The 144179-nt window shown below is 42.1% G+C and overlaps 2 protein-coding genes and 1 pseudogene across 4 annotated transcripts; 1 reads left to right on the top strand and 2 right to left on the bottom strand.

Annotated features, from left to right (window-relative positions):
• Positions 1–29844: 29844 nt before the first annotated feature.
• Positions 29845–92670, bottom strand: LOC147628905 (LRR receptor-like serine/threonine-protein kinase FEI 2). Of its 3 annotated transcripts, none has more exons than XM_086812081.1 (15): positions 91789–92670; positions 91468–91563; positions 91218–91360; positions 90733–90868; positions 90569–90640; positions 90386–90457; positions 43028–43099; positions 42778–42849; positions 42591–42662; positions 37278–37408; positions 37012–37185; positions 36259–36591; positions 30907–31161; positions 30525–30658; positions 29845–30423 (listed from the first exon to the last, which is right to left on the bottom strand). In XM_086812081.1, the coding sequence occupies exons 3-15, from the start codon at positions 91351–91353 to the stop codon at positions 30205–30207; spliced, it is 1878 nt and encodes a 625-aa protein (XP_086668207.1). In that variant the 5' UTR covers positions 91354–91360; positions 91468–91563; positions 91789–92670; the 3' UTR covers positions 29845–30204. The 3 variants fall into 3 exon arrangements, with proteins under 3 accessions (XP_086668207.1, XP_086668209.1, XP_086668208.1); XM_086812083.1 differs by having other exon boundaries at positions 91468–91560; XM_086812082.1 differs by having other exon boundaries at positions 91652–91793.
• LOC147628906 (uncharacterized) lies at positions 80227–81207 on the top strand (annotated as a pseudogene).
• A 36376-nt stretch (positions 92671–129046) lies between the features above and the next one.
• Positions 129047–130657, bottom strand: LOC147628904 (deoxyuridine 5'-triphosphate nucleotidohydrolase-like). Its single transcript, XM_086812936.1, has 3 exons — positions 130435–130657; positions 129633–129724; positions 129047–129543 (listed from the first exon to the last, which is right to left on the bottom strand). The coding sequence occupies exons 1-3, from the start codon at positions 130617–130619 to the stop codon at positions 129275–129277; spliced, it is 546 nt and encodes a 181-aa protein (XP_086669062.1). The 5' UTR covers positions 130620–130657; the 3' UTR covers positions 129047–129274.
• Between the last annotated feature and the right edge of the window lie 13522 nt (positions 130658–144179).

The raw sequence follows: 144179 nt of genomic DNA, 5'->3' as shown, positions 1-144179 counted from the left end.
TCTACGGTTTTCTTGATTTTTTTGTTTGTTTTAGTTGATTAAAGTAAATTATGATGCTATGCCTTGATGAAAAGGCCATCCCCTTCTCTTCTTTACAATTTAGCCTTTCTTTATCCTAGAATGTTTAACAAAAAGATTAATTAAACTTTTCTTATTGTTTACTCTCTTGGAAATTAAAAATTGTATAGATTAGAGTTCTTTACATCTAATTGGGATTAATTTAAATTAAAAATAGAATGTAAAAAATAAGAAATGGTCAGCCATACAAAAAGGAGGTTATGGTAAATTTTTTTAGAATTTTATGGAAAAGAAAGTTTATTTTTATATTATTCCAAAAGAGTAATTCCCACCGTTTGTGCATTCTAAAAGAAATATTTCAATTTACTCCATGTACATATTCACCTATGAATATGCATGGATATCATTGATATTAATTATTAAAATTAATTTCTATGCAGCATAAAAGATGCATAATAAAAATTTTTATTATAAAAGTGTTGTTTTCATTGAATTTAATTTTATGCATAGAAAGATACATAAAGAATTTATTTTTAGTTCAAAAGTGTTACTTTCATTAAAATTGATTTTATGCATAGAAAGATGCATAAAAGATTTATTTTTATTTCAAAAGTGTTACTTTCATTAAAATTGATTTTATGCATAGAAGGATGTATAAAGGATTTATTTTTATTTCAAAAGTGTTACTTTCATTAAAATTGATTTTATGCATAGAAAGATGCATAAAAGAGTTATTTTTATTTCAAAAGTGTTATTTTCATTAAAATTGGTTTTATGCATAGAAGGATGCATAAAGGATTTATTTTTATTTCAAAAGTGTCATTTTCATTAAAATTGATTTTTTTTGCATAGAAAGATGCATAAAAGATTTATTTTTATTTCAAAAGTGTTATTTTCATTAAAATTGATTTTATGCATAGAAAGGTGCATAAAGGATTTATTTTTATTTCAAAAGTGTTACTTTCATTAAAATTGATTTTATGCATAGAAAGATGCATAAAAGATTTATTTTTATTTCAAAAGTGTTATTTTCATTAAAATTAGTTTTATGCATAGAAGGATGCATAAAGGATTTATTTTTATTTCAAAAGTGTTATTTTCATTAAAATTGATTTTATGCATAGAAAGATGCATAAAGGATTTAATTTTATTTCAAAAGTGTTATTTTTCTTAAATTTGAATTTATGCATAAAAGGATTTTTATAAAAGTGTTATTTCCACAGTTGAAGTTGATTTTCATGCATAAATAGATGCGTAAAAAATCTTTATATCAAAAATTAGAATTCTCTTAAATTCTATGTTTAAATTCTATGAATGGTTGTGATGTGAATAGAGGTGATGAGATGTGAGGTGAATATATTTAATGAGATATGATGAGAATCAGATAGGTGTGAATGAATGGATGGGTGGATGTGATGTGAATAAAGGTGATGAGATGTGAGGTGAATAGATGTGATGAGAATCAGATAGATATGAATGAATGGATGGGTGGATGTGATGTGAATAGAGGTGATGAAATGTGAGGTGAATAGATGTGATGAGAATCAGATAGATGTGAATTAATGGATGGGTGGATGTGATGTGAATAGAGGTGATGAGATGTGAGGTGAATAGATGTGATGAGAATCAGATAGATGTGATGAGAGGTGAGGTGAATAGATGTGATGAGAATCAGATAGATGTGATGAGAATCAGATAGATGTGAATTAATGGATGGATGGATGTGATGTGAATAGATGTAATGAGATGTGAGGTGAATAGATGTGATAAGAATTAGATAGATGTGAATGAATGGATGGATGGATGTGATGTGAATAGAGGTGATGAGATGTGAGGTGAATAGATGTGATGAGAATCAAATAGATGTGAATGAATGGATGGATGGATGTGATGTGAATAGAGGTGATGAGATGTGAGGTGAATAGATGTGATGAGATGTGATGTGAATCAGATAGATGTGAATGAATGGATGGGATGTGATGTCATGTGAATCAGGATGTAAATGAATGATATGGGATATGAGTGGATGATATGTGATGAAAATGGATGTGAATGTATATGTGAAGAATGGATGTGAATGTATATGTGAAAGAATGGATGTGGATGTGCATGTGAAAGAATGTGATGTGAATGTGTATGTGAAGAATGGATGTGAATGAGTATGTGAAAGAATGGATGTGGATGTATGTGAAAGAAGGGATATAGATGTGTATGTGAAAGAATGTGATGTGATGTTGTAAAGAGATGTGATGTGTCATGAATATATGTGGATGTGAAGTGATAGATATGAATGTATAAAAAGATGTGAGAAGTCGTACACCTATGAATGATTAGATGGATGTGGATGAATGAGATGAGATGTGTATGAATGAGATATGATGTGGATATAAGCGATGTGAGATAATGTGGATAGAATGTATATGATGGGATGGTTATGAGAATGTATGTGGTGGATATGAACGAATAAATGTGATGGATATGAATGAATGTGATGTGATGTGTGATGTGAATGGATATGATGTGAATGGATATGATGTGATGAGAAGTGGATATGGGTAGATGCGAGTGGATGAGATTTGATGCCAATAAATGAGAAAAGATGTGATGGGATGAAAAATGATGTAATGAGAATGGGAATACATATGAAATAAATGAGGATTGATGTGGAACAATATGGAAAGATGAGAGTTCGTTATAGAAACTGTATTTATAACATGATTTTAAATGACTGTTTTATGTCAAGAATGCTGGGGAAGCATTTTGACCGTCTTGTGAATAAGTTCATGGAGACCTAATCTGTTAAAGTTGCAACAGCTAACGGAGAGTCATTGGAGGACGTCTCGCGTAGCAAGGTCGGTCGAGGTCTTGACCAACCTCGATTCGATTAAAATGGTGAGCTTCCGATGGGTACGGTGGATGAGGGACCAAGGAAGCGGCCTATGAGTGAAGCGCTAGGTCAATTGTGAAGGATCCTAGAGGGTGTTGACCATACGGTGCTCGGGCTCTGGGTTGTCGACGATACCCATGCGTGTGTCGAGGAAGATATTGGAACAAAGAGTAAGAGTTGTTTTTTGAATTCAGGCATGGATCTGGTTGATTGACCTTGCTGGTCCTCATCGGATGATTCCATGGCTCTTTTATATGGATCCGTTGGTTGATCTTGCTGATCTTCAACGGAGATTCCATTTTGATATGTGAATATATTACCGAGTACTATGAGCTAAGAACCATAAAAAGGCCCCTGATGAGTGGACAGGTGGTGAGCGTTCTGGTTGCCAATGATGCCATAGGTACACCGATGAAGGAATGATTGGAAATAAGGATTCAATCGGAGATTTTGAGGATTATGATCAGTGACACTATGATTTCATTAAATGATTGTTTTAAAGACAGCTGAATCTGTGAAAAAGGCAATTTCATATTGGGTGTGTAAGTGGTGTGACTAGTTTTAAGTTTGCATGAATATCCGGCTAGAGGGCCAGCGAACTCTTTTCCCTGGTACCCGGGACAAGACCTAACCAAATTTTTAATTGGATCCCATCACTACAGTGGTTGGGCAGTTGGCTAACCCACGGGACTGGATGGGGTTAGACTGGATTGATGGATCCCTAAAATGAGACTCAATTCTGTTATGGTACGATAGATGAAGTAAATCCCGGATAAAAATTATTCTATGGAAAAGAATCAACGGCTGTGCCTCTCAATGAGGAAAAAAGCGTTGGTCTCTATGATCCAAGTGAAATCTTTTCCTTGATCTGACTATGGGACTTACGGGTTCGGTCAGATCAGTTCAGTTAGTTAAGGCTTTTGACTACGTTAGAGTAAAATTATCCTGGAGAGGAATCGCCCGTGCTTTCCAGGCAAGGGAAGTTTTTTCGGGTTTGGTTTTGGAAGAACTGAGGGATTAGTCTCTTGTCTGGATATTCGTGGGCGAGGCCCCGAGTGAGGGACCCTGCCCTGCGCAAGAAGTGCTACTTCCGCTGCTAGCACCCATGAATTCATTGCGCGATGGGGACAGGGATCTTTCAAGTATGGTTGGTGAGATTATGGTTAATATGTCACCAATGGGGATGACACGCAGCCACATTTGGATTACAAGAGTATGACATAGTTATAGCGCTAGCTCATAGTCTCAGGTTCACATTATGGACCAACCATTGTAAGTTATAGTAGAAGAGTACTTTCCCTTATAGTATGTATTCTTATCTCTTTTATGTTAATGGTTGTAGAGAAAAGAAGAAGATAGAAGAAAACTCAACCATCTATCTCTCTCTTGTGCCTTTCTCTCTCTCTTGTGTGTATGTTTGCTTGCAAGTTGCTTGCAAGGAACTCAAGCTCTCCCTGGGTTGCTTATCATCATCAACTTATCCATTCCTTAAGTGAGAAAGTTTAGACTTGCTTATCATTAGCTTATTCATTCTATGGGAAGTAAATCACTACATGGATGTAATGAGATATGAAATTAGTGCACAAGTGTTGAGAGGGTGGCAAATGACTTTTGCATGGCTTAGTCAACAACGATGTGAGTTGGCCGCCGCCGGTGTTATGGCATGTTTTAGCCCTGTCCATATAACTCACCCATTTAGAGATAAGAGCGCAAACAAGAAACAACAGTCATGGGGTCCTTACCTTGCTTTCAAGTTCAAGTCTCTTGAATCCATCCAAGCTATCAATGGTTTCCAACTTCTCTCCTTCAAGTCCCTCAGTCTCTCTGTGACAAAGGAAGCTACTTCACCTTCTTGCAAATGACTCACACACACCTTCATTATCCACTGTCTTTCTCACACAAAGAATGGATAGAAACATGAGCTAAGAAGCAATTTATTTTTCTTATTATCTACTCTTTTTCTTAGTATCTACTCTCTTTCTTAGTATCTATTCTCTTTTTCAAACATAAAGAATAAAGAGGAACATGAGCTAAAGGTGGGGTAACCACTTACGGTGTAGTAGAAAACAACGCATTGGTTGCCTTTGCTCTTCAATCTGTGCCACAATGCAGGTGGTAAAGAACTATCACATTGATTGGGCCATAGGTGGCAACAACAGGCTAGCTTGTAATTCCTTGTATGTGGCCCTCATGTCGACCATGCCCTCTTCATAGATCCATGCACCGCATGATCCATTATGGCATTCCCCGCCATGGCATAGGCGCTCTACAAATTGATATGCATTCCGAATAATTTGCTCTACATCAACCCATAGAGAAATATAGTAGTACTTGGCCAAGTTATTTAGTAATACTTTTTCTTTCATCCACTTAGTCATATAATCAATACATATTTCACTTTATTAATTTATTTTCATTGTTTTCTTTTAAAATGGATCGATGAAGTAAAGGCTCCATTTTGGGAATGGTTCTATGTAAGAGCATACAACTTGTGCATTCACACATATACTTGATCTTCCATAAGATTAAAAAATTAATACAAGAGTGACGGAGAACAATACTAAATTATTATCATGAATTGAATTGGCATGTGCTCACCCATGTGTTATACTGAGGAGCTTTGATGGCGATCTAGGTAGACTCTATGACAAAGGATGTCATGTACTAGGAATGACGAAGGGCGTGCAATAAAGACAGATCTAAATTTATGATCTCAATATGATAGAGAAGGCTACCAAACATGTCTATATATGGTATCTAGGGTTGGTTGTATCATAGGTTGGCCACCTTATGACCAGTCCAAATGGACCAAACTAACCACATTGCCTGATTGGGGTTATATTAGATTAAACAAGGAGCAGATTTGATGGAAATATAGGTAGACTATGTAAATAAATATGAGATGAAGGATGGAAATCTAGGTAGAATCCATGATAGAGGTCGTATCTAACATGTCTATATATAGTATTTGATGCTGGTTATATCATAGGAGGCTACCGACCACATCTATACTAAGGTTGGTTAATGTTGGCATTACAGTCCAGTTTGGTCCACATGTGCCTAGTCTAGGTGGATTAAACTAACCACATTATTTGACTAGGGTAATACTAGACTAAATAATGAGCTTTGATGAAAAATCTAGGTAGACATGAGACTAAACTAACCACATCACTCGACTAAAATAATATTGAACACATCACCCAATTTGGGGTAAATTAAATTAAAATTTGATAGCATCTTCCCATCTGTGTGCTCGAGCAAGGAGATTTGATAGATTTGATGGTGTGTTCTAGCTAGACTCTGAGACAAAGAATGTTATACAATAGCAATAAGGGCACAAAATTCAGTGAATCTATTAGATCTAGCTTGATGATCTCAATATGATAGAGGAGGTTATAAAATATGTATATATATAGTAACTAGAGTTGATTGTATCATAGGGTTGGCTATATTGTAGGGTTAGTTGAATCGTAGGTGGGCCATTGTATGTCTAGATAGAAGAGGTTATAAAGTATGTATATATATAGTAATTGGTTGTATCATAGGGTTGGTTATATCAAGGGTTAGTTGAATTGTAGGTGGGACATCGTATGTCCAGATGGACCAAATTGACCACATCACCTGACTAGGTAATATACAAGAGACCATAGATCATGGCACAACTTCCAAGCCTATCTGAGGTTCTATGATACCCCGTAACCCAAGTACTAGGTGTGCCAAGTAAGATCTTCTTCTACCCTTAAGTGTGGTTTATCACCCATATTCTCATGCATCCTACTTGGTGCTAAGTATACATAAGTCGTATCCTATCTGCTGCCGGCCATCTATGTGGCTAACCCCACTTTCTAAACTAAATACTGCATGCATGCTCAAGACACAATGCCTACTCCTTAAAGGGAGCCTTACAAATAGAGCAACTTGTTACCTACACAGTAACAATAATGAGGGTGGAATAATATTGATTTCCAACACCCTCCTCATCACTCGTAGGCGAAATACCTATTTAGTCCAACATTGAGTTGATCAAGATGCCCCTCTAGCAAATCTTTCCCAAGAGCATTTGTGTGAAGGTATTCGCACAACTTTTTGCCGTCGACCAACCTCTCCATCCATGATCAACTTACATACAAACTGATATTGTATCTCAATATGATTTGTATGAGCATGGAACATCCCAGGTAGCTTTTGCATCAGTTTCAATCAGTGGCCATGGCTGATAACAGCAATGATGTATTTCGCATATTGTCTGCTGATGACAAATTGGATGGAGACAGCAACTACCCACTTTGGGCATACATGATGCAGCATGTTTTGGTTGCAAAAGGAGTGTGGAACATTGTGCAGGGTATGGATGTATGTCCAGGTTCTGTGGATGTAGGATCTGTTGAAGATGTTGCAGGTTCTAGCAGCTCTACTGTTGTTGCTGTTTTATCCACTGCTGAACAAGCTTGTTGGGGATGGTAAAGATGCGCAGGCTCATGGCTTGATTGCACTTTTTGTCAAACGTAACATCACCCCACATATTCATTCAACTAAAACAGCAAAACAGGCTTGGGATATTCTAGCTGGTTTGTATGCAGGTCGTAACGAGGCAAAAATCTCTTACTTGCGTAAAGAGCTAGAATCGAAGATTATGCAGGAAGATGATGACATGAATGTTTTTCTTGCTGAGATTAAAGATCTCAAGGAACAGTTGATTTCTGCAGGTGAGATTATTCCTGATCATTCTTTTGTGCAGACTGTTCTTGATGCTTTACCTGAGTCATATCAGACTTTTGCTTCCACGTGGAGACTTGTTACTGAGGACAGACCTGATGTGGTCAAGTATGATACTTTAGTCAACAAGCTCTTGCAAGAAGCGCAGTCCAGGAAAAACAAGGCCAGGCAGCGTGCAGTTGATCAAGCATTTATTGCTGCCCAGCAGAGAAGGAGTGGTAAGGTAGCCCCTTCCAGTGTTTCTTCTTCTATTAGTAGGTCTGCAACTTCTTCTCCTTCCACAGGTAGCAACAATAAGTCTGAGAAGGCTCTTGATAAAGACAAGAAAAAGACCAGGTGCAACTATTGTAAGGCAACTGATCATGTCATTAAGAATTGCCCTAAGCTAAAGGCTAAAGAGGCAAAGAAGAAAGAGTCAAATGCAACCACAATAGCGGATGCTTCTACAAATGCAGATTTTGCAAATGTTGTGCAGGATACAGAATGGGCGTTTAGCGTGTATTGCCAGTATGACCCATCTGTACATGATGCATGTTTGGCAGTTTCTGTTGACTCTCAAGTATGGTATTTTGACAGTGGTGCTACAAAGCACATTACCTCGCATCGTGATATGTTCACTTGTCTTGAGGCTGTTCCTAATGGGAATACTGTCACATGTGCCAATAATGCTTCTTACCCAGTGAAGACATTGGTAAAATTATGCTTACTGCTACAAGTGGCACCGCTTTCACACTTTCAGATGCTTTGTATGTGCCAGGGATAAAGAAGAATCTATTATCGGTCTCTGCGCTTGCTAGACTTGGACTTGTAGTCAAATTTGTGGATGACAGATGTACTGTTCATGATTTGACTTCTGGTGATACGATTATTGTATCTGGCACCTTGTTTTGTGGGCTGTATAGGCTCAATTCTTATGACAAGTGTGTGGAAGATTCAACAAATGCAGTTTTTGATGAAAAGGCAGTTTCAGATGCAAAACTATGGCATGCTCGTTTTGGTCATCTGAACTTTGCTAGTTTGCCGCGTTTGCAGAAATTTGATATGGTTGCTTCATTGCCCCCTCTTGAGGCACCATTGAAACATGTTTGTGAAGGCTGTATTTTGGGCAAAATGCAACGTTCTGCGTTTCCAAAGGATGGTTCTGTGCGGACCACTCACAAATCGCAACTTGTACATAGTGATGTATGTGGGCCTATGCAAACTCCGTCATTTGGTAAACACTTGTACTTCATGACTTTCATTGATGATTACTCAAGGCATGCATGGGTATATCCACTGAAGGCAAAGTCCGAAGTGTTTTTGTGCTTCAAATAGTTTATGCTTATGGTTGAAAATGTATCCAATTGTACTGTGGGCACCCTCCGTTCTGATCGAGGGGAAGAGTACATGTCTAAAGAGTTTGATGCATTTCTGGCTAGTCATGGGATAAAACACCAATGTACAGTGTCGTATACCCCTCAGCAAAATGGTGTTGCTGAGAGGAAAAACAGGTCACTTATGGAGATGGCACGATGTATGGTCAAGAGCCAAGCTTTGCCACATGCGTTTTGGCTTGAGGCTGTCATGTGTGCTGCATATGTACTCAACAGGTGTCCCACTAAGGCCTTGCAGTCTATTACTCCATACGAAGCTTGGCATGGCAGGAAGCCTTCTATTGGTCACTTGCGTGTCTTTGGTTGCTTGGCCTATGCTTTAGTGCCTGTGCAACAATGCAGAAAATTGGATGATAAGGCTGTCAAATGCATTTTTGTTGGTTACAGTGCTGAGAGCAAGGGTTACAGATTGTATCATCCGTAGTCAAAGCGTATCTTGATTAGTCGAGATGTTGTTTTTGTGGAAGATGCTGTGCAGCCTTTGTTATCATGTACCAAAGAGACAGGTGTGAGCTCACGGGATGTATTTGATACGTTGTTGCCTCTATTTACAGGTGGAAATTCAAATGTAAGTCCTAATGAGGCAAATACTTAGCCTATGCAGATTTCAAACGACATCATAGATCAGCCTATTTCTGATGCAGATTTACAGGATGTAATTCATGAGGATAGGGCTGAAAATGAGCAGGCTAGAGGTATGCCTAAATGGCTGGTGCAGACCTTGCATGATAGTAAAATTGATACACCTGTATCTAGTCATACTCGTTCAGGTTTTCAGCATGCCTCTTATGCATCAGATTGTTATGCTTTGGCTGTGTCTAGTATGTGTGAAGAGGAAGAACCTCTTTCATTTGATGAGGCACAAAAATCAAAAAATTGGTTGGCTGCAATGTATAGTGAATAAAATGCTATAATGAAGAATGGTACATGGTATTTGTGTGATTTGCCTATTGGTAAAAAGGCCATTGGATGTAAGTGGGTTTTTAAGTTGAAACGAAAGCCAGATGGCAGTGTTGATCGCTATAAAGCTAGACTTGTTGCAAAGGGTTATGCTCAAGAAAAGGGCATTGATTTTGATGAGACCTTTGCTCCCACTTGTCGTATGACTACCATTCGTAGCATTTGTGCATTGGCAACTCATAATGGTTGGAATGTACATCAGTTGGACATAAAGACTGCGTTCTTGAGTGGAGATTTGCATGAGGAGGTGTATGTATCGCAGCCTCGTGGTTTTGTTCAAAGAGGGCAGGAAAACAAAGTGTGCAGGTTGAAAAAGGCTTTATATGGTTTAAAGCAAGCTCCACGAGCTTGGTATGAAAAGATACATGCATATTTGACTGCACATGGTTTTCAGAATAGTCCAATAGAAAGCACTTTGTATGCTAAACGTGTGGATGATGTACATCTAATCATTGCTCTCTATGTTGATGACATGCTGCTCATCACAGGACCAAATGAGAGTCATATTGCTGATTTTAAGGCTGATTTGAATGCCTCTTTTGAGATGTCAGATTTGGGGCATTTGCATCATTATTTGGGGATACAATTTAAGCAGTGTGATGGAGGTATTGCTTTGTGTCAGACAAAGTATATTGAGACATTGTTGCGGAGAATTGGCCTTGAAGACTGCAAGCCTATTGCTACTCCAATGGAGACAGGTTTGAAGTTGAGTCTTCATGATGCTGGAGATCACTTTGATGTCACATTCTATCAGCTGTTGGTTGCCTCATTTATGTATGCATTACGAGGCCGGACATTCAGTTTGCAGTCTCATAGGTGAGTAGGTTTATGCATAGTCCAGGGTCTCAGCATTGGAAGGCAGTTAAACGCATCTTTCGCTACTTGAGTGGCACCATACATCTTGGCTTGTTTTATCCCAAGGGGGGATCGTTGCCGCTAGATTTACATGCTTTTTCGGACTCAGATTGGGCTGGTTGCTATGACACAAGAGTGTCCACAAGTGGTTTTTGTTTCATGCTTGGTAGCTCATACATATCTTGGTTGAGCAAGAAGCAACCTACTGTGGCCACTTCTAGTTGTGAAGCTGAGTACAGGGCAGCTTTCACAACTACGGTTGAGTGTGTGTGGCTCAGACAGCTTATGGCTCTGACTTGGGTGTTGGACATGAGTCTGCCACCTCTATCTTCACTGACAGTCAGAGCGCATTGGCAGTTGCGAGAAACCCAGTTTTTCATGCTCGCACAAAGCACGTGCATTATCACTATGTCAGGGAGAGACTCTCAGCAGGAGAGATCAGCTTGGCCTATGTGCCAACACAGGACAACCTCGTCGATCTTTTCACAAAGGCGCTTCCTCGTGAGAAGTTCGAAGCTTTCCGCAAAGCTTTGGTCTTGCTCCCCTTTGTGGATTGATCTACTTCGAGCATGGCACTCCCCTATACATGAGTGCCAGCTCTCGTTCACACCATCACTCCCAGGGGGGATTTGTTGCCATATATATAGGCAGTGATGTGTGTGAACACACTTAGGACCGTAGGGACACTTTTTCCCTCTTTAGGAGGTTTTTTTCCCCCGGCTTGTATATACGCCCATCATTCTAGGGCTAACTTATCTTTTGTACATTGACACAATCTAATACATTGTGTGTTGTGTGCATTCTTGCTTCTTCTTCTCCAAGCTTTGTGTGCTTTCCTGCAACCCTAATTCCAACACTCAATACACTAACTATAAAGTTGATCTATGTCCATGTATTATAGAAGAAAATCAAACTCCCCAACAAGGTTCTTCCACTCCTTCACATTTAGTGGTGGAGGAGTGTCTTCTCTAGACAACTTTGTATCAAAACCTCCATAAGGGTACCAAATGACTTGCAATCGACCATACCAAATGCCTTAATATCATTGTATATTTTTTATGAGCAATCAAGATGTAATTTGGCTCCTGTCAAATCTCAATCCCTAAAATAAAAATGCAGTAGTCCAAGATCTGTCATTTCAAACCTTAAATTCACGAGCTCCTTTGTCTATAAGTTCTTCTTGTCATGATTTTTCATCAAAATTAGATCATCTACATAAAGAACCATCATCATGTACCTATCATTCTTAGAGAAAACTCGACTTTAGAAAGACCAATACTCACAAAATAAGATTCATTTCCCTGGCACCAAGCTTGAGGAGTATCTATTTTGAGCCCGTACAATAAATTTTAAATTTTGCATACCTTGCCTTCTAAATAAGGCATCACAAAATGTGGTGGTTGATACACATAGACCTGCTTCTAAATAAGGCATCACAAAATGTGGTGGTGGTTGATACACATAGGCCTCCTCCTTGAGGTCTCTATTTAGAAAGACTAACTTCATGTCCATCTGCATCACTAGAGTCACTTCTCATAAGCAGCCAAAGCTAGTATCATGCTAATAGTATAGTCAATCTAGTTGTGCTAATAGTATAGTCAATCTAGTTGTGCTAGGAAATTTCTCCTAAAAGTTAAATTCCCTGACCCATGCAAAGCTCTTGCCCCATGAGCCATGCCCTATACTTCTCCATGAACCATCAAATTTATGCTTAGCATTGTAAACCCATTTGGTGCTAATGACCTTATGTTTCTCTAGATGACAAAAAGATCCCAAGTTAGGTTCTTCATAATGGAGGCATACTTTGATTACATGGCCCACTTTGGATCAGCTCACACTAAACTTGGCACTTGTGGCTAAGATGATTCTGTGCTTTCATTATCTTAGCCATGAAACCAATTCTAGACAAAACCCTCTTTTCCTCCTCTAATATCTTTTACCTACAAATAGGTACCAGCTCAAGAATTGAGGGAGCTTTCTTATCAAAAGGTTGCTTCACCCACTTTGAATATAACATTTTTCTCCTTTCTTCATGTCATCTTTATCCTTGGATTTCACTGGATTTCACCTCTTATGGAATGGGTGAAAGTCTCCCCTTTGCCATAAAAGTGGGTGTGGGTGGTGGCTATGTCTTTGTTGAAGGATAGTTCTCCTCCTCTAGCCTTCTACACACGTGATAGGGATGTTCCACAAACACCATATTTTGGCTCACTATAATATTCCTTAGGGTCATAGAGTTGAAGGATAAGTCTCCTCCTGTAGCCTCTTCCACACCTAATTATATGACACTGAAGGCTTTTTACTAGAGTGTTAACTCTTGTTGAGTATATGCACTAGAGTGTTAACTACCTTGTCCCAAAAGGTATTCAACTTTCCTTTTCGCTTAAAATATCGGTAATCTTAAAATTCTACATCCTTTTTAATACCACATGATTCAAGTGCTCGAATCTCTCATGTAAAATAGGGTAGAGAAGGTTGAGAATTCATATAGATTATTCTGCTTGGTTCCTCTTCCAACAACATTACCGTTGGCATCCAAGATGACTACACATCAACCTAATTAAATTGAACCATCAAGTCATGGTTTTTGAGATGGAGAGTATATTCATCTTGATAGCTAATACATTTTAGAGGAAATCTGATAAAATTTTAATACAGACATATATTTTCATTGCATGACACAAAATAAAGTACATATTCCTTTTATTTGGCATTTGACATCATTTGATGGCACCTCTTATTGGGTGTAGAGATGAATACTAGTTCTTGTCTGGTCATGTGTTGAGATTCTCCACTATCAACGATCCACAAATTATTGGGGGGCCTGAAGAATGGTTTGCCTTTGCAAAAATCACTTTATAAATTACAAAGAGCTCTAATTCCACTTAAGCACTGTTGCTTGATTCCGCAAATTATTGGGGGACTGAAGAATGGTTTACCTTTGCACAAATCACTTCAGAATTACAAAGAGCTCTAATTCCACTTTGCCTTTTCCTTTGCACAAATTACTTTATAATTACAAAGAGCTGTAATTCCACTTACGCACTATTGCTTGACTCCTTTTTGGTAGGTTTTAGCATGCCAATTCTTCTCCTTTATGGTAGGCTTCAGAAGTGTGTTTAGTCGAGTGTTGAGATGCTCCACTATCGATGCTCCTTTGTGGTAGGCTTTAGAAGTGTGTTTAGTCAAGTGTTGAGATGCTCCACTATCGATGCTCTGTTGTGGTAGGTTTTAGCATGGCAATTATTCTCCTTTTTTGGTAGGCCTAAGAAGTGTGTTTAGTCAAGTGTTGAGATGCTCCACTATCGATGATCCACAACCATCAGGGATTGAAGAATGGTTTTTCGTTGCACAAATCTCTTTGATTGTGACAAAGAGATCCAAATCCACTTAAGCACTTAAATGTTGCTTGACTCTGCAAATTATTGGGGGACTGAAGAATGGTTTACATTTGCACAAATCACTTCAGAATTACAAAGAGCTCTAATTCCACTTTGCCTTTTCCTTTGCACAAATTACTTTGTAATTACAAAGAGCTGTAATTCCACTTACACACTATTGCTTGACTCCTTTTTGGTAGGTTTTAGCATGCCAATTCTTCTCCTTTACGGTAGGCTTCAAAAGTGTGTTTAGTCGAGTGTTGAGATGCTCCACTATCGATGCTCCTTTGTGGTAGGCTTTAGAAGTGTGTTTAGTCAAGTGTTGAGATGCTCCACTATTGATGCTCTGTTGTGGTAGGTTTTAGCATGGCAATTATTCTCCTTTTTTGGTAGGCCTAAGAAGTGTGTTTAGTCAAGTGTTGAGATGCTCCACTATCAATGATCCACAACCATCAGGGATTGAAGAATGGTTTTTCGTTGCACAAATCTCTTTGATTGTGACAAAGAGATCCAAATCCACTTAAGCACTTAAATGTTGCTTGACTCCTTTCTGGTAGTCTTCAACATGCCCTTCCTTCTTACCTATATACATGTTTTTTGCATTTTTCTTGCATATGACCGAACTTGTTGTAGTAGAAGCATTTCACCACTTCTTTGTTAACCACTCGGTTAACATCATTTTTCAAGCATGGTCATGTTTCTTGTAATTTATCCTTTTATAACCAAACAAAGTGCTTATTAATAAAAGAGATATGGGATGACCTAGCTTATGGCTTGTGTAATGCCGGTCGTAGGATTGAGCTCAATGTACATAGAGCTAGAAAGTCAGTTTTGGGCCCCCAATTGTAAATGGGCAGTCGGCCATTGTAAAAAGTGAGCTCATGTATATAAGATATTTTATGGAATATGAAAAGGGACAATCTCATTTGTCTCAATTGATTCTTGCTCTCTCTCTCTCTCTCTCTCTCTCTCTCTCTCTCTCTTATGGTTGCTTGCTTGTGTTGTGTATGCTTGACTGCTTGATTGTTGTGTATGCATGGTAGGGAAGGTGTTAATCTAGCTTCTCTTCTCCTCTCCCTTCTCTTGTCTTTCTATCAAGATTCCTCTTGCATGCATTTTGGCATTGAATGAAGGTAGATCTTTCCATAGCTCCCTTATTCTTTGCTCTTCACCTAGCTTGTGAATCTCCACTTGGGTGTGACACAAGTGGTGGTGGAGTGAGCCCCTAGCAGCTTCACATAGGGGAGTTAACCCTCATGGTTCCTTTCTCTTCTTCTCTCCCTCTCTTGTGTGAAAAGGTAGTATGTTTAGATTAACATCTTTGATGCCCTGTCTCGTAAGCACTGAGCTTACGGTACTCCACACATTTCATTTGCTAGAGTCTTCACTTTGCCCAGTTGGAGTGCAAATCCACCTCTTGTTGCATGTTGTATGAGCTTGTTGCTTGTTTGTTGATTTTGTTCAACAGAGCTATGGAGATCAATGGAGCATTGGAGCATCGAAAACTTCATCAAATGCAAGAGACACGAGTAGGTGTTTGATTTTTCTCTTGAGATTCATACAATTTTTGATTTTTGTTCAACTTTTACTAAGTTTGCACAAATAATTAATCTTAATTAATTAGGTTTCCTTATGCATTCTAAGTATCAATAGGTAGCTAGGGACCAGCTCTAGCTCCCCATAAAAATAAAAATTCAAAAAAAAAACAATTAGGAAACACATGAATCAGCAGAAATCAAAGGAGTGTAGGCAAATTTTGCACTCTAGATGAGTTTCTGAGAAGCGTACACTTGTTCCATTCTCAGTGCCATGGCCATGGCAAGTTTGCCATGCACGAAGGTACTTTACCACGTGGTTGGATGGGAGGAGCTCCCTAGGGAAGTACACCTAATAGGGCCCGATGCAGTGCCTCTATAGCTCTCCCTCGCACCCCTCAATCCTCTCCCACCTCTCCATCGCCAAAGCGCCATCAGCCGAAACCCAAGTAGAAGTGGCAACTTCCACCTAAATCCAACCACAGAGGAGCTGGAAGCTGCTGAAGCCCAATGCAAGGCCGCTAAGGAGGAGGCACATCACCAATAATTTTATGATTAGAACCTCTTTGAAACCCCACCACCTGTGAGATCTTCACCATACCCTCCTCATCACTCAGAAGATGGTCCCTCATCTCCCGCCTCATCACACCAAAATACTGTAAAAGCTCTCCGCTGGGCACACACTAGAAGTTTCAGATCCTATGAAGCATACTCTGAAAGCGTCCGCGCATAGATGATGCGCTGCATCTATCGGCAACAGGAGATCGCTATATAGTGATGCAACAACAGATGTTGCTTGTGAAGGCATAGGAGAGGGAAAATGTGGAGGACTTTATATGGCCACCCTCAACAATATCCATCTCTAACAGGCCTTGGATGAAAAGGAGCAAATACTGGCCAATATTCTCTCCCTTTACGAGCTCCAAAACCAGCTTCAAGTAGCATAGGAGGTAGCTTAGCGGGCCCACAATGACCTCTCCCTCGCCTAGGCCGTAGCATATAACTACCAACAAAGAGCCGCAATAGCTGAAGAGGCCCTCAACCAAACCACCCTCGACTTCCAGCGCTACCATGAGGTCGTAAAGAAGCGTAGCTGGAAGCCGCCAAAGCAGGAGCCGCCCAACCCCCACCCACACCATCTAGCCCTATCCCCAGTGTGATCGAAAAGAAATTCGATGCGTTGATGGACACCACCACAGAGCTCCCTCTCCTCGCCATACCTCCCCAGAGCCCATACCAACTCCTTGAGCTCCATTACTGAGCCGCCTGCCTTAATATGTTCCAACACTACATATTCCTCGAGACGAACCCCTCTCTCACACCACCTACTCCTATATCCTAAAACGAAGCACCACTTCATGGCATCACTCCCCTGGCTTCCTTCTTCTTTCAGGGCCAGATTTCATTTATCCACCCCACCATCTTCTTCAACTTCCCTTCCCATCCCCTCCAAGCTAACTTAATCAACTGATCCTATCTCCTCTGCTTTGGGCAACCCACTGACCAAAACGACACCATCAACCTCTTCGTCTCCCGGATGGGCTATGCCCTTACCCCTACCCACCCTAGCAAATAGCCAACGCCATCCGCCTCCACCGCACAGGCAAGGAGATTGTACATGCTGCCTAAAGATCCCTCCAGTGGGACGAGCTCCCATCGTACTCCACAACAGGCCTCCTTGTACTCTACTGACGATACCATCTATAGATGGAGGTCATACAGGCCATAGGCATAATGCAATTCAACGACTCGCATGTGGCATTCCCCATGGAGTTAACCCTCGAAGAAGCCACGAGGCCAAAGCATTCTTCTGGCCATGGCCATGACTACTCCTCTGATGATAATGATGATGACAATGACAACGGCCGGAGGAGGAGCACCAAGTACCCAACCCCCTTAACAACCACCACCCTCATCTCCCCCACATCAACCTCCTCCTCCGAGCCCTCTCACCCAAGCACAAGCACACCCCCAACCCCACCCGCCGGCACCACAACACTAAGTGTCTTCCTTCAATCTGATCATTACACTGCTTTTTACCTTCCCAGATTGGAGCCATTACCCACGAAGGCACTCAAGGCTTGGCCTTCAACATCAACAAGGGGCCAACACTGAAGCAACTATTTGGCTTCTACGAGCGCATCTAGTGGATGCCTGCTTGGCGCCTCTAAACTTTCGAGGATATGATGAAGACAACCTTCTGGATGAGCTACCACATCTTCCATCAAGCCCCCCCACATCCTACCTCGAACGTGACTTTGTCCAGACCTACTCGATCTACTATCGTTAGATCCGTTGCCCGCTCCGAGGATGTCGGACATGAACTAGGAAGGGAGGTATGTTAACCACTTCGATTAACATCATTTTTCAAGTGTGGGGTTACCTCAAGATTAGAGCTTTGATTTCTTTGTACCAACACCAAAGGAAATTGATTTTATTTGATTAAGAATATCTTTGATCCTCCAACGCCAAAAAACTCGTGCACTGAAGCGAGCATGCTTAAGCAACCACATGAGTTCATCAGTAGATACGATCAAATGCCAGATCCCGCCATTAGTCACCACAATTAGATTCTTCAATCTGACATCACACTGCTTTTTACCTTCCCAGATTGGAGCCATTACCACGAAGGCACTCAAGGCTTGGCCTTCAACATCAACAAGGGGCCAACACACTGAAGCAACTATTTGGCTACTACGAGCGCCTGGTGCCTCTAAATTTTCGAGGATATGATGAAGACAACCTTCTGGATGAGCTACCACGTCTTCCATCAAGCCCCCCCACATCCTACCTCGAACATCCTACCTCGAACGTGACTTTGTCCAGACCTACTCGATCTACTATTGCTAGATCCGTTGCCCGCTCCGAGGATGTCGGACCTGAATTAGGAAGGGGGGTATGTTAACCACTTTTATTAACATCATTTTTTAAGCGTGGGGTTACCTCAAGATTAGCGCTTTTATTTCTTTGTACCAACACCAAAGGAAACTGATTTTATTTGATTAAGAATATCTTCCTTGACCTTTTGGGCATAATTTGGTTTCATCTTGTACCTCTACATTTGATATTTGGACATCTGGCACTAAGGGTGTTTGGTGTTAGCATAGCATAGGATCTACTCCTTTAAGGTCCATGTGTTTCTAGGCAATCAGGTCCTAATAAATTTTCTTTGAGTCCTTGGAAAAATATTCATTGACCTTTTGGGCATAATTTGTTTTCATCTCCATTTGAATTTTGGACATCTGACATCAAGGGTGTTTGTGTTAGCATACCATAGGATCCACTCCTTTAAGGTCCACGTGTTTCTAGGCAATTAGGTTGCTCATATTCCCAAAAAAGTTTCTTTGAGTCCTCTTCCTAGCAACTCACCATTGATTTTGGCAATCAGGTCCTAATATTCCTAATAAAATTTCTTTGGGTCCTTGGAAAACTCTTCATAGCAACTAACCATTGATGCTTACAATGTTGGGATCCACACCTATCCCTAGATTCATTTATTTTTTTAGTGCATATGTCTTGTATCTCCCTACTTTCCTTGGCTCTTATATGTTGCTTATTATAATTTATTCTCTCTTATTCCTCTTGTAAAATTTCCAAGTAAATTTGCTGGGACATTCTTATGCTCTCCAAATCAGTCACATGACTTAGAATAAATCAAATTTCCCTAATGGTACATAGTCCTTAAAACTAACAACTTACCTTGCAAATCCTCCTTATATACTCTTGTATTTATTTCGAGGAAATGAATGCTTGTTCGTATAATCTGTCTTATCATTTGAATAGTTGAATAAACTTACTCCCAATTGTGCATAGCTCTTAATCATGGCCTTCCCAAATAACATCAATCGAAATCCCTCATGAGTCATTGGTCGGTTATCTTAGCTTTAAATGGAGCTTTATGTTGTCCTTAAAGTTGTAACCTCCTTCTAGTGGCTTTTGATATGCTCACTTGTGATCCTCCATCTCTTTTCACCACATATCCACTTCATTGAACTTGGAGTTGTGGGACCGCATCATCATATAGTAGGGTAGAAGAAGATAGTAGGATATAAGAAACTCATGGTTGAGAATCATTCTTGGCTTTGTAGCAGAGCTTCTTCCCCATGTAATCCTTGTTCCATGAGTCTCGTAGGAGCTCAAGCTAACTAGCCTTAGTTTGGGCTTGCATTTTGTGGCTTGTCACACTGATTATGTCACCTTCCTCTTTGGTATATGTGTTCTCCTTATGCCTTGCCACACTTATTTCTCCCATCACTCATGATTAATAGTTCTTGTGTTGTCTTGGAATTGGATATTTTTGGCAAGTGACATGCCTGTGTTTTCTTTTATAGACCATGGAAATTCTTGGTACCAACCTTCCGTGGTTCTTCGACTGAGTTCTACTATTCTTTCATGGTTTTACGGGTGTGGCAGTGCAATCTCCCTCCACACACCTGTGTTTTTCCCCTCCCTCTCTCGTCACTTTGAGCACGACTTTTGTGTAGTGCTGCTTCAACCCCTCCTTGGGTCACTTGAAGAAGCAACACGCATAGAGCCTTGGAGAATGAGAAGAGTGCAAGAAGAGCACTGGAGGCCCTCAAGGCAACTCATCTAGAGGCTACTAGATCTACTTTAACGATTGATGTTAGAGGTCTTCAAGTTGCGCTGACTCTATAGTTCAAAGGAGAGTTCGGGAAAAGATGGGTTCACTCTATCCTAGAGTCTACTTAACTTTTGAAAAATCAAAGCCCACATGTTCGCTGGTTTGAATACTAATGCTTGCATCCGTTCAGTAGACATGGGAATGTGTGAGCCTAGGATGCACACACATATGTGCTCAATTTTGTGAAGGCATGGGAGGAGCAAGTCTTGGCGAAAATCTAAGGAATTTAAGTGAGTGGAGGCATTGTACTCGACGAAAAAAAAAGACAAGAATATCTAGGTTCAACTATTGTTTTTATTTTGCATGATATTTATTCCATTTTGGAAAGAGTCTAGAACTAGTTTAGATGGGAGATTGTGGTATGTGAGCAATTTCGTTTTACTTTATGTTTTTTTATGCCACTCTCTCTTTCATAGCATCATGCATCTAGGAGATTAGACCTGCCATTATTTTTGGTATAGACATGCCCCTTTCTTAATCATTGCCATACACCAAGTACCTGGTTAGGAAAGGTTCACAATCTATTTCGAACAAAAGGTTGATTGTTGTGTGCTGCTTGGCTATATAGTATGTATATACACTATGCCGCTTGGCTATATGATATATATTCTAGAGACTCCAATCTTTAATGTATGCTCCTTTGAAGAGCTCGGGTGGGCTATCAAATAAGAACTTTCACTTGTATGAAAGTGTGGTTATATTATATATATACATATAGTACACACATGTATTAATTGTGTGTTTAAAACTAGAATGCTTGGGTAGCCTTATCTGCCTGTACAAGTGCATGTGTGCTCGAATAAACATGAAGTTGAATTCATACTAAGACAGATTATTCAGAGAAAATGTGTTAATCAAAATGAATTATTTTTTTCTCAATAAATCTTTTTCTATACAGCCAAAAAGTTTATTTCCTTCAAGTGTGTTTGCATTCAATAAGTTGTAATGTCGTGTGTGAAATAGCAGAGTGCACTCAACTGGGCAGAGTGCACTCAACTGGGCAGTCTTTCCAGGTAAAAACTGGGTTGAATTCATGAACTATGTTCTTGATTGATGTTATCTCTTGCCACTTAGTTTGAGTCACCTTGTCTAAACGTTACAAACAAGTCTAGGGAGACCCCAGATGTCCACAATGGCAATCAAGTCTTTTAAGTTTTTTTGATGCCAAGATGGTGTGCCTGGCAAAGACATTGGTATGTTGTAGCGCACAATGTTCCTTATAGCGTCTTGATCACGCTGTCTTATTCAATCTCTTGTATGTATCAATGTCGTACTATAATAGCATGCTGTTTGAACTGTTTGCAATTAATATTTCTTGCTTGAGTTGGTACATCATTAGCAGGTATGGCTTGTATAATGTGAAGACCAAGAACAATGTTCCAATTCTCATTCTAATATAGTCACTGAAACAGACATCTCCTTAATATTTCCCATGTCCGAAGGGGAAAAGAAAAGGGAAAACAATAATTTCAACATTGATATCAGCAAATTCAGATCAATTGTAAGGCAGGCCATTATATTTAAATGTTGTAGTGCACTTTGCTAGTGTTGCATCATCACACAATTATATTGAAGTGAACTCGTGTTTGTCGGATGTACATAGAATGCTCTTTGTTTTGAAGGCTCCGCTAAATTTTATAGCAGTGATAGTTCACTATGTGTCTCTACTTTTGTGATTAGCTGAAATGGGTTATCTTGTACGTGGTTCTTGATGATGTTGGTTACAACGTCTGATGAAAGTACACATAGGCCCATCCTTACGTGTTAAAACGTTCTGCAAGTATCTTATACTTCTTTATAGTTGGATTGTTTAGTATATTGTATGCAAGTATGCTTGCAACTGGTCCAGAGGCTAGGTCTTTTGATATGTGAGCCCCGTGAAATGAGTTGACCAACATATTAGGGGGTTGTCTAGTATAGATCTTCTCTTTAGAATGCCTCCTGTGATGGCATTCATTGTGGAAGTGACACTCATTGACACATCTATGATGCTAAGAAGTTGGATTTGTAGTTGGTTGTTTGTTAACAGCCGACGAATATAATGTAGAAGTAGGGACACTATACTTGCTTGCCTAGTCATATTCTTTTTGCAGTTAGCAAGCTTTCAGTACGATGCCGCCTTGTCAAAAATGAAGACATGCCGTATCCAGGACATAGTGCAATGTTGCCGGTAATAGTATCACACTTAGAATGCCATTGCTTGTATACTATCTCCACATTATAACATGTGGAAGCGTTTGGCATTAGCACTCTTTTTCTCGAAGTCCTAATTTCTGTAGCATGTCTTCTATGTAGGCATGTCTTTTCTAAGTTTCAGTTTGCCATGTTGCATATAGCAAATTTTTTGTGGTTTTAATTGACACATCTCGAAGGCAAAGTTCAAAATTAAGAAACATACAACCATGCAGTTTTACTTATAAATATCTTGAGGTGATCAAACGAACATGAATTTGTAAACATACTTGGAAAGGGTGTTAGAGGCACGTCCGCTCTATTGATGAACTACATACCTATGCTTATGATCGATGGAGATCTTAAAGTACCTTGCAAAAAGGGTAATTACAAATTGGTTGACATATCTAAATTTGGGTTATACGTCATTGTTCACGTTATACAAATTTTGTGCTTGTTTGTGCGAGTAAAAAAAAACCATACATAAAAGTATGGTGGGGAGTTAGCAGAGTCCTCTCCAATAAAGGAACGTGTCCTTCCTCCATTTCCCAAATAACACTCTCGGTATCAAAAGTGGACCGAAGATACACCTTCAATGTTAAAAGCGGTAATTAGTTTGTTAGAATATAAAAGAGAGAAAAATAGGAATACTTTTGTCAGTCTCTGCGATACTGAAGTCGATGATGTGATGAGTCTTGTGTGATATTGTTTCACGATCGCGGATTAATGTAGAGCTATAACTGTTGTCAATGCAGTAAGTATGAAATAAGTCCTTTGTCCCAAAGCAAATGATGCCCTCCCTAAAGCTTCTTTAAATCTAAAGAGAACACCTAGGTGAACTTTGACTTTGATAGGATGGGGATCACCAATTTTTCTTATGACAAGATCGTCCGTCTTAAGCTCTAAACTGAGGAAGCGCTGCAGGCGAGCTCAGAGAGGCGGCGGCGTTTGTGGAGGAGCACTGCAATAAGGAGGGGCGCCAGCCGACAACGTCACTCAGCGGCGACGTTGTGGAGGAGCATTGTAGTAAGGAGGGGCGCCAGCCGCCAACGTCACTTCAGCAGCACGGAGAGAAGAGGCGGCTCTATTCGAGCTCAAAGAGACGGCGGCGGCGTCTGTTTTTTCTTAAACTTGTTAAACGTGCTACGTTGAGGTGTGCTGCAGCGTCTTATCTTTATTACGCGTGCTGCCTATTGCCTCGGCATGCTTTTTTTACCAGCGTCTGTTTAAGCGTGCTGCCTATTTCCTTGGTACGCTCTTTTTTACCCGCCTCTCCTAAGAAGCTCTGAGCTTCTGAAGTTCTTGGTGGCAATGCTTAGCTTTGGGGGGCCAAAGCGAGAGGAAGGAAGGTTCACCTTGGCGTCAAGATTGGCTTCTCTCTGGTAGTTTCTCGAATCATTGAGCTGATGAAGCTTTCTAGCTGCTTTTGATTGGCCTGAGTTAGCGCTGCTGGCGTTGCCCGATGATGCTAGACTATTCTTCTTCCTCCAGATCGCTGCGGTTGATGTTGGAGTTCCACTGCTCCAAGTTGCTCAACGAGATGCCACTGTTCACCGAGAGAGTTGTAGCACGTGTTGTTAAAATGGATCCCTGCACTGTGGCCGTGGTGCAGAATGTCGCACTGCCACCTGCACATGTGCGTGCAAATTCCTGAAACATCCATGGCTCCAGTACCTTCCAGGTCTTCTTTTGTACGCCTGCACCTCGTGAGGACCAGATGATCTGCTGTCCTCTCTCGTGCAGCGGTTATGGGAGGTTCGGTGTTTCGTTTTGTCTTAGTTTGATTCTTTGAGAAGGCTTGCTCTTCTTTGTTGCATGCGGCATTCTCTACGTTGGTTTGTTAGTGCTTCTTTTCCCTTCCCTTGGTTTGCTAGCATCATAGGTTCTTCTCTGTCTTTTGTTAATGGCTGATCAATGCGGGGAAATTCCTTCTGCTCATCCATCATCCCCAATATATACACCCTTGGAGGGATGGTATCCGCACTCCCCTTCTCCTAGTCTTCTATGTTATTCTGCAGTGCATTCCGAATTTTGTAACAGGGGAATCGAGGGAGATGGACATCCGAAAGCTACTGCAGATGTGGAATGTTGTACACCACGTATCATTACCCCTCCTGAGGGTGCTACTGGCCTGGACAATCTGAGGGGCGTGAAGAGTAAGGCTGCTCTTGTAGTCGACATTTCTCCCCCCTTTCATTGAATCAATTTAATCCTGCATTCCGTTTACTCATGAATGGGTTATTTTCTGTGTAGGCTCTTCCGTATCTTCCTATGCACCTTTGAAAAAAAGGGAGAAGGCGTCATGTGCATAGAGTGTATCTACCGTGTGCAACACGCACACAAGACTAGCTTTGAGGCTTGGGGAAGCTTGGAGCTAGGCAGGTTGATTGGCGATTGGGCTAGGGATGGACTGACGGGCTGACGCCCAAGTGTGGACGCCTAGTGACCGGCTAAGAGCCTATAAAAGTTTGGCCAAGGTTTAGTTAGTTGGTCATAGAGTTTCGCGTGTCTTTGCGAGAGCTCTACGGCCAAGAGCCTGGATCTAGTGCAGACGTGCACCTACTTCATGTAGCCAGTAGTCTCGAGACCCACGAGCGTAGCTCTGTATGGCGGTATGGGATGTCAGGGGGTAGAGATTGGTCGGTGCGTCTTGCTAGTTAGCTCAACTCGTGGCTTGGTGGGGACAGCCAAGACTTCAAAGCCCATGGCTGTCATGGTTGGGTGGTGAGTCAAGCTTGCACTCCCTTCACGTTGTTTGGCTTTGTTTTGTAGGTAAAAAACAGTCTTCTCAAGGCTTTAAAGCTCAAGAAGGAGGGACGTTGCTTTATCTCCGCGAAAAAAAAGGACGTGTCCGAAGAAGAAGGGTGCTAAGACCAATACAGGACCTAAGACGAAGACAGCCAACCAGTTGTCTTTGACAAGTACTTCACTCACTGTACTTTCTCGCCCTAGTTCATGTTCTGATTTTCTGTTTAACTCTAAGGTTTTTTGGTTGCATGATCTTCTTTGAGTTTATGGAGAAGTGAATGGCCATAGAATCTACATTCTTCTAGACCCCGGAAACTCACACAACTTTGTTAATGACAAACTTGTGCAGAAATTGGGTCTGGACACGACACCTAACGATCACACCTATGAGGTACGCCTACATGTGGGTCGGTAAGTGTGGGATCGAAAGGTGGAGAAGCTACCGATCCGGATTCAGGACTAGAAAGATATTCTGGAGTGCTATGTTATGCACCTAGAGCATGTAGACTTGCTATTAAGGATTGAGTAGTTTAAGACCCTTAAGGTCCAAATAGATTGGTCTAGTCATTCTTTTTCTTTTGAACATAGGAACACCCAATATTGTATCCTAGGTGATTGTATACATCCCTCTCATGAACCTCTTGTAAATACAGTTGATTTTAAAAATATAATAGACTCTTCTTTGTATATGGCTTTCCACTGTCTTGATTCCGCTTTCTTCATTTCTCATACCTACTATGGATGTTAATGAATTAAGTGTGTTTGAAAGCAAAGAATTAAATAAGTTACTTGACTCATTTCAAGATGTGTTTCCTAAGGAGTTGCCATCGGGCTTACCACCCAAAAGGACAGTGGATCATCGTATTGATCTAGTCCTTGGTGCTCAACCTGTTAGCATTCCACCTTACAGAATGAGCCAGGTTGAGCAAGATAAGTTGACCAAACAACTTGCTGATTATTTGAGGATGGGCTAGATCCGTCCAAGTAAATCACCTTGGGGTGCGCCTGTGTTACTTAGGAGAAAGAAGGACAACACCTGGCGAATGTGTGTCGATTACAAGAGATTGAACAAAGTGACAATCAAGAACCGCTATCCTCTCCCTAGATCAAATGACTTGATTGACCGTTTAGTCGGAGCGAAGTATTTCACAAAGATCGATTTACGTACTGGCTACCACGAGATACGTATCCATGAAAAGCACGTAAAAAGAACCGCCTTTCGGACTAGATATAGTCATTACGAGTTTCTTGTATTACCTTTTGGGTTGACCAATGCTCCAGCCACTTTTCAGCAAATGATGAATGATCTTTTTCGTAAACATTTGGGAAAGTTCGTGGAGGTGTTCCTAGACGATATTTTACTCTACAATTGTACTCTTGAGAATCGTGTTAACCACCTCACGATTGTCTTGACTATTTTAAGACAGAATTGACTGTATACTAAATTTAGTAAATGTGAGTTTTATTTGACATAAATCATTTACTTGGGACACAAGATCACACGAGATGGGTTGAGCATTGACCATGACCGAGTCCAGAAGGTTTTGGCTTGGCCAATACCACACAGACGGTGAGACAACTTCGTTCTTTTCTCGGTTTTGGTGTTTTTCTTCGGAAATCTCTGCGGAAGTACTCTCAGCTCACACTACCGATGGACCGACTTGTTGAAAGGTCATGGATGTAAGTCGAATCAGCCTATTCCTTGGAATAACGATTTGGATATGGCCTTTAGACTTTTGAAAGATAAAGTCAAGGAAGCCCCTACCTTAGTACTACCTGATCCTGGTCGGCCTTATGCTCTTGAGACTGACGCGAGTGGCTATGCGATCGAGGCTGCTCTATTCCAAGATGGTAGACCTATTGCTTTCGAGAGTTGAAAGTTGGACGACACTCGATCTCGTTGGCCAATCCTTGAGAAGGAGCTTTATGCTGTTATGTACGCTCTCAAGCTTTGGAGGCATTATTTATATGGCTCCATATTGACTAATCATTAGTCAATCAAGTATGTGTGTGATGTAGAAGATTTGAGAGGACAAAATGCTAGATGGACAGAGTTAATGCAAGATTTTGATTTTGAAATACGCTATCGAAAGGGGTCCATGAATAGTGTAGCAGATGCGCTTAGTCGAATCAGAGAGGTGAATACTTTGTCGTTCATCGAGATTTCCACTGACTTATTTTAGTCATTGAGAGGGCTTTTTAGGACTGATAGTTATTTTGGTCCATATTGGCAGAGGATCCAGGATGGGAGCTCATTGATTGACCAAGACTCAGTGACTGACCAGTGTACCATTCAGGCTGTAGGAGGCCAGTGGATGATTCGGAATGATTTAATGTTCCGTAATGACAAAATTTGTGTATCACAGGTCTGGGACATTGGTCGAAAATTCTTAAGGAGTGTCACGACGCTCCTTTTGCTGGACACCCCGGGATACACAGGACATTAGCTTTAGTAAAATACACTTTCTATTGGCCAAAGATGAAAGAGTATGTAGAAGATTATGTCCTCAAGTGTCGGGTTTGTTAAGCAAATAAAGCTGAACGCTTTAGATAGGTTGGGATGGTGCATCCTTTGCAAATCCCAGGTAATAAATGGGAAAGTATTTCCATGGATTTTATTACCAGATTGCCAAGAATACGTCAAGGCCATGATTCTATTTGGGTTGTGGTGGACCGTTTGACAAAGATACTAGGTTTTTATAGCTACGCAATTAGCAATTGTCAGTTTATCGAGCAATTAACATTTCTTGCAAGACATGCAAGAAATGTTACAAGTTGCGAAGGAATCTATTAGAAGTGCTTAAGACAGAGACAAGTTTTATTCTAAAAGACATCGTTCATCGAGAGAGTTCTCTGAAGGAACGATGGTGTCTTTGCGAGTTCCAAAAGATTCCGAGACTTTACGGACAGGTCAATCTCAGAAATTATCTCCTAGATACTACGGACCAGGGTTACACGCCTTATTGGTTTAGTTGCATATGAATTGGACTTGCCTTCTCATATGAAAGTTCATCTTGTATTTCGTGTTAGCAGACTTAAGAAAGTATTGGGTGTAGCAGATTAGCTAATTACTCCTCAAGAAATTATAGATGTCGAGGATATGACATTTGTACCACACGAACCGGAAAAGATTCTTGGATTTCGTGAAAGACGTTTGCGACAGACGCTAATCACAAAATACAAGATCAAGTGGAAGGATCGTGTTGAGGATGACGCTACATGGGAGACATTGACTACCCTGGGTTTTTACTGAGCTTAGCAGTGAGCTCTTAGAGGAAGGGGAGTATGTCATGTGCACAAAGCGTATCTACCATGTGCAACACACACACAAGACTAGCTTCGAGGCTTGGGGAAGCTTGGAGCTAGGTAGGTTGATTGGCGAGCTGGGCTAGGGATGGATTGATGGGCGAGCACCCAAGTGTGGATGAGCGAGCGCCCAAGTGTGGACGCCTGGTGACTAGCCAAGAGCCTATAAAAGGGTGGCCACGGTTAGTCATTGGTCGTAGAGTTTCGCGAGTCTTTGCGAGAGCTCTACGGTCAGGAGCTCGGATCTAGTGCAGATATGCACCTGCTTCATGCAGCCGAGGCCGGCACCAATCTCGAGGCCCACAAGGGTAGCTCTGTGGCGGTATGGGACGTCATGGGGTAGAGATTGGTCGGTGCTTCTTGCTAGTTAGCTTAGCTTGTGGCTCGGTGGGGACAGCTAAGACTTGTGGGCTTTGCCCACGGTTGTCATGGTTGGGTGGTGATTTATGCCTGCACCCCCTTCTCGTTGTTTGGCTTTGTTTTGCAGGTTTCGAGTCATGTTTCAAGATTGCTCTACGAGGAGATCCATGGGAATTTGACAGAAGGAAGCTCTGCCTGAGCTGTCCATCAAGAAGAAATTTGCTTCGTTCGAGCCATCCATCACAAGAACTGGCAAGAAGGCTAAGCTCTTCAAAGTGTCCGCAATGGTGACAGTGACACAAGCTTGTGGGATTCCATCTAGGACACACATTAATAGAGAAATATGCTTAGAGAGAGGCATCTACCCAGCATCTCAGAGGGAGTCATCACGGATGGATTGCAAAGATTGATGTGACTCACCCTAACCACTGGATCACTTGCCGTGTCTAGAATCTCTTTCTTTAAAACATATCTCCTCCTCTTGCATTATTTTTAACTCAAAAGTAAGAGACGGTTCATGCAAGCGCAGACATGAGCAACATACTATTTCCATCTATTCAACATGGACGATAGAGGAGATTTGGGGTGTGATGCTAGAGAGGTAGTGATGGATCGAGGGTGGGGATTCGATGGGATAAGTAGCAAGCAAGCAAGTGCGGAGACATACGGTTAACCGAACACATCATTTTACGCCCAAGCTTAGTCACCTCCATCCTCCAACTCAAGTGATTTGTATTGGCGAGCAAACCAACATTACAGACTCATTATCTCATCATATAGCTTCCCTTCTTATGAACGAAAAGACATTATGAGCTCCAAAATTGGTGCTTACATGAGCTAATGTAAGGCTTAAGTTATCCATGCAGAGATACTAATACACAATAAATCTTAGAACTCTAAATCTCTTGCACACATTTGGTAAAATAATGATGGACTGGATTTCTTGAGCATATTTCATCATAAAGACATATTCAGCTTCCTACTCATTGTCATATATGGACCTATATTACACACAAAGCACCCTTTGTGTACAATGTACAATATATTGACTCTACAACTTGACGCTGTGATTTCTATATTTTGAGACATCCACCCTCATGTATGTATACATGGAGTTTGAAGACTTGTCCCTAAGCTGCTGTGCTAATCATTGTTGGCATCTTTGTTGTTACAGCTGCACAACATTACTTGCAACATGAAGAATAAACAATGAATGAGATCTTATTACAAGATACCATGAGCAAACTGCTCCTTATTCAGAGCTGGATTCGTAGAAATCACTCGAACACCGAGACGCGGTCTGAGCTTCCAATATTTTCACGACCATGTGCATGGTCGGCCTTTCATCTGGTACTGATCGTATACACATAGTAGCAATGGAAAGCACCGCTTCTAAGCTCTCCACTGATGGATATTCACAGGATGGGTCAATAATATCCTTCAATCTCTCCTCCTTTATGAGATTATTGACCTGTTTTAAGGAAGACATAGTCTCACCATCAATGCCAAGATAACACGAAAAATATTGCGAAACCATACACAAAGATGTTGAGGTTTGTGTCACACACTCACCCATCCAACTATGTTCAATCCTTTCTCCACAAAAGATGAGTCTGTCGGCCGCTTCCCACTCAAAAGCTCAAGTAAAACCACCCCATAGCTGTATACGTCAGCCTTCTCTGTTGCTCTTCCATTAAGTAGATACTCTACATGTAAAGCAACCATGGTATTATTTCGTTTTGAATGATGTCGTATTTAAGTATGCATGTATAAATGTACATATGTATATGCATATGCATGCATGTACCTATGCATACATATGTGCGCATATGCGCACACACGGGCGGGCGGGCGTGCATGCACACACACACACATGAGCACTTCGATCAGAAACACTATGCATTTCATATTTCTATCACATGTAAATAAAATTATAATAGACAGTAATGCTTACCTGGAGCCAAGTACCCAAATGTCCCAGCAACAACTGTTGTCACATGTGTGTCATTGTCCTCCAAAAGCTTGGCGAGTCCAAAGTCTGATACATGTGGCTCAAGGTTTTCCCCTAGCAGGATATTGCTGGACTTGATGTCACGATGCACGATACGCGGCGAGCAATCATGGTGCAAGTACGCCAATCCTTGTGCTGCTCCTAGAGCAATTTTCAGCCTGGCTCCCCATGAAAGAGTTGCCTCCACTGTATTTCTCTCTACAAAGAGAAACAAGAAACCTTACAAGATTGTCAAAATGTCTCAGCTGAATTAACATTCTAAAAAATGAATGGAAAATAATAATTATATATATATATATATATATATATATATATATATATATATGTATGTATGTATGTATGTATGTATGTATGTATGTATGTATGTATGTATGTATGTATGTATGTATGTGTGTGTGTGTGTGTGTATATATATATATGTATATGTATGTGTGTATATATATATATGTATGTATATGTATATGTATGTATGTATGTGTGTGTGTGTGTGTGTGTATATATATATATATATATATATATATATATATATATATCTCAACACTGCCATGTCATAGGGTTAGTTATATTCCCAGGCTTAGCAGCCATCTCTTCACCACAGCAGTAACGTGCAAAATAAAATAAATTTCTAGAGTTGTATGTGCCAACCTGATCATGAATAGGAATACCTGGCATGGTTACCCCTGACTGCAGTTCGATTTTACTTGTCTCACATGTTGGGGATATGGAGGAAATTGATGGAGGGTGAACCATATTTAACTCTCACAGTACAGATGAGCAGTCAAGGAAATTACATCTCCTCCATCTATGTCTAGTCACCTCGCCAAGGGAAAACCCCATACCAAATAAAGCTCCTGGTTCTAAAAACAAGCCTCTTTGAAGGCGCCTTCCTCAAATGAGGATCGTACTACCGCACTTTAGGTTCTTCCCAGAGGAAAGTGGCACCAGTGAGGATGGTTTGCATGTCATTTCTTTTTAGGTATAGTGAAAGCTCATGGAGGACTACTTGTGGTTGACCGTTGACCTTCAATGAACCATGCCGGAGAGTCTCTTTAAAGAGCTCATTCATCTCATCTACAAGGAAGATAGCAATTGTTATGAAATTTGACGCTTGCAGCCCATCACCTTTCTCAATATGCATGAAAAATCCTCACCAAATCCATTTTCTCTTTGAACATTCCTCCCAGATATTCTCCATGGTACCTAGACAAGCATTATTTGGGATAAAAACATCTTGGATAATATCATCACCTTCTCAGATGCCACTGTGGCAGCCAAAGTCAGCACACGATTTATCAGTGCATTTGCTCAACTTCGAGGAGGGCTAGATAGAGTGGATTGGATCTTCCTTCAGGGCATGATGCTGCAATTAAGTTTCTCTGAGGCCTAGGTCTCTGGAGTATCTTCCGTTCACAACCAGGGGGAACACTTCTCAGGCCCCCTTGGCCTTTACCTTTTCTTGTTGCCTACAGGGCTTCGGGGAGGAACTCCTTTGACTCTAAGTTGCACCATGTTATGGATCAGAGAGCACAGTACCAATATCGTGCTCAGATGTTGTTCTGGGTGTTGATGGGATGTAGATGCAATAAACACTTCCTTGCTACTCTTGGCCTCTCTCATAGCAAAGAGAGTGTGAGGCAACTGCAGGATGCTCACTGTATCATTCAGTCGGATCCCATCTTAGTCAGACACATTGTGACAGATTACTATTCTAAGTTGCTTACAGCTGAGTGACATACTGCAGAGGGATACAGCGCATCAGAGTGTTTAGGCAGCTTAATGCCCTTTTATTACTCAGGCGATGATGTCTAGATGCACGGTTCTGCATTGATGAGCCGAGACAAACACTCCTAGCACTGAATTGTAGTTGTCCTTTTTGGCATTTTGAAATGATTTTGGGGCACAGACCTTTCAGGAGATGCAGGACACAGGAGTAATGCCATCTTTCTTCACTAAGGGTCTTATTCCCTAAAGGAGGTGACAAGACACAGATTTTCTGAAAGGAATGCTAAGATACATGGGGTTTTCTGAGTTGGATTAGAGGTGTTTCATGCCTGTACAGAGATGATCACAGTTATGTGCTTGCATATGGTGAGAGACGCGACCCTTTCCAGATCTCTAGTTCTGTTTGACAAAAATGCCCTTTGGCTCCACTTCTATATCTTTTGGTAGTCAAGGCTATGAAAACCTCTGGAGCAAGGATCTTTCGTTTGCAATTACCTCTGAAGAGAGAGGATTCTGAGCTTGCCGATGATACTGCAAAGTAACTTAAGGCCTCCTATATCTGCTTCTGCTCTTTTCAGGTTGCTCTAGAGGAATTCTATCTCTCTGCAGCTGCACTTACTGATTGACATGAATCTGTTGGTTTCTGGATTAATGATTCAAACAGACCCACTTAGGGTGTAAAACTTAAAACTGTTTTTTTTTTCTGGAAAAGAGATCCTTCTATTAGTTAAAAAAACAGCAGCCCCATGGCTAAATGTACATGCTCAAAGCCCTCATAAGAGGCGAGAAACAATCTGGGAAGGGGTGGTTCCTCCCTCCATGGCTGGCCGCTCTTGGAGGGAAACCTACCTCATACAAGAGGGGGAGGGAGGGAGGAGCCACACCAGTTGCCTGGCCCAATCAGTGAGAAAGGGAACTGTGTTCCATGTGCACAGGAAGGCCTCTTGCCAAACTCAACCCACATGGAGCAAGGAGAGTCCAGAGCCCCGCCGTATGCGAATGTGACTAGATGTCTATCGAGTGTGGCAAGTGGGGATTGAACCTGAGACCTTCCAATCAGGAGTTTGATCACTTCCCAACTTGCCTACATGCCGGGACTAGTCCGTCTCACTTTGACGGGAATGTGGAATGACGATAGCCCATTTCATCCTTGTCACTTGTTGTAGCCAAGGAGCTTGATTGAGCTTGTGTATTGCATACTTTGAGGTGTAGACAAAGAAAGTGAGAGCTTGGGACGTAGTATTTGTAAGATTAGAGTTGAGGTGCTGGTGTGGAGTAGGTGGCTCAAAGTTCCCACTTATACTCTAGAGGAACACAGTTTTTGTTGTTGTCTCGATGGTTAGGCACACTTCCAATGAGAAAACACCCAAATCTCTAAACCTTTTGCCTCTTGTGCTTATGTTCTTGTGTGTTTCACAGTGAGGTGAGTTGTCTTGCATTGCATTGTGTGTAATGTAGAGCAAGCATGTAGGAAGTGTGATGGGGCACTGATGGTGCATTGCACACTTTGGTATTGAAAATGTTCTGACCATGTACAATACTTGACCATGAAAAGGTTGTAGAAAGGCAAATGCTTAATCATGCTTGTCATGTGACATAATCCAAGAAATCTTGGTAGCTTGTGCACAAAAACTTTAGGTAGTGCAGATCCTCGATGGTTATGAGCTTAGCTGGATCCATGTGCATCATACATGAGCACTATGCCACCCAAGTTGAGGATGAACTGTTGCTTTCCCTACTATTGATGCAGAACTTGTGCTTGAAGGTAATGGCATGTTGCTTGCAAAACCTAAACCCTTGCAATTACATATATGGTATGGTATACCCAAAATTACATCATAACCCTTGAGCACGCCCTCTCATTTAGGTACCACAACTCACGGATTCTAATCTTAACCATCACTTGTACCACCTCTCTGCCGTCTTTAACCTGAAAAGCTTCTACGCCCTCCATAAGCAAGGCCAATGGCTATAGCCATATATGTAAAAAGGGCTTACAATTATTGAACATAAGTGATTTTACAATTGGCTGAAGAGTTCCTTACTATTCATGTGTGTCCCATGTTTTCCTATATGCTGGAGAGACCACACAATTATGACTTTTCTCAATTAATCCTGGCTGATGTGAATCTCTCTGCCAGCGAAGTAGTGTCATTTGCAAACTCCGAGACAAGGAGTTTCTCCCGGTTTTTGATGGAAAGGCACAACTCCTGGATCCCTGTATCCTATGCCATGAGGAAACTATTCATGGGTTTAGACACAAATAGGAAAAGGTAACGGGTAAGGAGGCAGCCATGGTGAGCCGAATGGAAAATACAGAAGCATTCCCTTGCATCCTGACATTGATGTGGAAGAAACTGGACATCTTGAGGGGCTGGGGAGGAATCTTACATCCTCTCCCACTTGAAAAATGCAAGATGTCCTCATCTCGCAAATTGGGGGTAATCCTGCATCAGTTCGGCTTCTTTCCCAAGTGGCATCTTCAAAAGGATAGAACTTCCATTTGCCTAATAATTCTCTCAGAATTCTGTTCCTGAGAACCTTCTCTCGAACATCAAGGATTTCTTCAAGTTGGAGTTCCATCTGTCCTTGGGTTGAAGAAGTTAAGAGTTCATCATTAAGCACATGATTCGGGCTCGGTACATACTTCTTAAGTAGGTTGACATGAAATACATTATGTACTTTGAGATGAGGAGACAGAAGAAGTTCATAGGCTAAGTCACCTACTTTTCTTGTAATCAGATATGGCCCATAGAATCTGGGGGATAACTTCTTGTACTTCCCAAGAGATAGAGAACTTCTTTTGGGGCGTACTCGAATGAAGACCATATCTGCTTCTTCGAATTTTTTGTCTGACCTCTTCTTATCTGCATATTGCTTCTGTCTATCCTGGGCAGCTTTTATATCCTTGCGGATTGACTGCATCTACTGCTCCATGTCGTCAAGCATCTATCTGGTCATTGTGATTTAATTGGGAGAAGGCAAGATTCTCGAGGGACTGAACTAAACTCTAGGAGCTGCCAGATGCTCTATCTATGTAGGACAAACAAAAACTCCTCCCGTGGTCCACTCTTTCCACCAAAGAGCAGGACCTTTGCATCACCATCCTAAAGGTCAAGCAACTCAATCATGTTGAGGTGCCTTGCTTGTCCAATGGTGCACAAGAGGTCTGTCTCTGAGTAAATTTGGGGCACAGATATTGAGGAAACCTATTGTGTTGGTCCCAATCCTGTACAAGAAGCCAATATGCCTGCCTTGGAATCAGCACCCCAAAGTCAAGCACCTGTGGAAGTAAACGGGTACACACTGAGGTGCGGATGCTCTTTCGATTATCATAAGGCCGGATCAAAAGGTGTGACTCCATCCTGGTAGAATCTTGCTGCATCTTCTTGTGCAAGGTTGTGTACATAGATAGTGAGATGTTGCTCCTCAATCATCAGGATGTTATCCAAATGCAACCATTTTCATGTTTAGTCATAAAAAAAGTTCTTCTAATTTATGAGTTTCCAGACAAATATAGTTAGTTGATTTATTATTGAGAATGATTAGATTCTTGGAAAAGGTTTATCTTACCATGAAGAACTTCATCCAGGCTTCCTCTAGGTAGGTAATCATAGATGAGCAGCCTTGCTGATGGTGCATTGCAGTAACCTCGTAGATTGACCAGATTTCGGTGCTTGATGCTACCCAAGACCTCCAATTCTCTCTCAAAGAATCTATCTGAGCTTACATTGTGTTTTTCAATCTTCTTCATGGCAAACACATTGCCATCCTCCATCACAAGCTTGTAGACAGTGCCAAATCCACCATACCCAATGACACTGCTCTCTGCAAGCAATTCTATTCTCCTTACTATCTCCTTGGATGTATAAGGTAGATCCCCATGGAAGAAGACTACTTTTGGAACTGCAAAATTATCAGTCAAACTGGTAAGTTTGGTAATCTGACATAAAGAATGAAAACTTAAGAGAGTTCCTTAAAACCCCTTGGAATGCTTATCAAAATCAAGCATGCAAAAGACATGCATCCTTTTGATATCAATAAGGGCTTTCAGAAATTAGCTGAAAGGTGGTGATCATGGCCTGCATCCTTTTGATATCAATAAGGGCTTTCAGAAATTAGCTGAAAGGTGGTGATCATGGCCTGCCCGTGTACATGGATGAGGATCTCCCCCGTCTGAGCCACAGCTGCGGGGGGATGATGTGTTAAGGCCCTAAGAGTTAGTAAACAAAATTCCATGTATATGCTTTACTAAATAACAAAGTCCGCGAAACTTATCCTAAACCTGATTGCTTGTAAGAGAGAGTGGAACATAAGTAGACATACCAGAAACAGTTTCAACTGCTGCATCCAGATCACCAGGCTTTGACTTCTTCCAAAACTTGTTGTACAAGAAACATCCCCAAAAGCACATCAGGGCGACAAAGAGTGAAATTCCAACAGTGCCAAGTGCACTGACAAGAAGCTCCGTTGAGTAATGTCGAGATTTCTTTGGAAGACCTGGGCAACCAAAAAGACCTTGATGCATTAGTACAGTATTTTTCTTAAAAATCAGCAACTCAAATACCTTGGTTGCTTTCAAAAAAACTCACCAGTAGGAGGAACACCCTCTAACCCTATCAAAGGAGTCGTGAAAGAGTCTGGACTTGCAGTAGGTCCTTCCAGTTGACTTATGCAAATCGCACCAACTTGTGGACCACACAGTTTCAAATTCCCGACAAATCTGCAAAAACAAACCTCAAAAAAAGATATCAAATGACTTGATTTATATATACACCATTGTAAAGTTCAGGTTATTTCCCAAACTTAAAAAAAAACCAAAATGCAATCTTAACTCCATCACAAAAGCCCTCAATCACATGATTGCATTGAATACAGACTATATCATCCCCACCGTCTTTGGATGGGAGACCATGCCGCCTCGCGTCGGCGACATATCTTCAAAAATAAATTATCATACTATAATACCAAAATTGCCTGTAGCACTTCGAGCTGGAGCTCCCACCCGTGACCAGTGCGACTAGCCGTGCACCCCCCCCCCCCCCCCCGCCCTCTCCTTCACCCTTGGACCCCCTCATCTTCCGTCTGCTTGGCCCCCCACCTTTCATGCTGTTAGCACCCCCCTCTCCTGCTTTGCCTACTGGCGCGCAGCCCCTCCCCTCCCCTCGCACTTGCTTCCTCTCCTTCGCACCTTGTCCACACCTCCCAGCCGCCTCCACCCAAACCACCTGTGCGCGGTCCTCCCCCCACCCCAACCCCTGCCCTGTCCTGCCCGCTGGCGCCAGGCCCCTCCCTGCCTTCGCTTATGCCCTGCTCCACTTGTAATCCTGTCCTGGTTGCCCTTCTCTTCCGCCTCGCCTCAGTGCTTCTTGCACTTGGCGGGGTTTTTCCTCTCCGGACCCGCCCGCTCTTTTATCCCTCCCATTCCGTGTGTGGCTTCCTGGTTCTTTGATCTCTTCCCTGCACCCGTAGACTTTTCCCTTCAGGGGAGACTCCATGGCAGCCGCTCCCTCTTCTCCCCAGCCTGCCACCTGCAGCTCTGTATTTTCTGAAGTGGACCTCCAGCTCTTAGCCTCTTCTGTTCAGTCATTTGGAAGTCTGCAAATTGGTTGGTAGCTGGCCAAAGCGTGGGCAACTCCGAGACCTCCTTCATGTAGCCCTCATTGGGGACCAAGGACAGATCACTAACATCCAATTCTTGGGAAAACGGATCGAGTTTGACTCGGCGGTCTTGCAAAAAGTACCCTGTTATGGAGCCCAATCGTGATTCGGGAGGCATAGGCTTTCTTTGCCAGATGGAGCCACGCTTTCTCTCCTGACGCAGACCCTTTGGCTGGAGTCACCAGCTACATGGTCACCATTTGGTTACCCAGGCTCCCCAAGGAGTACTTGGTGCTTCTAGTGATGACGATCTGACATACGTGTTTGAGCCCCCTCTCCCCCCTGTCAAAGATAGATAGAATGGCTAGGGTGGCTGGAGTCCCCACACTCCCAAAGAACCTACCCCACCACTTGGCGATTCCCCGCCTCCACGGCTCACATTTTCTATAGCAAGTAGATTTCTCTGGGCTTCCGGGGGGCCAGTGCGTCATTTGCCGACAGATGGGACACCTTGCCTGCGCCTGCCCTGTCCTGCACCACCGGCTACTAGCGCCCTGACGGCGGTGTCTCTAGGCATGGAGCCCCCATCTCGTCCTGGTCACCAAAAGCCCCCTTCCCCTCCCCATGCACAGCCTCACCCTCCAAAGGAATTGGACCAGGAGTGGCAGCTGCCACTGCGGCGACCGCCAAGGTGTCCCCATATCCGAGGGCCCTCATCACAAGGCAACAGTCACATTAGAGAAACGTTACGGAGATGTTAGATCTCACCGGAGCCGGCCCAAGATCTGATTCGCTAGGATCATGCAGTGCCCCTTAGGATCCAGGGCAAACCCCCACACCGAGCGATGAGTCGGCCCCAGACCCACGCCGCATGACACCCCCCCCCCCACCCCCCCCCCCCTTTCCCCTTCCTTCTCTCTCTCTTTCAGAGGTGATCGACCGTCACCTCCTCTAACACCACATAACAACCTCTCCCATTGCCCCCACCCCTTCACTGGGCCCGCCTCCACCCACAGCACAGAGGGGAGTCCACCTTCCTCCTCGCGGGCCCAGTAGCCACGGCCCCGCGTTGTAGGTCCTTCCAGAGATTCTTCGACCTTGTGGAGACTCATATTTTCTCCAACCCTGTCAGTAGGTTCACTCCAGCTCCTTTGGGGGGATAAGGACGGGAGGATAAGGTGGGGGGGGGGGGGGGGGGTGCGCTCTTTGACTCATGGGACAACTACGCCTTCTTCCTCTGTCTTCCAGTGGAGGCGGGAGACTTCTCAGTGGATTGGCCATTCCTCCAGGTCTGCATAGTCCTGCACCCCTCCCACCCTTGCCGACATTGGAGTGGTGGTTTTGCCCTTCCCCTCCTTTGAGTGTGGCTCCAGGGATGGTCTGGGATGACAAGGCCATGAACGAGACCCTGCAGAACTAGGCAGTGTATCACTCTCAGATGATGGGAGACATTCAGGTCACAAACGCCAGCAGTGTATCCTGGGATGGAGCTAAGGCTTCAAATGACCTCCCAGTGCTGGCATGTACGAGTCTCCAGGGTCCAATGTTTGCCACAAAGATGCGACAGTGTGAGAGCATGAGAGCTAGGCCTCCTCTGTCCTCATAGAAGAGTGCTGGGTCCGTCTCTGCCTACCACCCCTCCCCTCCCGCATGTAATGGTGCAAGTGGTGGCAGGGTCGGAGGTGAAAAGGAGGAGAATGTGCCACCAAACGTGCTGGGCCTTCCGGCCATCCTGAAGGCAGTGTTGCTGGGACTCATCAGTGCCATCACATCAATGGCATCTGCAGGGGGGCAGCAAAAAAGAACCATCGCCTAGCTGGAGTTGAGGGCCCACCCCAAACTAGAAGCTGAGGAGATGCGATTCAAGAGAAACTCCTACCACCCCTCCCCTCCCCCATTTAATGGTGCGGGTGGTGGTGGGATCGGAGGTGAAAAGGTTGAGAATGCGCCACCGGCCATTGGGCAATCCCAAAGGCAGTGTTGCTGGGACTCATCAGTGCCGTCACATCAATGGCATCTGCCTGAGTCTCTCAGGGGGGCTGCCAAAAAGAACCATCGCACATCTGGAGTTGACGGGCCACCCCAAACTAGAAGCCGTGAGGAGATGCGACTCAAGAGAAAGTCCTTCCAAGGCTCTAGCCCTGGCTTGAGACCACAAACTATCAGCTTGCCCAGGAGGTCCCTTCTCTGTACTGCTAGATCAATGAGGTCAAGGCCCCCTGCTTAGGGGGTTGCACAAGCACTCTCCACCACCTTGGCGCTTGAGGGCCTGTCGCCTCCTCACCAGAGAAAGTTTCGGATCAGCCGCTGCACCTAGCCAATGCAAGAGCGGTAAAAGGCCCAACAGGAAGTGATGTACCACATGATGGCAAGAGGACCTGGTTGTGGTCACAACGCCCCGCCCAGCCAGCGAGGGAAAGACAAGCAGAGCTCCGATAGAGAAAAGCTTCCTCTAAATGCTCAGGAGGAGAGCTGAGATTTGCTGCTCTGACGTGATGTCAAGTCCCACCTGACATCCCAGGTCGCATACTGGCGTGTTAGGGTGAATCCACTGAAAACCGTCATCTGGTGTCCAAGTCGGGCTGACCCACAAACCACACGACTTGTGCCACTTGATATGAGCTCTTGAGGCTAGGCAAAAATCCTCGACAGAGGAGCACAGCTAGCAGGGACATGGATTCCGCTGTTATTGTATGCTGATGATATTGTGTTGATCTCAGATTCTCCAGAGGGGATGCAGCGTCATTTGGATGCATTGCACACGTTTGCACAGGACAGTGGATTGTCTGTTAACCTTGGTAAAACCAAGGTGATGGTGTTTAACACCACAGCACAGTGGGTTAGGAGGTCAGCACCCACCTTTACATATGGTCAGAAGACAGTGGAGTATACAGATGCATATACTTACGTTGGTGTGGTTTTTAGTGGCCCACTATTTTCCTTGAGGAGAGCAGCGGAGACTAGATTGACCAGAGCTTATGCAGCATTGGGGAGACTAGAGAGGAAGGTTACCCTCCGAGCCCTTCAGGTGTGCAGCAGTCTCATTGGCAAACTTGGAATCAAGGAGCTTCTCGAGAATGCATCCACTCCTCTCGAGCCTGCTGCCTGGCCAGGTATGCAGCGGTGTCATCGGCAAACTGGGAATCAAGGAGCTTCTCGAGAATGCACCCACTCCTCCCGAGCCTGCTGCCTGGCCTGTTTTGGCAGGATCTCCTCCCTGTGGAGGTGTCTATAAATCCCATGCTCCACTGTGAAGCTGAGGTGAAAGAAAACGAAGAGGTGCAACCCCTGGCACATTTGGCGAGCGCGCTGCAGCGAGACTATTGCAGGCGATCCCCCTCCTCCAACGGATACCATTCATGCTATATGGGTTGATCTTCTTCACACTACCTCTGTGGGGAAGCCTGGAGCGCCAGGCAGGGGATTCAATGTGCATGCAGAGGTAGTGGAAAGGAGCACCAAGAACAAGGGTAAGGTCACCTGGCACTATAGGCCACCAGTTTGGCTCCCTGCGTCCCCCCCCCACCCATAATGTAGCCTCCCTCCGAGAGCGGCCAGCCATGGAGGGAGCCCTCCTTTATTTTTTTAGTTCTCCTACTGTCATGGACATGTTTTTTTTTTCTCAGAAAAGAGACTTCTATTAAGTATGGAAAATATACAGAAGGGAGATTTCAAACCAAACAAGGGGGGATTGCAACCAATCAAGTTCCGTGTGCTGCCAACAAGGTCCCATATGAATATAGAAGTGCTTCCTTGCTCTACCAACAACTCTTACAGGACACACCATGTGGCCCTCGGTGATATCCTGCATGTCCCAAAATACAATCCATCCTGTACAGAGAAAAATACTGGTGCGTCCCCAGCGTGGGGGGAGGCCATAACTTGTAGAGGTACACCTATCCCAAAGAAAAATCCAAATCACGAGTGATGAAGACCTTCCAAGAAGGTCCTTGTGATCCAGTGGTTGGGTATGGTTTTTATATTTTTCCATCTTTTGTCTTGGACAGGTTTTGTATTACGCCTTTCGGCATATTGTTTCTTTTAAATAATAGAAGGATCTATTCTTGGAAAATAAAAAATTTAAAAACTAAAAGAAACCATCATATTTAGTTTCTATCACGTTTGCAGAGGTGACTTGATTCTTGATCACACGAGAACAAGAGGACAGCATTATGGTGGCTTCACAAAAGAGTGCCCTACCATGTGATCATGCCATAGCCCCTTCGATTCTGTCATAAATCTAAGCTTGCAACCAAATTATAAGATAACAAAACTTGAAGTTAAGTGGTTCTCCAGATACTTACGATTTGCCATTGAATTTACTCAGCACTCCACCTTCTGGGATTTCACCACTCAGAAAATTTGTTGACAAGTTACTGAGAAAAACCTTTCATGTTATCAGAGTATAATTCATGATGATGGTCTGCATTATTATCTGTCTCTAAGCGTCCTTTCCATCAACAAACAGCATATGCAGAACCAAATACTCACAAAAGGGTAAGCTTTTGAAGATTTCCAAGAGATGTAGGGATTTTCCCACTAAGAGAATTGCTAGAAATGTCCCTGTTCAGAAGTAGGAAAGGTAAGGTCTAGTAAAGTCATAAGGCAGCATCAAAGTGAGAATTGAGCTTTACTCGTAGCTCACTGAGTAAACTAACCGTCATTTGTAAGCTGAAATATTTTGAATATGTAGAACAATTTTGTGTGTTTTTCGATACCATGTACAAGTCCTGGGACTCACAGAATCTTAAGTTGAGACAACTTGCCAAGCTCACCAGGTATGTGGCCGCTCAAGTAGTTCGCCTCCAAGTACCTGCATGTTGCACCAATCGGCATGATTAGGAAAATGCTGTTGTCAAAAGCTTGTTAAAAAGGGCTCAAAAAGGTTGAAGTAGCAAAACTAAAGTTAGCTTGTTGCAGAAGTCCAAAGCAAGGCACTCCCTTTTCTGAAAAAAAAAAACAAAGCAAGGCACTCCTTATTTCATCAGCCTAATGGCAAATGTATGGTGCTGCATCCTTTTGAGCGATAGACCTCCCTTAACTAGCATGAGGACGCATAGAAAGCATACATACTAAAACGTTTTTGCCCTGCTTTTGCGTTGCATTCACAGAAAAAGCTCTATTACACGTCACATTACTTTATAAAAATTTGATGCAAACTATGCACGGTCCCAGTTGATTATATGTCTTCAGACAGTCCATCACATAGGTGAGTGAGTAGAAGGTAGCTAGCCTCATCTGTTAGAAACTACGTTGATCGGCGACGTCAGATTGAGTCCTTAGTGTTAAATGGTAGAAGGGCAATTAGACTTTGAGTTGAAAACCTTGGATAGATTGTAAAAGGGATAGAGTGGTAAGCATCCACGAGGAGGTGGAGAAATTTTGGGGGGATAGTTTAGGGAGGTGGAGCAAATCAAGGAAAGGTGAAGGATTTTATGGAGCACAATTAGTCACCTTTGTACTCTGCCTATTTAAGAGGCTTCAAATTAACCAAAAAGATGCGTGCTTTCTTGAATACCTTGACTGCAGTCTATAACCTTATTAAATAAGGTTACTCAACAAGCCTGACCTCAGCCTAAGATGGTGATTTGTTTTCTACAGCAAGCAGTCGCACCGCTTATCTCAACCCAGCCAAATGGAGGATAGAAATCCATGTGTGCGGTGTAGGTGTAGTGGTGGCAGTGATATCACCAGCTTCGAAGCAGTTCGGTGGCGAAGCACTGTGGCTGCTAGTCTTGATCCTCTATCTACAGTCAGCACAACCATATTGCAGTTGCCTATCTCTAAGGACTCCTCCACATAAGCAGCTGCTCTTAAGATATCCACACCTGCATTTACATTCAAGTTGTGTAAGAGGATGTTTCCATGGCACAATGATAGAATTTTAAAAATGTGGGTGTCAATGAAAAAACAATTTTTGTTTACAGTGGTTTTCAATAAAACTTCTTTCACTTCCTACCTCTCCCGGCTTCTTTGCCTGCGTCAACATATGGAAAAGTTTTTACTGAGTTCAAGTCGGCCACCCACCCTTTGATTGGGATTATGGCATCTGCCCAAGCCAATCATCCTCCACCCCCACCCCCACCGGCCGGGAGAACAATCCTTTTCTCCGAAGACGAGCTTAGGACATTACAGGCAGATTTTGATAAAGAAGTCAAGACCACCCTCAGTGGAAAGATTTTTGGGCCTCATCCTTCCTGTTCTCGGATAACGGATTGGATCCTGGCAGCACTTCCCACATAGCTTGCCTCACATTTTATCGATGCCTGCTTGCTTGGAAGGGGCTTCTTCCAAGCAGATTTTGATTAGGCGGGTGCAGCCTCACAGACTCTCTTGAGGGCAGCCCGTTTCCTCTCGGCCTGAGGAAATTATTATTCTTCCGATACCACTGGAATTTCAACCCGGTGCTAGAGGAATGCAACTTTGGTCTGATCTTCCTTAGGTTCCCCGGGCAGATCTATCGGAAGTTTTTGGCTTCCATAGGGTCAGCCTTTGGACAGGTTTTGGAATTCCCTGCCCTTCCAGAGACACCTTCCACGGCTGCGGAGCAGCTGTCATGGCCAGTGTTGATGGGGTACCATGAGTCATGATACTCGTCAGTGACCCCCTGTTTTACAGATGATTATGTGATGTTGCCAAGACCAGATGGCCCGTTTCCTCTTGGTTTGAGGAAACTATTCTTCTTCCGATACCACTAGAACTTCGACCCAGTGCTAGAGGACCGCAACTTTTGTCGGATCTTCCTCCGTTTCCTCGAGCTCCCACGAATCTATTGTTGTAAGTTTTTTGGCTTCCATAGGGTCAGCCTTTGGATATGTTCTGGAAGTCCCTGTCTTTCCAGAGACACCTTCCATGGTTGCAGCAGCTGTCACAGCCAGTGTTAATGGGGTACCCACGAGTCATGATACTCGCAGTGACCCCTGTTTTACATATGATTATGTGATGCTGCCAAGACCGGATGGCCTGTTTCCTCTCAGCCTGAGGAAACTATTCTTCTTCCGATATCGCTGGAACTTCGACCCAGTGCTAGAGGACTGCAACTTTTGTCTGATCTTCCTCTAGTTCCCTGGGCTCCCATGAATCTATTGAAAGTTTATGCCATATCCCTGCATTTTTTTGTGCATCTCTAGAAGATCCTTGTATACGGGCCCAGGTGGCCAAAAGAGTATGAACAATGTCACTCCATATACTGCAAGTACATTGAGTGTCATAAACATGAATACCCTTGAAGGCCTCTGAGCATACAGGGATCTTCTAGAGCTGCACAAACAAAATGCAGCAGATTTATGAGAGAGTGGAGCCATGGTATTTTCTTCTCCACTCCTACGGGGCTTACATGGCAGCATAGTGCCCCCGATTGGTTGAGATCTCCCTACCTTTTGGTTTGAGTCCCACTTAGTATGATTTTATTTTACTTACAAGGAATCTCTTTTCTGAAAAAAAAAAACTTGGCAAACAAAAACGCTCCTTCATTTGATGGAGAAGAGTTTATGGGGAGTCATCATTGGTGAAGATAGCCAAGATCCCAAGCACAAAGAAAATGCATTGACCATCATCAGCCATGTCAAACAAGTTTATACATCTCATGGAATCTACCAAAACTAAAGAAGTGTGGGACAATCTTGACAAATTTTTTGCTGCAAAGGTGAAAAACTAAAAAACAACATTTTTTGCTTTAAATATGAAGCCTTTAGAACCTCTTTCTAGCCATCTAATCATGGGAAGAGGAACTCAAACTGAATGCTAGCAAGCGTGAGCTCCCCCAATGTGCACTTTTATCGCGCCCCTCCCCTCTGCCGCTCCTTCGGGTGCCAACAACCTACCTTCCACGCCTTCACCTTCTGTCCACCTGGGCCCTCATGCTCTACGTGCCCCCTGCTTCCGCCACCTCTTCTCTTTACATCCCCTTTTCTTCTTCCTCCACCCGTCTCGCTTCTCTACCAGAAGCCCAGTTTCCCTGTTCCACCCCGCCTCCTAGCTTCACCGCCCCGCCCCCCTCACCCTCCTTTTTCCCTTCGCCCGCCTTCTTGATCCTTGCTCAGCTGCCCGCCCACCTTCTGCCCCTTCTGCCCTTCTCCTTCAGCCCTCTTCTGTTTTACCCTCTCCCTTTCGTGCGCTTGCATCTCCCCCGCCTTTTCTGTTCTTGGCCTCCTGCCTGGCCTTCTAATTCCCTGCCTCACCCCTTGACAGATCCCGCATGTTCGCTCTTCATCAATTAAGTGACCACCCCTTGGAGGACTCTCACGGTGACACTCCATCTTCCCCGTCCATGGCACTTTTTCTGATGTGGACCTCAAGTTCCTAGCTATTGGGGACCAAGGAGGCTTCGGCGAGGATTTTGTAAGCATTTCCTAAGAGGGTGATGGGGTGCCACTAACGAGCCTCCAAACGATTGCCACCCTCCTTCGGAATCAAGTGAATCAGCCCCTGAGAGAGTCTCTCTGACATGTGTCCCAAGGCCATGATCTCATTGAAGGCACGGCCATGAAACTGCCTTCCATGATATAACAGTGGCACAGAAAAAGAGAGACCAGTAAACCAACCTCGCCTGGGCACTTGCCCCACGGCGGAAGGCACAAGAGAATCTCGCAGCTCGATGAGAGAGAAGGGAGAGCACAAGAGGGCCTCGAGGCAAGGGGGCACCACCTCCCGCGTATGCTGCCAAACTCTCTCCCTCGCCACCTCCAGCTGCAGGTTGATGGCACCAGCTGAAAGGAGGTCTCTGAAAAACAGTGTGGCTATTGTCCGAACCTGGGGAGGATCTGTCTCAATGGTACCGTCTGGGCCCTGCAATCTCCAAATCCCGTCTCTGCGATGGTGAGGGCCTACAGCCTCGAAGAAATCGTGGGTGACCCTGTCCCTAGCCTGAGTCCAATAGGAGGCCCTGGCATGGTACCGAAAATCCACCCTCCTCTCTTGAATTGATTGGATCTCCATGTGGGTGGCCTCCAACTAGGACTCCACCCACAGGTTGCTTGGGCTTTGCTCCTGAAGCATCTGGAGGGATGCAAGGCCCTTGCGGCGGAGATTCCTCTCTGATCTCCTGCAGTCTCCATAGTTGAGCACTGTTGCCTCTCCCACCTAAAAGCAAGGGACTCCCAAATCTCCTTGACTCTTCTGACAATCTCTGGTTCCTGGACTGATTGTTGACGTTCTAGTCTCCATGTGTCCTCCTGAAGCAAGACAACTGGTGAGTAACAGGGTACTTGCGAGAATACCAATCAAATCACCTCTAGTGCACGCCCACTCATCCACATAAAATCTATCAATGCGTGAGAGGTCGGTCCTTAAATCCTCTGGGCTGATTTGGAGAAACGAAGGCTCCCGGGTGTACGGCCAAACTCTGGTAGGTGCCATGGATCTTGGAATGTCGACAAGACGGCTATCTCCCAGGTGCTAGAGCAAGAGAGTGGATGGTAGTGGAGGCTGACTCGTAGTCCCATTCCTTGCCTGGAGCGACGATGAGAGGGAAAGAGAGGACCACTGCTACACTGCCCCGGGTGTGGTGGAAGACCGCACAGACTTGAAGAGGCACCACAATCTATGAGAACTCTCCCGCCTCAACCGGCAGACATTTGAGAAGACCATAGTCCACAAGTGCCCCCGTGATTTTTTTTATTTTTATTTATTTATTTATTTTTTTTTTTGGGGGGGGGGGGTGGGTTTTGCGACATCGGGGAGGCTGCAATGGTCATCTCCACAAGATTTGAAAACTGATGAATCCATCGCCTGGCCGGGACGCGGGCTACTGGCTCTGGAGGGGTCGGGGGAGCAGGAATGATCCAGGGAGGTTGAAGGAGGGGGGCTAGGACTCCATGGCAAGGCCAGAGGTGGGTAAGCACATCAGTGATATGCAGGTCATGCAAATGGTGCGAGAGCTCTATGGCCTGCTGCCCCTGGACAGTGGTGGACATTGACTCCACACTCCAGTCCGTCCCCTGTGGTGCACTCACTAGGGTAGACAGTCTGGAGTGATATAACACCACACATATGCGAATGGGAGCCATTGTCTCCTCGAACATACCAGCTCCTTCGAGAGGAAGGCATCGGAAAAAGCTTTAGTCAACTCACTGCCCCAGCACCCTTGGGGAGCCACCTGGCGACTTTGGAGGGAGAACCCGCACCAGAGGCAACAATGGCCATCTGGCTTCGTAAACGATGGATCAAACAGCACTGAGCTAGCTGGCTGCCTCCACTCCGGGTCAGGAGCGGCTAGAGGGCAGTGGGAATGCTCTGGAGAGGAGGAAGGGGGGGGAGGAGGGGTTCTGGTATAGCTGGAGCAGAGGGAGCTTAGGGGGGAGCATCAGAGCAACAACCGAAGCGGCGGTGGGCGGAGGGGATCCCATCACTCCCCCGATTGCACCTCCTATCACTGGGAGGAGAGGAAGGTATTCCTTCCTATGACTTGGAAAGTAGACTGTCACAGGAAAGCCTACGACGTTAGCTACACCGGGTCGAAGCCGTGTTGCCACCTCACAAAGAAGGCTTGGGCCATACGCAGTGCGACGGGGCTCAACCGCATGACTCTGTCCAAAGCAGCAGGTGAATTGAACTCAACCTAATAGTAGCCACGCCCCAAGGGATGAATGTTAGTGATCTTTCCAGGCGTGCCAAGAAGCTTGCTTGTAACACATCACTGACTGTCCATGCGCCTGGGCGGCTACCCACAATCTTGCACACCAAGGTGGAGGCCTCCAAAGAAGCGAATGTCAAAGTGAGGAGCTCGAGATCCTCGCTTGAAAAGGAGAGGCAAGGGAAGGCGGCCTCGGTCGGGGATGACAAAGTGGCTACCTCAGTCGGGGATGATGGAGCGGCTGCCATGGAGTCCTCCGGAGGGTTCGAGACCAGAAGATGCCGAGTCTTGCCACAAAGAAAAAAGCCCAAAAGCTAAAAGCACTTGATGGGTAAGAAGGTAAGGAGGGGGGGGAAAGCTTGCGGGAGCGCGGATAGCTGGGCAAGGCGAGGGCGGCTGTGGCAATGCAGGGCAGAAAAGGGGTACAGAGACGGGGCGTAGGTGAGGGGGGGCTGAAGCGAGGGAGGGATAGGCGGAAGATGAAGAGGGAGTAAGGAAGGTGGAGGCGGAAGGGAGGCGAAGGCTAGGGGGGAGGCGAAGGCGAGGAAGGCCAAGGGGCGCAAGCGAGGCCAAGGAGGCAGGTGGTGAAGGTGAGGAGGGCCCAGGGGGCACAGGCGGGAGGGGCGAAGGGGGAAGGCGAGCGATGGTGAGGAGCGCTGGCAAGAGGCAGCGAAGGGAAGGGCTCAGGCCCAAAAGGATAGGGGCTGCACATAGGCGCGAAGCGCACTATAGTAGGGAGGGCAATGGCAGGTCAGGCTCTGACGCGCAGGGGGGAGCTCCAGCTCTCGACCGATTGGCTCCCCTAGGATGTAGTCCTCTCTCTCTCTCTCGACCAGTATACATCACAAATCTCAGAGAGGGACAGATGAGGGATGGAGGCAAATGGAGAGACCACTGATTATGATGATTGCCCGCATGATTCCGAGCAAATCATCAGTACCACATGAGATTGTTCGGGCTGATCTGGGTGCCCCACCAGTAGTAACCGAGGCCCTATTCCAGGCAGTTACCTTTTTACAGCGGCTATGGGAGCTCCCTCAGCAGAGGTACTCCCGTTTGGCATTGACCTCATCCATACAGTTGGCAGAGGATGGAGATACTCATTGTTGGTACGCTCAGATGAGATCATGGTTTGACCTACATGGTTTGCGGATAGAGGCACTACCACCCTTTCAGTACAGTCTGGATTGTCCATTTTTGGATCTCACCCGCACAGAGCAAAACCGCGTGATCAGGATGGATATCATCAGAGTGGACACAGAGAGGACATGGACTAGCCCCCTTGAGCTCTTGGGCACGAAAATGACTCATTACAAGAGCCATTTTCTACACCTCTCACCGGATTTTTTATCACCCGCCCGGCGTACATGGATGTACACCTATCACATGGGATACGTCGTGCCATTGGACAGATCCGGACCTCATCACACCAGGAGGTAGAGACAGAGGAACACTACATTTGCCGATGTACAGTCTATTATGAGATCCGAGGGAGATATCACTGCCTCTTCCGAGAGGGTTTTGGGCCGTTATGCAGGGTCATGGAGTTTGAGGATTAGAGATGCCTCGGATTGTTTCTACTTGAGCTTAGGAGACAGAGAGACCCTCTTGGCAGACAGGAGACCGAGCCATGATGTACCTAGACAGAGGACCCTGACAGATTTCTTCGGCACCAGCACCAGCAACCCAGCCCACACACCTCCTGATACCTCCTCCATTGGGCCATCAGAGCACCGACCACGCTCCCAGGGAGTCACCATTGATAGAGTAGTTATCTTATGTCGTGCTTGTCGGCCACGCCCACTAGGACCCCAACCACGGCATCCTCACCATCGACAGATCAGAGCCATTATTGCTCGGCATCGGAGGCACCTACCTTGCTTCTACGACCTCTCCATTCTAGACAGCCCCATGGCGGAGATACTTGATCTAAGGAGAGGGCAACACTTCAACTGATCAGCATACATGGATCTACCTGATATACATTTTTCAGTATTTTCCAGTATTTTCTACTCAGTATCATCTCGGAGTCTTACAGTTCTGTTCTTATAATTGTAGGACAATCAGTTTATTGTACTGGGCTGAGGTTTCACGACTTTAGATCACATATTTACCCTTAGGGCTCTCATTGAGTAGGGAGGAGCACGGGGGAAGAGGATATATTGCTGCTTTGTGGACTTCCGCAAAGCCTTTGACATGGTGCCACGTGCCAGACTCATGAGGAGATCGCATGACATTGGTGTTCCCGAGGAGATGCAGTGGGGCATTTATGCATTATATGAGGCGGTGATCTCCCGGGGGCATGTCGAGTACAGTGACTAGCACCATTGGGGTGAAGCAGGGATGCCCACTGTCACCCACCCTTTTTGGACTTTACATTGATGAGATATCCGACTACATTGACAGGATGGGGGGGCATGGGGCCAGTCTGGCAGGGGTTTGGATGCCCATACTGCTATATGCCGATGATATTGTACTTATTGCAGACTCCCCTGAGGGTTTGCAACAACATTTGGATACTTTGCAGTTGTTTTGTGCAGATAGGGACCTCACAGTGAGCCTTGGGAAGACTAAGATTATTGTCTTCAATACCGCACAGGCCTAGGTGACTAGATCCGACCATCAGTTCACTTTTAGAGGTGAATCAGTGGAGTACACCAGATCATATGTGTACCTAGGAGTCACATTCAGCGGACCACAGTTCTCTATGAGGCAGGCAGCAGAGGCTAGATTGGCACGTGGATATGTAGCCCTAGGGGCACTAGAGAGACAATGTGCCTACATTTAGTTTTAGGAGCCACGCACCAAACTCTGGTTGTTTAACACATTGGTCACACCTACACTCTTATATGGCTCACTCATATGGGGACCCAACCTCTACCACACGAGGAGGGAGCCGCTTGTCGACCAGGTCGGCCAGAGAGAGATTTCTATGATGGATGGCAGGTACCAGAGAAACCACTGGTGACTATGATCGCACGCATGATTCGGAGCAAACCATTGGTACCTCATAAGATTGTCAGAGCAGAGATAGGAGCCGCACCAGTGGTTACCGAAGCCCTGTTCCAGTCAGTGACATTTTTGCAGAGGATATGGGAGCTCCCCAGACAGAGATACCCACACCTAGCACTTATCTCTTCTAGGCAGTTAGCAGCAGACGACGATACACGAACACCCAGATGTGTACCTGGCTGAGATTACATGGCATGACGATTGATGCACTCCCTCCATTTGATTACAGCCCGGACTGCCCCTTCTTGGACCTTATGCAGCCATAAGAGCCCCATAGGAGTGGAGGAGAAGAAAATACCATGGTTCCACTCTCTCATAAATCTCCTGTATTTTGTTTGCACAGCTCTAGAAGATCCTTGTAAATGGGCCTAGGTGGCCAAAAGAGTATGAACAATGTCACTCCATATAGTGCAGATACACTGGGTAGTGTCATAAACATGAATACCCCTCAAGGCCTCTGAACATCTGGTCTTCTAGATATGCCACGCTGTGATACTAGCAATGTCGGTGTTCGGTCAAGACCTGGCACTTACGTGGTTCCGGACCACCTAGTCGGCTCCAGAAGAGCGGTGACTAATGCATCTGGTCTTCTAGATATGCCACGCTGTGATACTAGCAATGTCGGTGTTCGGTCAAGACCTGGCACTTACGTGGTTCCGGACCACCTAGTCGGCTCCAGAAGAGCGGTGACTAATGCAACTGTGCCCAATGCAACAAGACAACGCTAGAACGTTGAGCTACTTGTGTGCCTAAGCTCGGGGAGTTGACAAGCAGGTTAGTTCCTGGGTCTGTCATGAATCCGGACAGGAGTCCACATCCAAACAGGACTAACACTTAACACGAGTGAATGCAGAATAGACAAAGCTATGCAGAGTGAAACAGAAATAAGACAAAGACCAACCCATGTGTCATTCATGAGTAATAGTTTGAACAATAAAGTACAATGCCTTAGCAAGAGCTTTGCTCATGAACTGCTCACTCAACTCTCTCCTATCTTTGTATTCAGTACTGTTCCTCTCCTTCGGGTCCAAGTAGAACCACATTATTCTCGAATCATCTAGACGAAAACACACTCTTTTCCCTACAATCTCAGCTGGGTAGACCGAATCTTCCTTATCCTCTAATCCACACATCCGACTAATCTCTCTTTGTCCCTTTACAACCACACGGGTACTACCCGTTCTTCAAGAAACTGTTACAAGTTTGTTACAAAACAAGAAGGATCGGTTTGTTGCACTACAATCAGTCTGGGCGGTGGCCAAACGGGCTAATTGGCCACCAACACCTGGCAATCACGGTGGACGATGCGCCAGCAGCGATGCCCACAATTGTTGTTGTTCTGAAAATTTGTGTATCTGGATTGCCTCTGAGTCCGGAGCCTCCAGTCCCAATGCTTTATGGCCTATTCCAGCCACCTTCTTCTGGTTCCTCTTCTGTTGCAATGCCCCCTGAGATGAATTTGATAGGGCGGTCCTGGGCATATCTTAGTTCGTAAGCCCTTTTCCTGCTGCTCACCTAGGCATGCCCTAAACCCATCCTCTCGTCGGCCCGTCGGAAATAAACATCTATGGGCCACGCCTCCGGATACCTTGCCCTTGCCCTTTTCATTGTGTCCATGGCCATGCCTGCTGCAAAGGCATGGGTCTTTGTTTTCTCTGAAGTGATCGTCTTCGAAGACTGTCTGCTCTGGCTCTTTTGGCCTTCTCCTCCCGCCCTGACTCCATAGGGTGGTATACCTGTTGGTTCTGACTTTGGTACTCCCCTTCCTCTTTCTGCTAGGTGACTCCATTGGCAAGGGGCACTAGCAGTATCGCTCTTTGAATGAGTTGTTGCCTCCTTACCCGGATTCGCGAGTCATAAGAGCTCCTTGCTTCCACGCACTCCTCTGGATCTGGGGGAGGAGCTGGCTGCTCCTGCTTGAGAGCTTCTCTGGCCTTGTCTTTCTGCCTTAGGCGCTTCCAACTAGTTCATGATTTTACAATTTCGTCCTAGTTGGAAGGCCTCATGGCACCTACCTGCTGCGCCGTCTGGATCAAATTTTGCATACACTTTAGCGCAGTCTCCTTCTAGACGCCCATGCTCTTTTGGTCCATTTGTTCTTGGATCTTTTTTTGTAGGTCCTCTTTTGCCCTTTTTTCTCTTTTAGCCCAGGTTTGGAAGTCCTCCAACATCTTTTCCTTGGTCTGCACTTCCTTTGCATGTGCCTTTTTCATGGCCTCTATTTGCTCTGTTCTCTTCTTAAGGTCAGCATTGGCTCGTCAAAGCGACGTTCAACTCATTCATTGTCATTTTCCCCCCTTCCCTCTTGTCACCCTTATAGGTGTAGCTGCCTCTACCTCCTTTTTCAGGGCCTTCACCGTTTTTCCATCTTGGTTTTGTTGTTCTTTAAATTCTTCGACGAGTGCCTCCAACTCTTCAATTTGGACTTTAAGAGCGGCCTCATCGTTTTCTTTTTCTTCTAGTTTCTTTGTAGCTTCCCACGCATGCTCTTTTAGTTCGTCATCAAGGATTAGGTTCATTGATGAACCTTTCCATAGCACAATTTCTTTCCCCTTTCCTTCTGACTGCGCGACTGGCTTCTTTCCATATCCCTTCAAGGCAGTGAATTTCTTTTTCCAGGTCTCTATTTCTTGCCGCAGCTGCTCATTTTCCATTTGCAGCTCTTCCTCCCTACTTGCACCTCCCCTGATGTTGCCAGCCTCCTTGCCCACTTGGCCGGTTGTAGCTCCTTCAAAGGCCTTTGTTGGCTCCGGGCTTGCTGTCAGGGCTGGATTTGTATTTCCAGATCCCTCGTCTGGATTTCCACCTTGTGATGGGTGGGGAGCCATCTGTCTATAGGAAGGTATCGGGGCTTGCATTACAGCTATTAATTTCTCCAGATATTCTCCCCACACCTCCTTAAGGTCATCTATCGCATGACCCTCCCATTGTTCCATTTTCTCCGCATCTAGCTCGTATACCTCTGGTAACTCCTCTGCATCCAGGATTGCTAGCCTGGCTTCTTCTTTTACCAACTCTACTTTGTCTCTATTAGCCCTATCCTGCACCTCTTTAATGATTTTGAGGAGCTCCTCACGGATCAAGGTGACTTGACCCTCCGTTCTTGCTTGGCTTTCCCTGGCCTTGTCCAAATCTTCCTGGAGTTGCGTAGTTACTTGTTCTTTTCTGGCCAGGATGTTGAGCTACCTGCCTGCCTAAGCTCGGGGAGTTGATCATAACTACAAGTAGGTTAGTTCCTAGGTTTGTCATGAATCCGGACAAGAATCCACATCCAAACAGGACTACACTTAACACGAGAGTGAATGCAAAATAGACAAAGCAATGCAGAGTGAAACAAAAATAAGGCAAAGACCAACCCATGTGTCATTCTTGAGTAATAGTTTGAACAATACAGCACAATGCCTTAGCAAGAGCTCTGCTCATGAACTGCTCACTCAACTCTCTCCTATCTTCCTATTCGATACTGTTCCTCTCCTTCGGGTCCAAGTAGAACCGCATGATTCTCAAACCATTGAGGTGAAAATGCACTCTTTTCCCTACAATCTCAGCCGGGTAGACCGAATCTTCCATATCCTCTAATCCACACATCCGACTAATCTCCCTTTGCCCCTTTACAACCACACCGGTACTACCTGTTCTTCAAGAAACTGTTACAAGTTTGTTACAAAACAAGGAGACTTGGTTTGTTGCACAACGGTCAGTCCGGGTGGCGATTTGGGCGACGCGCCGACGGCCAAATGAGCTGATTGGCTGCCAACACCCATTGGGGTCCTGTGTGATGTCCTATGTATTGGTTTGCCAAAGGGATTTGGAATGTTGTTATTGGAATTGAGGCATGCCCTGTCTTGACAACACAACAACCTAGTACACGTACTTTAGATGGTGATACAAAATATGATGTAATTGTGGCATCTGCCTTCTATTCCTCAACCCTAACTCTCTTGCAGCAGTTGATAGGATGGTGGAATTTGAGTGCCTCTCGTCCACCCTGTACAAGGAGGCAGATAAGCATGTCGAATGGCTAGATAGGATGGGATTAAAACAATTCGCAGAGCTACCCTGGGAGGAGCTCCAGCACAACTTCAAAGCTGTAGAGCAGTTGGAGAAGCTCCAAAAATCCAACGTCATCACGCTGTGTGGTGGCTGGGTGATGGCCTCTATAACACCACCAGTAGACACACAAGAGGAAAATGTGTAAGGATCAAAACTTGGGGACTCTAGGATCCCAGCTCAAATGACAGCAATCAGTTCAAGCTCTATTCCTTGACGTCTGGTTGACAGAAATGGACACCCCTACACCTTTCTGTCCGACCTGACCACTACCTCCAACTGTCCTCCACCGTCAAACCTAACTTTCAAGACTTTAGTCCTTAAAGCCTCAGCTGACCACAGTTGACGAGTAGCTGACCTAAATCTTTCTCTGCTTCCCTAGATAGATCTGATATCAACTATTACCCAAAACAAACACTAACAGATGACCCCATGCCAAAAACTGTCCATCAACATGAGAACACCTCAAAGACTTGCTTCAAAACTCCACGGCACACATTAGTATCCTTCAGCTGACCTGCATAAATTATAGAAAACTGTCTCTGAAATCTTCCTTTATGTTTCCATTCCAAAATGAGTCTTTCTAGACCCTTTGTGATCCTCTTGCTTCAACAAATCTTGTAGTCACTATCCCACGATCTTACACAACTCTTGGCTGACCCCCTTTGCTCCCCTGTTGACCAAAAAACCGGCATAAATCTGTCTCAGATGACTGTCGCAAAAATGAACAAATTCTGACATAAGTTTAGAACAGGTGTTTGTAGACAGATTCACGTCCACTTGTCCTCCAGAGTATCCCCCAGTGGCAGCTAACTACAAACACTTGATCAGAGTCTTCTTAAAACCTGTCAACTCCCTTCTGCTGATGCCCTATTGACTCTATTTTGTCCTAGATGCCAGTAACTAATTTGGATACCTGATGCAGATTTCAACCCCAATATTCGTCCCCCTAGAGCCATACTAGAAATCCCCCTATGTTCTACTGATCTCCAGCTGACACGGATCTATCTGGCCTTTACTGCTACCAATTCTGCTCTCAGAGGCAAAACCAACCAACTCAGAATCCCTGTCTAGATCAATAACTCTCTCTTTTAGGTCTGTTGTATCCTCCTAGCTCTTGAACTGCCCTAGTTTCTTGAATATATGACTCCAAAGACACTTTGTTGTCAACAACCGACTTCTATTGACTGATCTAACATCTGATTGCCGATTGTTGCGGCTGACTTAATTGGAACAGACTCTCTCAACTCTGAGTCCTCTAAGACCTCTAAACCCTCTAAACACTCAAACCAAACCAAAATATGACCTTCTGGACATCCAACTGATCACTATCAAGTCACAACTGCTCCAGAATGACCAATTTACCCACAACCCAAACTGACTTCTGTCAGAATTCAATCTGTCAGGCTTGACTCAAAATACCTTCCCTTGTATCCAAAATGTTCAGAACTAACTTTTTACTTCATCAGCTGACTACCTAGACACATAGCATCCTGTAGCTATCATCCTTTTGAACCTTTCTGGCAACATTCTCTCAATAGAAAATGATTTTTCTTATCAAAAGGGCAGCTCAGACCCCCTAGATTGTCAGACACTTCTTCACAGGTGCTCTACATCAACTAAAACAAATAGAACAACTCAAACTGGCTCCAAAATACAAACACTCATAGACTAAGTCACAGGTATAAGCTTCAAACTCACTGTTCTGTTCACTGAACCAAGAGAGATTGCCTCAACACCCCTGAGACAATGGGCTCAAATTTGTCAACAAAACAAACTGAATACTTAGGGCTTTTATAGGTAAACTCCAACAACTATCCTAACTACAGTGAACACACTGACTTAGACTGCAGGCTTCTCTTAGATAGACTCTATTCAGCACACGACTGACCTACAACAGCAACAATTGAGCAAAAATTGGGCTAAACACGTCTCTAACAGAGTCGCCTTTCAGAGATAACCAGGGACGCATCTTCTGCTCGATTCTCTGGACCAAGACACCTCCTCTTCTCTGATTTCCCAAATCCACCTCAATTGGATTGCACTTAACTCTGTGACCTTAGAGAACTAGAAGCCCTCCCATCTGCAACAATTTTTCTTCACTGTAGATCCTTCTCCTTCTTTACTCACACTGGCTTCTCTCTTGTCTCTTGATTCTCCCACTTGTCTATCTGTCCATCCCATAAATTGTCTCGATTCTACCTTTTTGCCCATCGCCGCCTTTCTGGAACAAACACGTCGGCCCCCTCCTTCGACCATACACCTTATATTTTGGTTTTTCAGCATCTGCTCTTATCCTCCCTGTTGCCACGCTGTCCTTGCCACCTTCAAACCTTTACACATCATCATGTATTTATTATTTATTCGCACCCTCCATATTTGTTTTTAGACTTGGGCACCTCTCACATATTGCCCCAACCCTGATGTGAAACTCTTTCAAGTGTTTCACACTCTGCTCTCTGGTTTCACATAGTTATGATGTGATATGGCCTCAATCTCAGGCCATTCACCCTGCTTGCATGCATCTAACCACTCAAATCCTTCAATTGATAAGACCCATTGGAAAAAACTTCATGAATGATAAATGGTCCTTCCCATGTGACCCTAAACTTGGTCTAAGAAGTAGAATCTAAAGCATTATTATATCTGAGGACCAACATTCCTTTCTTTAAGTCTTTGTTTCCTAGCTTCTCATTGAAAGTGTCAATTCTCTTCTAATTTACCTTTTCATACCACTTAATTGCTTCCTCTCTGTCCAACAACAAAGAATACAAGTTGGTTAACCTCTTCTTCTCTTGCTCCTCTTGGGTCTTGTTATGCTGTAGCAAAAAGTCAAGTGATGGTAACATCACATTCACAGGTAGCACAAAATCCTCTCCATACACTAAGTGATGCCCAGCTACCGCATCCAGTAGGGAATCTATGAATGTGTAGTGATGGAGAGAGAGAGAGAGAAAAAGAAATGCACTCATAATGGAGTACCACATGCACTCAAGGGAGTACCACCATAGCTTGAAGCTCCAAGAAAGTATGATTTGATTAGTAAATGATTAGTTGACTCTAATTACAATTTGTTCACTTATATACTTGCCCACCTTTTCGCACTTTATTAATGTTGGGCCCCCACACTTGCCCGGCCATATCCATGTCCATGGGCTTCCCTTATGTCCATACCATACCTAAAACTCTAACCCATGCCCAAGACCAAGCCCCCTTCATTACAAACCATCCCCACCTGAAGGTTTCGTCCTCGAAACCATGTATGGAGCAATGTATGGACTATTAGAAATCTTCTAGACTTCCCTCATGAATGTGGAAGTACATTCGTTGCAATCCCAAGAGGTATCTCACACAAGAGAACTCCACATAGAGCTGTCCACTTATTTTATGTACATATGGACTTGCTCTCTATGATGTCCATAAGCCCACCGAGTCTTGTTCAGCTTTGATTGATTAGTGGTGAAGTACACTAATGGCCATGGCTGTCCATATAGTAAATTATAGCAATGACACCCTTCATGCCATCATCCCAATCCATGCATATAGCTGTCCAAAAACACCATACAGCTGTACCCACTTTATCCACTATGATCCATTGCTTGTAGGAGCTCCGGATGGTCTTTCATGAAGCCTTCGGACTTCCAAGAAGCTTCTTCATCAAGCAAGTCTCTCCACTTCACAAGATACTCAACAAGAGACCTATTACAAAGGTGTCTTTCCCTCATTCCAATCACTTTTTCCGCCACATATTGAATCATTCCCTCTTCATCCATAGGTGGCAGCTCATCAACCACTTCCAATTGAGGTCCCACATACTTCTTCAAATGTGACACATGAAACACATTGTGGATCCTCGTGGTAGAGGGTAACAACAATTGGTAGGCAACCTCACCTATTCTTCTCAACACCTTGTAAGGTCCATAAAAGTGATGAGCAAGCTTTGTATTGGTGTCTCCCTTCAATGAAGCATACCTTGACTTAGAGATTCTTAAGAATACATAATCCCCTTCTTTGAACACCACATGCTTCCTTGACTTATCGGCATATTGCTTCATTTGGTTTTGTGCCTTAGCCATGTTATCCTTGCACCTTTGCAATATTGCACACATCTTCTCAATCTCCTCTTTGGCTTGAGGATTCACCTTTTCCTCATTGAATGCAATAGAAGGTATATGCACCTTATACCTATACATGGCTTCAAATTGAGACATGCCAATACTCATGTGATAGGTGTTGTTGTGACAAAATTCAGCTAGGTGCAGCCATCTATCAAATGAAGCTTGGGTGTCATAACAATAGTGTCCCAAATAGATTTTGAGCCACTTGTTCACCCTCTCGGTTTGTCCATCCGTTTGTGGATGATAGGCCATACTTGGGGTGAGTGTAGTCCCCATGAAATCAAAGATACTCTTCCAAAAATGGCACATGAACTTGACACCCCTATCGCTTACCACTTGCTTAGGCATTCCATGCAACCTAAACACATGCTCCATAAATTGTTGAGCCACCATAGAAGCTGTATATTGCACCTTTGTGGGTATGAAATGAGCTGCTTTTGTCACTCTGTCCACTACCACATAGATGCTATTCCACCCTTGCTTAGTAGTAGGCAGCCCAGTAATGAAATCCATGGCTATGGGTGTTCACTTCCCTTCCGGAATAGACAATGGTTGCAACAATTCTCCCGGCAATTGGTTGGGATCCTTGTTTTGTTAGCAAGGCAAACACTTTTGCACATAGTCATGCACATCCTTCCAAAGCCCTTTCCAAAAGAAACTCTTCCGTATCTTATCACAGGTCTTGAACACTCCCAAATGACCCGCCATGGGTGAAGAGTGCATTTCTTGTAGGATTTGCAGATTGAAGGATGAGTGAGGGATCAAATAGACCCTTCCCATGTACCAAAGCAACCCATTGCACACCTCAAAATGTAGATATTCATCACATAAGCCTTGCTGTATTTTCTGAAACATCGGACCAGCCATGTCATCCACCAAATACTCCTCTTGTATCTCATGAATCCAATCATGATGCACTTCCGAAATGGCATGTATAGTGCAAGGCCACATTCTAGAAAGTGCATCGGCCACCACATTGTCCTTTCCTATCATGAAAGAGATCTCGAAATCATAGTTTTGCAAGGTAAGCAAGCCATCTCTTTTGCTTTGGAAGTATTGGAGTACCCGGTGATCGGTCCTTACTTTGACATGCCCACCATACAAATAGTGATGCCACTTCTTCACGGCATACAAAATGGCCAACATTTCTTGATCATAGACATGAAGCTCCCTCTCCTTCTCGGTGAGCTTTCTACTCTCATAAGCAATCACTCCATACTCTTGATATAACATGGCACCAATTCCTCTCCCACTTGCATCAGCTCGTATAGTGAAAGACTTAGAAAAATCAGGACAAACCAATATTGGGGATGAAATTAGTGCTTCTTTGAGCTCTTGAAAGCTCTTATTGGCCACAGCATCCCAAAAATGTTTCCTTCGTAAGTCTATCGGTAAGCGGGGTTGCCATGTGAGCATAGTGGCGTATGAACCTCCTATAAAAGGATGATAATCCCAAAAATCTCCTTAGTTGAGTAGTGTTGGTGGGTATAGGCTACTCCTTTACACATCGTACCTTCTTGGGATCCATCTTAATGCCATCATTGCTCACAATGTGACCCAAGTATTCCACCTCTTGTGACATAAATGTACACTTGCTTTGTTTGGCGAACAACTTGTGCTCTCTCAACACCTTCAACACTTGCTCCACATGCATCAAGTGCTCTTTCCTTGACTTGCTATACATAAGTTATCAAGACCAAAAAGGAATTGCTTCAAAACTTTGTTTGGCGAACAACTTGTGCTCTCTCAACACCTTCAACACTTGCTCCACATGCATCAAGTGCTCTTTCCTTGACTTGTTATACATAAGTTATCAAGACCAAAACTAATTTGTAGAGGAATTTGTAGAGGAATTGCTTCAAAACTTTGTTCATAAGAGCTTGAAATGTGGCCGGAGCATTTGATAATCCAAAAGGCATAACCATGAATTGAAATAGACCTCGTTCAGTCCGGAATGCCGTCTTAAACTCAACTCCATCTGTCATCCTTATTCGGTGATACCCGGACTTGAGATCTATCTTGGAGAAATATTTTACTCCTTTCAACTCATCAAGTAAGTCATTAATTCTTGGAATGGAATATCGATTCTTTATAGTGATCTTGTTGAGATCCCTATAATCGATGCACATTCTATAAGATCCATCCTTCTTCTTCACCAACAAAACAGGTGAGGTGAAGGGTGATTGGCTTGGTTGTATGAACCCCATTTCCGAAAGTTCCTCCACTTGCTTTGCCACCTCTTCCCGCTCAACCTTTGAAAGCCTATAAGGAGGCTTATTGACTGATTTTGCATCCTTCTCAAGCTCTATGGCATGGTCAACTTCTCTAGTAGGTGGCAAGCATTTTGGTGCCTGAAACACATCTTTGAACTCTTGCAACAAGGCCTTCATCATGTATTTGCAGCCCATTATCCTCTTCTTGACAAGTGAGTTGTAACATGTAAACAAGGTATAAGCTCTTCAGCTCTCTCTTCATTTGCTTCATAGACACCAAGGTTAATGCATGGCTGCAAATTCCATCTGAACATAGCTCTTTGCCTTCATGCATAAACCACATTTTCATGTGCTTCAAATCCATTGAAAACCTGCCCAAAGTGTGCAACCAATCGCATCCAAGCACCACATCAATGGGCCCCATATCAAGCACAATCAAACATGCATCATAGGTATAATCGGAAGACAAAGAAATCCTTGTTGCAACCCAACTCTTACTTAGCTCATGCTGTCCATTTGCAACCTCCACTTTTAGAGGCTTCATCATCTCCTGTGGACATAGTCTCAAAGAATTTATTGATTTAGAGTTTACAAAACTGTGTGCACCTCAAATCAACAAGTATATGGATTGATCTGCTCCCAATCTTCCCCACGAGCCTCAAAGTGTTGGAACCTTTGCATCCCGCTTTAGCTTCTTGTGAAATGGCACATAGCATGGCTGTCCTTTCTTTTGTTTCACCTTCTTCCCAATCCTCTCCACCCGGATCAAATGGAAACTCTTGAGAAGGATCAAGAGTAGGCTCGTCTATCACACCATTTGCACAATCCTGAAATTCAGCCTCATCCATGTATTCCAATGGTGCCTCTTCATCTTTAACCACCTCATAGATCATGTTAGCCCGTACCTCCTTTGCCTTGCATATCTTTTTATGCTTGGGACTCCATTTCTCATTGCATAGGAAGCAAACTCCCTTCTTCCTCTTCTTATCCATCTCCGCTTGTGTCAATTACTTAATCACCTTGCCTTGGAGGGAAGACGATTTAGCATCACTTTTGGGTGGAGGGAAGACGATTTAGCATCACTTTTGGGTGGAGGTCTGGCCATAGAACCACTCCATTTCACATTCCTTGGCTGTCCATACACACTAGGATATCGTGGTATGGGAGTAGAGGTTGAAATGAAGCTTCACGAGGTACATAAGGTGCAATAGAGGTAGAAGTTGGCCATTTGACCGCATTTGGGCTGAAAGTAGATGGTTTAGTTGTCCCCACATTCCATCTATTGGCAACACCCGCCTTATAGTTAGATTCAAAGACCTCCGCATAATACATGGCATCTTGCAAAGTTTGAGGTCTTTGAGCCTTCACATCAGCCCCAAGTGATGATTGCAATCCATGTATGTATTTCACCATTTTGTTGTACTCATTCATTCCCCCAACAAACATGGAGAGCTTTCTAAATTGGTCACTATACTCCTTGAGTGACGGAACTCCCCTTTTGCTCCAAATCGTACCATTGTCCCACCAATTGAGCTTGTTCCAATGGAGATGTGAAATTTTGAAACATGGCATCCTTGAATGCCTCCCGAGTGTCAAAGTGCATACCCTCATGTTGAGTAAACCGCCACCACGAAAGGGCATAATCTTCCAAATGCAATACGGCAAATTGTACTTTGTCCTCCTCCTCACAGGGATACAATGCAAAGTACATCTCCATTTTGCTAATCCATTCCTCCAATTCTTCGGTGGTTGAATCCGGACAGGACTACATTAATACGAGTGAATGCAGAATAGATAAAGCTATGCTGAGTGAAATAGAAATAAGACAACGACCAACCCATGTGTTATTTTGAGTAATAGTTTGAACAATACAGCACAATGCCTTAGCAAGAGCTCTGCTCATGAACTGCTCACTCAACTCTCTCCTATTTTCCTATTCAGTATTGTTCCTCTCCTTCGGGTCCAAGTAGAACCGCATGATTCTCGAACCATCCAGGTGAAAACGCACTCTTTTCACTACAATCTCAGCCGGGTAGACCGAATCTTCCTTATCCTCTAATCCACACATCTGACTAATCCCCCTTTGCCTCTTTTACAACCACATGGGTACTACTCGTTCTTCAAGAAACTATTACAAGTTTGTTACAAAACAAGAAGGCTCAGTTTGTTGCACAACGGTTAGTCTGGGCGGCAGCCAAACGGGCTGATTGGCCACCAACAAGCAATAAATCTCCCAAGCAGTGTCCACTATCAATACTCAGCGCAGGTGGTGTGTATCGTCACTAAGGGATATCCTGAAGCAAGCAGGATCTACATCACTGCCCTCAAAAAGAAGCTGTGGGCTAGACTAAGTCAACTATGCAATAGCACCCCAAGTACTATACATATGATCACTCCTCAATCTTCCCAAGAGCTAATCTCCTCTGAATGGGGGATGTTATGTCATACACCTCCCAATGACGCCTAAGAGTGGAAACCCTCTGGGTCTCTCTAAGCATGAGCAAACAGGTGTTACGCACAGTGTAGCAACACTACTCTCACAAGGTGGATCACAGAGCCCTGTGTGATCACCTATACATCACATCTCTCCATCCACCATCCAAACTGAATGGAATATAAGGTAACACCCTCTTCCTTCTCTGGCTTTGTGAATCCTAACACCTGAAGGTGCACGCCTGTCCCAGAAAAAACCCCCAACCACAAGTGATGATACTCATGTAAAAATGTACTAGTGATCCAATGGTTAGGTATAGCTACATCATCTGTGCAATCCGTTAGTGACTCCCTCTAAGATGTGGGGTAGATGCCTCTCTCTCATCATCTGGAAGACACTTAAAGCTCTGCACTCCCAAATGAGAATATAATACCACTGGTAGATCTCTTGTCTGCAACACTACCAGCCCAATCAGCATCAATGTTGTTGTAAATCCAAGCATTGTGAGCGCATGGTGGATCAAAGAAAATATTAACCATGATTAAGCATAGACATTAGGATAATAAAAATATGGTTAAGTAAGGTAATGATAATAATTAAGCACAAATCAAGATAATCTCATTACATTAGAGTTGATCTAAGTACATTCTTATATAGCTCTAATCCACATGCTCCATTGTTTGCTCGTGTCCTCGTATTTCCAAGAGATCGAGGTGTCGTCAATCAAAGAAAAAGGGGACTTAGCTGCCTATTAAAAGGATCCCCTTGAGCCACCTAGGGCGGGGACCTTACAAGTGGTATTAGAGCCGATCTCAGTTCCTAGGATTTGTTATCAAAGGTTAACTATTAAGGGATTAAAAGAAGCGATTGTTTATTATATGAGGATGAATCAATTGTTGATGTGCATCTCTCCCAGCATGGCTACTGCATATACCCTTTTGCACTGAGGTGTCTGCCAAGATCATCTCCAATAAGGTTGTTCCACATAATGGTATACCAAGATCATCTTTGATAAGGTTGTTCCACATAATGGGCTGCATGTCAACCTCATCTATTGAGCTTGGAGGTCTATGACGTAAAAATATCTGCAAATTGCTCCAAGCTTGGAGAATGAAAGAAACCGGAGGGGAGGACGAGGGTGGTAATCTGCCTTAGAGAAAATAAAACCTGTGTTGTGCGTCCAGTCACCACTGCTCTTAGGGGCACATCTAAGAATATGGTACATGCACATATCAATACCAAGAAGGAATGCTCTATCGAAGCAGAGCTTTGCACTGGATCAAAGATGTTCAATCCCCCTTCGTTCTTGGGAAGGATAATAGTTCCCAAGCAACTCTAGCCTTGGTATCTGATGTGACCATAAGACATTGCGGATGACCCTTTGCCAGCTGTCTAATGCATCTACGGTCATACACCAACAAGAAGTGACATACCAAGCTCTGGCAACTAACACCTGCTGGTTTACCACCAGGGCTCAAGATGCCAAATTGAGCTTCCTGGAGCTCTAATGAAGGAGCTTTTTTTTTATACTCATGAGTCGAGGGGCAAACTCTTGGGTGGGTATTTATACTCATGGCTCTTAGCTCTATGGTGGCAATCCTATCAGATATCTTCAGTGGGATCCAGGTGAGTGGGAGTGGATTGATGCCTCTGATCCATTGAAAAGCTATCCCTTTTTCAGTTTCACAGTCTAGAATGTCAGGCTTCTCATCATTCGACAGATGCATAGGATCCCTACTCTCAGGCCTCATTGGGAGAGTTATGACATCACTCTGCAGATATTGGCATAGGCTTTCAGAAGGAGCCACATCTCTCATTTCTTTTGGTTGTTTTTACATGGTGGTCTCCCCACCAATCAGTGGAGATCGGTTCTTAGTGTAGCACCTACCTCCCCAAGATGTACGGCAAATTTTAAGACTGTACAACATTGTTTATGGGGATGACTACTGTCACCACTTCTCTGGCAGACGTCTAGAATGATGTCATGATTGAATACATGTGGAAGGGCTCCATGGAAGGATTGGTATCCTGGTGTGAGTTCTTGGCATGATTTATGAACTCATGGAAGGGTGGTAACCCTGGTGAGTGACTCTGGACTCATGGAAGGGTGGTTACCCTGGTGAGTACTTTTTGGTCCTGTGTGGACGGCGCCTGTGAACGGGCTAGTTGGATGTACAAGATGTAAGTTGGGAGATTTCATCCACTATGTTTGTGCACCAGCATATGTATGTGAGTTGCACATGCATGGATGACTTGTTTTTGATGCCTGGACATTGCTTGGTATTTTGCCTATGAATGTCCACGAGCACCGGGGATGCCTGGACAACCTGTGGATACACGTGTGCACACCTGTTTGGGACTCATATGGTTTCCTTATGTGTTTTGCAGGTGGTAAGTGTGCACACTTAACCCAATTTATTCATTATTTCATGTTACTAAGGTTTATTGGGTGCAGGGTTCACATTCACTTAAAGTGTGGGCGGACACACTTATAATTTCATAAGTGAGTTCACATCAGGCTGGACTATTTTTAATGAACCAAGGCCAATTATGAGAGATGGGCACCCGGGCACTCCCAAATAGCTCCACGAGTTGCTATTCTGGGTGTGGGAGGGCCAAAGTGGCCAAGCCCTGACTTGTAGAGCACTCATCTGAAAAACGTGGGCTGTTAGGAGCTGTTTGGACAGGAAAAACAGCAAGTTTATTCATTTGCATGAGCTACAGGTGGAGTACATGCCAAGAGCAAGAGTCCCAGGGTGACCACTCAACCTTGGTTGGTGACCGAGGAGTTGCAGGTAATGTGTTTACCTATGTTTTCGCAGTTGGATAAATCTGGATGAGTGTGTACTCTCCGAACACCCGCATATAAATACTTCTGCTGGTAATAAAGATACCTCGGGGGGCGCCGCGCGGGGGGGGGGGGGGGGGGGGGGGGGGGGGGGGGGGGGGGCAACTTCAGCCCCTAGTGCTGTGTCATGTGCAAAGTGGTTTATGTTTGCAGGATGTATATGCTCATGTAATGTTTCACAATGATGGTAATCATGTATATGCCAGGAATGGTTGATGTATGTATGCTGTTTTGGTAGTGAATTGGTTCTGTATACACGTGCCCGTTTGTGACAGTGGTATCAGAGCATTGGATTGCTGAGCATACAGATTGTGAAACATGAGCATGCAAGCAGGGTCTGGTGAGCATTCAGATGCATAGCGGTCTGCTAAATCCGCATATTCTGACCAAGCCGATGTACTTTCAGAGCTAGAGGCTCTCAAGCGTCAAGTTAGACGCTATCGTGAGGAGACAACTGAATTGCGGTCTCTCAAGAATGACCCTGATGTGCAAAGGGTTTTGAATGAAAAGAAAAAGAAGGGTTCAGGTGACGATGCAGCCTTTGAGGCCATAGCAGCAGAGATGCGATATGAAGATCCTAAAGAGCTGGCCATATCTTATTTGAAAGGCAAAAAGGATGTATTGGGTGATGCAGGTAAAAAAAGGACTCCCCACGTGGAAGCACATGCAGATTCCAGTACATCAGGAGATGTAGATCCTCGTCACCGTTATGCATCTTCACACCGAGAGCGTTCTTCAAGTGAAGATTCTCACCACTCCAGGAGCGTGTCTCGAGTACGTGGGAAGAAACCCAGGCATGAGTCTCCTAAGCCTAGACATGGGGCTAGAGACAGGTCTCGTTCTAAAAAGAAAAGCCGAGAGTTCAAGTCAAGAGACAAAGATGTGATGTTTGAAACTTCTATGGCAAGATGGATACTACGAAGGCGCTTGCTTTTGTGAGATAGTTTGAAATTGCTTTTTGCAATGAAGATTTCTCTGAGAAGTCTAAACTCAGGCATGTGGGTATGCATCTCAAAGAGATAGCTCGTGATTGGTGGATGGCCAAGCTTTTGGATGCAAGTGCTGCCCGCACATGGGATGACTTTAAAATTCAGGTTTATGCTCAATTCTTGCCTCCAAACTTTGCCAAGAATGTATGCAAAGAGTGGGATTGGTTGAAGCAGGATGAAGGGAGACAGTGCAGACATATAAAGCTAAGTATTGGAAGGTACTGCTAAAAGTTACTCCCTTTATGTCTCTTTCTAATGGGGAGAAGAAACGGAAGTTTGAATCAGGTTTGCACCCCATCATTCAAGAGAGCTTACAGGTGTACCCAAATCAGACTCTTCAGAAGTTGATAAACTCGGCACTCATAGCTAAAAATTTGCATATGAAGTGGGTTAAAAACAAGTCAAATTCAGATTCATTTAAGGGCAAGAGACGGGCTGGTTATGACCAGAAAAAGGGTGGACAGCCCTATAAAAGTGAGCAGAAAGATGCCTCATATACAAAGGGAAACTCGTCTAAGAAGCCGGGGGGTAAATGCAATGATTTTGGGCTGTCAAAACAGCAGAGGCTTGATTCTGTACGTGATGGGAAATGTTTTGGTTGTGGCAGTAAGGATCACATATTTACCAAATGCCCACAGAATCCCAAGAATGCAGATTCTAATGCAAAAAAGCCTCATGTGAATGTTGTGCCCGATGTGCAAGGAAACACGGGGCAACCCCCAGATCATAGAACAATATGTAAAGGATGGGGACAGTTGAGGGATCAGCCCGCACTCTTTTTGTTTGATGATGCATCCACAAGATAATTTCATTTCGGTATAGATGGTTGCTGTCATAGGCTTGGATGTATCAGATTTTGGGACTCAAATAAATGCAGATGCCGGCTTTGAGGGTAAAGGAGTTGATGTAACGCCGATCATTGGCAAACTCCGAATTCATATACAGGGATATCTTGATCATGAGAGTTTCTTGGTTGCTCCTCTCACGGGATGTGATGTTTTGTTGGGGATGCCTTGGCATGCTCGTATGGAGCCCAAGAAGGACTATAAGTCCAAGAAAATCAGCTTTGTTCATAGAGGTAGAGAGCTTGTTATAGAAGTTGGTACTCCAGGTAGTACCATACCTATTGTAAGTCATGTTCAGGTTTCCAAAATAATGAAGAAGTCAGCTTGTTCTTACTTGGTTTTTGTACAAGAACAATCTGAACATGAGAATGTAAATGTAGATCATCTAGCCCGAGAGCGCATAGACTTTTTGCTGGTTATGGTGATTGTTTCAAGGATGCATTACCAGGAGAGTTGCCACCTAAGCGTCCCGAGGATCATCGTATTGATGTGATACCTGGGAGTACGCCCACGAATAGACCCCCTTACAAGGTGAGTGCAAGTCAGCAAGAAGAGATTATGGTGCAGGTTAATGACATGCGTGAGAAAGGGTTGATACGCCCTAGTTCATCTCCTTATTGCTCACCTGTGTTGCTGGTGCAAAAGAAAGATGGGATGTACAGGATGTGTGTGGATTATCGTGCCCTTAACAAGGTGACGATAAAGAACACGTTTCTGATACCACGTATCGATGGTATTTTGGATAGGTTGGAGGGTGCAACATGTTTTAGCTGCATCGATCTTAAGAGTGGATATCATCAGATACGGGTGGCCCCTCAGGATATTCACAAAACTGCTTTTCGTACGCAGTTGGGGCTTTATGAGTTCTTGGAGGTCCCGTTTGGACTTACCAATGCTCCTGCACCTTTAACCGTATGATGGATCGTATCTTCAGAGCACACAGAAAGTTCATAGGTACTTTCTTTGATGACATCATTGTGTTCTCTAAAGATGAAGAGCAGCATAAGGAGCATTTGGCAATAGTGTTTGAAGAGCTTCGTCGCCATAAGCTCTACATTAATAGCAAGAAGAGTGAATTTTTCTTGGCTGAAATTCACTACCTTGGTCATATTGTATCCAAGGATGGAGTACGTATGGATCCCGCCAAGTTGCAGGCTATAAAAGATTGACCCGAATTGAAGAATGTACATGAGATTCGGAGTTTTCTGGGATTATGCTCATATTATCGCCGGTTTATTAAGCTCTTCGCCGAGATTGCTTCACCTTTGCATGATTTAACAAAGAAGAAATCTACTTTCACTGGGGTGACAAGCAAAGGAATGCCTTTCTTAAGTTAAAGGAAGCAATCATGACTGGACCGGTGTTGATCATTCCACATTTGCATAAACCTTTCTCGGTGGAATGTGATGCATGTGGGAGTCGTATTGGTGTAGTGTTGAACCAGGAAGGCCATGCAGTGGCATATGAGAGCCGTCGGTTGCAACATGCCAAACTCCACTTACAGGTTTACGAGAAAGAGTTATTGGCAGTGATTCATGCTCTCACGATGTGGAAGCATTATCTTTTGGGAGCTGAATTTACCGTTAAGACTGATCATCAGAGTCTATGGTATTTTCTTACACAAACTAAGCTATCTAAGAAACATATGAGATGGGCAAACTTCCTATCTATGTTTCATTTTCAGATTTTACATACTCCTGGTAAGAAGAATGTAGTGGCCGATGCACTATCCCGAAGGCCTCAAGTAAGTGCTATTACAATAGCCTATCATCAGGACATATCAGATATGCGAAATTCTTATCATACAGATGATGATTTTCAGCATATATGGGCTGGTTTTCAGCAGGGTATAACAGCCCCGAATTACTCCATACGTGATGGGTATTTGATGTTTCATAATCGCTTATGTGTACATAAGGATTTGAGGCAGAAAGTAATGGATGAATGCCATGCACCGCCTTATGCAGGGCATAGAGGAATCCTTGCCACTACACAGGCTTTGGACGGATACTTTTTCTAGCCAGGAATGCGTAAAGACATAGATGACTATGTGCGCCAGTGCATGGTTTGCCAGAAAGTTAAGACTCCGGGGTTGCTTCAACCGTTGCCGATTCCGAATCAGCCTTGGGAGAGTATTGCCATGGATTTTATCATAGGTCTTCCTAAGTTGCAGCAAGGGAATGATGGATAGATTCAGTAAGCACACACATTTTATCCCGGTACGAAAGACCATTAAGCCAGAGCATATGGCAAAGATATTTATGGCACAGGTTTTCAAGCATCACGGTATGCCAAAAACGATTGTGGGGGATCGTGATCCTCGCACCACAAGTCTCTTTTGGCGAGCATTGTTTGATAACATGGGAACGAAGCTGAATTTCTCTTCTGCATATCATCCAGACACAGATGGGCAGAGTGAGATTGGAAATTCAGAAGTGCTTGATCTTTTGAAATGCTATGTGGTTGATCACAAATCAGATTGGGAGAAGTATTTGTCACTTGTAGAGTTTGCTTTACAACAATACAGTGCATACTTCGACAGGCAAGGCGCCCTTTGAAATTGTTTATGGCAAGATTATTTTGCCACCTATCCTTCGCACGAAGGATGAGATATTTGCAACAGATGAGTACGTAAGGGATTTGGATACGGCCTTTGCACAGGTCCGGACAGCCATACAGAGATCCCAAGATAAGCATAAGAAAGCTGCAGATAAGCATAGAAAGCAATTGGATTTGAAGGATGGAGATTGGGTTTATTGAAATTCCAAAAGGCTCGCCTTCGCAAGCAGACTGGGAAAGATGGTAACTATCCGAAGCTATCTTGCAGGTATTATGGACCATTTCAGATCTTGGAAAAGATCAATGAGGTAGCTTACAGGCTGGTGTTGCTAGATCATTGGCGGATTCATAATGCTTTCCATGTCAGTCTCTTGAAGAGATATATTGGTCTTGAGTCGGTGGAGCCGGTTATGGAAGATCAACCCGAGGTTGATGAGCTGGAATAGGTATTGCAGCCTGAGCAGATTGTTTTTCACAAGGAACGGAAAGCTGCTTGAGGTAGGCTTGTCCGTAAGTACCTTGTGAAATTCAAGAACTATCCAGCACTTGATGCGAAGAGGATAGACGAGGCATATTTTAAAGATTATCCAGATCTTCTTGCGGCCTACTTGGAAGCTTTTCAGTTGCGGGCAAATGATTAGAAGCCGGGGGGAATGTCACCACTTCTCTAGCGGACGTCTAGAAAGATGTCATCATTGAATACATGTGGAAGGGCTCCATGGAAGGATTGGTATCCTGGTGTGAGTTCTTGGCATGATTTATGAACTCATGGAAGGGTGGTAACCCTGGTGAGTGACTCTGGACTCATGGAAGGGTGGTTACCCTAGTGAGTACTTTTTGGTCCTGTGTGGACGGCGCCTGTGAACGGGCTAGTTGGATGTACAAGATGTAAATTGGGAGATTTCATCCACTATGTTTGTGCACCAGCATATGTATGTGAGTTGCACATGCATGGATGACTTGTTTTTGATGCCTGGACATTGCTTGGTATTTTGCCTGTGAACGTCCATGGGCACCAGAGACGCCTGGACAACCCGTGGATATGCGTGTGCACACCTGTTTGGGACTCATATGGTTTCCTTATGTGTTTTGCAGGTGGTAAGTGTGCACACTTAACCCAATTTATTCATTATTTCATGTTACTAAGGTTTATTGGGTGCAGGGTTCACATTCACTTAAAGTGTGGGCGGACACGCTTATAATTTTATAAGTGAGTTCACATCAGGCTGGACTATTTTTAATGAACCAAGGCCAATTATGAGAGATGGGCACCCAAGCACTCCCAAATAGCTCCACGAGTTGCTATTCTAGGTGTGGGAGGGCCAAAGTGGGCAAGCCCTGACTTGTAGAGCACTCATCTGAAAAACGTGGGCTGTTAGGAGCTGTTTGGACAGGAAAAACAGCAATTTTACTCATTTGCATGAGCTACAGGTGGAGTACATGCCAAGAGCAAGAGTCCCAGGGTTGGCTGGCTGCTATTTCTCTCTCTTTCTCTCTCTACAGAGCTGGCCGACTGCATCTACAGGGCTGCAGGCTGTTAGATTTGTTTCCAGAAGCTGGCGCATGGCTGTTGGGACTGTTTTTGTGCTACTCTGCTGAGAACAGGGCTTGGACGGAGTGAACATAGCCTCAACAGGAGCTGGCCGACTATTTTAAGGGCCATTATTGGCTGTTTTTACAGGTTTGCAGGAGGTTTCTCGCGACGACGAAACTTGAGCACACATGTCCCTAGACAAGTAACAGGCATGGGGATGTGATCTGGTGGAACCTGTGGGTGGCCAGTGAGCCAAAACCATGGCTGGTTACTGTTTTGCAGGTTTGGCACAGCACTTTGTTAGAGGGTTGGTGACCGCTCTATCAAAGTATAGGAGTGGTTGGTGATCACTCTACCCTGGTTGCCTTTCTAGTGGATGAATGCGGTGTGTTGTTATATGCAAATTGCAAAATATGGGGTATTTCTACAGGAGTGGTTGGTGATCGCTCAACCTTGGTTGGTGACCGAGGGTGTTGCAACAGGAGTGGTTGGTGACCACTCAACCTTGGTTGGTGACCGAGGAGTTACAGGTAATGTGTTTACCTATGTTTTCACAGTTGGATAAATCTGGTGTCGGCTGGATGAGTGTGTACTCTCCGGGCACCCGCATCTTGTACATATAAATACTTCTGTTGGTAATAAAGATACCTCGGGGGGGGGGGGGGGGGGGTGCTGGCCCAACTTCAGCCCCTAGTGCTATGTCATGTGCAAGTTGGTTTATTTTTGCAGGATGTATAATGTTTCACAATGATGGTAATCATGTATATGCTAGGAATGGTTGATGTATGTATGTTGTTTTGGTAGTGAATCGGTTCCGTATACACGTGCCCATTTGTGACAACTACACAGTGTATTTGGGGTTCTATAACCCAACTTATGGGCAAATTGAGTGGTTGCACCATGTTTGTTACTTGGGGGGTAGTTGCTTGGCTTTCCCAGTCAGGTTTGCAGCTTTTCTATGAGGGTAATGATACAGACATTGCTATTTTCATCCATAGAGGTATTGCCCAGCATGGTATGTTGCAAGATGTCCCTCACTCACATTATACACCCCTCAGACAAAGGATTGATAGTTGTTGGGAGATTGTTGCCAGCATTACAGCATGGCGGATACGTAGAGGCAATTGAGGGTGTCTAGATTTTTGAGTCTTAGTGCATTAGCACCAGTGTCACAAGGAACAGCCGTTCTGGCCCCCCGGAATGGTGGAATGCTGTTTTAGACCGTGTCTAAGGCTGGAACAGGTGGAACGGTCTAGCATATCTGGAACAGGCCGTTCCCAACATGGGAACGGCTCGGAACGGGAACGGCCAGTTTCTTGCACAGGGGATTGTGCTTCATGGAACAGTTGACTCCTCGCCTGTCCTCCCCATGTGCCTCATGTGCTTGCAGCACTTGAGGCTAGGCACAAGCCTTGCCCAAATTGCCAATGCCCAAGCACATGAGGTCTTATAAATAGGACCACCGCCTCACTCTTTCTCACAGTCCACTGAGAGAGAGAGAGAGAGAGAGAGAGAGATCAACATCAGCCTTCAACGTTCAGCCTCCCGTTCGCATGCGAATATATGATGTGCCTTGAGAGCTGATGCTTGGAGTAATACAATGTTTTCCTGAATCTTGAATCTTGTTTTCAATGTTTAACTTTTAAGTTATGTTCTTGAATGATGAATCTTGTTTAACCTTTAAATGTTTCAAGTCTCCTTTATGCTTTAAAAGTTAACATTTTTGTAAATATGAATAAAATTGTGGTTAAAATATATATTTTCTATAAAAAGTATGCCGCTCCCTTTTGCCGTTCCCAACCCATTCCAATTCCCTTACTTTGGTTGTTCCCGTTTTCGTTTCCATTCCCGTTCCCATTCTCGTTCCCCATTCCTGGTGACTATGATAGCACTATATGGGGTGATATCATCCATACGCTCATGGCTACATGGGCTCGTATTCAGGGGTCCTCTCATTCTGCGCAGGCAAAGCACATTGTATTTATTCAGGAGTGGAACCATGGCATTTTCTTTTCCTCTAGTCCCGCAGGTCTTTCATAGCACCATGATGCTCCTCAGTGGTTGAGATTGTAACTATTTGGCCCTCCTAGCTCTATTTCAAACATAGTCACAGGGGACGGAGGGGACGGCTGCTTGGAATGCGGGGACGATGATTCGGGACGGAACAGCGACGGGGACGGACGGGGACGGACGGACGTCCCCCACGGCACGTTTCTCACAGGGGGACGGCGACGGGGACGGCTCTGTGAGGGGACGGCAGAGAGCCGTTGCTCGCCGTTTTTTGCCGTCGCGCTCGCCGTTTTTGGCCGTTGCGCTTCCCGTTTCTAGCCGTTTATGGCTGTTGGCTTGGCCTTGGGCCTTGGCCCTTGAGCCTTGAGCCTTTGAGGCTTGGCCCTCTCTCTCTCTCTTGCCCTTGAGGCTTTCCTCTCTCTCTCTCTCGCCTATCTATATAAGAACAAGCCTCTACAAGGCTCTACAAGCACACACAACTCTCAAGGCTCAAGCTTTCAAGGCTCAAGCTTCTTCTAGCTTCCAACTTCCAAGTTCCAAGCCTCTAGGCTCTCACACAAGGCCCGCGGGCCGCCGCCCTACTATCTAGATTCTAGAATCTAGACTCTCTCTCTCTCTCTCTCTCTCTCTCTCTCTCACCTCTCCCTCAAACCTCTTGAGTCTTCCAACTTCCAAGACTCTAGGCTCTAGGTCTCTCTCTCTCTCTCTCTCTCTCTCAGATTCAGCTTTTTTATTCAGTACTTTTTCATTTTGTTGGGATGACAGAGGATACCCCATACAGGTACTCCGATTCGTCTCATAGGCCGAGTTCGGTCTTTTGGAAGACGTTAATAAAATCTTTCTTTCTTTCTCTCTCTCTCTCTCTCTCTCTCTCTCTCTCTCTCTCTCTCTCGGTTCACCTCTCCCTCAACTTTCAAGCCTCTTGAGTCTTCCAACTTCCAAGCCTCTAGAGTCTAGGCTCTAGCCTCTAGGCTCTCTCTCTCTCTCTCTCTCTCTCTCTCTCTTTCTCTATCTCTCTCATTCCTCAAGGCTCAAGAGTCAAGCCATCTTCAACCATGGCATCCTCCTCACGTGTCGGGGCTTCTCGTAGAAGGACAACGGGATGGACATGGTGGGAGGAGGTTAACTACACCACATCCGTTCATGGAGGCGGTTCTCGGCCATGGGTATGCAAGCTTTGCCCGTACCGGCGAACGGGTGGCGCCGACAAAGTGCGAGCCCACCTCTTGCATGAGAGTGGGCATGAGGTGAGGTTTTGCACGAATGTCACGCCCGAGAAGAGACGGGAACTTCTTGATAAGCTTAGCGTCTATGAAGCGGTCGAAGCGACAAGAAGGACACCACGAGTGGCCGTGGATCCCGTGACGATGGGGAGAGGAACTCAAGCCTCTACAATGGAGTCATGTGGTGGATCGGGATCATGCACACCATCACCTTCACCATCAAGTCGGAATGTTACTCCATCCACGACGCCGGCACCCTCCATCTCCACGGGCTCTCAATCATTACGTGGCCCACGGCGATGATCTACACTTGGGGAGAATTGGAACCCCAAGTTGAAGGAGGAGGTGGATATGGCGGTGGCCCGCTTCTTCTTCCACGACCACATTGCCTTTCAAGTGGCTAGGTAAGTGCAATCGATCATTGCCAATTCATCATTCATGTTTTCATCATCCTAGTCCCCTTCTCATTAGTAAATTACTTTCTTGAATAGGCCGGAATACTTCAAGGTCATGGTTAAGAAGATTGGGGAGTATGGCTCAACCTATACGCCCCCCTCATCCGAGAGCTTGCGCACTACATTGCTCGAGAAGGAGAAGCGCATTGTAGAGCAAGCGGCCGACAACACAAAGCAGCAATGGGAGAGGAACGGAGTCTCCCTCATTGTGGATGGATGGAGTGACACCCGCAAGAGGAGTATTCACGGCATGGTTGCATATTCCCGCGGAGAGATGTACTTCATCTCATCTCATGATGCATCCGGCACTGGGAAGAGCGCGGATGTGCTTGCGGCGGAGTGGGCTACCACCATGGAGATCGTTGGCCCCGAGCATGTAGTGGGCTTTGTTGCGGATGGGGAGCCTTCCAATAGGGCAGCGGGAGCTATTCTCCAAGGTATGTATGGACATGTCACGGTGTCCTTTTGTATGGCTCATTGCCTAAACAACCTCCTCAAGGACATCGGGGCATTACCATGGATCAGCCCGCTCATTGAGGAGGCCAACACCATGGTCTCCTTTGTCCTCAACCACCAAAGACTTCGGCATGAGTTCAACAAGAGGTCCTGTCTCTCTCTCCTCAAATATTCCGACACCCGGTTTGCCTACAACTTTCTCATGTTGGGCCGGTTGAAGGATTGTAGCGGTGCTTTGAGGGGGCTTTTCCTTAGCGACGAGTTTGTCGCCATGCAAGAGTCCCATACAAACACTGGCCAAGAGTGTAGGCTACGGGCGGATGACGCCTCTTGGTGGGAGCGTGTGAAGACCACAGATGCTATGGTGAGGCCCATAGTCCACCTATTGAGGATTGTAGACGCTATGCAACCATGCATAGGCAAGGTCTACGAGGCCATGGATCGCATGATAGAGAAGTTGAAAGACTTCGTGCCTGACGAAGACAGATACGAGGAGATCCATGCCTTGTGTCTAGGAAGGTGGAATTCCTACTACTCTCCATTGCATGCAGCAGCTTATGTGGTGGACCTAGAATTCCAAGGCAACAAGCAGGAGAGCGACCGGGAGGTGAGCGCTGGATGGAGGATCATCTTGGATCGTCTTGTGCCTGATGCATCGGTTAGGCGCAAGATCAGGGACCAGCTTTCGATGTACAGGTCATTTCATGGCTCCTATGGCTGTCATGATGCACAGGTTGACCGCTCCAAAGTTGGTGCTGCTCTATGGTGGGAGGACTTTGGTTCAGATGGACCGGAGTTGCAGCAGCTTGCCATCCGTATACTTAGCCAGGCCGTCAGCTCCTCTTGCTTGGAGTAACTTTGGAGTACCTATAGCCACATTGCCTCTAGGAAGAGGAACCGACTCGGGGTAGAGCGTGCCAATGACCTTGTCTTCGTCAGCGCGAACTTGCGAATGCTTTGCAAGAGCGTGACCAAGAAGGCAGATTCCTTCACCGAGTGGGAGATGAGTCAACAAGAAGAGCAACAAGAGGATGAGGTGCAGGAGCAGCATGCCAGTGAGGATGAGACTGAGGATGAGCTTGATGCTTCTTTGGCACAAGCTACCCATGACCATGAGGCGAGCACTTCACGTGGATGAACATTCATGGATCATGATTCATGGGCCTTACTACTTAGCTATAGCCTCTAGCCTCTAGTCTTCAGCACTTTTTTGTCATTGACTCATTTGAGTCCGTCCATGTATTCTGCCTCCTTAAGGCTTAGTCCTGACTCCTGACTCTTGAGTCATGACTCATTTTGTATCTACTTAATTATTAATATGACTCAAAAGCTTACCATTTTAGTGTAAATTTGTGCTCATTTTGATGTACTTCCAAAGTAGAATAAGTGTAGAGTAGAAAAAGTTTAAAAAAAAGTATTTTTTAAGTGCCGTTCCCTCCCTCGTCCCCGTTCCCTACTTATGGCCGTCCCCCGTCCCGCCGTCCCTGTCCCCGTCACCGTCCCCCGTCCCTTGTGTGTCACGATTGTGACTTAGTTCATTATACACAGTCTCCTCATGGTTACAGATACTGAAGTGACATGATTACAGAGGACCCCTACACTTGGATGGTCACGACTATTCACTCTAAAGACATGCCTCTTCATCAAGAGCCACACTCCTTCGACGACTAGTCACACCCCTTCGCTCTAAGGTTGCAACTCTTCATCCAATGGTTGCAGCTATTCGTCCAAAGGATGTGTCTCTTCACCTAGAGTCATGACTATTGGTCATGGGATGTGTCTTTTCATTCGTGTCTCTTGGACTCCTATATAAGGAGCCTGTTGTATCACAATTTCAATCATTCAATCAATCAAACATCTGTGTTCAAGTCTACTTTCAGTTTCAGTCTTAAATACACAGATAGAGGATGAAATACTAAGTAATAACAGTAATCCTCACAGTGGTATCAGAGCAAATTTTTTCCCAGGCCTACGGTTGTGAGCCTCTCACCCTCTCCGCTCTACTCCCCTACCCGGCGTTGTATGGAAGCAGAAGAAAGATGGAACCTACACCTACGAGTATGAGGTAACCTAAACCTTCTTTCTCAATTCACATATAGAAGACAGATGCACAGATGTGTGTGTGGCGTACCCAGTGAGTGCGCAGAGATTTCCTGCTGGTAGTCCTTCGTGTGCCTCTTCATCGGGTTGTGCCCTTTCGTGCATGGGTTCGCATCCCTTCACACGAACGGTGGCACCAAGAGATGGCACCTCTTCGCATGGCACCCCTTCGCTATTCCCCATGGCTGCGCACCTCTTGGCCGCCAGTGCATAAGCGCTACGTCCCACAATTCAGCCAGCGCAGCCCTTCGTGGGTTTACTAAACGGCGATCTTACCAGCCGGCCAGCCCATTAATTAACTTGGGCGGCCCTTTTTTTTTATTAAACCCACGTGCCCTTTCGATAAGTCAAAAAAAAAAAAACAACGAAGCGAATATGGGGCCAGCGCAACGAATTAGTGCGCCGGCCAGCCCATTCGCTCCTCTCGCACATTGTTCTAGGGAAGGTTCGCTCCTCTCCCACACTGCCACGCCAGGGAATTCTCTCCACTCTGGCACACATTCCCCTTCTCAACCAGGCGTCCAATGGAACCCAACAGCAATCAGCCAGAGCCTTACATCTCGTACATAGACGAGGTCCCGGAAGCCATATTGCCCGAAAATCCTCGCCCAGCCCCGGAAATAATTACTATACCCGATACACCCACACCGGAGCCCGCCCCTTTACCCGAACCTGTTGCAGAACCTGTTCCGGCTCTAGTTCATGTACCAGGTCCCCTGGACTTTTTATTATACGTCAGTCACCACCACGCCACTCAATTACAGGCGTGGGTGATCTGACATATTTACTTGACGTGTCCAGCACACCATCTTCCTCATTACGAGTTTATTTTGGGACGGTACCCACATCTTGCATATTTCCTGGACGAGTGCCGTGTGGATGCAGTAAACCGGATCATCTCGCTTCAGCCCTTGGTTCGAGTATACAGCGAGCTCATTGTGCCAGATTACACTCCCTTAACCCCTGCAGAGACACCTCCTCTCGACGAGGTGGAAGACTTCGAGCCTTCGGAGTTAGGCTCCAATTTCTTAGCAGATTTGGGAGACGATTCATTGTCACTCTCTCCTCCAGCAGTACCACATATTTCACCAGCTTCTCCGCGCTACTCACTCTAGCAGATCCAACATGCCATCTATCTCAGAGGAAGAGGGCCAGCAACAAGCCGAGCAAATGCAGGCCATTACATCATTACGCGAGCAGATGGAGACACTTCAGCAGACTTTTTCGACAAGTCTCTCTACCATCAGCAGACGACTCGACCAGTTGCAGCAGCCCCATCCAGCGCGCACACCAGCCAGTGATCCACAACCATCTTCTTCGGAGACTTCGGTAGCAGAAATTGAAGATGAACCAGATCCAACTGCCGAGGTAAACAATGCAGAACTCCAACTTCTTTATAAAATATTTAATGCTGCACAAAAAAAGAAACTCGATGTCAAACTGCCTACCCCTTATAATGGTCGCCCCGCGACAAGCGCGTGCTTGACCAATGGATATTCAAAATGGAGGTATATTTGACCAATACCGATTTGGTCGAAAGCAAGAAGGTGGCTTTAGCCAGTTCACTACTCAAGGATACAGCACTTCTATGGTGGCAACGACGTGTTGCAGATGGTAAACACACTCCTACTTGGGATAAATTCCGGCGCGCCCTCCGCAAGGCCTTTGAACCTGCCAGTGCGGACTACCATGCCCGGTCTGCTCTCCGCTGCTGCCTGAGGCAAACAGGATCCTCAGCCGCATATATCACAGAGTTCCAACGTTTAACTCTGGAAATTGAGAGCCTCAGCCCCGCTGACAAGCTACACAGCTTCATCGATGAGCTTGAACCCAACTTACAGGAAGATGTGCAGAAGTTTAACCCTCTCACCATAGATGCTGCCATTGCCTATGTAGAGCGCCTTGGAGATCTACGACGACAGCCTAGGACATCCTTCTTTGGCAATCGGTCCTCAAACAGTGCTCGTTTCTCCCAGCACAATCGCAGAGGAAATTTATCTCAACCTGAGTCTCCATATTCCCAATCCTTTGGTCAGCAATCTACTCGGCAACAGCCCTTTCGGCCTAGATTTTCAGGTCAGGCAGCAGCAGCCTCACAAACAAGATCCTCTTCCAACAACAACAATCGGAATCGAGGACGCAACTGGCAAGGTCGCCGACCCAACAATCGCCGCAATTTTCGCCGCGATATCTCAGCAGGTCAGCAAGCCTCTTCATTGGCACCTTCAACCTCTCAAGGCAACCCTCCAGGTCTTTGCACAATTTGCAATGGACCACACAGGTGGTATGAGTGCCCAAAGCCTAATTCTCGCCAGAATTCCAACATGGAATGTTTCCCAGAAGGTGAACATGGACATCCTCATCATCCTTCTGCGCCAGAAAAAGGCAAGCAGGTGGTTCATGCAGTGCGAGTTTCTAAAGTTGTCAGTACTTTAATGCTAAATGCCCACAACCATACTTCAGTGCCTGTTAACCTTTCCAATCAAGTTTTGAGCTTATTGGGATTTATTGGCCAGCATCCTATCAATGTTCTTGTTTTGATAGTGGATGCTCAACTAATTTTGTGGGAACTACTCTCGTCAGCAAGTTGCGATTACCTACTCAGCAGAGTGCGGAAGTTTTCCAAGTGGAACTTGCAGATGGTTCTTTCTTGCATTGCAGTAAACGGATTCAGCAGTTGCATTTGCAGATTCAGGACTATCAGGATCAGCTGAATTTCTCTATTATGCCTTTGTCACACTATGACATGATTCTTGGACAGTCTTGGTTATATGAGTATGATCCTTTGATCAGCTTTCGAGATCATTCCATTCGACTTTATCATAATCATCGAGAAATGGAATTACGAGGTCTGTTTAATTCTAAGCCGATTACTGTGGTTTTTGCTATGCAAGTCAAACGCTTAGTGCGTAAACGCGACAGCACTTCTGCCTTAGTTATGTTGCGAGAAGCAGAAGACAATACAGTTGACCAATCGGAATCCTCGCCATCAGATATTTCTTATTTACAGCAACCCTTCTTTCAACCTTATAAGGATTTATTTCCTGACAAGCTGCCAACGACATTGCCTCCTCAACGTTCTGTAGATCATACGATTGATCTAATCCCTGGACAACCACCGCCAGTTCGAGCTCCTTATCGAGTTTCTTATTCAGAATCTCAAGAAATTCAGAGACAATTGGCAGAGTTGTTGGATAAAGGTCATATACGTCCAAGCAAAAGTCCTTTTGGTGCTCCAGTTTTATTGGTCAAGAAGAAGGATGGCTCTATGCGACTTTGCATTGATTATCGTGCCCTTAATAAGCAGACAATCAAGAATAAGTTTCCCTTGCCTCGCATCGATGAGCTCTTTGATCAGTTGCTTGGTGCGAAGGTATTTTCGAAGATTGATCTGAAGTCAGGCTATCATCAAATCACGATTCGAATTGGAGATGAGTATAAGACAGCTTTCATAACAAAGTATGGACATTATGAATTTTTGGTCATTCCTTTTGGGTTAACCAATGCCCCAGCTACTTTCATGACTTTGATGAATGACATCTTTGGTCCTTACTTGGATAAGTTTGTCATCGTTTATCTGGATGACATTTTGGTCTTCAATAAGACTTTAGCAGATCACAAGCAGCATTTGCAGATTGTCTTCGAGGTACTCCGTACGAATGTCTTGTACATCAACAAGAAGAAGAGTCAGTTTTTCAAAGATCATGTGGAATATCTTGGACACATCATCTCTGGACATGGTATTGCAGTTGATCCTAAGAAGATAAAGGTCATTGTTGATTGGCCTTTGCCACTTACAATTTCAGATGTGCGATCTTTCTTGGAATTAGCAAATTTTTACCACACCAAGGTTCACAAGTTCTCAGATATTGCTACTCCTTTGACGGCCCTTACAAAGTTAGATAAATTGCAATGGTCACTTGAAGCTGAAAAGTCCTTTAATGATCTTAAGCATGCGTTGACAACTACGCCTGTTTTGGCTATTGCCGATCCAACTCAGCCGTTTGACGTCATGACAGATGCTTCGGATAGAGCATCTGGAGGCGTTCTTATGCAGAATGATCGTGTTATTGCTTTTGATAGTCATAAATTTTCGGCTATTCAAATGCGATATCTCGTTTATGACAAGGAATTTTTAGCAATTGTTCATGCTTATAGAACGTGGAAGCATTATCTTCTTGGTGCAGATTCAGTGGTTAAGACAGATCATCAGTCTTTGACTTACATCTTTACTCAGCCAGTGATGAATTCTCGTCAAGGACGATGGGTTGAATTTTTGGCGAATTTTCACATGGCGATACTCTATGTTCCTAGATTACAGAATGTGGTAGCAGATGCTTTGAGCCGCATGCCTCGAGCTACGAACTTTGCTATCTCAAATGTGCAGATGGAGATTCTTGCATGTTTTAAGCATGAGTATTTGACAGATAGAGACTTTGGAGATGTCTTTCGAGCTCTCAAATCTCTTCATCCTACTGTTGCAGAAATGAATATGTTTGCCGCATATACAATTGCAGATGATTTACTTTATTACTTAGATCGCATTTGTGTTCCTCACAATGCATCTTTGCGGAAGCTCCTTATTCAAGAGCATCATGAAGTACCCTTTGCAGCTCATCCTGGAATTAACAAGACATATCGTCTGTTATCAGCAACATACTTTTGGCCTCAGATGCAACAGGATGTTATTAAGTTTGTTGAAGCTTGTCACTCTTGTCAAATTATGAAAGCTTCACGACAACTTCCTCAAGGATTGCTTCAGCCTTTGCCAGTTCCTCAGGAAAGATGGGAAAGCATAAGCATGGATTTCATCACTACTTTGCCGCGTTCGCAGAAAGGCAATGCTCAAATTTTAGTAGTGGTTGATCGGTTTTCCAAAATGGCACATTTTATTCCTTGCAAGAAGACAGTTTCTGCTCCAGATCTTGCAGCGTTGTTCGTACAGCATATTTTCAGAATTCATGGATTGCCAAGATCTATTGTTTCAGACAGAGATCCGAAGTTTACTGGACATTTTTGGACTTCCTTATTCAAATCTCTTGGTACGAATCTCTTGTTCAGTTCTGCTTATCATCCTCAGATAGACGGACAGACAGAAAGAGTAAATCAAATTTTGGAAGAAATGCTTAGACATTACATTCAGACAAGATTAGCTTCTTGGGAAGAATATTTGCCTCTTGTGGAGTTTGCTTATAATAATTCTCCGCATTCAGTCACTGGAATGACTCCTTTTCAAGCAGCATATGGTCACACTCCGCTTGTGCCTACAAACTTTGTTCTTCAACACAAGGTGGCATTAGCAGATCAGTTGATTCAAGAAATGCAAGATATTCTTGTGCAAGTTCGAGACAGACTGGTTCATGTTCAGCAGAAGTATCAGAAGTATGCGAATAAGCACAGAAGGCATACTGAGTTTCAAGAAGGTGACTTGGTTTTGCTTTATGTTGCACCGCATCGATATAAGACAGTAAAGTCAGTCTTTCCGAAGTTGCGACCGCGTTTCTATGGTCCATTTAAAGTTATAAAGAAGATTTCAGTTGTCAGTTATAAGTTGGATCTTCCACCATCTTGGGGAAAAATTCATCCGACATTTCACATCTCTTGGCTCAAGGAATACATACAAGGAGATTCATCTATTCCGGAGTTATCTTCTTATGTTCCTGAGATTGAAGATGATCACATTATTCTTGTTCCTGAGAAGATTCTTGACGTTCGTCAGAAAGAAACAAGACGGAAGATTACTACAGAATTTCTTGTTAAGTGGATGGACTTGGATGAGTCAGATTCTACTTGGCAGACAGATGAAGAAATGCAACAATATCCTCAACTCCTCCAAGAATTCTTTGGCAGACGACCGACTCTCATTTAATCACATGGGTTTTATTTTAAATGGGAGGGAATGTCACGATTGTGACTTAGTTCATTATACACAGTCTCCTCATGGTTACAGATACTGAAGTGACATGATTACAGAGGACCCCTACACTTGGATGGTCACGACTATTCACTCTAAATGCCTCTTCATCAAGAGCCACACTCCTTCGACAACTGGTCACACCCCTTCGCTCTAAGGTTGCAACTCTTCATCCAATGGTTGCAGCTATTCGTCCAAAGGATGTGTCTCTTCACCTAGAGTCATGACTATTGGTCATGGGATGTGTCTTTTCATTCGTGTCTCTTGGACTCCTATATAAGGAGCCTGTTGTATCACAATTTAAATCATTCAATCAATCAAACATCTGTGTTCAAGTCTACTTTCAGTTTCAGTCTTAAATACACAGATAGAGGATGAAATACTAAGTAATAACAGTAATCCTCACATTGTGACTATGATTTCAAATGATAGAACCCTTGCCCGGACACTAGACGGGTGGAAGAAGGCATGGGGACAGGGACTGTAAGGTTTGCTCAAGAAAAAGCACCAGTCTTGGTTAAAAAGCAAGAAAAAGAAAAAAGTCAAACAAGGTTGACCACCACGAGCCAGGGGCACCACTGGCAAGAGGAGACTGAGCTGGACCAAAAAGCTAAAAGCCGTTTTTTTCAAAAAGAAGCTCCAGGGCCAAAAAGCAAGGCCCTGAAGTTAGAAAAGCAAAGTTAAAGAAAGTGAGTAATATTTTATTATAAAGTGGAAAGCAAAAGTGGAAAGCAAAGGGAAAAAGGCAAAAGCGTTAAGCTTTTGGCAAAAAGAAGAGCCCTCTTCAAGTATAAAAAGGCTTGAACCTCTCTTGTAGCATCATGAAGGAGATGTGGAGTGTGTGTGTGGGCATCATTAGGATCATGGAGAGCTTCTTCTTCACCATCAACAGCTTCTCCAACTTGCTTTTCAGATGTACGATCAGCCCTAGACTTGTATGGGCATATGCATGGGCGATACGGATGCGTGTATGGAGCTGTACGGACATGTGTAGAGCTGTATGGACTGAAAATTTCAAAAATCCTAAAAATTTCAAAACCCCTAAAACTGCTCCAAAAACCCTTAAATTTTCTTTTTGGGGGTTTTATCGCCCGAAAACCAGTAAAACAGGTTTTATATCAGTTTTCTCGCCAGAAAAAGCTTTTACATGGTTTTCTTCATCGACAAGGCTGTAGGAGTTGTGGAGATTACTCATGGGATGAGCGAGTGATTTTTGGACTTGAACTTGGAGCTTGGACTCGGAGTTTGAACTTGGAACTTGGAGCTTGGACTTGGACTTGGGATTTGGACTTGGAACTTGGAACTTGGACTTAGATTTGGATCTAGATTTGGATTTGGATTTTGGATCTGGTACTAGCCTGGTGAGAGATCGACATCACATCGACTTGGATATCCTACATCGACATCGGCATGTCTGTTTGTTTTGTATTCATTGATTGTATTGATCCTGGCCACTGTGCCCGTGGATTGTTCCAGAGGGAAAAATGTCTGCACACAAGTCAAATCAGCCTACACTTGTGCCTACTACAACCAACTTCCACTTGTCCTACCATTTTTTAATCAACCCACATCTGTCCCCTACATGTCAAATCAGTGGGAACATGCCTATACACTTGTCATCTCAGCATAATATTTCTGTTTGCACTTGGGATCCCATCATCCATATCATGTGGAAAATCCCTCTTATGTAACACAGGTTTCTTCTTGTAAATTTATCTATCAGCCACAACCTAAATGATGAGCAACAAATAGGGAGTTGCTGTGGGCAATTACAAAGTTCTCATGCGAAGCATTGCATTAAGCCCCTTTATAGGGTCCAAGAGTGTTGGCTACAGTCAGCTACCCAAGGTTTTAGATCAGACCTACAGTATGCAGCTGGTTCTCTAAATTGCCTATTTCGCAAATTTGGGGCTAGTCTCTAGCCTCTAGCATGTTGGTGAAGCAGTTATAAGGTGGGCATCAGTTTTAGGAGAGCCACATGGTGAGGTGCCCAAGGGAACTCATCACGAAGCTGCAGCAATGTTTGGTCCCCACCCTATGACTGCCCACAGCCCGACCCACACCATTGCCCCTACAACTGCCCAACTCACACCATTTTCCCTTTAAAAGCTGGCGTCCAGGGGAGTGAAAGATGACTATGCATAGCCCTACTCATGTAGAAATGCAATCACTCCTGGTTCTCTAGAGATCTAGAGTATTTTGCCACCATCAATGCCACATCATCACTTTTTAGGGTTACTATTTGACATCCTTTATAAGTCTCTCTCTCTTTCTACGCCTCTCACCGGATGATTTTATCACCCGCCCGGCGTACATGGATGTACACCTATCACATGGGATACGTTGTGCCATTGGACAGATACGGACCTCATCACACCAGCTGCGGATTGAGACAGGGAGATATGTGCATCAGATCTTGGATGACCGCATTTGTCAGCTATGCTACCAGCAGGAGGTAGAGACAGAGGAACACTACGTTTGCCGATGTACAGTCTATTATGAGGTCTGAGGGAGATATCACTGCCTCTTCCGAGAGGGTTTTGGGCCGTTACGCAGGGTCATGGACTTTGAGGATCAGAGATGCCTGGGATTGTTTCTACTTGAGCTCAGGAGACACAGAGAGACCCTCTTGGCAGACAGGAGGCCGAGCCATGATGTACCTAGACAGAGGACCCTGACAGATTTCTTCAGCACCAGCACCAGCACCAGCAACCAGCCCACACACCTCCTGATACCTCCTCCATTGGGCCATCAGGGCACTGACCACGCTCCCAGGGAGTCACCACTGATAGAGCAGTTATCTTATGTCGTGCTCGTCGGCCACGCCCACTAGGACCCCAACCACGGCATCCTCACCATCGAGACAGATCATTGCTCGGCATCAGAGGCGCCTACCTCGCTTCTACGACCTCTCCATTCTAGACAGCCCCATGGCGGAGATACTTGATCTAAGGAGAGGGCAACACTTCAACTGATCAGCATACATGGATCTACCATATATATATTTTTCAGTATTTTCCAGTATTTTCTACTCAGTATCATCTCGGAGTCTTACAGTTCTGTTCTTATAACTGTAGGACAATCAGTTTATTGTACTTTTTAGTCTCATTTAGTTGTTCTCATTGATGAGACACCAACTTCAGATGTACTCTCAGTTTTGGTCTCATAGGCCACTATGGCCTCTTAGAGATGTTAATATATCATTTCATTTCTCTCTCTCTCTCTCTCTCTCTCTCTCTCTCTCTCTCTCTCGTTCAGTTGGACATTAGGAGGACATGGATACAGCCGACTGAGGAGCTGGGCACGAAGATGGCTTTCTACAGAGAGCATTTTCTTCAGCTCACAGCAGATGGTTTTGTGATCAGACCCAGTTACATGGATGTACACTTGTCTTATGCAGTACGATGTGCTATTGGTCAGATTTGCACATCCTCACACCAGCTTGAGATTGAGATTGGCCGATATAGAGGTATACCAGCTGAGGCCAGGATATGTCGAGTATGCCATGGGGAGCCAGAGATAGAGCTGCATTATATATGCCATTGTACTGCATACTATGAGATACGTGGTCGTTTCCACTGTTTATTAAGAGAGGGTTTTGGACCACTTTCCAGAGTCACGGGGTACCAGGACCAGAGGTGTTTGGGATTGCTCTTGCTTGAGCTGCGGAGATATAGAGATAGCCCGCTTAGGCGCACAGAGAGCCAGACTCAGAGGCACATTACATACTTCTTTAGTCCAGCCATCACTGCGCCAAATGGACCACAGCAGCAACAGGACATGGATACCGCCCACACCAGCGGTACACTGATTGATCGTGTGATTGAGCTTGGGTGGTCCAGACGCCCACGACTACGGAGGAGGGCATCCCAGCATAGATGGAGGTTGCAGCGGCGGATTCGGATTATTCTTGCGAGACATGCGGGACACCCAGTCAGGGTGCTGACCACAAAGGATATTGAGGAGATCCACCAGCGTCCGATGCGGCACATATTATGAGATGGAGGCACCTCCATAGTGTACCCCCCCGTCCCACATGATATTGTATCCCCTCACTGTACTCCACTCACCTCCATAGCGTACCCCCCCCCCCCCCCCCCTCACTATATTCACACCCTATAAGGGTTTCTGTTTACCTTCCAGTTCCAGTTTCATTTTCTATCATCTTTATTTTTTCATTTTCTGGTTTTTTATCCAGACATTGTATCAGATCCACCATGATGTAACTTTTTGGTCTCATAGGTCATTATGGCCTTTTGAAGACGTTAATATAACATTTCATTTCATTTCATTTCTAACAAGATCCTCCCCTGAGACCAGTCTAGACTCTACCGCCCAAGTCTGGGGTGCTTTGAAAGTCACCTACATTTTTGCTTGTAGCAAGAAAGACAATCTGCCAATAGTCAACATGCAGGTGACACCTCCAAGTATGATAGAACTGACTGATACTTATGTAGTCTCGTACAAGCAACATTACTCAATTGAAAATAAAAATCACCCTCAGCAGATACATACATTTCATGCATTTTTACATGCACACAATGCACATGCATAGACTTGCCCTCAGATACATACAGGCCATCCATTCACACATGCACACACATATAACCTGTCATAACATTTCATGCACACATACATATAGCTGCGCTCAGATACATAACATTTTGTGCATTTATGAATGCATACACACAAGCATTCCCTCAAATACATTTCATGTATTCATACATGCATACACACAAAAACAGAGAGGAGAGGTGGAAACCCACAAAGCTTTTAGTCTAGAACAGTTGCCGAGATCAGGTGGTATGGCACCAAACAGACTGTTGTGATGTAGTCCCCTGCTCATAAAAAGTGTAGTTATTTCCTAAGCCACTTTAATAATTAAATGTCAATGAGTGCAAAACACATGCTAGGTTATTCACTCTAAATGCATGCAATTAAAGGCATACAATCTTCGAAGTTGTGGAAGCTTTCCAAGGGATGGTGATATGTAGCCGGATAGTTTTCGGAACGGTAGATTTCTGCAAAAAAAAGGGTACGACAACCATGTGAAAATCATGTCAGATTCATTGTCTGTGTTTATTAGATTTTTTCATACTTATAAATATCTTACAAATAGATAACATGTCTTGTATGAGGATCACAAGTGACTCCGGGCCAGTGGCATGGGTCTTCATCCCTCTCTCTCCAATGGGCAAGCACACCATCTGAACCTTTTATGCCCAATTTGAATTTCAGCAAAGCCTGGCCTGAAAAATGGCAAAAAAGCAGAAAAAATCAAGAGAATCCAGGCCTTGAAAGCATTAGGCAAAATGAAGCAACAAACAAAAAAAGAAGCATCCAGGCTTTGAAAACATGAAAGGCAAAATCAAGCAACTAACACTCAAACCAGACCATCTGTAGCAATCAGATGTGAGGAAACACAGGGAGTGTCATGCTAAGAGTGAACTTTTCACTTCACATGCTCCTTAACATGCTAAGAGTGATTAATTGTTCGCTTAGCATCATCATTTAATGCAGAAACCGCTTCACATGCTAAGAATGATTATTTTGTCAACCAACATTTAATGCTGCAAAAATGACTAATTTTTTACTTACCATCTGGGCTCAAAGCATGGATATGGTATTCTGAGAGGAGTATGAGAAGGATGCCCAGATGCAAGCCATTAACTTTGGACTGAGAAAACCTGTCATTCGTCTTTGCTTGTAATAGCTCGCTGTGCTTGGACGGCATTTTCAAACTGTGGCCAAACAACGTTAAGTGACAATTAGTGTCCAAAAAGAAGACGACTAGGAGTAAATTAGCCTCTGAAAAGAAGATTAAGAGTAAACCAGTCTTAAAACCCACCGTTCAGAGGGGAAATGCAGGAATTTCTAACTACAAATGATCGTTTGGACAGTTACATTTCGCAACCCACTTCACAATCTCAAAGGTTTAGGCCTTCTGCACAAGATACAAATCTAACACTTAATCGTAATAAAACGAAGAAAGAGTAGAAGAAAAACACTTGAATAACGGTTAACACACTAACCACATTGTTAAGCCCAATTGATTATTTAACAGCCCAATTGAGCAAGTATTTCCATTAACAGCCCAATTGATCAATTACTTCCATTAACAGCAAAAAATTCCTTTACCACGCCAATTGGGCACTTAATTTCTCATTACCTGTTGCAAGGGCAGAGTGCTGTTTTAGGACTAATATTCGTACATGGTAAATGAAAAACAAACTAATGGGCGATAAATCAACCGCCCTCTCATCGTATTAAAGGACAAGCGATTTTCACTCAAGGCGCCCAAAAAGCAGAGAAAAAGCTTGTGCTGTGTGTTTTGATGTGTAGGGGTATCTAAGCGGTCAAAGCTAGTAATAAGCTATTGTCAGATAGAGGACGAAAGCACATCACAGAAAAGCAGCAAAAAGCAGCCAGTTTTCTCTCTGTCCAGGCTGGGTTTTTCCCATGCAGAAGAAAAGGAAAAGTCGAGGGAAAAAACCAGCTTTCTCTGCCAGAAAAAATTCAAGACCCACTTGGGAAAAATGCCAAGAAAAATCAATTGAAATGCAAAAAATTAAGACCCAATTGGGAGAGACGAGGCTGTGAAGCTGAGATTACATGAAAAAAAGCTACTGCTATGTTGGGCTATGCGGATAAAAATTGTGAATGGAGTGGCAGAAATAATTGGAGTGAAATAGGGGGGATTACTGGGCTAATAAAACCTAATATAATCCGGGCTAATTAGAGATGCTTAGGTGATAAAAACCAATATGATTTGGGCTGAGAGATGCTAATTGGGCTGTGCGAATTCAAGTTGGGCTGAGTAAAAATTTAGAATGGGCTATAAGAAGATGGGGGAGAAAGAAAGAAAAAAAAAAAAAGAGGAGAGGAGGGGGTTGATTAAAAATATTTGAAAATTGTGATAAAATTATAAATGCAGTGTGTTATGGACCACCTTGTAGCCTGGCTTCAGAACAAGGACAAGGCAGTCAGAATTGAGGACGACAATGTGTGTGTGTGAGAGAGAGAGTGAGAGGGAGAGAGAGAGAGAGAGAGAGAGAGATGGTCGCTTTGTCTGTGAATAGCACAGAAATTTAACCTATCTTACATAGAGCATGCAAGTTGGTGCCCAAAACTTGAATATTATTCTCTCTCTCTCTCTCTCTCTCTCTCTCTCTCTCTCACACACACACACACACACGAGGTTATGCATAAGGCTCCTTACCTTGACTTTGGTGCCATTGTATGGATCACATGACATCAATATATATATATATATATCACACAAACTTACCAAGGGAGAGAGAGGGGATCTTTATATATACATCATACATACATACATATATATATATATATGACACAAACTTACCAAGAGAGAGGTGGATCTTTTTCTTCCAAACTTAGAATGTACTAAGAGAGAGATGTGAAAGGAAGGATCTTTCTCCTCCAAACTTAGCTTAAGTAGAGAGAGAGAGAGAGGGGGGGGGAGGGGGGGGGGGGGGAAAGAGGGGGGAGGATTAGCTATATATTAAGCTATACATGATGGAAAGGAGGAGCTAAAAGGGGTGCATAGGGATGGGTATCTCCCTTTGGTGAACCCTTTGGTGAAACTATATATAGCATGTGTGCTCAAAGGGTATTCATCAATCTTGCCATTAGTTAATCTTGATCAAATGCACTTCATATATATTTACATGAAAATGGCTCCAGATGCCAGCCCCACCGACTAGGGCCCATATGAGCTTTTTTTGGGGCACTCTTGGCCCTACGTGCCCACACATCAAGTTTCATCGCATCCTGAAATCTAGGATTAAACCCATGATTGGTCATATAGACCATATGATTTTTTTCTTGAGAATATGCCTTTTCTTAATGTTTTCCTTGTGAATGTATTTTGTAAGGTGGTCTATAGCACCCCTTACGTTGAACCCACGTGCAATCTTTTAATTTCATGACTAAAGGAGCATGAGAAAGAGTGCAAAGAGGGGAGGGAGGAGAGAAGCAAGAAGGAAAAGGGGAAGGGAGTGGCATCAAGATAGCATTTTCACTCAAATAAGAAAACCATCAAAAGATCATAAGGCTAAATTGTGGAAACAGTTTGGCCAAAAGGTATTATTAGGTGTGGAAATAGTAAGAAAAAGTTTTGGTTGATTGATTCTTGAATATTATAGCTCATAAGAGACATCCGGATATCCAATGATGTGGTAGATGTGACAATACACATAAAGACTTATATGTTTGCAAAAGAACCTAGCCATCTCATCCTTCCTCCCCCTCCTCCTATGTGTGTGAGTGTGTGTGTGTGTGTGTCATGTGAAGAGGCTGGAAAGACAAACATAAAGATAATGCATTGTCCTTGTTAGCTACTCACCTTCCAAAAAGTCATAGATATTAATGCTCTTTATGACTTTGATGTACACTTGTTAGCTTTTGCTAATTTAACCTTTGCAAACTAAGATCACAAAACTCTAATTTGTAATGCCATATGAGCAATGAGAGCATTGCCTTGATGACTTCATGTGGTATAGATCTAAGGAGGCTTTCATGCATGTGGTTTTGGAGAAAAAGGTGATGTGTCCTATAAATCTATAGGGAATATCCTCTTTGTCGGACAATGGAGAGGGTTATCACTCAAGATAAGTTATGGGTGCAGCTTTAAACCATTAATTAAGATCTAGTTGTCACATAATACAAGTTCAATCAAATCCAAATTTACAAGAAACGTTAATTAGTACAACTTCAAAGTGTCAAATCAAAGAGGCAAACATAGGTGATAAGGGCCTTCAGTGAGAGGTGTTTTCATTTAGCTAATCCCAATTATACAACTTTATACATGTGTTTCATCTTAAGTATGAGACTCATACCAAAAATATGTGTTGTATTTCATTATTTTATATCTACAAGAGAAACAAAAGTATTTTGCAGCCAAACAAGTACACCTGCATCAAATGTCAAGATTCAAACTTAAGTCTACACTTCATCATTTAATGTATAACCAATTGGGTTAGAGCTTATTAGCATTTAATGTATAACCAATTGGGTTAGAGCTTATTAGCATGCAACCTCTCTAATGATATTGTGATGTAGCTAAAGCTTCCAGTCTTCCAAAATGTAGCCATTTGAACTACAAAGAGTGTATTATTGAAAAAAAGATAAAATTGTAAAGCTCATTTAGATACAATGGAAGTGTACATTTTTGTTCTCATGTTATGATTCATTTAAGTACATATATTCACATGCGTGCATGCAAATATTGTACTCCTGTCCATATGCTTGTACTTAAAAGAAACACGGATAAGTGTTTACCTTATGGCAATTTAAATCCCATGCTCTTGAAACTACTCCTCTAGTTTTGAGAAGGTAATTGCCCATGTTCTTTGTTTACCCCATACAAGAAGCAATTTAAATCCCATGCTCTTGAAACTACTTCAGTTTTGAGAAGGTAATTAATTGCCTATGTTTTTTATTTGCCCCACACAAGAAGCAAAGCTATACTACACCAAACGTCCATGAGTTTCACAACTTTTGAAGTACTTGATAATATCTTCTCAAATAGCAAAAGTAGAGAAAAGTAGGAATCGAGATGTGTAGTCTTAACTACCAACCACATCTTTTGCCTTTGCCACATGTAATGAAGCGAATCATTATTGTGCATTGCTATGTCATGTAGATGACCTTTGATTCTGTTTTTTTTGTGTGTGAAGAGTACACAAAATTTGGATCTAAAGAGGCCCAAAAATCATAATAAATGCATTCATAATTGAATAAACAAGATAATTAACGATTAATTAAGCATTCCTTAATAGAGTATTGGACTCCATGATAAACATAATCAAGACTTAAAATTCACACACATTCTCATTACCATGAGTGATTTAAAAGGCCAAGGTACAAGGAAACTATTCACCTTCCACCTCAAAGATAACCTCCATCTTCAAGAAGATTCGCCCTCTCCAACTCCTATTTGAAACCTTCACCATTGCTTACATCATGTGATTCACTTTTTTTCCCATTTACATTTATCCACTGACATATACCAACCAACGTGGCCGAGGGAAAGGGGTTGTCTGTCCTTTCCAGCTTCTTAGCGACGGTAAATGATCTGAGAACATTTAATCAAGACTTCAAATTCATTGCAAATTCACACACATTTTCATTATCCCGTGGGCATTAAATAGCCAAGATACAAAGAAACTGTTCACCTAGAAAACTTCAAAGGTCTTCAAGAGTCACTCCCCAACTCCCATGTGAAACCTTCATCTTTGCTTCTATCATTGAATTTAACTTTTCACCCATTTAATTTTATCCATTTAACTTTTCACCCATTTAATTGATACAAAGAAACTGTTCACCTACTAGAAAACTTCAAAGGTCTTCAAGAGTCACTCCCCAACTCCCATGTGAAACCTTCATCTTTGCTTCTATCATTGAATTTAACTTTTCACCCATTTAATTACTTTTCACCTTTTTTACATTAAAAAAGGTGAAAAGTTATTTTGGGCTAAGGTAACCTTTGAGTTGCAACTAGACACGTAAATAAAGAAAGCATGAACTGCCCTCCATCCACAAATGAATTACAAGATCTAACTCTCAACAAAGTAGATCAAGCTAGAACTTTGCATTATGGCAATTTGCCCACTTATGCCTTTGCTTAAGCCTCTCCTACAAGACTCCATCAATTACAAGTCTTTGTTGCATGCAAAGTATCAATAGCTTCCTCTTGTTTTCTCCTCATATACCTCCATAATTCTCTTCACCACGCCGCCACTCTTATGTCACTTTATACATTACAACTCTCTCAAATCTACTTTATATCATAAAACCTTACCCACTTCACTTACCTCTTGGGTTCACCCTCTCCTACAAGGCCCCACCCATTATAAGTCATTGTCAAATGCTTGTGACTAGTTACCTCCATCTATCTCTTAACTCACCCAAATAACTATCTTGCTTCTTTATAAAGGGTGCTCCATATGAGAAGTGAAAGGTCTGGAGTTCAACTCCTTCATGCTCCTCTTGACAATGTAGCTTTATGTGCGTGGTGAATTTGTGCTTTGTTTCTTCTTTTTCTATTTACAAGTTAAGGACCCGTGCATGTAGGTTGCATGAGTGATAGTTTGATGTCCCAATCCCCACAAGTGACAAAGCCACAACTAGCTCAACTTATATATTCTACACCGATTAAGCTTATATAAAGGTGCAACTATGTACTTTACTTTTGTGACTTTTCCCACTCTTCATTGCAAGATACATGTATATTTTAAAGGTCCTTTAGAATCTATTAATTTTACTTTTTTTCAATCTTGAATGGAAAATTTGGATTTATTGTTATAACATGCATGCATATGTAGCATTTTTTCAAGGTAGGCATTGGAGTTAGACTTGTGACTATTTCAAGAGAAATTATATATAACGTATGTGGCCTTTTTATAACAAGGTGTCTTTTCTTCATCAAAGCACATGCATTAAATATAAAATTTGTTTCTCATAAAGTGGATAACATACTATAATTAACATCATGCACATTGAATACACCATGTTTTTACAATGGTCCAAGCATTGCTAATTTTGAAGGCTACAATGGGCTTCAAAGTGGTAATTACAAAGAAAGATATCTTAGCTATCCCATGGTATCTTTTAAACCATGGGACATGCATCAAAGCACATGATGTGAGAGAGCTAGACAACCAAGTTGTAGAAAAAATGAAAACATGCTATGGTATATTAACTTCCAATCTAGTAATCAATGCATACAGTGATATGATCTTTCCATTTGGTAATTGATGCATAGCTTTGAAGAGTTCCTCGTTGATCATACCTTGATCCAAAGCCCATGAAGCAAGTAAAGGAACATTGATCTTCTTATACTGAAGAGATTTAATTACAAAAAAACTTGTCTCTCCAATCCAATAGTCTTGCATTTTAGTAGCCCCAAAAGAGTCTATAGTTCCATTATAAGGTACCATATTCCAATGTTGAAGGAACTTATAAGTGGGTCAACGTAAAATAAAAAAAACTTACAATATCCATGATAAAATCGTGGAAAGAGTTTCTAACAACTAAGTTGCATGAAGAGTGCAAACTCAAAGTGCCATGAAGCCCCAATGTCAATATTAATTTTTTAAATCACTTTATAAGATGATATCAACTACTCTACCACTAACTCTACCACCTAAGTTGTATGAAGAGTTAGTTTCTATCAACTAACTCTACCACCTAACCTTCATGAAGAGTGCAAACTCAAAGTGCCATGAAGCCCCAATGTCACTTTTGTTTTTTAAAATCGTTTTATAAGATGATATACTCAATGCATTTTTTATTGGCTATACTTTGTATTATTATCAAAAAGCACATCATGATCAAGCATATATTTCAAGTTCAAGAACTAGTATGTCTTCTTTGTTATAGTTTTGATAGTCTTGTCTCTCTTAATTTTTTGGATCACATTATCCTATTATGGGAATATAATTTGAACACATTTTTTAACCGCCAAAGAATGTGTTCTCCATAGTCATGTAATGTCTAGTGGTTTGTCACTTTCTTGTGTTTAAGAGCTTCATCGAATTTGTGAATTTATATGTGACATCCTTTTCTTTAGAGACAATTTTTAAAATGATCTATATCACTTGTTATGAAACTAATTTTGACATATTATCTTTTCAAATTTCATGGCTTTTAAAATCTCTTCCTTGTCCCTTTGATTATGTAAAAGCATACAACGTGTATTACTAGTTTTCATAGATTGAGTTTGTCCAAGTATTACATATTTCCTTATGTGAGTATCATAAGTTAATTAGACCTTATTTTTTATCACATGTACTAATAGCTTTTATATTAATCTATAGAGCTAGAAAATAAAAAGTGTCAAAAATTTGTTATCAAAACTTTGGATGACAATGAGGAGGTATTTTTTAAAACTCAAAAGAACTTTCTTACATCCATGTTTAGTAGAAGGTTGTTTTAATTTCCATTATATTTATGGGCATTTACAATGTTCACCAGACAAGTATGAGTGCTAGTAGCTTCTTACAAATGAAAACGACGTGTCCTTTATATTTCTGAGCATTTACAATGTTTACAAGCATGAGTACCACTATTTTACAAATAAAAATGATGCACCCTTTTTATCATTAACTACATGTCTTGAGCCCTCAAAAACTTATTACCACACACTCAATTAAGAAATAAAACTTATGCAACTTATGTCATAATTTGAAATCATAATCCTACTATATCTTCCATTCATTACATGAATAGATTTCAAGAAATAATTTATATTGTTAATGTTATATTGAATTATTATATTCGCAAAGATAGAACTATCATTTTTGGGTTCAAACAAATACAAAATAAGCAATTGGACCAATAAACCATATAAGAGTAATTATGACCTTTCCTATGAGAAACTTATTTAATTGAATAATTGGTTCATTAACCTATGCATAGATAAACGGAATGCTTATATATCTTGGCATGACCTTTACCTACATCACATCAAATAAATATTTATGATCAATTTATTCAATTGAATAACTGGTTCACTAAACCCGTGCATAGATAAACGGAATGCTTATAAATCTTGGCATGACCTTTACCTCAAATAAATATTTGTGCATAGATAAATCGAATACTTATAGATCTTGGTGTTGGTGTGAATAATTGGACCACTAAACCCATGCATAGATAATGAAATGCTTATATATGTTAGCGTGACCTTTACCTACATCACATCAAATAAATATTTGTGCATAGATAAATGGAATGCTTATAGATCTTGGTGTGATATTTACCTACAATTCATCCCCTTGTTTATGACTTTATGTAAGATGCTCTTAATTTTTTCAACTAGGTATATTTTAATAACATTTTTATAGATTAATGTGCCTAATTGTAGATTAATGTGACTTTATGTAAGATGCTCTTAATTTTTTCAACTATGTATATTTTAATAACATTTTTATAGATTAATGTGCCTAATTGTATTGTGGCTTTTATTACAAAAATAGCATCCACAAGTTCTCACTAATGGATGAATTTACTAGGTTTTCTATGGGTTGATGCTTCTTTTCTAGTGGATTCCTCTTTTAAAACCAAGCACAAAGTTTTTTAAAATAATAAACATGAGCAGGTTTTTGAAAATAATAAACATGATCTAGAAAATATACATGATAATTTGTATGCATCTTCATCTTTTATTCTTTTTCATTTTCCCTTGTGTTGATGCATTGGCAGGTTGTAAAACTAATATGTCCACATGATGGCCAGTAGGTAATTCCATGATTATAGGCCTAGAGCTCCCATTTTGACTATGTATGAGTCTAACAACAAGTGTAGGTGGATGTATAGATAATCTCACAATACATTTTAATGTAAAGTTATAATACTTTGGGCAAGAAATTGTTGTTTTGATTATTTTTCGCTAAAAGTGGGTCATAGGAAATGCACAATCATGTACATTTGGAAATATGAGTGATGTGTAACAATGTCCCTAGAAGAGACCTATTCATGGATTTCCAATTTTATATGTTTATTAATTTATTTTTTAATGTAAACCATTTATGTATAATAGCCTAGATCATCACCACACTCCAACAATTTTCTTTACTTTCATGGAGAAAGAGAAAAACTATAATGCATAGTATGATGGCTTCTTAATTTCAAGTAAATTTTACATTATTAAATTTTTGTATAATATGTTAAAAATACCTAATACTAACTTGGTTAAGTTTCTATATGAACTTTTTTGTACGATGGCTTCTTAATTTCAAGTAAATTTTGAGTAAATTTTACATTATTAAATTTTTGTACAAGATGTTAAAATACACAATACTAACTTGGTTAAGTTTCTATATAAACTTTTCCATTGTTAAGTTTATGTATAAGTTTTAGGTGAATTTTACATTGTTAAGTTTTTATATAAACTTTTCCATTGTTAAGTTTCTATATAGACTTTTCCATTGCTAAGTTTATGTATAAGTTTTAGGTGAATTTTACATTGTTAAGTTTCTGTATAACTTTGACATGGATGAAAACTAACATAATATGTTAAAATACCCAATGCTAACTTGGTTCCTATTTTGTTGATTGGATGCATAAATTTTGACATGGTTAAAAACTATCATAACATGTTAAAATACCCAATGCTAACGTGGTTCCTATTTTGTTCATTGGATGCATGTAGGTAAATGAATTATACTCTCATTCATAATATTATTTCTTTGTTAACTTTATAATTGTGTCGAATGCACTTCTACGCACATGTTATGTTTCCTATGTTATCCCTCAATCTAATAAAAGTGTTTTATTTAAACACATTATTTTTGTTGCACACACTCACATGCTCATACACATGCACGTGTATTCATTACACACTCACATGCCCACATAATTTTTGGTGCATACACTCAGGTACCCACATACATGCACATGTATTCATTTCACCCATAGTTAATTTTGGATTTATTTTAGTATTTTTCTCTTAGACTTTTGACCTTTGCAAAGAATAATTGGCCAATGTTATCTTTTACATGTTTTTAAGTTGACTTGTACTCACTCGAAGGTGGGCTTAGACTTGCCAATGTGTAGGGGATGTGCATTGAACCTTCCTGAGGAGGTAATGCCTCTGATGGGATCAAAATGTAGTCATCACCTATCACATAGGAGAAATTATTGTAGTGACTATAATGACCCATAAATGGCCAACTTTTACCTCCCACTGATTTGCTACATCTAGCAATGCAGAATCTGGTTGGATTGAATCCACAGGAAGAGGCTCCAAAACTTGCTCCTTTTTGCGGCTTCTTAAGAATGGTCATGGGTTAGGCTATGGCCTTTGGAATGCCTTGAGATTCCCTTACTAGTTTTATGATTGAATGGGATCAAGGATATGCTTAGGAGGGGTTAGTGGTCTATACTCGACCACTTTCTCAATTACTAGCTCTAGTTTAGCTTGCACCTTCCTTACAAGTGTTTGGGCTTGTTTCATTCACTCCTTCTCTAGCACTGAGTTGCGGTACTCTTTGAGTTCCCAACTTTTACCTCCCACTGATTACTCCTTCACTGCATCTAACAATTCAGAATCTAGTTGGGTTGATTCTAGAGGAAGAGGCTCCAAAACTAGCTCTTTTTACAACTTCTTAAGAATGGTCACAGGTTCAGCTCTACGGCCTTTAGAATGCTATGAGATTCCCTTATTAGTTTTATGATTGACTCTCAAATGGGGTCAGGGATATGCTTAGGTAGGGTTAGTGGTTTGTACTCAACCACCTGCTCGAGTATTTGCTCTAGTTCAGCCTACACCTTCCCTATAAGCATCTCGACTTGTTTCATTCATTCCCTCTCTAGCACGGAGTTGGAGGTACTTCTTTGGAAGGTTTGTATAGTCAATGGGTTTCTTCTCTTTGGGAAGAGCTTGTTTGAGCAAAAGATTTCCCACTCTCTCCATGAGGGAGACTGCTTTAAGTTGAAGCCTGAGCATTATGCTTCTTAGTTGCCTTGAATGTTTCCTTGGCAAACTGCCCTCATCTTGGTCTAGATCCTTGTGATGGCATTAAGAGGGAATGTATAAATAAATCCTCATGTACTCTTTAACAAGTTAGAATTGCTAAAGTGGCTAATACGTCTGCCACCATTGGGGTGATTATCTATTGAGATAATCCTTGAAAGCATGTTCGTATCCACACTTGTAATACGTGCCTCTATATAGAAGGACATTGGGATTTTTGACACATGAGATTGGGGATCGAGTTGGGGTACTTAGTACGATAGCTCTTGAGGACACTTAGTAGCATGGTGTTAGCCCTTGCAATGGAAACATTGAAGGAGTGACCTACATAACATGTTATTGAAGTCTCTCGTCCTTTGTTGCACCATAGCTTCAAACAAGGAGGCATAGTCTCAATGAATGAGGGTTGCCCTAGATATCCATATGAATTTTATTACTCATATGACTCGTAGCTATCATGTTCTGGAGATTCAGAGTCCACTGGCAAAGTCACCAAGTACCATTGTCGGTGTAGTTCCAAGAGGAACCGATTAGGGTGGTAACACCGAAGAGGTGGGTATGCCATAGGTGGTTGTTTGTACATACCTCTTACTATAGAGTCCTAATGAATAGTGAGCACTAGATTATGCATTGATTGAGAAGCATTTGGTATGGGTGAAAGGGCTAGTGGTTTCTTTGGTGCTTGGAGCATAGGCTATGGTGCGCTCTGGTATTGGTCAATAATGGGCTATATTGTGGTTTTCATGGCATTGGCAATGAGCATGATATTATTGTTATCTAGGCCTCAGTAATGGACACTCCGTGATTTTATGGTTTTGGTTGCAAATTACACACCAAACCATATCTCTCTATGGAAATAAATGTGGGTATCTCGCTTGAGGAAATGGACGGGGTTGGCCCTACAACCTGCTAATTGTTGGTCTAAATAATTTAGATTTTTTACCAACTCATTCAAACTCGTGTCATTGACTAAGACTTTAGCTAGTGTTGGTTGGGCACCCTTAGCCGTTGAAGCTTTAGATGACACATCCCCTATTTCTTGGTTTAATTCTACATTCTTATCTTATAGATTTTCTACTAGGTCTATTGCCTCACGAGGCATCACTCATTAAAGATGTAGTGTCTAAACGTATAGAGATGGTCATGAAGCCTCTTACTCTTGAGAATAATCATAAATTGATTGATAAGTCATCTAGAGTGGGGGCTACATCTCATGTGGAGATACTTAGTTCTAACAATATAGTACCGCATTGTTTCTCCCTCTTGCAATGGGGCTCCATTTGTCTCCCCATCACTGGGTGGGAGCCCCATAATGAATGTGTGTTTCAAGACCTTGTAGAAACCCCACAATGAATGTGCATGCTATTGATAGCATAGGACATCCCACGATGAAGAGTGGCATGTATGGCTAGTTATAGTACAGGACATCCCATAATGATGAAGAGGTGAAAAAGAGAAGCCCTTAGATGTTTATGGACATAGCCAACAAAATTGCAAGGCTTCATCATGGTGCATCAAAAAAACGCATCATGTGGCCATGCAACAAAATGTATGGCGGGCCAAAAAAACCATCATTGAATGAAGGAAAAAAAACATGTGAGAAGGTGGGCAGTGGAGAAATCATAGAGATCATCACGAGGGAAAAAGCACAGAGCTCATCATGAAGGGAAAAAAGGTAGATCTCATCATGAGATGAAGGGGAAAAATATAATGCTGAGGAGATGCTCACACCTAAACTCGATTACCATCATGTATGTGAACATGTGAACATGGTTTTAGCCATGAGTGAGTGTGTGAGTGGAACTATAGATGGAGAGATCAAGCCATGGTGACTTGGTGCATAGACATGAATAGAGAGAGAGAGAGAGAGAGAGAGAGAGAGAGAGAGAGAGAGAGAGAGATGTGATAACATACACACAAGAAAGAGAGAGCATAAGAAAGAGAGCATAATTATGCTTGTATTATGATAATACTTCCACCATGTACAATGCTTTATATAGGCACCAAGGCCCTATCATAATACAATGCTTGTATTATGATAATCCTTCCACCATGTACAATGCTTTATATAGGCACCAAGGCCCTATCTTATGTTCTCTTAATAAGAGGGTGTTCACACACCTCTAGACACTTACTATACTCCAAAATATCAGTGTTCACACATTGATATTTTGGAGTGTCTAGTGGTGTTACATACCTATGGACACTTACGATCCTCCAAACTATCCAACAACCATCGTGTCGTTATTTACATAGTGCAAAAGACTCATTAACAAGATATGACAGCACCTGGTGGTTCACAAAGAACATAAGCTTGTTGGAAAATTAATAATTTTTATAGTTTTTCATAGCATAAACCATGGACAGCCCTTACTCCTTTAGCTATTGGTATAACTCATAGCATAAACCATGGACAGCCCTTACTCCTTTAGCTATTGGTATAACTCATCTCTATTTCATTAATTTTCTTGCCTTGGTTGTGCCAACACACATACAATGGCAAAGTTTAAAGCATCAATGTGCACATTAAATATTTTGTCCTTGTTGGGGGGTTTTAAGATGGGTGCACTCACCAAGGCACCCTTTAATTCATAAACTCTTCAGTTCATTCAAAGACTATCTAGTCCACCTCAGTTTACCTCTTGGCTACAATGTTGAGTTTGACTTGAGACTTTATACTATAGATATGAGAATAGGGTTACAACAAGTAGAGGTGAGAGTGATCATACATGTACTAAGTCATTTGCTAGAGCAGTCCACCTCAATTTTCATCTTGGCTACAATGTTAAGTTTGATTTACACTATAAGTGTGAGTAGCATTACAACCTTATTATATATATAACAATTTAGAGGAGGTGTTCATGTTGACTTCCTTCCTTTGAAGCCTTGTCTTTTTCTTCTTCTTCAACCATTATTTTGGCATGTACTTCTTTGTTTTTCCATCGTTGACACCTTCATTAGCCTTCTTGTTGATCGGAATCCACATTGGAAGTAGAGGGCCTTGCTTCTTGGCTTGGTTTTCTTTATAGATGACTCAATGGATTCTCCATTCTAATCTTTCTTCTTGTTTTTTGGAATGAGTTCTCGGGGTATTTCTTTTTTAGTGCAATGTGATGAATTTATGCATCTTTCAATACAAACACAACTAAGGCTAAAGACTTCTCAATCATCCTTACTCTTTCAAACATTCTAGATTTCCCTCTTGATTTTGTGACATTGTTGCATGTGTGTGATGATCTTAGGATTAGCCAATAGATTGTTAATGTCCTCTCTTATATATATTTTCTCAGTAGGTTGTTTCACTTTGTCCTCTCTTACCTCCATGTATGAAATGAACTCAAAATCAATCAATAGATTGTTAATGTCCTCTCTTATATATATTTTCTCAATAAGTTCTTTCACTTTGTCTAGGGTTAGGCTCCACAATGTGAGATATCTCCCAAGCTTCCTTTGAGCCTTCTAAAATTGGATCCAAGTGTGGCATATCCTCATCAAGGGCTTAAGTAAGATCTTGGGCTTATATAGGATCTGCAATGTCAGTTGACTCCCAACCTTCCTTTGAGACTTTTAAAATTGGATCTAAGGGTGGCATACCCTCATCAAGGGCTTGAGTAAGATCTCAAGCTTGTGTAGTCACATCTTCTTAGAATTAGAACTAGAATCCCATTGATTCTAGAGTTCATAGTCTCTTATTTTTTCTCTATTCAAAACTTAGCTCTTCATACACCCAAGCATTTATTTCTATGATTAAGCATATGTAGAATCCCATTGATTCTAGAGTTCATAGTCTCTTATTATTTCTCTATTCATAACTTAGCTCTTCATACACCCAATCATTGCTTTCTATGATTAAGCATATGTCTTTGCTATTGTGCCTCTAATCTTTTCCCCTACTTCCATTTCCTCCATAATAGGAAAGAATGCTTCTCTTATCTCTTCCTCTATTTCTATTTCCATTTCCTCCATAGTAGGAAAAAATGCTTCTCTTATCTCTTCCTCTATTTCCATTTCCTTCATAGTAGGAAAGAATACTTCTATAGTTCTAAGAGAATTTGTAACATGTCTCCTAATCCAGGAAGTGAGCTGGGGTTGTTCAGAGGTACTCGCATGAGTTTTTCCTTGCACTAATACTATTGTTGGGATGGTAAAGTGTATCTATTCTACCTTAGGTTCATTAATCCATTTCTCATTGCTTGACCATAGTTAGTTGATTGAGTTTCTTGTTCGATTTCAAGTTGTAATCTGAATAGTCCCTTGGCATAGTCCAAAAAGACATTGGATTTTATTGGAGAAAATATAATCCTCCCATACACTTGCTCCTCAATTCTTGGAGTGTTCTCCATGGATTCCTCATTACTAGTTTCAATAGAATCCATTCCACTTGAGGCAAGCATACTCAATTGGGTGCTAGCCAAGTGACTAGATCCCACACTTAATTAATAGAAGGATCCTGGGTGGTTAGATGCATTATGTTCTGAGTGATATCACCACCACCACTCACTCTCCTAAATTTTAAGCTCTCACGAGAATGGGTCTAGATAAGCCAAATTCCACTCACCACACCTAGGTCAATGTCTTGTCACATGAGAATGGCTCTAGACATGAGAATGAGTCTAGACAAGACAAAATTCCACTCACCACACCTCTATCAATTCTTTGTCAATGTTTAGGTTTCCATATAGTTTTTCATGGCATGAAAAATTGCCTAGTTTTGTCAATGTTTACATTTCCATAGAGTTTTTTGTGGTGTGAAAAACTACCTAGTTTTTCACGGTCATAAAAATACAGAGTTTTCATGATGATAATTCCACCTTGTAAATGATGTTTTTTTAATATATGATGTATACACAATACTCCAATACCCCTATATAATGGTCAAGGTCTTGACTTTTTCATGGAATGAAAAACTACCTGGTTTTTTGTTAAAAAAGATTTTCATGGTGTGAAAAACTAAGTTCACTTGGAATTTTATTTGGAGTTTTCATTTGATGCACAGTCTTGTCCTTTGATATAATCAATGATGATTTATGTCTTAGATCTTTCCTTAGTAAAAGTTTTTGAGATTTTATAGGCGTGAAAGGCAAATAATTTAGCATTTCACGAGTGTGAAAAGTTAAGTTTATATGGATAAGACCTTTAATCTTAGCAAGATAATCTCTATAATCACAACATGATTTCGGGAAGTTTTTCATGGCATGAAATTTACTTTCATGAGCATTAAAAAATATTTGCATGAGAAACTAGTTTTTAACAAATCTCAAATGTGGAGGTGTAAATAGAGGTTTTTCCTATCCAAAATAAAGCAAAATGAAAATGCAAAAAATGAAATTTGCATATGGTTTTCTGCAAGATTGCCTATTGAATAGGGATAAGATTGTTAGCTTAAGTCAGTTGCACCTTGCCAATTGATAGAGTGGGATAACTATATAGCTAGGTAAGATGAGTGCTAAGAAGATGTGTTTGAGTGGATAACTTTGTACATGTCTTAGAAGAAGCACACTCTAGAATTGGATTGGAGGACATTTTGTTGGCGTGCTTATAAAGTTCTCTAGGCAAGTTTATGGTGGCCAACATTATGTTTGGTGATGCCATTGAATTTGTTAAAGGATGTGAGAAGTGTTAATGATTCGGCTATAAAAAAATGATAGAATGCCACTCACAAAAATCATAATCAAATAACCTTTTGAAAAGTAAAAAATAACTTCGTAGGATAGAATGCAACTCACATCAATCATAATCAAACCACCTTTTGAAAAGTTGGGAATTAACTTCGTAGGATAGAATGCCACTCACAAAACCTTTTAAAAAGTGGGGAGTTGACTTTATAGGATAGAATGTCATCAATCGTGCCATGCACAACATACCCTATAGACCATTTCACTAAATGGGCAAAGGTCAAGCCCTTGAGGGAGGTTGATGGTGCTCGTACAACTAAACTCTTATATGAGGAAGTCATTTTTTAATTTGAATTCTTGATAGAGCTTGTACCACTACTAAATTATTATATAAGCAAGTCATTTCTAAATTTGAATGCTCGATAAATCTTGTACCACTGTTAAACTAGTGTATGAGCAATTCATTTCCAAATTTGAATGCCCATTTATAGCTTGTAAGTGGTGTTAGGTAGTTCTTCAGGGCCTATTGTGTAGGAGAATTAAGGTTAGCTAGTTTTATGTTGCGCGAGGGGTAGGCCCAATCATATTTGGAAGAGGCTCTTGATGCGAGGGAGTGTGTTGGTGTAATTGTTGCAACTCTTTTGTGGAACATAGCATCTTGTGCTCCATCCATTGAAAAACTAGTCCATAGAATCTGTCTTGTGGTGATCTTATCTTTTTGGACCATGTGGTCTTGGGGGTTTGGTATGATAGCTTTGCCTTTGAGGTAGGGAATTAGGTAATTCACTTGTTTTACCCTATTTTGCTTGGCATCTCCTACTAAAGTTGGGAAGGTTCTTATGGCTTTTACTCAGGCTCTTGTGGCTTCCTAGTCACATGTTAAGTGGTTATTGACTTTTGCCTCCATTCCCACCGAGTGTCAACCTCGTTGGTTGACTTAGTGAGCTTAAGTCTTAAATTGGTCTTGTCTTGGGCACCCATACTTGCTTTGTTACTTGAAGTAGTAGAGTGGTGTGCTTGGTTGGGACCCATTTCTACCTTTTGTTTCTGTTACCACTTTTCATGGTTGGTTTGGTCATGGCGATCGGAGTGATTGGTGGTTGGCTGATGAGGTTTTTGCACAAAAGGTTTTGCCACAAGATTTTGTGACTTGGGTAGCCATATTTTCCTATTCCCTTCATAGTAGCCATGTGCTTTTAATAGTCTTTTGGGAACCCAATAGTGCTGAACATGAGGTTGCTGGCTCTTGGAGTTTCACGGTGGAGGGGGATTCGGGCCTTTGTCTATCACACTTGGTGTTTTTCTCTAGAATACTTGCAGTGTTTCGGGTGCATGAAGACATATTAGCAATTTGGATGGTTGATGTTGCTCAAATTTGAGAGTATGGTAGGGCTTTATGGTGCTCCATAGCAGCAATGCATCCCCATGTGGGCAATCCTTTGCTCCTAATGTTGAATCCAACTGACTTCACAATTCATAACAGATATCCAACTTCATCCAAGCAACATTTCCTCTTCTAAGGCACCTACAGCATGACAAAACCCTTACATGTCCAAGGATTATTTTTGGTGGAAACATTAACTTTCAAACATCCAAAGGCTCTTATAGTTCTTGCATGCACACTTTTAACTGTGTTTGATGTGGGATCTAATTTTGGCTTTTTCAGTTTCACCCAAGTCTCATATGAAACAAGTTATCATGACTTTCCCCCGAGTTAATCATTGTGAGGAGATTAGTAGTTGTCCCTCCCATAGAGAATCCTACTTTCAGCCACCCACATAGGTTCTATCTCAAGGTCCTCCTCCTCAATCACGGTTAGTGTAGCCATGTTTATTTAGAGTAATAGTCGACTTTGTTTTTCCTTGGCTTGGACTACCCTTACCTTAGCCTCTTCTTGTGCTTCTTTCTTGAGTCTTTCTTATTGCAATCTTTCGTGTTTCTTTTTACGTGCCTATCTCAACATGTCTTGGGTTAGGGCCCATAGTATTTCTTAAGTTTGTGACACCACTTAAGAATTTGATAAGGTTGATATCTAAAATAGTTATTAGGGTCCTCATGGAACTCGTATAAACATTCATTAAACTTGTTTGGGAGAAGATCATCATCGTGAATCTACAAAAGATCATGGTCATAATTCTAAACCTTGTAGGATCACGTCAACAACTAAGACCTTAGTATCATTGGACAAGTGCTCAGGGACACTAGGGGTAGCTAGCTGAGAATAAATATGAACTTTAGCTGAGAATAAATATGAACTTTACAATGATTCCTCTGTCCATGATTCTGATCACATCTGTGATTCTATAAAAATCTGGTAATTACAGACCTAATAATTCCAATTATGTGCAAATCAACATTTTGGCCAGTTAAAACCATTTCATGCACTTAAAGTCGAGAAGATCTATTAGTGACGACATTGCCCCAGATATGATAGTGCATCTAACCAACCAATATCCTCCTCTACCAAAGAAGCTTAGGGTCATCTCACACGACCAACACACAAAGGAATGTGTTTGCTTTGAATTCTTTTGAATCATCGTGTAGTGAGGAAACCATGGAGAACCCTCTTAGTGAGGAAACCATGGAGAACCCTCTTATCGAGGAATTGGCAACACTATATCTGGTGGGTTCATGGGCTTAGCCCAAGGAATCCTATTGCAATTATGAGCCTAAAAGGGAATCTCCATAGGATGCCAAGGAATAGCCATCGAGCTCGAATAGAGAAGTAAGCACTAGAAGACCTGGGAGTATAGGGCACAACGACTAAGGGAGGAATAGTTACCAAGAGGAGTAATCCTCAACTCCTGGCACAATTTACTCCTAGAATTCAAAGAGATTTTAAAAGTTCCCAAAGGGATTCTATAAGTGCCCAAAGGATGGGGGCAATGTATTTCCCCACTTCCAGCAGAGAGCTAGAGATAAAGGAAAGGATGATGGAATCACAAGCCCAACTTAGAAGGCTTGGAGTACAAAGGGATTCTATTAGTGCCCAAAGGACGAGGTAAATGTATTTCCCCACTTTCAAAGAGTTGGAGATGAGGGAAGCACAAGCCCAACCTAGAAGGCTTGAACAAGAGAAGATCAGCTTAGATCTTTGCAAGGATTTTGCCGAGAGACGTGCCTTCGATACGGTAATGCGCGGGTAAGGTCCTTCCAACCTCAGTGGTAAAGAGGACTTAGTTGCACAAGGCAGTGTTAGAGAAATTGAATAGGTAATGGAGGAGGGTATACCACCCCTCTAGAGCCTATATCAGAGGAGGGTATACCACCCCTCTAGAGCCTATATCAGAGGAGTCCTAGAAATACCTAACCGCTCTCGCATCACCTCTCTCATGCAACAACGATGATCTATCAAGAAAAAATTTGGAGAAAACTTACACCACCAAGATAAAAGTAGATGCAATGTTAAGAACCCCAGAGTTCCAGGAGTTCATAAGAGGCATGTTTTTAACAAGAGGGGAACCTGGGAGAAGCAATCTTGGATGATGATGTGAATAGGAATCTAGGAGTTATTCCAATACCACCCGACCCATGGGTACATGTAAATCGACATGTTGGAGCTACAAGAGACCAAGGAAGGGCTAGGATAGCCTAGGAAGGATGGTGTACGAGGCCCCACCAAGGGAGATAATCAAAGTAACCCCTCACATGGGAGTCGTAACACCTGCCGACCTATTAAGAATGGCTAAAGAAATATGAAGGGGGGTTGCTAACGAGTTAGGGACCACACCGGCACCACAAAGACAACACCGGTCAAGCCCAATCATGTGGCAATATTAATACATAAATTATCAGGTGATGGCAATGTCATACAACACCTTGAGATATTTGAATAGTTGTGCAAAACTTGTGACCAAAAAAATATATTTGTGTTCTCCCTTACACTAGAAGGAAAAGCGCATCAATGGTATCAACCACTTAAGCTAGATGATAGGATTAATTTTACACTGCTTAGGAGTGTGTTTGTACCACCTTTTGACAAAGCAGAGATAAGTGGAGCCCTATGTGGCTCAATTATACAACATTAAGCAAGAAGCGCATGATTCTATGATGAGAGATTACATCTCATGTCTAAAAAACCTGAACTCAAGGTGTAAGTCTAGGAAGAGGTTAACAGATGAGCAATTGCTGCCAAGCTTACATAGGGGATTAAGGGACACGAGGATGTATGACTATTTGTTGTTGGGCCAAGCCAATCGCTTGTTGATGATTGTTACAAATCAGCCACTATCGACTTCGAGGATAACATGCTTGAGTTACCACAACCTAATGACACCAAGTCTGTCACTTTGATATCTCTGTCGATTGCATGTGTCATGCTGAACAAGCATGATAACCTCAGAGGGACGAATAACCAATATGACCTTAGATAAGCTAAGAACTATGTGTCACTTTGATATCTCTGTCGATTGCATGTGTCATGCTGAACAAGCATGATAACCTCAGAGGGACGAATAACCAATATGACCTTAGATAAGCTAAGCACTATGTGTCACTTTGATATCTCTGTCGATTGCATGTGTCATGCTAAACAAGCATGATAACCTCAGAGGGGCAAATAACCAATATGACCTTAGATAAGCTAAGCACTATGTGTTTAGATAAGATAGAGCCAAAGGAGATGAGGGATGAGAATGAGCCAAGAACCACAATTGTCATTTATTTATTATTGGTTGAGCCTTTTATCTAGGCACAAAAAAGTACATAAAAGTGAGCACCCACCAAAAAGGTAACTTTATTTTGGATTTTACTCAAGGTGAATGTAATTCCTTATTTAACCTTTGAAGTTTTTTCACACTCTAATGTTGATTGATGATTATTTGTTATTTCTAACATCCCTTACTTTTAGTTAGCCACATTCAACACCATTCAAGAGATATGCTCCTCAAGATTAGAGCTTGGAGAATAATTCTCAATCTGTGGTAGTTGTAAGCATATTCATAAAGTTGATTGTGTTACTAATCGACCAGTGTTGTGAGGCCTATGACCTTGAAATTATTCAATTTGATGAATCTAGGCCCCATTGAAGTGGTCATGGTGTATTATTTACCATCATCTTTGATATCTCCCCTTATTAATATTTTAAGACATGGTAGATACAGACTTCCGCATTCCATAACCTTTCTACATAAGAAAAATCAAAAGGCTCTACAAACATTGTAATCATTTACAATTTCAAACTTAGAGATGAAGATTTCAGGCCATGACAAGATTCCAAGGATGGTGCATTAAGTAAGGGGGATGTTAAATCTCTGTCACACATGAGAGTAGAATAAGTGTTGGGAAAAGGAACTCTAAAAATTGTAATCTTTATTAAAAAGATGTCCGCAAACAAGCTCAATTAGTTAGCTCAAGTGTGAATAAGCACAAGTGTTATATTAAGCATTTTTTCATAATGAAAGTACACAAGCCCCCTTTGTGATAATCGAGTTGTCTAGTTATCTATATTCTCTTTTCTCTTGTCTATTTGTGTGAGAGACAAAGAGAGTTGAGAGTAGAAGTACACAATCCCCCTTTGTGCTAATCGAATTCTCTAGTTATCTATTTTCTTTTTTGCTCTCGTCTGTGTGTGTGTGAGAGAGAGATGGAGAGATTTGAGAGTAGAAGCTAGAATAATTCTTAGTACATGTTTCTGTTGTGTGAGAGAGATTAGCTAGTGAGACGAAAATGAGTCCTTTATAGGAGGTGAATTAGAAGCTAGATTAATTCTTTGTACATGTTTCTATCCATGCTTTGCCAGAGTGCTTTGTCTAAGAGAGAGTAGCTAGTGAGACAAAAGTGAGTCCTTGTTGCAGGTGAAGCAGCTTCTTTGTGGTGACAGCTTGGAAGAGAGAGCTCACAGGAGAGGGAGATATAACAACCACTAGTCAAGTTCAGATTGCTTCAAGAGACTGAAGTTTAAAGGCAAGGGTAAGTTCTCCATGATGGTTTTTTTGTATTCTTGCTTTTCTATGAATGAGAGAGAATTTTAGAAAAAGCTGAAATGGGCCATAACAACTTCTAAAAAGATGACCTAAAGATATATTAAAAAATAATTTCAACCCTAAAATAAGTTATTTATGGCACTCTAACAATATATTAGACCCATAAGTTGTAGCATAACATTATATGTTATATGTAACAAAAGTTGACAATATATATTAGACCCATAAGTTGTAGCATACTATTGTACGTTATGTATAACAAAAGTGGAAAATACCCTCAATAATGCATTAAAAAAATAAATTAAATTGTATACAAGATAAAGCATCTACTGGATCATAGTTGAAGCAAGCCTTGTACAAATTTGAGAAGAAATATTACTTGCTTCCCTTGTGAGGTGTATATGAATTCTATGTTTTGGATTTTTTTTTCTCTTATGTTAGTTGTGTTGTTTGGAGTTGTTCAAAGGTCCTAGTTAGTCTTTTTGCGAGCAAAAATCAATCATCATTGCTTTTGTTTTGTTTGTTTTTGTTGGCATGTGTACTTTAATGTTATAACTGTGATCATCACTATTCTCATGTCATAAAAAGGTGAGTGAATTGATTCTTTAAAGTTTTACAAGTTGGGTCTCAATTTCATCAAATGACTTGCTATTAATTGTATTTTTTGGTTTTTGTTTCTAAGTTTTCATTGTGAGCAGTTAATGCAATATGAGTTGTTCATCCCTTCCATTTTTTAATGAGAATGGAACATAGAGAAATAGATTTTCTCTGTAAAAATGTTCATTGAACGTATCTTATAATTGTATTTTTTTAAACGAATACAATTAGTATAAAAAGAAGAAAACTCTACTAGACATATTGTTTGTAAATTTATTAATCTTTTAGAATATCTATTATCTACCTGTAATTAATTTACATTTACATTATTTTTTGATTAGCTTTTCAAGGATTGTTTTCTTTATAAAAAAATACACATGATTCAATCTGTATCATGTATCTATAATTGAGATGTGATATTTGTTTATCTAGATTTGTCAAGGATGATTTTTCTTTATAAAAAAATGCACTCGATCTCATGATGAATTTAAGATCTATAGATGTTTTGTGCAATGAAAGTGAGAACACTTAGAAAGAACCAAAGAATTTAAGATTTGTAGATGTTTGGTGCAATGAAAGTGATATAACACTAAGAAAGAAGTAAGTTGAGTGCACATCCCTTGTGTGTATCCCTTGTGTGTGCTAGTTTTTTGTGGAAGCTCATAAGTAGATGCTTTATCTTCTACACGTTTTTTGTAGCCATTCACACTTTATTAATGGAAGATATAAGAATAGAATTATTCAATATTAATGGAAGTGTAATACATTCTTAACACTACATACACTAATAAATACCAAATAACTAACCTATCTATTAAGAGATAATTTAGAAACATGATCTATAAAATACCATCAAGTAAAACTCATAGTGTTTGATGAGAGTTACTTAATAGGAAAGAGAATTCTACATTTTGTAAACAAAATTATGCAATCAATTTCACATGTCATAGTTTATGGAGATTTATATACCAAGTGGGTCGTCTCATTAAAGATTCATGGGTTTTTAACATCGATGAGGATAACTCTAGCATACTTAATCCATTATATTGGCATTTGGAGACACAATGATATGAATTGATTAAACCTATGAGATAAAAAGATAGCACTTTAATAAATATCTTGAATAGAATGACAATCCATTCTCTAGTTGTAAATCTTTTATCATATTATTTGACTTATGAATTCTAAGTTCACTCTCTATGCAATCTATGTCATTTAGTAGAGAGGGGTAGTAGCATCACCTTGGAAGTCTTAATGTTACTAACAATACCAATTTTTATGCATTGCTTGAGTGATAGAAGTTTGGTAGCTCTAATACTTGGTGACCTAGTTTCTTTTCTTCTAGTCAAATGTGTGCCATGTCCCCTTACACTATTTTGATTTGGGTATCACTTTTGTGGATTGATCTTGCCCTATGTAAATGGATTGTTTTATTTTTCTTTGGGTATGCGAGTTGGGATTCTAGATGCCAAGTAACTCACACGATGCACACATGGTGTTGAAGAAGTGACCGTGACATCGAACCCAGGTCCTTTTATCCCTATACCAAATGTTGTGTGATGTGCACATGGTAGTGTGACACCCTTTATTTCCAAATTTTTTTCTTGACTCTACAAAAAATTTGGGGACACTATATCCTAACTCGTGGATGGTGAAGTGTAAAAACACAGTGTTGGTTGCTAAAAGAGAGGTGAGATAGATTCAAGAGTGAAAGACTCCTCTTAGCTTTCACTTAAATTGAAAACTCCAATTGGATTGTGTGAACAAGCACATGGTGCTACAGAAGTGGTTACACCTATACTAATGTTTGTGTGATGTGTACATGAAACCACCCTTTATTTCCAAATCATTTCTAGACTCTACCAAAATTTGTGCAACTACACAATATTTTCCAACTCCTAGATGGTGAAGTGCAAAAACACAGCATTGATTCCTTTGGTTTGCGCAACTCCTTATGCACCACACTGCCTAGAATATTCATGCCATGTCAGCACATCAATGGACTTGACGGTAACAAATGGATCCATGTGCATTGTGCACAAAGTATCAGGATTCATAAGAGAGAGAGAGAGAGAGAGAAGAGAGAGAGAGAGAGAGATTGGAGCATAAGTTTTTATTTGACGTAGGAGAGGCTCTCTGCAAACCCTACTTACAACATGGTATCAAAGCCATGATCTCTAGCTATCAGCATTAAGCCATAATTATAACTCCATTAGCCAACCATCTCTCTCTCCTCTTTGCAAAAAATGTAGCTTTCACTAATCTGCGTGTTTCTCAGTCCTTAGAGCTTCTCTTTGAAAACCAAGAATAGGACCTTCAACAAAACTCATAGGGATTCCACCACATCAAGGGCTCAGCCTAATTTTAAGTAAAAAGGGATTTTAATTGATATTTTTCAGCATAAAAATGCACAAGTAAAAACAGAAATTGGTGCCTACATAGTTCGAATTGTGATCAATTCCTTTTAACCCATTAAAAATTGGGTGTACAAGGAGTTGTTGCAATAAATCTTGAAGCAAAGTATCCACTGAACCAAGCATTGCATTATTTTCAGCCCAATGTCATTAAGTAAGTGATTATAGCACTAATCATTTTGAGATTTTTGGGTTTTCAAGTTAGTTTATGAGTTGATCTAACTTTTATTTGCATAATTTCTTAAAAACCTCTCATTTGGTGCATGATTCTTATCCTCCAAAACACACTAGTTTTTTGCCTATCTTTTTAAGGGAGAGAGTTTCATCAATAAGGTGTGTCATTAAGCCTTAAACCTCTATTATAAGATATTTACACTAATCATCATTAAGGTGTATCATTAAGCCTTAAACCTCTATTTTATAAGGGATTAGACGCTACCATTGATCCTAATCTTAGTTGGTAAGACCTTCTCATCTCAAAAAATGGCATCTCATTCCATGATTTTGAATAGTTTTAATAGCAATGTTCTCGACACGACAAATGAAGATCAAGTGTTCTACCCAACAAAAGAATCAACAAAGGGCTTTTCAAGAGTAAAGACTAATAATGAAGAAAAGGAATGCTTCATGAAAAATAGATCATCATCATCAATGAGCAATGCAAGTAATAAAGAAGAACCGACCTCCTTCAAAGAAGAGACTAACCTCATCAAAAATTATTGAATGGACCTTTTTGAACCAAATCAACTCACATAATGAGCCTCCTTTGAACCAAAGAAACTCACATAATATCTCTTTGAATGGTCCCCCTTAAACCAAATCAATTCACATAATATCCCTACTCTTTTGTAAAGCCTCTCCTTGAGTAAGGTGGTGAACCTAAGCCAAAGATTGGTATTTAAATCCAAACATGTTTATGGCCAAAGTGGTGAAACTAAAGCCAAAGATTGGTATCTGAATCCAAACATGTTTATGGCTAAAGTGGTGAAACTAAAGCCAAAGATGTTTATAAATCCACACACATCTAGAGTGATGGATAATCATTTAAAGGGGTGTGTTAGAATAACAAATAATCATTCATCAATATTAGAGTGTGAAAAGGTTCAAAGAGGTTGAATCAAGAGTTACGTTCCCCCTAAGTAAAAAGTCAAAATAGAGTTACCTTTTGAGTGCTCACTTTTACATACTTTTGGTGCCTATAAAAGGCTCAACCACACTAATACAGAAATAACACTTGTCATTCTTGGCTCATTAACACTTTTACCCTTTTATGTGTGTTCATCTCTTGTGCTAGTATCATTAAGTGTTAATCATATTCATTAGAAATGATCACTATGCTTAATCACCACTTCCTTCCACCTTAGGCTCTCTTCAAACCCTAATTCCGACAAGTAGGCATCATGTAAGTGGGATCCACCTAGAGAATTGTATTTTCTTAAATGTAAACTTGCCATAAATCTTCTCTGCGGAGGAAGTTCTTCTGCTATTTTAGTTGTATTCCAAATTTTTCAATTGGGGGGGTTTTGACATCATTTGATTCAACAATGCTATAACCTTCCCTTGTATGTGTTGGTGGATATATCCTTTTCCATCTCTTGAAACTATAAATAATAATATATTACCAAGTAGACTAACAAATCTTATAATTTTAGGTTAGCTAACCTTGTGTGTGCTTGGCCACATTCTCCCAAAGAGCACTTTCACCTACCATCAGCATTAGCCCTATTATAGCTCGCATGGGTGCTCTGATTGGGTATGTCATGTGGTGTCCTCTGTGGTGGAGATAAATTTTGGTTCCTAGATTGAAAGGCGTTATTTCAATTAATGCCTTGATCATGAGCTTTGGCTTAAATAGTGGATTATTGGTGTGGATCAAGGCCTCCTTCTAATGGCAGAGTGTGCATAACATCTTCTTGTGGAACATCTTGCAGAGAAGTTTGCTATAGAGCTTGCAACAGTGAAAGGGTCCTCAACATGCTCTAGAGCGGGTAACTCTTCAGGGTGTAGTGGGTTAGTTGGAAAGTCATCATGTGGAGGAGTGAAAGGAGTGTTAGTTTGATGAATTTTATTGACATTGCTTGGTGCGTGAGGAGTAGGGTGAGAAGGTAGCATTTTTGTAGTTAAGGGGTGGTCAATAGGGTATAGTGGGGCATATCATGTGAATCTTCCCCTCATCCTCTTTACGTGGTGGTGATGGCTTTTTAGATTAAAAAATCCACCACCACTACCTCATCTTTTCTAGGTGGTGGTGGCTTTTTTAGATTCAAAAAATATTTATATGGTAACCCACTCACTCTGATTAATATTCTATATGATCTAAGGAAAAATCATTGTGATTATTGAAACAATTACGACGTCCCTGATGTTATAATCATTGGGATCTACCTTTTAGTGTGGAATGCATAACTTGAGCATATCAACTCTAAATTTGTCGGAGGTGGTAGATTTAGAATTTGGGTTTTGACATAAGATTCATAAGGTTCACCATGACCCCCTTTTTTCTAGCAAAGTGATGACATGAATCTTCTTAGAAAAGGCCCTTTTTTAGTCCAAATTTTACCTAATGCAACTTGGTGCATTAACGGAAGTTATGGCAGATGGAATAGTTTCCTTCGTTTAGCCTCATTTTCTTCTTCTGAGCTACTTGCCTCTCTTGATCATACTTTCTTGAGGTGCTAGCTGTGGCCTCAAGAAATTATGTGTGTGAGCATAGGGGTTGTGAGATGTTGTTAAACCCATTTTGAGGTTAACCTAGCATCTCTCGGTTACATAAGAGGGATAGCACAATAAGTGTCATGAAATGACATGTGTAGTGAATGTCTAAAACAAACTGGTGGGAAATGAGGAAATTTTGCAACGTTGTCATGTTAACATGTTCTGGATGGTGTCATGCTAACATAATCATATCTTTTTAAAATATATTACTATAGTTTTTAAATGATATTATTATTTAATATACTAGAAAGTGGCACATATATTAAAAAAATTAATGCATTTCATTTTTTTATCTTTTTAGAGACACGCATTGTAAGTCTGTATATGCTTTATAGCATTCAAGGCCCTACTGAGACGAGGGGGACCCTTGCCTATCAGCCCTAGTTCATCACCCATGCTTCATATAACTATCTATTTATTCACTCAAATCTCTACTTATGCATTAATTAATAAGTCTCTTTTTTGGAACAATAATTTATTACTATATTAATATCTACAATTTTATCACAAGCTTTTACAAAAAGCTTTCTACTTGTTTACTCCCTCTAGTCCCAATTCTTATTAAAAAGATCACATACTATATCCCACATCTCATCTTCCCATATATAAAGGAGGATCTTTCCCAAGAGAAGTGAAAACCCAACTACATACAAGTAGTCAACAACATTTCATTGGTGAAGCCCTTGGGTGACTTTTCTTCAAAGTACTCCCCTTTTGTCCAGATCTTCACCCCACTGGTCTTCTTCCCAGGGGTTTTCAATCAGGGCCATAAATATCTCTGGTTGCTTTTCCTTCAGATACCCACTGGTTGCTTTTCCTTCAGATACCACCTTCTAGATCTGGGCCCAAATTTGGGGTATTTGGTTCTGACATCATCCGAGACATGCCCAAGACAAATTAACAATAAAAAAACCTTCAAAGGTTCTATTATTCCTAATTAGCCATATGAGATTTAAAAAACCTTAAAATTATTGAGCTTGAAGGTCATCTTTTTTCACTTGTTAGAAAAATAGTTTATTTCTAACCAAGCCCTTCCTCACCTCCCAATATTTACACCATTGCTTGTGCTACAGGTGATCTACCCTTCCACCTGCTTATTGTTGTTGCTCCTTGGCACACTTTCTCTCCTTCCATCACATGCCCACCACTGCACCACTATTAAGCCTACCCAATCCCCCCTGGGCCCTATTATAAGTCTCTCTCTGCCTTCAACACTTGCTTGGAAGATCAAGGTTTGTAACTTGCGAGACAGGCAGATCCTCTCTCTCTCTCTCTCTCTCTCTCTCTCTCTCTCTCTCTCTCTCTCTCTCTCTCTCTCTCTCTCTCTCTCTCTCTCTCTCTCTCTCTCTCTCTCTCTCTCTCTCTCTCTCTCTCTCTCTCTCACCACACACACACACATTGGAGGCCATAGCCTCAAATGCCCTTGCCTATGGTTAAGAAGAATCAAGAGACATCGTCAAAATTCGATTTTTTTTCTCTCTACGTATGAAGTTCTGAGGTCAACTAATTAATTAATGCGAAAGAAAATTTTGCACCCATATATTTAGCTATTCTTGTATTATTTGTTTTGTGGTAATTTAAAAATATTAAGGCAAGTAAATAATTTGATTAAAGGTTAATTTAGAAGATTTTAAAGAAATTAAGAGCAGATGGGTAGCTGAGCAAGCATATGTGGCAAGAAATAAAGCTAGCAAGGTTGTACACAAAGAGAACATGGTTGTACCCTATGTAATGTGCCAAAAGAAGTGCAACGCAGTCGTACGTCGAGCACTTGGCAATTTACAATAGATAGAAGCAGGGTTGAAAGAAGCAAATCGCACAGCAGAAAGAATGGAGCATCAATTTGCGACAGAGAAAAAGGAGCATTTTGGAGGATAATCAATGTATGCAAATTTTACCATCTTTGCAATTAGTTACCAATTTAACTGGACCTTAAAAAGGCTTATGATAGAATTCATTGGTCCTTTGTGGCTAAGGTCATGGAAAAATTAGGATTTGGCTTCAAAATAACCTCCTACATCTTCACCCCATCCCTTGGGGGATGCTCTAGTCCTCTCCTAAATGGCAGGCTAGTAGGAGGATTTGAAATTAAAAGATTAGTAAGACTAGGTTGTCCTCTTGCTCCTTTGCTTTTTGATATTGCCTCCCTAATTGTGGCCCTTGAAGATGCCAGTGAAAAAGGAAGGATTGTTGGGCTGAAGTTGAGTGGGGAGCAATTGATAATACAATGTTTTGCTAATGACTCTCTGTTGTTTCTAAGGGCAAACAATGACAATGTGAGACAAGCATTGTCCATTATCGGAGAATTTGTTGACGCTTCAGGCTCCAAGTGAAATATTCAAAAATCCAAAATAATCAGCTTAACTGAGAATAATGACTTTGATCTGGAAAGATGGGGCTGTGAGGTGGTCACAGAAGAGGACAAATCATTAGACACTTGGGAGTTCCCTTTGGAGTGGAGATTATCAACAATAAGCAAATATATGACTGGTCCCTAGAAAGATTTCTTCAAAAATTAAAAAAAATGAAAAGGGGTAAGGATTCCATTTCATGATAGAGTGACCGTTTGTAATACTATGTTAAATGCCTATATCATGTTTCTATGTCGTCTTGTTATCAACTTTAGCAAAGCCCAGTGGGTGGACAGAATCATAAGTCTTGTAAGGGACTTTTTATGGAGGAATAAGAGCAATAACAGAAGAGTGGCTTGCTTGGGACAAGGTAAGCATGCCTAAATTGGAAGGAGGCCTAGGTATACTACACTTGCCTACTCATGCTTTAGCAAAAATTGCTCTCCTTTTTCCCAAATGTCTAATCCAAGGAGAAGTATGGTCTAGAATGCTTAAAGAGGTGGTGGAAGACTCACTTGTCCTTCAAAAAGGCAGATGGCTTGGCCTAAATTGGAGAAATCAACTACTCTCTTCTACGCCTCTCAAGATCCCCTTCTGCAACTTCTTATGTGGGAAATGGAAGGAAGTGTTGGAACTAATTTATTGGGATGGCTACCTTAGAGCCTTCTTCAACTTGGGGATTTTGTGGTCCCATAATTTTAACCCCCCTCTGGCTCTTCTAGATATTACTCTTACAAAAAGACTAAACAACAGAAGATTAAGAAGACTAACACATTGTTGGGACTGGTCTCTGGCAAGCTAGAAAGAACTGGATCATCTGGCATTAGAATTTGATCTTCTCCCCAGAGAAAGATAGCTGGTTGAACAAATGATGGTTGAAATTCAAAAAGTATGGGTGTCTACTACTTTTGATGACTCCTGCTAAATCAAGGACTGGATGTGGTTCAATTGGGTGAAGCTAGATAAAAGGACAACTAAGGTCATTTACATGGAATTAAGGAAAGTTGAACTGAACATTGAATACTGTAATAAAGTCTGGAAAGTTGAAACTTGGAGGAAGAGGTGGAAACTTCTATGGGAGGCAAACAGTCCCTTGGAATTCCAAGTTTTCTATGGAGAGTCTACTTGCTATCTCCTTCCCTTGGGTTTAAACTTCTTCAAAGAAATTTCACCTCGAGTTACTGCCCCAGGTGTAGATCAGCTTCGGAGGATGGAAGGTATGGTTTCTAGGATTTCCCTGTTATTAGGGGGATTTGGGCTAGAATTGGAAAATGGGTAGCTAAGTCTATAGGAGTTTAGGGGCTATGGGGGAATTGGGTTCTTCGAAGGAGGTTTGATTCTAAAGATGTCACTAATCTGCTATTTAATACTATTAGATTTGTTACTTGTGGGAAATTTGGAAATTGGGTTCTTCGAAGGAGGTTTGATTCTAAAGATGTCACTAATCTGCTATTTAATACTATTAGATTTGTTACTTGTGGGAAATTTGGATACCCAAGAATAGGATTATGTTTCAAAAGAGGGAAAACATTGGTCTAGATGTGACTAAGTTGATGTATAAATGCATTTATCTGTGTTGGTCCATATATTATATTAATAATTTAAATAATGCTAACATTTTTCAAGCTATTTACTCTCTACAAACTGGGATCAGTTGATTTGTTGAATGAGCAAACCCTTGTACATACTAGGTTTCTTAACTTTTGGTGCTATGCAAGGATATTTAAAGTATGATGTGAAGACAAAGCTCCCCAAATATGGGCCAAAGACTAGAAGATGGTATCTCAAGGAAAAACACTCCACCTACACCTTTGTGGCCTTCATAGAAAACCCTCTGGGGACTAGACCAGTGGTAAAGGTGTAGCTAGGAAAACAAATTTTGGAGAAGTTGCCTCTTAAAGAATGAACCACTGAAGCAATGATGATAGCATGTATACAATTGGAGTACCATGTATCTTGGAGCCAAATTTCCTTTGTTTGGGAGGATGATAGGTGGAATCTATTATGTGAATAGCTGAATTGCAATGTAAAAAATCTAGAATAGGCCTTGGTCCACGACCCCTCTGAACTGTTCTGTTTCGTAATGATCTCACAATGTTAATATTATAAATATCTATTTTTCCCAAAAAAAACAAAAAAAAGTAGCCGCCCATCTTAAAAATAAACTTTTTGCTAACCATTCTGGAAAAAAAACAAGGATGATCAATGAAAAAAAATGCATAGATCAACCTGTTTTTTAACTACAATTTCAAAGATTTAAATTTTTTTCCAATTTGAGCCATGAAAATTACACTAAAGAAGGGAAACTTAGTCTTGTTTTGTTTTTAAAAAAATAGTGTTAAGTCGTGGCATCAATTTGCACTTTTTTTAATTTGAACCAGGAAAATTACACTAACGAAGGGAAACTTAGCCTTGTTTTGTTAAAAAAAATAGTCGTTAGGTCATTGGCTCTTTGTTTTTTTTTTTAATAGTCGTAAGTCATTGGCTCAAATCTGCAGTTCCCACTCACTTCCTCGCCTCCCCCAATGGTTTGTTTATTTGTACCAAGCAACCTCCCAATGGTTACACCATCGCGTGCGCTACCGCCAATGTAGGGTTGACCCTCTTCAGTGGGGTGCTCTCATTAGCAAGATGTTGATCATGCCTGGGGTGCTCTCATTAGCAGGATGTTGATCATGCCTGGGGCACAAGTCTTTGTAAACCCTCTTTGCAAAGATGGGCAAGAGATCAAGTCAAGTGTAAACATCTTAAAGTCTTTGGTTACCTTTTAGTCCAGACAGTTTGGGATTGTGGACATGTGGAAGGACCAAAGGAGGACGCTTACAATAAAGTGGTGTGAGCATGGAGTTCTACAACCCTAGCCTTGCATAGCAACCCAACTATAAACATGGATCATATCTTGCAACCTGTGAGCACAGTGTTCAGCCCAATCAGAAGGAGGCACATGAACACTGCTCACGGAAAACCCGCAAACAGTGACAATGAAACTGCAAACATTTGGGGTTCATTTGTAATTGTAAAATTTGCATTTTTTGTAAAATTACGTAAGTTGTGACCTGAAGTGAATCTACTTAATACTAGATAACTTTAAGGTTTTAGTTATTAATAAAAAAATTTAGAAGATTTTAAATGGTAGAAGGTTTTCTAAGGTGAAATTAGAAGGCTTAAAAGTGGTTGAAGTTGTCCAATCAGATATGGACAAGTGGGTAGAGTAGGTAGGTGAAGATTTGGTCATTTTACTATAAAAAACCACACCCCCCCACACAGCAAGTGTGTGGCCATGCATGGTGAGAGTCTCACTCCAGTCCTTGTATATGTTGAACGTTAGGGTTTCTTTTGCCTTACACTTTATTGTTTAACACTTTCTATCGTGTCTAGCGGCTCACGTTCTAGGGTTTCATTGAGTGAACGTTGTTGAAGCCTTCAACTTGAAGGGCCCAGCTGAATCGACTCCTTCCACTCGCTCATGAGGGAGCCACAGCCGAGCCCTAAATCAATGCAATCGCCTACTTGTTGTTGTTCCTCTCATTCGTCTACTATTGTTGCGTTTGCTATTGTTACACGTGAGTTCGTTCGATCATTTGCTTGCTATTGTTACGTTCAATCGTTTACACTTGTTATTACAAGCAATCTGTGAATGTTCTAGGGTTTATGGGCTTTGGGTTGTTGTTTAACACATGTTTCTGGGCTTCCTCCACGAGGGAGCCGCATCCGAGCCCTATATCGATGCAATCGCCTGCTTGCTATTGTTCCTCTCAATCATTAGCTATTGTTGCATTCAATCATTTGGTATTGTTACAGGTGAGTTCGCCCAATCGTTTGCTATTGTTACAGGTGAGTTCGCCCAATCGCCTGCTTGCTATTGTTCCTCTCAATCATTAGCTATTGTTGCATTCAATCATTTGGTATTGTTACAGGTGAGTTCGCCCAATCGTTTGCTATTGTTTAGCTTATTCGTAGAATGCCTCTGGTTTGTACGCTTTTTGTTGTTTGCTATTGTTACAAGCATTTTATGCCTCTGGTTTGTACGATTTTTGTTGTTTACTATTGCTATTGCTATTATTTGTATCATTTTTGTTGTTTTGGTGTCTGTATTAGCGTAAACTCGGTTTGTGTTAACGTCTGTTTTGGCAATTTCCTTAAGCTTTGAGGATGCATGCATGGCTGAGAGTGAGAAAGATGTTGTCTATGTCTTGAGTGTTTTTTTTGTGTTTTTGTCTTATGCCCTTTTCTTTTTCCCTTGCAAGGGAGGCTCTTAGAGCCATGGAACAAATGTTGTCCATGGCCATGAGCAGCCCTATATTTGCACCTCTAAGCATGCAGGCATGCCCGAGAGAGAGAGGATGTGCTTCGAAGCTGCATGCATGAGAGAGAGTTGTTGGCTTTTTGAGTGTTTTTTTCCCTTGCAAAGGGAGGCTCTGAAGTCAGCTGACAAAAGGCTACCATTGCCATGGCTTTCTGAGTGTTTTTTTCCCTTGCAAGGGAGGCTCTGAAGTCAGCTGACAAAATTTGTAGCTTGCATGCATGCATTGTGAGAGAGCGAGAGAAAGTATAGCTTGCTGTCTCAGTGTTGTTTATTTTACAAAATCGAGCCTCCAATGTGCAAGGTGATAAATGTGCAAGATCATAATTAGTAGATAGCCACCAATTTGCAAGGCCGTAATTCCCAATTTCTTGCAAGGCCATAAATCCCAATTCCTTACAAGGCCATAAATCCAAAAGTCTTTTTCTGGTAAGTTAGTCCGTAAATGTCTCTAAATTAATTTTAAATAAAAATTATTATTATGTGCCATATAGATATTCTTATTTATTTGGGTTTTTGTGTACATGAACTAGTTTCCTAACCTTGAAATTCTAGTTGTTTTAGTTTTGTTATTGTGTTTGTGAATTAGTTTTCTCACATTGAGATCGTGATGGTTAGTTTGTGAATCAATTTTCTCACATTGAAATCGTGATGGTTAGTTTTTAATAATGTTCATGCTTCATACAAACAATATTAACTAGTAGTATATTAATCTAACCATGCTTAGTTTTTTTTGTGTTTTATTCATAAGTTCTATTGTTTCTGTTCTTTGTAAGTTATTTGTTTAAACTATAATACTATATACCATGTAAAATATTTTTCTAGATTTTAAGCTATTTACTTGTTTTACATTATAGTGTTATTGATCATACCTTTTTTGATCGAATATTAACGTTGATCCAAAAATTAGTTTTTGGGATTTATCTTAAATAAAGTTAAAATATTAAAAAATATTATTTTTGGGATTTATCTTAATAAAGTTAAAATATTAAAAAGTTAATTAATTTAAGTGTAAAAAGAGTGATTTTGATATTAAAAAATTTAAATGTCAAATAGTTGTTAGTCAATTAAATCATGTTAAAATTCGAAATGTTCTTTTTTTATATAGTAATGGCGCATAAGCAATCAACTTTATTAGCGTTACCTGGCTTCACACGTTCTGACATTGTATCCAAAAAGAAGGCTAGAAAGCAAAGAGATTCGAGTTTGCACGATTCTGAAGGTGTCTCTAGTAACACCCAAAAGTGTGAAGTAGAGAATTAAAAATGCTTGCAGTATGTGGAATGATGCATGGAATATACCTTTTGATTGGGCACATTTTGATGCTGAACGTGGTTAAATATTTTATACTATATGTCAAAAAATAAGAAAATGTAAAAGTGAATTTAGTACATGTGGATCAATGAATACACAATTAAGTACTATTAGAGTGCATGCCTCTTCACACCAGCATAAATGGACTGCTTACTCTGCCAACTATGGCAAAAATGCTTTGAAAGAAGAAATAAAATGATAACAAGGTGGTGTGGACTTGGGAGTTTTGAATTTATTTCAATGTGCCTACTACATTGCCAAGGAGGATCTTGCTTTTAACAAGTTTTCAAACCTTGTTGAACTAATGTCTATGTGTGGTGTGCAAGCTCTTCCCAAAGAGCTTTATCAAAATGATAAGACTATAACCTTGTTTACCTCATTCATCAACGAATCAATATACCAATCTATCATCCAAAAAGTGAAGGCTTCTCCTTTCTTTAGTCTCATTGTTGATGAATCGACAGATATTTCTATTATAGAGTATTTTATAGTGTATGCAAGCTACATGCATGATAATGACGTGCAAACTTCTTTTTTGGGTTTGCTTGAGGTCATGGATCATTAAGCAAAGGGATTAGAAACTACCTTGGTTGGAATGTTAGATGAATATAGTCTTGATCGGTCAAAACTAGTGAGTTTTGGTTTAAATGGAGCATCAATAATGATAAGTGTAACTAATGGTCTTGTTGCTTTGATGAAAAAGAAAAGTCCTTTCATGTGTGCCATCCATTGTGTTGCTCATAGAACAAATTTGTGTGTCTAATGCATTCAAAAACTCACAACATGCTATTTTTATGGATATAACCTCAAATGAGATTTTTGCTTTGTTCAAGAAGAGCTCTAAACATTCAACAAGGTGCAAGAAGAATTAGATTGTCCACACCTTAAGATGGAGAAAATCCATAACTAAGGTGGTTAAGTCGACATAAAGTTTTGTAAAAGTATGTGAAGTACTTGAGCCACTTCTCCTATGCATAAAAGAGGAGTTTGAAAGATTGTATAAGATAGTTGCCAACTTTAAGTTTATATACATGTTGCATTTCTTGGTAGATGTGTTAGATCACTTGGCTAATTTGTCACTAGTGTTTCAAAAAAGTTTTGTAGATGTGACAAGCATACCAAGCTTGATATCTTCTACTATTGCCCTTTTTAGATGTGGAGCTTTCAACGGGTCCATGCTAAGTTAAGAGTCACTTGAATACTAGATTTGCTAATTCTTCTATAATGAAAAATTTTAGTATTCTTGACTGGGATTGTTTCCTAGTAGTTATATATAAGATCAATCAACCAATGTCGAATTTAAAATGCCACAAGTTGGGACAGTTTAAATTCAATCACTTGAAATTGGCACAGCCCTCAAGTCTAATCTGAAGCCCACCAATAATATCTCCCAAGACTTTTGAGCCTGGTAGCGTAGTTTCCATTGTTATGCATGACGGTGACTTGAGTATCTTCTATGTATGGCGAATTTCATGCTATACTCGAATCCTTGACGATTTTGGCAATTTCTTCTTCTCATGATGATCTGCTGAAACTTTAGGGACACCACACATAGAGCTTACAATACCTTGAAATTTCCCACACCAACCTAGTTTTTTTTCCTTTCAACCTAGCTTCCTAAATGCCTCAAGTGCTTAATTAAGCCCCATCAAACCAAACTCCTTACATGTCAATGGACTCACTGGACTCACTATAATTCATGAAGAGCAATCCATTGCACATTTGTTTGCAAACTTGGAATCATATCAAAAAAGAACAGTTGTAACCTACTTAACTCTTATAACCATGCTGAAGATTCTGTGGCATGACCTTAGGATGCTACAAGTCAATTTCTTGGAAGATTATGCCGAAGATATAGTGGCAATGGGGCTATTAAATAGAGCAAACCCCCCTTTTAGAGCAAAGCCATGGTGGGCAATGGCGCTCAGGAGGTGGGGAGAACAATGGTGGTAACGCCCGTGGAGCCAAAGCCACCCTCTCCTCTCACGGTTGCCTCCAAATCCTGCACCTCCAAGACCTCCGGTGTCACAATCCTCTCTAGGATAAGCTGTGCCACGCGATCACCTGCCTTGATGGCAAAGTCTTGATCTGAGTGGTTGAAGAGGATGACCCCAACAGGGCCGCGATAGTCAGTATCAATCACTCCTGCCCCAACATCAATAGAGTGCTTCCATGCAAGGCCAGAACGAGGAGCTGTAAGGGTCTCACAAAACAAAGAGTAAAAGATCAGGATATGAACATATAAAAAAATAGACATCCTAGGGTGTGGTAGGGTTTTTTACCTAAGCGAGCATAAGTTCCCTCAGGAATTGCAATGGACAAGTCCGTCTTGACGAGCGCCTTGCCACGGGCAGGAACCACATCATCATACGCACTGTTTGAACAGAGAAGCAGACAGAGTGTTAAGGGTTTAGAACGAGGAAAAAAAGTAACGGTGGCCAGCACTTCACCTGTGGTTTCCCACTGGTTCTCCAAAGGTTAAGGACCTTACCTGTAGCTTCATGGCTTTGCTGTGACATTAACTGTGGTTCAAGGGTTTCATGGCTGTGCAATAGCGTGAGGATAAAGTCAAGCTGGCCTTCTTGGACGGAGCCGCAGCTCAGGCCTGAAAGGAGAAGGCCGTACACAGCATGTGTAAATGAAGACGGGGAGCAACAGCACATAGCGTGGATGGTATGTATGAGAACGGGAAGGCTGGCGTGCAAAACTCAAATGCCAAATCCAAATGTGTGCAAATGTATGTGTTGTTCTGCATACCAATGCAAACGCATGAACTTGAAATTTTTTTGCAATTGAGGATGGTAGGGTAGAGGTTTCAGAGCTGGGCAGGAACATACCCTGCTATCAGGGCTGTACAGAAACATGAAGGACGCTTCTAGGGTTCCGCAGCTCAGCGTGCAGATACATTTTGTAAGGCTTTTATAGTAAGTTAAGGATTTCATCTACGTGCCAAAAGCACGAACTGGGACTCGTCTTGATGTGAACGAGCATGACCGGGTGCTACGATTTGATCTTGATGTGCAGAAGCAAAGCCTGTGGTGTTCGGGTTTGATATTTGATGTGCACATGGGGTGTTAGGGTTACCTGGAGATGTCGTAGCCGGCTGCAAGGGCAGATCCGCGAGAAGGAATGACGGCGTTGGCGGACAGCTTCTTGACGAGGAGCTTGGGTATGATGGAGGTGCCGTTAGCGTGGGGAACCTCAAGTTTGGCGACCTTGGGGAGGGGCTCCAGGGGCTCTGCAGCAGCGAAAGCAGAAGAAGCAGCCATGGCGACCTCGTTAGCTGAAGCGTTGATGGCGGTGGCAATAAACGAGTCTTGGCGGGAAATTTGTAAGTGTGAGGGAAAGACTTTTGAGCTAAAATATAACTAAAATATCTTAAATTTTCCAAATTTCCAACATTGATTTTTTTTAAATGGGAACAATAAGTATTTATATTTATATTAACAAGGCAAAAGCTGCCATTTACAAAAGGTCCTTTTCTACTCCTACCACATCCATCCTGCTCCCAATCTCTATTAAGTAAATCACATATTTGATTTCTTCCACACACAAGAGAAGACTTCTCCCAAGATATGTGATAACCCAAGTGCATACATGCCACAAGAAGAGTGTCAGAGGTACATCCCTTAGGGGTCTGCTCTTCATAGTAATCTCCCTTAGTCCAAACTTTCACCATCGGTGCCCAAAGGATTTACAATTAAAGCCAAAAAAGTATGCACTAGTTGCTTCTCCTTTTGGTACCATCTCCTGGTTTTGGGCCCAAATTTAGGGTACCTAATCTTCAAATCTTTCCCTGTGTAAACTTGCCACATATATCAGAAGATGTTAGGGTACCCTAGAATGCGCTAATATCCCACCAACAACTAGGACCTACATTAGTCTATCCTAGCTTGTAAGATCTACACTAACTCAACAAATAGGTTATCATTCAACTTCTTTCTATAATATACAAACCAACAATAGTGTACACATTTAAACATCATCTCTGACACATCTAGACCCTAACTAGACCTTTTATCAAATACCAGCAGATTCCTGAAGTTCCAAATCCCCCACAGACAACAATATCTAATAATACAGAATACTAGACCATTAGCCCCAGCAACCAATCACCCTAAGTTCCCTTAACCCCCCAAGCTCCCATCCACCCATTGCCAACCTTACCCCAAAACCCTCTAATTGGAGGACAATCCCAAAAAGCATGCCTACCATCTTCAATTGCTAATTTACACCTGACGCATTGTAAGGTTCCCCCCTTCTAAAATAGGAGAAACACTTAAGATAGTCCACTAAGTCTTAACTTGGAGAAAATTTCCTATTTATCGACACCTTGACCATGTAGAGATTCAAGGATATGATTTATAGGTAAGACCTAGTCCTATCCCGCAGCAGGGGAAGCGTGATCTTATAAAAATCAAATCACCCATAGGGTAATTGATCATAAATTGGGAAACTACTAGACTTGATTTCTAGAGGCAACGCTTTTTTCCTCATCCATGCAAGGCACAGCCGCCGCGCTGACCTAGTCTTCTAGAATAGAGTTGCCCAAGAACCTATTTATCTAGCGTAGGGCTTTTACTTAATCTGTTGGAAAGCTACCGACTAATCGGATCCACCCGTCCGTAGGATGGTGCCATCGGGGCATTCCATCCTCCCACTTTCTACCCTACTCACGCGTCAATTTGTTTTCTAATTAATCCTACCACACTGTTTGACATAAATAAACATGTTCCTTAATTAAGGTCCTTTTTACAAGGTTTGTTAAAACAACTTTTTTACACAATACAATCATGCCAAAGACAAGATATATATATATATATATATATATATATATATATATATATACATGAATCAATTCCATACAAGCTAAACCGGCTCTCTTATTCTTTTCCTTTATACTGTCGATGATCTAGAATTCGACCTTTCAGCCTTTACATACTGGGCAAAACCCTACGGGACCATACACCTCATCGTCGGCCGCTGGTGGCGAGGACTCAAGCCGGCCTGTCGCCCTCTCAGGCTCCATCGCTCGATCCTCCCGCCCCTCAGAGGGATGTCTGCACACTAGGGTGGGCTTATTCACCGCACTAGCCTGGGCCCTCAGGACTAGGCAGCATCATAATCTCTCGCCTCAATCGGCAAACCTTATTCTCCCAATGGTATGAGGGATACCTTGGGCCATTCCCGGGCTTTGCTAACGACGCTGCCCGGCTACACAAGCACGAAACGGAGTTAGTTGAAGCCAGGAAAAACTTGCACTCTTTAAAGATAACAATTTCAATGCAATTTATTGAATACAACATCACACAATTCATAACTTTATACAATTTTATGTCATTATTTTAAAAGGAAAAGATACATATTTATTAGCACTAATATTAAAAAAAACTCTTCTTTCAAATGTAACCAAGCTAACTTGGCCACCATTTCCTTGAGGAGCTTGAAAAGGGAGGGCTGGAGCCACATCAGGAGCATCTTCCCTAATCTCGTTGTTGCGTGCTCCTCTCGAAGCAATATTCTAACGTTTCCGGGATGGGGCCATCTTGGACGTCGTCTTGTAGGGCTCACTATCACGATCGAAGCGCTTCAGTCGGATGTCAATTCTGAGATCATTTGCTCACCGTATGAGCAAAAGACTACAGCGCATGAACCCTTTCTTAAGGCAAAAACCTCTTATTAAAGTCTACACAAATGGTGGGGGGGGAGGGGAGGGGAATTGTGAGATGTCCTTAAGACAAAAACGTTTTGCTAAAGGGGAGAAGGGCTGAGGACTGCTGTAAGTCTCTTCACACCCGCCGGGGGGAAGAAGAGTTAAGGACATTGCCTCCTAGCAAGTGGGGGATGGAGGAAAATTGTCTTATCTGAAAAGAGGCAAATGAGGGGGTGTGAGAGGAATGGTTGCAAGAGGCGGCTGTACTACAGCAAGTACACTACACAGGGACAGATGGCGGTACAACAGGACATACGCTATGCAGAAATGCGTGTTGCCTGTGGAGCACCCTGGGGGTTTATATAGCTGTGGGGTACAAGTGCGGGCGCTGCACAAAGCAAGGACGAAAGGACGGTGTACCAGCAAAGGTTATGGATTAGTGGCCTGCATGGGTCTAGGGGAAAGGTACGATGTCGGTTATCAGGGAAAGGAGTGGTACGCGTGTACCTTATCTAGTTTGGGGCAGCATGGGTGTCCACGTAGGGGAACGTGTGGACCACACAGTGGGCGGCCGTCCTTTGGTTCTTGTGCGGCCATCGTACGGGCACCCTGGTAAGTGTGTACGGTCTAAATTTTAGGGGCGAGGTCCCCAAAAATTTGGGGTGCGGCCATCGTACGGGCACCCTGGTAAGTGTGTACGGTCTAAATTTTTGGAACGAGGTCCCCAAATTTGGGGTGCCCGTCTCGATTTACGTGCCGGACCGTCTCGGGGAGCGATTTTTTTTTTTTGGTCCGAGAGGTTCTCCTGGTCATTGGGGTTCAAACCGTTCGTCAATCGGACGCTCGGTCGTGCATTTATTAAGGTTTAAAGGTCGTCGCTTTTTAACTAAAATGACTAAAATGACTAAAATTTGCGTATAATGACTAAAATGACTAAAATTCGTCAATCGGACGCTCGGTCGTGCATTTATTAAGGTTTAAAGGTCGTCGCTTTTTAACTAAAATGACTAAAATTTGCGTATAAGCTTGATCCGGTGTCCGTTTTGGATGCTATAAAATCCTATGTTAGGGTAAAATTGTACACAGATTCTAAATTTGGGCTCAGAATTTGAAGATTCTAAGTAGAAATGACTCAAATAATAAAATCATTGATTTTTATACCATAAAAACTCATAAATTTATCTATTACATGGACATTTCTTTATTAGTGGAGATGGGTATGTTACATCCTTCCCCCCTTAAAGAAATCAAGATGTCCTCATCTCTTCATGAATTGGGGATAATCCTTTAAGAGTGTAGCTTCATCTTCCCAAGTTGCATCCTCTTCAAGGTAATCTTTCCACTGTACTAGATGTTCTACAAGAGTTCTATTTCGGAGTTGCCTTTCCCTAGAATCTATGATACTACTGGGCTGTAATTCAAGGACTCCTTGAGTAGGGATTACAACTTGTTCATCATCAAGAATATGATCAAGACTGGGTACATATGGTTTTAGCAAACTTACATGAAATACATTGTGGACTTTGATATGGGCTGGGAGTTGGAGTTTATAGGCACTTTTACCTAGACACTTGATAACTGTATAGGGACCACAATACCTAGGACTGAGTTTCTTATATTTCCCAAGTGATAGAGAACTTCGTTTGGGTCACACTTGTAGAAGAACTCTGTCTCCTTCTTTGAAGATCCTTTCAGACCTCTTGGTATCAGCATAATGCTTTTGTCGATCTTGGGCAGCTTTAATATCCTTTTGGATTGCCTTGGTTTGTTCCTCCATCTCTTCGAGCATTTTCCTGGATGCCTCAACTCTTATGGTCGGATTAGAGAAATTTATAGGAGACAAGCATTCTTGCCCATAGAGTGCTTTGAATGGTGACATTCCTATGCTCTGATGATAAGATGCATTATAGGCAAATTCTACCAGAGGAAGGTATTGAATCCACCTTCTTGGTTCCCGTCCACAATATGCTCTGAGAATGTCTTCAATTACTTGATTGACTCTCTCAGTCTAGCCATTGGTCTCTGGATGATAAGCTGTGCTAAAGCAAAGTTGAGTTCCCAGGGCTTGAAATAAGGACTGCCAGAACTTTGAAGTGAAGTCAGAATCCCCATCACTTACTATCCTTTTTGGGAGACCATGAAGTTTGAGGACTTCCTTGATGAATACTCGAGCAACATCAGAAGCTTTGAAGGTCTTCTTCACTGGTATAAGGTGAGCTACTTTGGTAAGTAAGTCCACTACTACCAGAATGGAGTCATATCCTCCTTGAACAGTGGGGAGACTTGTGACAAAATCCATACTAACGCACTCCCGCTTCATTTGGGAAATATCCAAGGGTTGAAGTTTTCCAAGCATCTTGACCCTTTCACCTTTGATCCTTTGGCATGAGAGACATTGCTTCAAGTACCGAAGGATATCATTTTTCAAGCCTGCCCAATGAAAGCTCTTTCTTATGGCATTTAATGTTTTTGCATAGCCTGGGTGTCCTGCAGCAGCAGGACTATCATGAGCTTCATGGAGGATTAGTTTCTTTAAAGCAGGATCCTTAGGGATACATAGCCTGTGATTGAAGTAGAGGCTTCCTTCATGAGTGGAGTATCCCTTGATAAGATTCTTCTCTTTCTCTAAATTTCCCCCTTCTTCTACTAACTTCATCATCCTCTGATAATCTGGATCATGAGATGAGACTTCTTCCACCTTGACCAGTATGGGATTATTTGGCATTGAAATTGCACTCAAGAAAGATTAAGTGCATCTGCTACCACATTATCTTTCCCAGGGCGGAATTTGATGTCGAAGTCATATTCTTGTAGAATTTCAATCCATCTCCTTTGTTGCATGTTGAGGTTAGGCTGGGTGAAGATCCACTTTAGACTTTTGTGGTCAGTTACAAGCTAGAATTTGCCCCCCAAGAGATAATGTCCCTATGATTTGAGGCAATGAACAACTGCTAAGCGCTCCAAATCATGGGTGGCATAATTTGCTTCATATTGCTTCAGCTTGGGGAAGTATAAGCGATTGGTCTTCCTTCTTGGCCTAAGAAACCACCAAGTGCTAGACTACTAGCATCAGTAACTAGTTCAAATTCCTTGGCAAAATCAGGAAGTTTCGGGACTGGGGCAGAAGTAATAATGACCTTGAGCTGATCAAAATTGTTTTGATGGATTGGCAGCCACACTATTTTGCAATCCTTCTTAAGAAGATCCGTCAAAGGTGTAGCTACCAAGGCATAATCTTTGATAAAAATCCTATACCATCTCGTGATTTCCAAAAACCCACAAACTTCACGAACTGATTTAGGGGGTGGCCACTCCAGAATATCCTTGACCTTGGCGGGGTCTACTGAAATGCCATCTTTGGAGACGATGAATCCAAGATACTCAATTTGATGAGTAAAGAAGGTACATTTGCTCTTCTTGGCATAGAGTTTGTGTTTGCGCAACAATTGCAGAACTCTATGCACATGCTCCTCATGCTCTTCCATTGATTTGGAGTAGATTAAGATGTCATCAAAGAAAACAAGCACAAATTCATCCAAGTAAGGACGGAATATATCTTGCATTAGGCGGTTGAAGGTTGCAGGAGCATTGGTTAACCCAAATGACATCACAGTAAACTCATAATGGCCATAATGGGTATTGAAGGCTGTCTTGGGTATATCTGCTTCCTTGACTTTGATCTGATAGTAACCAGACCTCAAATCTATTTTTGAGAAGACTTTGGCCCCATGAAGCCTGTTAAGAAGTTCGTCGATGCACGGGATATGATACTTTTTCTTGACAGTGACTTGATTTAGCCCTCGATAATCTATGCAGAGGTGGAGAGTTTCGTCCTTCTTTTTTTGGAAAAGAACAGGTGCCCCCCAAGGAGAGCTACTGGGGCGTACGAATCCTTTCTCAATGAGTTGGGAAAGTTTCTCTTTAAGTTCAATGGCTTCACGAAGGGACATTTTATAGGGCGTTTTTGAGACGGGTTGAGCTCCAGGGATCACCTCGATTTCATGATCGACTTCTCGAGGAGGCGGCAGCCCTGTAAGCTCGTCAGGGAAGATGTCAGAGAATTCTTGGAGCCAAGAGGGTTCTGTCTCCATACTAGGTTTAATGGCTTTGTTGAGCTTGACTAAGAAAACTTGCTGACCCTTACGTGTTCCCTTGAGAAGATGTTTTGCCTTGACTACCCTAGATTTAGGTTTTCTTGTTATCCCCTGAACAGATATTACTTGGCCATGCTCATTTTCAAAAGTGATACTCCCGTGATTACAATGAATGCTAGCTTTGTTTGCAATTAACCAATCCATCCCAAGGATTCCATCATAAATTCCTAATGGTGGCAAGACTCTAAAGTGGCCATGAGTTTGCTCATTACCCAGCTCAAAATCAAGGTTTCCTATAGAGTGGCGAGATACTACTTCTTTCCCACTGGCCAACTCTACCGTCATTCTTCTAGCCGTTTTTTGACTCAAGTTTAATTTTTGCAAACACCTAGAAGAAAGAAATGAATGGGTACTGCCACAATTAATCAAAAGCTGAAATGGCTTACCGTGACGAGTGGCTGCTGGGGTTTGGATTACACCAAATTGTTTATTCGGACCTTGGTGCTCTACTGTCGCATGGACGGTGGCACGCTCTTCTTCAGCCATTTCCAAGGTTATAATACAGGCGATCCTAGCAACTGCTCCTTCCCGACCTCTGCCGCCACGCCCACTGCCTCTTGCACCTTGGTGGATAGGGGTTCCACGGCCTTGATTTCCTCTGCTACCTTGGGGAAATGATGTTGCCATCTTGGGACAATTGGCTCTACAGTGTCCCGGCTCATTGCACTCAAAACACAGAGGGCCTTCTCTGGAAGAAGCAGCATACAAGCGGGGGACAAAAGAGTTGCCTTTGTCGCCCTCTGTTGTAGTAGGGAAAATTCTGTTGGGGTTTCTTGTAGGGTTGATCTTTAGGATTTGCCTCAAGGTAAGATCTCTTTTGATGCTTAGGTTTGTCAGTCCTCATTTCTTTCACAAGGGGCTTTGCTCGTATGAGAGCATCCTGTAATGTGCTTGGCCTCATTGCTTCAAAGCGGGAATCTAAGGGTTCATTTAACCCTTGGCAAAAATGAGCCACTTGCTGGGAAGTAGTCATAGCTGGGGCATACTTCCGAAGAGTGATAAATTTGGAATAGTAGTCCTCAAGAGTTAAGCTGCACTGCCTAAGACTAAAAAACTCATTCATCTTTATGGATTCATGGGATGGGGGAAGATATCTTTTCTTCACTGCCTGCTTGATGTCTTCCCATGTTTGAGAATGCTCGGTGAATTCTTTGTCACAGCATCACTGTTTCCACCAGAGTTTAGCATCTCCGATGAGGCGAAACCGTGCAAGCATAGACTGATTTGCTACTCCAGTATCGGCGGTAGAGAAATAATCGTCCATCGCCTCAATCTAGACTTCAGCATCCTTCTCAAACTTTGAACCTTCAAGGAGGTTGCATTTGCTTGAGCAGGAGCTTCTTCTCCTGGGTATCAGTGTAAAGCGCATTGGGAAGTGGAGGGTGATCGTCCTGGCCATCATTGTAAAAACAATTTTAAGATTACAAGATTCATATTTGCACAACGCTTATTTTTGGAGAGTAAAACATTGAAATCATTTTATTTTCAAATTTTTACAAGGACGAGTTATATTACAAAGATCTGAGACTAATATAATTAGTCTTATTTGCCATCAAGGGAAATTCCTAAGCTTGACTATGACATAAGGGTAGAGCGATCCACATAGGTGAAATATGGGGGTTCCACTGTAGTTTCTAAGACTCTAAAAACTGATGGTAAGGGTAGTAGACTCTGGATTGGGGTAGGTCCCAACACAGCTACTCTATCAGCAGGTAAGATCTGCATCACTTGGTCATAAACCCAACGATCCTGAGGTATGCGAATCCCATCTATAGTCACAGAGGTGTTGGCCCTAGGGATACCGATGAACCAAAATACGCGGATCATCTTTAACTTTTCAATCCAACAAATCCGCTTTAGGTCGGTGGTAAGGTTCCCAATTCGATCTGCTCGGATGAAGAAATATCTCGGCCCACGACTCCAAAAATCTCTACCCCATTCTCTTTCAATACGAGAGAAATGAGGGAGGGACATCTTCTCTAGTATTTGCACCATGATGTCATGGAACTCGAAATTTGAGGAGTGACTAGCAGTCTCGAAGATGCATTGGAAAACTAGAAACTTCGAGTAGGCATCTTTCTCTTCCTACAATCATTCAAACATCAATTCAACTTGTTTGTTTTTGTAGGATGTTTCTATTAATTAGCGTTATGTTAGGTAAAAAATTCATTGCAAAACAATCCTTAAATGGCAATTGCAAGAGCTAAACCTAGCTCTGATACCAATTGTAAGGTTCCCCCCTTCTAAAATAGGAGAAACACTTAAGATAGTCCACTAAGTCTTAACTTGGAGAAAATTTCCTATTTATCGACACCTTGACCATGTAGAGATTCAAGGATATGATTCATAGGTAAGGCCTAGTCCTATCCCGTAGGGGAAGCGTGATCTTCTAAAAATCAAATCACCCATAGGGTAATTGATCATAAATTGGGCAACTACTAGACTTGATTTCTAGAGGCAACGTTTTTTTCCTCATCCATGCAAGGCACAGCCACTGACCTAGTCTTCTAGAATAGAGTTGCCCAAGAACCTATTTATCTAGTGTAGGGCTTTCACTTAATTTGTTGGAAAGCTACCTGACTCATTGGGTCCACCCATCCGTAGGATGGTGCCACCGGGGCATTCCATCCTCCCACTTTCCACCCTACTCGCGTGTCAATTTGTTTTCTAATTAATCCTACCACACTGTTTGACATAAATAAACATGTTCCTTAATTAAGGCCCTTTTTACAAGGTTTGTTAAAATAGCCTTTTTACACAATACAATCATGCCAAAGATAAGATATATATATATATATATATATATATATATATATATATATATATATATATATATTTATACATGAATCAATTCCATACAAGCCAAACCGGCTCTCTTATTCTTTTCCTTTATACTGTCAATGATCTAGAATTCGGCCTTCCAGCCTTTACATACTAGGCAAAATCCTACAGGACCATACACCTCATCGTCGGCCGCCGCTGGCGAGGACTCAAGTCGGCCTGTCGCTCTCTCAGGCTCCATCGCTCGATCCTACTATCCTGGGCCCTCAGAACTAGGCAGCATCATAATCTCTCGCCTCAATCGGCGAACCTTATTCTCCCAATGGTATGAGGGATACCTTGGGCCATTCTCGGGCTTTGCTAACGACGCCGCCCGGCTACACAAGCACGGAACGGAGTTAGCATTGAAGCCAGGAAAAACTTGCACTCTTTAAAGATAATAATTTCAATGCAATTTATTGAATACAGCATCACACAATTCGTAACTTCATACAATTTTATGTCATTATTTTAAAAGGAAAAGATACACATTTATTAGCACTAATATAAAAAAAACTCTTCTTTAAAATATAACCAAGCTAACCTGGCCACCATTTCCTTGAGGAGCTTGAAAAGGGAGGGTTGGAGCCTAATCTCGTTGTTGCATGCTCCTCTCGAGACAATATTCTGACGTTTTCGGGATGGGGCCATCTTGGATGTCGTCTTGTAGGGCTCACTGTCGTGGTTGAAGCGCTTCAGTCGGATCACAATTCTGAGATCGTTTGCTCACCGTATGAGCAAAAGACTATAGCGCATGAACCCTTTCTTAAAACCTCTTATTAAAGTCTACGCAAATGGGGGGGATTGTGAGATGTCCTTAAGACAAAAACGTTTTGCTAAAGGGGTGGTTACAAGGGGCGGCTGTACTACAGCAAGTACACTGCACAGGGACAGACGGTGGTACAACAGGGCATACTCTGCACAGAATTACGTGTTGCCTGTGGAGCACCCCGGGGGTTTATATAACTGTGGGTTACGGGTGCGGGCACTGTGCAAAGTAAGGACGAAAGGACGGTGCACCAGCAAAGGTTATGGATCAATGGCCTGCATGGGTCTAGGGAAAAGGTACAGTGTCGGTTATCAGGGAAAGGAGTGGTACGCATGTACCTTATCTGGTCTAGGACAGCATGGGTGTCCACGTAGGGGTACGTGTGGACCACACAGTGGGTGGCCGTCCTTTGGTTCTTGTGCGGCCATCGTACGTGCACCGTGGTAAGTGTGTACGGTCTAAATTTTTGGGACGGGATCCCCAAATTTGGGACGCCCACCTCGATTTGCGTGCCGGACCGCCCCGAGAGGCGATTTTTTTTTTGGGTCCGGGAGGTTCTCTTGGTCGTTGGGGTTTAGACCGTTCATCAATCGGACGCCCGGTCGTGCATTTATCAAGGTTTAAAGGTCATCGCTTTTTCACTAAAATGACTAAAATTTGCATATAAGCTTGATCCAGTGTCCGTTTTGGATGCTATAAAATCCTATATTAAGGTAAAATCACACACAGATGCCAAATTTGGGCTCAAAATTTGAAGATTCTAAGTAAAAATGACTCAAATAATAAAATCATTGATTTTTATACCATAAAAACTCATAAATTTATCTATTACATGGACATTTCTTTATTAGTGGAGATGGGTATGTTACACGCATACTCTATCAGTAAAATTCCTTTGAAGCAATTTGTATCCAAGAGGTAGAGCCCACATACATACTCTCCAAAGAAAGGTCTAAGCTTTCATAGAGTCTCCATCTCTTCATCCAAGTGCTCAAGCATCACCTTACTTTCCAAATTTTGTTGCAGTATCTCACATTAATCTCACTCTTGCTCATTTTCTCATACATTGCCTTGGTAGTTACTTTATCGAATTCAGCTCCATTAAACCAGGCCCAATTTAGCTCCATTAAACCAGGCCCAATCATGTAGCTAGCAGGCCCCATTGTAGGTAGTAGAGACCCAACCCTTCTCAAACTCCTCTAGGACACTGCTTAACCTAAAGATCTCTCTATTGTATTCCAAATTCCCCCCTAATTTGATTCAATTCTTTCCAGCCCACCACCTGGGAGCATTCCCAGCAATCCCCCAATCTCCTCAATCCTCTGTTATTTAACTTCCTAGTTATTCTTACATTAAGTTGAGCCAAAGGAGGGTTAAATTTGTGAGTCCACCAGATGCCAAGACTAAAGAAGGTATTCCCTGATGCCCTAGTACATCCATCCAATTTCATCAAGCCCATCACTTCTTTCCAATTCAAACAAAGGAACTTACAAAAAGGGGAATTCGCAATTTTCAAAGGAGCATAGGACATCAGCTTATCCTTCCAATCTAGCCCAATCCATTTGCCTTTAAATTGAACCTCGGACTCTTCAACCACCTCCCTGATCATCATGGTCCAGCTCCCCTCCTGTTAAAGGCATTTCGGTAGGCTAGTTGCAACCCTAGCCTTAGCATGACTAGGCAAATGTAAAATCCCTAATCCTCCCAACTTTTTAGACAAGATTACTTTATCCCAAGCTAGCCATGCAGAGGCCTTCCTGCCATCATTGCAGTTTCTCCAAATGGAATCTCTAACTGGGGCCATGATCCTTTTCCAATGAAACTTTCTAATATCTATGATAGAGAAACATAATGTAAACATTAAGGATTGTGTTAACAATGGCCATCATATCATGAAAGGGAACTCTGATCCCGTTTGCTAAAGAACTTTTCAATTGCTCAATTGGTTAGCTCCTTGTTTGTCCCTCCAACCCTAAAAGGCATCCCCAAATGCCTAATGATTTGTCCCTTCTTTATAACTCCACACCCCCATCTTTCCATGTCAAAACTATCCTCCTCAATCAAACTGATAATCCTAGATTTGTGTATATTACATCTGGAGCCAGAGGCATCAGCAAATACCTAGACTAGCTACAATGCATTCATTACATTCTCATTTATCAACTTTCAAAAATAGGAGAGAATCATCAAGCACTGGACAACCAACTGCTCTCCATTCTTGAGCCTTCAGCCCAGTCACTATCCCTCTTCCACCTACTTCTTTTAAAGCCACTATCAATGGATGAGAAGCAACAGCAAAAAGCGAAGGGGCCAAAGGACAACCCTATCTCACAAACCTTTTGATTTCAAATCCCCCAACTAATATCTCATTTAGTAACAACTTAGAGTGGCCTCCAACAGTAAGAGTATAAATGCATGTGGTTATCCTATTTCCAAAGCCTAATTTATCATATGGATCTTCCTTTAATGAACCCATGCTATTTCTTGGAGATCACCTCTTGCAAGGCTGGTGGACTAATCCTCAGTGCAGTAACCTTTGCTAGTATCTTGTAAATCACTGTGAGCAGGGTAATAGGTCTCCAATGGTTAAAGTTGCATTATACTTTTATAAAAAAATCTAGCTTTAAGCAAGCTCATGTAGTTAACTTAGTGGTGGGAAATTTAAAAAGTACTCTAAAAATTGTACTTTTATGAGAAATCTAGCCATAACCAAGCTCATTTAGTTAACTTATGAGTTTTGTGTGTGGCCCAAGTGTGAATATATAAGGGCCAATTGTATATCATATTCTTAAAATGAAAGAAGATAATCCCCCTTTGTGCTAATTGAGTTCTCTCATTTATTTGCTTGCTCTAGTTTGTGTTTGCGCGCGCGCGCGCGAGAGAGAGAGAGAGAGAGAGAGAGAGAGAGAGAGAGAGAGAGAGAGAGAGAGAGAGAGAGAGAGAGAGAGAGAGAGTTGAGAGTGGAAGCTAGAGGGATTCTTAATGCATGTTACTTTCCATTCTTTGTGAGAGTAGAATGTGAGTCCTTGCAAGAGGTACAATAGCTCTTGGAAGAGAGAGTGGAGCTAGTAACCCTACTAGTGCTAGTTGGGTTTGGATGTCTTTAAGGAGACCTAAGCTTGGAGGTAAGAAAAGTTCCCCATGAGACGAATGTGAGTCATTGCAAAAAGGTAAAATAGCTTGGAAGAGAGTGTGGAGCTAGTGGGGTTTGGATGTCTTCAAGGAGACCTAAGCTTAGAGGCAAGGAAAGCTCCCCATGATAGTTCCTTGCTTGTTTCTTCTTTTTTGTGAATGAGAGAGAGTTGTGAAGAGAGCACAAACGACATCTTAAAACTCAAGGCCCCCATTCCCTCAAGATGTATATCCTTTTTCTTACAAGTATGGCTTTTAGTATCCAAGGCCAAATAAACTTTATTTAATTTGCCTTTCACAT

Source organism: Cibotium barometz, chromosome 18, assembly GCF_041138505.1.
Source record: "Cibotium barometz isolate CiBa-2024 chromosome 18, ASM4113850v1, whole genome shotgun sequence".
Lineage (NCBI taxonomy): Eukaryota > Viridiplantae > Streptophyta > Polypodiopsida > Cyatheales > Cibotiaceae > Cibotium > Cibotium barometz.
This window is presented reverse-complemented; position numbering and strand designations above follow the sequence as displayed.

Bases quoted from the DNA above. Each gene is read 5' to 3' on its own strand.
- LOC147628905 (XM_086812081.1), bottom strand. From the start codon at position 91,353: ATGCCGTCCAAGCACAGCGAGCTATTACAAGCAAAGACGAATGACAGG. The intron at 36,592-37,011 runs GTATGTCTACTT...ATAATTTTGCAG, and splicing joins AGCAGTTGAAACTGTTTCTG to TTCCAAAAGTAGTCTTCTTC. The intron at 31,162-36,258 runs GTAAGATAAACC...TTCTCTTTGTAG, and splicing joins CCTGGATGAAGTTCTTCATG to AGAGAAATACAGTGGAGGCA.
- LOC147628904 (XM_086812936.1), bottom strand. From the start codon at position 130,619: ATGGCTGCTTCTTCTGCTTTCGCTGCTGCAGAGCCCCTGGAGCCCCTC. The intron at 129,725-130,434 runs GTAACCCTAACA...CTGTTCAAACAG, and splicing joins GCCGGCTACGACATCTCCAG to TGCGTATGATGATGTGGTTC. The intron at 129,544-129,632 runs GTAAAAAACCCT...AGACCCTTACAG, and splicing joins GGGAACTTATGCTCGCTTAG to CTCCTCGTTCTGGCCTTGCA.